This window comes from Drosophila grimshawi, unplaced genomic scaffold (assembly GCF_018153295.1).
Source record: "Drosophila grimshawi isolate 15287-2541.00 unplaced genomic scaffold, ASM1815329v1 contig_1377, whole genome shotgun sequence".
Taxonomy (NCBI): domain Eukaryota; kingdom Metazoa; phylum Arthropoda; class Insecta; order Diptera; family Drosophilidae; genus Drosophila; species Drosophila grimshawi.
In genome coordinates this window covers 8,261,381-8,405,559 of record NW_025062900.1, presented here as the reverse complement: position 1 = coordinate 8,405,559, position 144,179 = coordinate 8,261,381, and the positions used below count along the sequence as shown (strand labels likewise).

Below are 144,179 nucleotides of genomic sequence, written 5' to 3'. Positions count from 1 at the left end.
TTATATCCATAACGAATGCTAAATAAGTGCATAAATTGGAAGTCACGCTTTTGGCTAATGAAAATGTATGCGCCCTGTAGCGTAAATCACAATTATGTTTTTGGATTACTTATTAGTTTGCTTTTGGCCAATGCCCAGAAAAACATTTATTAATCGTAGCTGAAAATGAAGTTGTTTTCTTTTTGGCCTATTGAAGCTAAACTCGATGATTAATGATATATTAAAGAAATCCACATAATGAAGTGATTTCGGTTTTGCTCTTGGGCTTTTATTTCTTTTGTTATACTTCATGCATTGTATTCCGATTGTGCGGGGCGTTGAGTGGGCGTGGTCGCCCCTTCCGTTGGTCAAGTGCTGATGCCAGAGGCAGCATAATAACAGATAAAAACATCTTGATTTGTCAATATAATATTTATTGCTTTTATACGTTGAGATCTGCGAGTAATTAGGCGAAGGCAGTTTATTATTATTGATGTTGTTGTTGTTTGCTCTTGATATTTGTCTGGACTTATTGGGTATGGGCAATTTGTTATGTGGAGATTTGTGAGACATAATCTAAAAATCAGTAGACAAATATTAAATAATAAAGAATTTTGATGTTGATTCCACAATAAATATACACTTATTTTAACTTTGACTTAAATAAGTATATCATTATGCATAACTATTTCTAGACGTAAAATACGGCCACATTCAATGCAATATTTAATTTGCAAATTTAGTGAAACATTCCAAAAACCCAATGCGATATTACCTAACTCTTCATCATCTGTCCCAGATAAGCGCCGGAAGTTTCAGCTTAAAAATTCGATATCTTACTTGAAGGCAAACATAAAAAATAGAAAAAAGTGCCTCAACAAAATCACACTTGAATTTCGTATGCCAAATCGTGATAAGCAGGTTACACAGACATTTCGTATGCACGATTTTCGGTGACCTTTTTACCTGTTCAACTGTCGAGTGCTGCAGTCTAAAACCATGCCACACAGATAAGCGGGCTCAATGTGGAAATGGGTGAAAGTTAGTGTCATTGTTTGCGATACAATTGAAAAGTATAATTAATTAGATAGATGCAGACAGGGCAACTTCAAAGAGGTGACTGTCACAGTGCGCTTCACCCAAAGCGGCTTAGGGACAAACGTGAACGCCTCACAGCTGCTACTAACTGGCCCAATGTTGCCACAAATTTGAACGAGCTAACGCATTGCAGTAAGACACACACTCACATACAAACATACGCACACTGTGTAATTAGCATATTAGACAGAGTGCTGGCTGAAAGTAAAGTCCTTCGACCTGGCGTCCATTTGATGCAATTACCTAAGTCGCCATCGAGCCGAGCAGGCAGACAGCTGAGAGGCTTGAATGTCTGTTGTGGCTCATTCGATTGCTGCAGCTGTTGATATGACAATTCTGGAGAGATGCATAGATATATGTGTGTGTATGTATGTCTGTGTGTGTGCGCGACTGCAGGATATCACCTGTCGTGTGTGTGGGTATGCGGCTTATAATTTATTGCCTTGCCAATTTGTTGGCTAGCATTTCAGTTACGATTGCACAACAGAACTAAATGCAATTATCTCTGGACTTTAAATTAAATTACACATTAATATAAGTGTATATATATGTATGTACATATATAAGAAAGGAGCGAGATTGGTAAAACCAAACTAAACGTTGGTGTTACATTTTGTAGATATGTTGTGCTTGGTCAAAGACAAAGCCGAGATTGAAGCCTCAACTGTGAGCTGAAACCCAAAATCCAACCACACAATCAATGGACCAAGCAGCAACAAAAACAATGCCAATCATGGACATTAAAGGAGTCAGGGTGCACAATTGTAAAGCCAACAGCAGCAATAAAGGGCTATGAAACAACATAGTCAAAAGGATAGCCAACAACAATAAAATGCGACAACAACAACATTGTCTGGTGCCAGAGCAGCAACGGACCAAAGCACCAGATAAATGCAGCATGCGACACTTGCAGCGAATGTCCTTTATAGCTGCGCATAGTTGTGCTTTGGGTTAGTTTTGATTTGGACATTGGCGGGCGGTGAACGGCGGAAGGGAGGAAGGGGGAGGTGGGTGGGGCTAACGTCGTCCAATGTTGCAAAGAATGCGTTTTATTTCTATTGGGGTCATTGGGTTGAACGCGTTTGGTTATTGTTGCCAACCATTGTGATTGTCTGGCCAGTTTATGTTCGCTGCTTGTGGGTTTGGATTGCATTTTACTTGCTTTTCATTATGATTGCCGCTAACAGCACGGTAATTGATGGTGCACAAAGATCGTTTTTAAAATACAGGTGCAGACAATAGCAGTTGTTTTATGAAAGGAAAATCTTGCAAACTTGTTGATAATTAAAGCTTTGATAACAGTTGATTCTTTACTTTGTTTTCAAATTGTTTGCATTTGCTAATTCTTATGCTTGGCATTTTCTAACTAGCTTAAGAAGAATATTTCTTTTATACTTAATTACTTTCTTAATTTTGTAAAGCAAATAACTATGGGGATACAATTAAGTCTCTTTGCAAATTTTAACATAATCGGTTTATTTTTGGTGGTCTGACTTTATTTTGTAAGCTCATTCAAACAAAAGCTATGAGTTATCAATATTTCCGCTTTATTATAATTTTAATGGTTTTATTAAATAAATTATTGCTACCACATTGATGTTTTAAAATAAGTATTTAACATATTTATTATAGTTATGTTTTTAAAATTTGCATAAATAGGTATAATCTACATATAAAATTTTACTGTCAAATATGCTGTCAGAGTTACTATAGTTACTTTCTATTCACTGCTCAACTGCTAATTATGCAAATAACTGCACATTATTTCATAATTTGGCAACAAACGAAAACACGCAAAAATAATTGTTGTGCATTTTGTCAATTTAACTGCAATAAATAAAGTTAAATGAATTTTCGTTTACCACACAACTAAATTAGAGACAAGCTCTATTTCCATTTGGACAGCGCTCAAATCGGCAGTGAAAATAATTCAAAAAACCAAATGTGGTCAATTGCGAGTTATTTTACGGATTCCATACGCACACACAATATGATCTACGCATATATATATTTGTGTGTGTGTAAATTAATATACAGCGCCGCAGCTGTCAATGATGGAATAATATTTTTCAATCATTTTAAAATGTTTGCCACCTCAACGAAACCAAAAGCAAAGCGCCCCCCTCGTAAAATATTGTTTTTAGTTAGTGTGTAGGTCTCACATATTATGCTTTAGTACAATTTCGTTGATTATGAGCTAATTGTATAATTTATATTGTACCCGCTTCTGCTCGTTTTTGATAAGCGGCTGGGGAGCTCAGCCTCGTAACAAGCACTAAATTATAACTCAGTTTCTCTTTGTTGGTGGAGCGTCTCCTCACAATAACACTATTCGCACAGTCTGTCAACTTGAGTGTCACGTCAGCCAGCAGGCGTTTTAATAAAACGACACTGCCTTCCAGCACGTGCGTTAAGAACCTGCCGAAAAGTGCTGCCCGTTCTTCACATTCGAAATCCTTGAAGCGCAGCATGTGCAAAAGATATTCGTGCCATAAATAATACAACAACAAGTGGCAGAAGCTGAGTAAAATATAAGACCACACGATTTTGTTAAGTGCGAATTTAAGATGCTCTGCGACAAAATTTAACAAAATATATATTAAACATATTTTCTGTATATCAAATATATGTTTAAATTAAGTAAATTATAATAGATGTTGTCCTTTAAGAATTAAACTCTTTTTACGAGAGACAAAGTGAAGTAAAGCCTAATATTTTAAGTGAAAACCAATATAACAATTAGAAATATTAAATACATTAAAAACAACCTTATTTGCTTGGCATTTAGTTCTTTGTTTTTATGCTCGTTTTTCTTTATTGTTTTAAGAAATGTATGTTATTAAATAATCTAGTAAAATATGTACTTTATTCGGTGACTTCGATTTATGAAATGCTCAGAGCTTACAAGCCAACTTGGGAAACTGAAGCGTTTGTCAATCAATTCATAAAAGCGAAGCAGACAATAAGAATCTTTGCAGCTGAGATTTAATTCGCTTTTATTAAAACTGATAAAATTGTTGGAGTGGAGCAAGTTCCCAATGGACCCCAAAGCTGAAAACAAAAAAGAGCAGAACAAAAAACAGAAAAATGAGCCAAACGTAAGCCGAACAAATGTATATGAAATCGTGCGTAAAATGCGCACAAAAGGAAATCGTTGCAAATATGCCAGAGAATATTGCACAATATTCGTGTGTGTGCGAGTGTGTGTGTCTTTGCATGAGCATATGAAAATTGATGTATGAGAAAATTGCAAAAGACGCGCAAAGCATTTGTATACCGAGTATTCGAGTATGCTCCTATGTATAAGTATTGGCAGATTGGATGATAGCGGTACAAATTGGGGCCACAGATTGGAGGGTCGCTGGAAAATGGGCTTTGATTTCTGCACAGACAGCAGTATAAATTGAGCTGTAATAAAATTTGCTGCCTTCCGCATTTACAAGTCTTCTTTTTATGACACTCCTCATTTTGTTGCGTAGCCTGCAGGTACTTCAAATATGATTCTAGCTCCATATCTTGTACTAATTGCTACAAAGCATGCCGAATGAAATATTTATTTTTCAATTTGCATTTAAAAATAAAAAAGATTTTAGCTACAAATATTTGCATAATTTAAATTGGTGGAAATATTTGCCCATGGGATGAAAATAAGATTTAGATATATTGTTGTAATTTTAAATTAAAATATAAATCAATATTAAGGTGTGAAACTCTAAAATATATTAGTCAATTATTAAGTCCAAATTATATAGGCAAAGAAATAAATATGTATTATATTTGTTAATTCTCATACGTTTATTCACCCTTACTAGTCTGGATAAGAATCTAAAATAGCCCAACTGAGAAAAACGTGGTAAGACCAAGGTAAGTTGACGTGGTCTGCATAAATATTGAAGTGAGAGAAAAAGCGCTGCACAAATTAATACGAAAACTTTCTTGATTATTTGCGAATTACCTAAAGAACAACAACAAGAAGAACGCACAAGTAAATGGAGAGACAGAGGTAGAAGCTGAATAAAAACAACAAAAACAATTGGCTTCCGTGTTTTAAAAACAAAGTCGCCGCAGACCCATTTTCCCTTGGGCAAATAGCTTGGGCAAACTTTGGATCAAAGAGATGTCAAGTAGGCGCCTAATACGCACGAACTTGCCAAGCTGGAAGACACGGCTGGTTAGTCAAAAATGCTACCACTTTCTTGGCAGGGGCAGCGACTCTTACGCGTGCCATTTAAAATTGTGCAACCGTGCGTATGCGTAATGTTTTTCATATGAACTCGCTGCTGGGCCTTAAAGCGACAGACTGGCGTAGTGAAAAAGCAAATTGAAATTCAGCAGACATAGGACTTGGATAACTAGGCGAGACAGGCGAGTATCCCGACTTCTGCGTCCTGTGACTCTGAACAGAACTCGTTGAGCTTTGCTTCTGTGTGTAGCTCAGTGCACGAAATGATGATGTTTTAATTTTTTCGGTTAACCGAAAGTTTGCAGCAAATTTTCGTTGACATCTCTCAACATCTTTTTGTCAAATTTGTTCAGTGGCAAAAACTAATTTGTATGCCAAGCACCAAAAGTCGTTTGCTCGTGCGACTCTTCACTCTCTCGTTCACTCATCATCATCTTTCCTTCTTTGAATTAAAATGTCGTCTTTGAAGTTGAGTTCAGTTATTTTCCGTTTTATTTATTTTATTTTTTTTATATTTTGTCGCTCTCTTCAGAAACTCTTATGCTTATTTTTCTGTATTAGCTGCGCGAGTGCAAATTCAATTAGTTTGGCTCGCCACGCTTATTACAATGCCTCATATCATTCGCTTGCAAATGCATTTTTAATTACACTTGAAAAATTTTGTGATCACTTGCTATGAAAATACTTTTTTTCGTCAAATATATGTAGACATTTTTCCACTCAGGCTTCAAATTGAGTCACAAATTTTAATTAAAACTGACTAATTGCACCAATCCACAGAGGGCGACGCTGGCAAGAAAATTTATTAAAATGTTGATTTACTCTACTGCAATTTTAATTTATTCTTTTTGCGGATCTTTCGGAATTGCTAACACTGTTGCACTTACCGCCATTGTTCTTAGTTGCTTGCAGTTGCTTTTCAAAAGGAACTAAAACGCGCTCCAAATTCGCTTACCGTTGCAGAATTTACAGAAGCTCTCAAATTCCCTGTAAATGCTCAGCTTGGTGTGAATATTTGCTAAACGCAACTTGTTCACAATTTTCATTGATTATTTGAATTTAATCCGCTTTGAAAAATAGAAAAGGATTTTGTTAAATGTTTGAATTGAAAGTGTCGTTTTTTTATTTCATTAAATCGACATTTTAGATCGAATTACAAATAAGTACATTTATCTGTTGACTATCACGTTTCCTTTACCATTGAATTGAAAGTGACGAGTCTGACTCCATTTGCGTATTTTGACTTTTAATAGTTGCTTATTTATTTCTTAAAGGAAATTTGTATTTAATTAAAAAATCTTTAGTATGGTTACGCATTTCAGTCACCCTATTAGCATCCTTTATGATTCTAATGTGTATTTGTATATGTTTTTTTTTTTTGTAATAGAAAGTATTGCATCCATATCGCAATCAAAACGATGTGAGTTAATCCAAAGCTTGTTGCTGTTTCATTTCGCATAAGGGTTTGCAGACTCGCACATGCACTTCCACACTTACATAGGCAGGCACTCACACTTTCGCATATGTCACGTATATATCCTGTCATATGTTGTTTCTGGCCACGAACAATGGCCAGCAACAAAAGCGCAAGCATCAACTCCTCAAACTGAAGTCAAAACAAAAAAAAGTAAAAATAAAATAAAACGAGAAGGAAAATAAATAAAAGTAGAAGGCAGGCAACAATAACGACTCGCTCAAATTGGGGAGCACAGTACACAGTAAAAAATCCCTTTTGTCAACATAAATGAAATGCGCCCACAATTTCAAGTTTGACGACACACTCGCATTCGCATTCGCATTCGCATTCGTATTCGCATACAGTGTCACCCCCCAAAACAGTCCTCCACTATTTCGTCCAGCGTTCTGAAAGTATTAAAAGAATGAAAAGTGAAACAGCTAGAGAACAACAGCAACCAGGAGTGTAGGAAAATTATGTTGCCCAGGACATTTGCGAGCGCGCGCACACACACACACACATACACACACAACATTACACAAAAGAAATGATATTCGAGTGCAGCAAAGTGCAAAAAATGACATAAGAATGCATTAAAACCGCGCGCGTCAACGTTGAGTGACTGACTGCGACGCCGTCTCCAGTCGACTCCAGTCCTCTACACCACTCGCCCTTACCTGTGCCCACGACATGTTGCCGAGTGGCAAATGCTGTTTGTACAATGCAAGAGACGCGACGGCGTCATTTTGACTTCAACCCAAGCTGGAACGAGAGCCAATCCTTGTCAGTTCCCTTTGGGGATACTTACCCCGCAGGACAATGGCACCACAAAAAAAAAAAGAAAAAGAAATGAGAGGTAGGTGGCGTGTTGCACACAAAGTGACATACAGTCATACTGATTGAATAATGGTCGTAAATCGCATTGCTGACATTGCTGCGTGGCCAGAGCGAATGGGGCTGGGATGTGTAGGTGTTTGTACCCTATTTTTTGCCATCAGGGGATAGCCACGTGCAGGCTCAAGCCTGAAAGTTGACGCGACCCCTACTGCACCGCATTGTTGTTTACCGCCCGGGGCGGTCATCAAGTGTGACAGCAATCGCATTTAAAGTGTTTACATTGTGAGTGTCCTCGCGTATCTCTCTCTTTCATTCTCTCTCTCTCTCTTTCTCTCTCTCTCGCTATCTCTATCTTTCTCTTGCGTTTTTCCCTCTCTTTCTCTCAATCTTTCCATTCGTTGGCTGATTTGACAATTCACTTTGAATTTTAAAGTGTGTGCTGCGAACGCTCTGATTTTTTGGGCGGAAAGCGTTTACCATTGCTTCATTGATTTATAACCAAGCTGTTGGGCGGTTGCAAATGGATTACATCCGTGAAATTGCTGACAGTTTGAAGGGTTTCAAAGCGTGCTTTTGCTGTTGCTTGAAAATAAAAAAAACTACAGCTTGTGCCACATGCTACTAGTTTTTGCTGAATCTTGTAAACTAAACCACATATTGAAATTACCTAACTTAGAGGAAAACGAATAGTTTTATTGCGTAGATACGATTAAATAAATAATAATAAAATAATAAATATCAAACTCCGTTCAACATAATTAAAAATGTCCAATATTTCTAATATTAATGTCAGAATCAAAAATAATTTAAAAAAACACTCAATGCTTTAAGAGCACACGCTAGCTTGAAGCAACCTGAATAAAATAGTTTAGTTTAAAATTCAAAAATGTTCACTTCTACCAATTCAATAATGTATAATGCATTTCAGCCTTGACAGCACTCAATCTCTTATGCATATGCATGTGAAATCTTACAGCTGACTATCTTTTTGTTTGCGTTAATAATACAAATTCGCAACAAATATTTCATTACTAGTTGAGACATAAATTTCGACAAGTTTCCGTAATTATGCGCTAAAAATGTTAAAAATAACTATTTACATTTTAGTATACCCAGATTTTTCACTCATTAAAGTGTATAGTTTATTCCACTTCTCTTATGAATTTCAATTCGGGTACATTATTCGTTCATTTCAACTTCAGTCTGTGCATTTTAATAACTATTTTCGCAAATTTCCATTCCCTATTAAACTTCACATAACTTTTCTTTACTTCCGTGCAATTTATTTCAAACCTAATGCATTGGGTACTCAAGCATTAGCACCCTCGTTTTACAAACACCCTCACTCAAAACAACCCTCATGAATTGAATATTTCTAAATTAAAATGCATTTTATGCTCACACACAGAAACATCCACACAAATCTGACAAATACGTTGCCCTAATTTGTGAATACAAAAGATATGTCTTTATAACCATTGAACAGAGGTCATACCCCACGACAACCAACGTCACCCATGTGCAAATCAATATAAATAAACCATCCCCCTTAGCGTTTGGTCCAAATCGATAGCCACAAATTTTGACATTTGGCCAACAATTTTGCACAAACATCTTAAAGTAGCGCATGGACAAATTTGCAATTTTATTAGAGTGAGCACCCTCGGCAACCACAGTGTGCCTCATATTTGATGCATGTACGGAATTAATGCATTAGATATTTCCACCCTGGCCCACGGGCAATATCTGAGCATGACGAGGTCGAAAATTTCACATAATTTAGCTCAAAGTATTTTGACATCAACATCGACGCGTGCCAACGCAGCGGGGGAGGGTGGCGAGAGTTGGAGGTTAGGAGGCGGGGTTAACTCACCCCCGCAGGCCAAATTTGGCCGCTCACTTTCTTAGCTGACGCATGGCTCAAGAAAGTTAAATCGTAACGACGACAATCAATTGATTTATACAAGACTGCCAAGCGAAGAGGGGGCTGATAGAGAGTGAGTATAGTTGGGGTGGTGGTGAAGCAATCGGTGATATTTATTTGCCAAATATTTGGCTGTCAGTAAGTCGGTCATGGGACATTGTTTCATGGCCCGAGTATTAGCTTAGTCTGCATTGCCGGCAGTCTTACGTCTTCCCCTATACTCACCATCCCCTTGGTAGGGCTTACGGCCTGAACATTTAATTGCCCTGCCAGCAACGCTTAAAACATTTGCTTTATTAAAACATTTCTGTGTTTTTCTTCCATGTTGAGCTTGTTGCTCCGAACATTTATATCAATTTGTTGTTTACACGACGCCGCTATCCGGCCTCTTATTTTATGGTGTATTTTCACGTATTTCATAATCGAATTTTGGTTTACTGCACGGCGCCAGCTTATGGCTAAGAAGGCCAAAGGATTAGAGCCTTTACTTGCCAAATATTTGTGCACATTGGGGCCAAAGTGGAAGCAAACTCATTTTGATAACTACATTTTAAAAGAAATTGTAGTTAATATGAATGTACTACATTTATATTATATTTAGGATAGAAGTTGACGCAAAAATGCATTAAACTTGGTTGAGGAATGTATTTTGTATTTGTACATACTTAAGGTTTGAGATTCAATATTATTAACATACAGGTAATTAAAATGTTTTATTTTTATTTATTTTTTGATTTCCTTCTGGAACACCAGAACAAAGACGCACTCTTTTTTACTGAGTTTTCATAACACAAAACATATAGTTCTTAAATTCGATTCGCTTATAAAAAACTCAAATTCACATGCCTCGTAATTTAAGATACTGTTTTATTACCGCAACTATTAAATTTTAATGGTGCCCCATGGAACAATTATGTTCCTTAAAGCTGCGCCGTTGATCCATTTAGGCGTCACTGTGCATTAATATTCTTGCCTCTTTTTTACCTTTATTGTTTGTTATTAAAAAAATCATCTTATCACTTGCTTATCATTTATCTTTATTATGACCTAAGCCCTTCAACAAATACGGCTTCGTTCTCTTTTCAACACCAAATATCTGAAAAATTGTAGAAAGCTGACTTGAAAGGAACAAAAAAACAAAATAAAAATAAAAAAGAGATGGAAAAAAATACTGATGAAAGGCAACTTCCTGGTGCGTAGCCTTTTCCTTTTTCCTTACCCTCGGCATTGTCATTGAAACTTGGGTGAGCATAAAAAGAAATACCTAAACAAGTTTGTTATTTAGCTTTTGCACCTTTTACGCTTCGTGGCAGGTGTATTTACAATGTGGTATTGTTGTGGCAGAAGGGGCCGAAAAATAAACGCCCCATTTGAAAGAAAAACACTGCAAACACTCCAAAGTGAGCAATGATATGGCTTATTGAAGCAAGTTGAGGGCTGAGGGTGAGGAGTTTATGGTTTGGATGTTCAGAATGCGGCTTGAATAAGGTCCAACTCAATCTTTGCTAATTGATTGCCATTAAGTGGTTTACTTTTTAGCCACAGCCGATAGTCCTCAGTCTGCAACCTTATCCTTATCGACAATCTAAGTAATGCCAAATGCCAATAGTTCAGCTCGGACAAAGGAATACTGTGAGGGCAAACAAGCCAAAAGAAAATCATGAACTCACACATAAAAAACCGATTTTAAGTTGTCTTCAAGTTCTTTGACAAAAATCGGCCCCGGAAAATTTGCCACAAATCGCTCCACCTTCCGTTCGGAGTCCTTTTGTCTAGTCCTCGGGCCCAGGTTCAGCTGGAGGCCTATGCAAACATATTGAACTTCCGCTTGTATGGGCGGTCTTCTGGGCTCAGTCTTCCGACTATGGTGTTTGGTTTTGGTCTTTGGTTTTTGGTCTTCATTGTCTGCGCTATTTACTCAGGGCAGGCGAAATATTTATTATGCCATCAAGGCAAAAGGCTGTCGCTTGACTCAACGGGCATTGCTTCTGCCTGATGACCAACACTGGTACACAAAGCTCCTTTTGCATCCTTTACGCATAAATTTTTGTAAGTCATTCACTGGACAGGATTGCATTAATATGTCATTGAGTTAGAAACTACTACATATACAATAGGATAAGTTGAAATTTTTAATCTTAGCTATAGTATGTCAAATATTTGAATCTTATATATTTATTAACATTAATATAATTAATATTAAATTAATTAATTCAGATTGATAAATGTAAAGAAATCATATCGAATAAGATGCTATTTAAGCATCAAAAATCCAATACAAATTTAATAACATTTATTTAATTATAATTAAAGTGTCTAGTATGCGATATATCAAATGACAAATTTTCCTAGTTTGCTCTGTGTATATTTATCGTGGCTGAGGTTGGTAAATAAATTTGAAGTTGATTTACTGCGGTCTACAGCTCGCATTTTAAACAGCCAACGATAGTTTGGGAACCGGGGATCGCTTTAATATCTACTGTGTGCCAAACATATTTAAGGTTCTCAAATATTTAAAATATTTCCTTTATTTTTTAATACCATTTTGTTTTTTGTGTATCTTTCTTTTTTTTCTTTCTCTTTTGTGACTGCCACTGTTATTACGTAGACCTTTGTGGCTGTCCATTGTGCAGTGGCTGGCCATTAGACGTAATTCAATATTCTATTGAAGCTGGGCAGAAATAACGCGCTCATAAAAACCAAAGGCAGCTGCAGCCGCACAATTGGCCAACTGTCCAGTAGGATGTCAACGTGGACACCGAAACGATATCGGTGAAAGGGACGCCAGTCAACCAATTAGGGCTACTGTAACGTAGACTAACTGAGTCGAAGGCAAGCGAGTATGTATTTTCTCTCTCTCTCATTCTCACTCCAGCAAGCTTCCTCTCTCTCTCATTCTCTTATAATAAATATATATATGTTTGAGTTCGTGCTTTGCTTTCATTTTTCAGCAGCGCGTAACGTAATTTGAACTCATTTTAGAGAAAAAAAGCAGAATCACAATGAAGATGGGGTAAAGAATGCCATTATATATTTTATAAGGTCTGTTTGTCTGTGACATATTAAATTATAGCATATTAACTTTGGGCAAAAATATCTTGGAGGGTTTGCTGCCAGCATGGGTTACTTGGGTTAATCAATCAGTATATATAACTGTGTGCTTAATTTAGGCGATGAAAGGGACTTTGGATTTTGAGTTGAATTGAAATTTGATAATATATTTGGCTATTTCTAGTCGAGGGATCAGTGTTATTTTATAATACGAAGTAAGTGAATTTACAGAGGTTTGAGGCTAATTGCGTATTATTTGATATGTATTAACTGCTTCGAATTTACTAACATTGAGATGATTTTGTAATATATATTATGTAGACGGTGTCAAGTTTTCGATATTGTTGGCATCGACTAGTTAGTTCGTTAAGATGCATTTCACTTGAATGCCACATGCATAATTACTTAGAAAACTATTTTCAAGAGAATTGCATTTTATTTCCTTTTTGAAACTTATTTTGTCTTATCCTTTTCTCAAAATTTATGTCACTTATAAATAGCATTCTCCTATCTAGGGGTAGTAATCATATTTTATTTAATTTCTTCCAAAATTTTGCCAGACTTATATGCCATTTGAAATTGAAATTCGTAAAATCTAATTTGAGATAATGGTTTAATAAATAGAATACCGCAGATATGGCAAACGTTGATTTCATTAACATTTTATTTTTGTTTGTGCGAAATTGCATAAATTAAGCCACTGGCATTGTCCAACCACCAAAACTGTGAACAAAATGACAATAAAACTATAAGGCTTGCCATGTTGCGTGAATAATACAAATGAATTCGATTTGTGAAACAATAAAGCTCAATGACATCGCTTCCGCGGCTGCTTCCGTTGACTGTTGATGTGCAAACAGAAATAATATCACGTGCATTTCTAGCTGTGATCTCGGTGCTGTTTATTTGCCGAGAGAGAACGTGACGAATAATGCAAAATTTGTATAAAGTCATTGATGATAGTATATGCATTGAAACAGTTCATTTTCTACCAAATAATTTGGTATTTGATAGAAAAATACTCAGACGTGAGTTTTTGCTGCCAATTTCAGCCCAGAGACCGCCTATAAACTTTGTCTAATCCTACCCAGTGGCAATGGGCATGCAGACAAAGCCAATTTCAAAGTTCGAATGAGTCGTTTCAATGACTAAAGTGGCAATTGCTAAAGTATATTTATTTTATTGGACACCAAACAGCGTCGAGAGTTTGCCAAATTATTGTCATTAGTTACTGAAGTGAGTTCCCGTTCCCGTTCCCTATTCCCCAAACACAAACATACACACAAGTTGTGATGTGAATGCTAGAATTGAATAGCCCAGGGGCAGGTATATATATATATATATATTTATTTATTTATACATACTTATGAAGATATGTGTGTGTGAGTAGCTGTAAGTTTGTTCTGCTAGTTAATTAGCCAATTTGGTGATACTGCCAGGGGAGCATCGACGGAGTGTGTGTTTGTATCTCTTACTCTACCAAAAAGTTTTGCTAATGTCAAATAAAAACAACTCAAAGGCTGAGCTGATTTTTGCTTTGCTGAGCCTTTGAGTTTGTATATATTTTCGGCTGTAATAGAGTTTTCTTTTTGTTATAGTTAAAGTTTTTTGGGTAATTAGAAATTAATATATACATTTAATGATTGTTAGTTTTAACATTTACATATTTATTGATTATTTATACTAGCTTACGGACCTATGCATATTCAGGCACTGTTGAGTTAAACACTTCTGCTCCATCGATCTCAACTAAAGCACACTTACCTATTATTCACGTTTGTAGCTGTATTAACGAAATTTTCTATTTATTCGGTTCGCTGGCCTAAACAGGCGCCAGGATGTGGGATGTAGGACGCCAGTCATTTTATGGCTGTTTGAACTTGACTCAGTAAAATTATCAAATTGAAAGCTGTGGCAAGCGCGTGAATGCGTAAAAAAAAATGATTTCGCTGCTTCAAGCTTTTGGCCTTTCACCGTTAATCATGCCGTTAATTAATTAGGTAATTGTGTTTATAGCGTAATTTATTTGGTAGGCAGCACAAGAGGGCATTAAAGAGAGTGCTGCAAGTGTTAATACATAATGAAATAAAGGCTTAAATGGGATTTGTTGTAAACGATTTTACAAGTGGCTCCTAAGTGTATTAACTGAAATTATGTCATGATTATAAGTGCTATACATTTTGTGCGTTAAGGGGCGTAAGTGATGAGAGCTCCTGCTGTAATTGCACACAACTCGAATAGTTAAATATACAAGAGTATCTCAAATAACGATCTTATAATTAAAAGTTTGAAAATATGAAAAGAAAGAATAGTCATTAACCTAGCTGTAATAAATATTAAAGATACAATTGTTGTTACTCATTGATTTTCTGAAACTACATCGCTTTTACTTGGCTTTGTATCTGTGAAACACATACATCTTTTCGCTCTAAATTGAGAGATACACAAATAGCAATGTATTTCATACGAAATGTCTGCTCTCATTGTGTTTGATATCTGTCGAATTCAACTATCAATTAACTTCATGGTCAGAATCATGTTTCTATTTGCTGTCCCAGTCCCAAATTTCAATTAGAGCTGAAGCACTTTGTGAGCTATCAATTTGTTACAAAATATTTTTTTTATGCTGTCTTAAAGAACTATGAAATACATACATGCCTAGATACAGGCACTCAGATTGCAGATTTGCGCAGGCTCTGAAAGTGTGCAGCACGACAAGATAACAAATTAGAAAAACTAAGATGAGTCACAAGACTTCCTCAATGTAAGCTAAGTTTTCTATTTAGTAATTCAGAATTTGTTTGGCTTATAAAAAATAAATACATTATATATATTATTTGCACAAATAGCTTGCAAATATTGCAAAAATAGCTTGCAAATATTGCTAAAAGTGACGTTAAAAATATAATATATTTTATATATTTCTTAGCATAATTTAAACTAAACACATCAAGTAATATGTCAACTTGTGTCCATATAACAGAACACGTTATCTCGAGTAACGCACCCGTCCAACTCTGACTTGCAGTTAGCGAAATGCAGAGACAGTTTCAGAAATATTTAGCAAATACTTGCTGCTCATATGCCAAGCAGCAAGTTGGTTCAATTAACAGGCTGTAAGTGTAAAAGAGAGTCGGAGGGCGACAGAGAAAGAGAAAGCGAGTGAGTGAATGTGACAGAGAAAGTGAGACTGATAAAGAAAATTCGCATGGCTGCTCTCAATTAGTCGAATGGCCAAATGATGTTACAACATTTGATCATTTTGGGCAAATCAGTCAAATGATGCATTGATAGATTGATTGCCTTGCGATGTAGCAATTAAAAGACTTGCATTTCTGCACAATTTGCTTTCAATTAAAGTCAAATCGCAGCTGCCGCTGACAGGCCATTGAGAAAAAAGCGTTTCCCTACTTTTTCGGGGTTGGTGAGGGGAAGGGGTCGTATGTTAAGCACATAAGACGTTACAATTACATAAGTAAACAAACACTTTGGCAGCTCTCATTGCAGCCGGAACAATGTGCTACAATTTAGCAGTGCTCTGGGCCACGCCCGTGGGCGTAATAAACACTTGACCCATAAACTCCACAAGTATGCTCCACGTGCTCCCTGAGTGCAATGAAGTCCAAGTCAAGTGCGCACGTGTGAGCGCGTTTGTAGAATATATAAGGGGGCGGGGGAGGATGGATGTTGGGGTTGCCTTGACGTTAGATGCTAATTTGTCCATTTGTTGGGTTGCCACTCTTGCTATGGCTGCTGATGATGAAAATAGCGAATGCCTCTTACTTTGAGCTCATCTCCGCTCAACTTAAGCTGGCGAACGCATAACTTGGTCCACGTGCAATTAAAATACAGAAACGCTGGACAAATCCCCATTTCAAATGCAGGACGACAAGAAGTGTGTAAAATGTTTTCTCATTTATTTTCAATTTCATTAAACTTTGTGCCTGGCCGCTTGCAGGATGTCACCATGCAATGTGCAATTGCAGGCAAGCAAAGTAAAACTTATAATTGGTTTCACTATTTATTTATGCCGCATTTCTTTTTCCCAATACCCTTAACTGGTAAAAAATATGAGTCATCATTTATTTAGTTCATAAGGTTCATATAAAATATTTCAAATATATTTCTAATAATTTTTTACAAATATCAACGCCCTTATTTATTTGTCTTAGTAATTCAATATTAAAGACAAACTCAAATACAACTAATTATATCTTGAAATTTCTATGGGCTTGTTTAAATTTACTTTGTGCAAAGCTCCGAAAATAGGTTTAATTACTTAAATAATTGGCTTGCGTAAACACGACAGAGAAATATATTCAGTATTGACTGACAATTTTCTTACTCAATTAAATTAATTTCATATTTGTATCAATATAAATTATCTTTGTTTATTTTCCTTAAGATCTGAGTTGTATTTTCTTATTCATGGTTGGTTGCTTTAATGTCCGTTAAATAAAATCATACATAGACTTTTAAATCTTGGTTTGATAAGCGCATTCACTCGTCGTTGTATTGCATGGAGCTGAAACTGTGGCTCTCTCAGTGCCTCGTTCCGTGTAACTTGTACATCTTACCTAGTATGTAGGACGAGTAAATGCAATTACAGCATAAATCTCTGTCATTAGACTTTGTTTGTTGGGCAGTCCTCGGTTCAGCCGCCCATTTTACCCGTTGGGTAGGTCAAACTGGGGTCGACTGCAAGTCGGTTGCGGTTGCTGCGTTGTAAATGGCGAATAAGCTGTGAGTTAGCTTCTGTTGTTGTTATTATTTTTATATTTGCTGGGTGGCAAAAAAAGAAAAAAAGAACAACACACAACGCAGAGCATTTATTAAAAACCTGACAATAATTCAAGGAGCCACATACAATAGAACGTTATGAAAGCCCTTTTGGATTTGCTCATTTCCCCGGTTTTAGCATTTCACGCACGTTCCATGAGCTAAAACATGTCACTCGGCGTTTTATTAACTCAATGGGGCGAGTGCCAAATCTCAGCTGTCAATACAACCAGATATTAATCAGAAGTGCCTGGCCTGTATCCATTGTGGCGTGTACCAATCGAAACGCCATCCCTACACCCCCTAAAAGTATGCAAAGTATTGTGTAAGCGCTTCGCTCAGCGCACATGGAAGGCATATTAAAAAAAAAAGTGCCTGTCCAGGACTCCCACAAAAGAGGTAGTTCCATACATCCAGAGTCAGTGGAAAAAATAAATAGAGAAGGAGCAACAAAAAAGAAATGCTTTATTGACAGGTGTCGATTAAGAATTTAGCTTTTTTTTTGCAATGCATATAAAAAATTTATTACACGCACGAAAACACACAAACGTGTCGCATTTGCAGTCATCGAGGAGGGGGCGGGTATGGAGGTGGGTGTGGCAGTTGGAAGAGTTCGCTTATGTCGTGACATGTAAAATAAATCAACCATGGAACGTTCCGCACTCTTTTGCGCATTTGACACAGCTGCGTAAAGAAAACGCAGCGTATTTGAGGTTAACATGTGTGGAGAGTTGAGAATTCGCTGCGGCTGCGAATGGGTATTGGGTGAGGAGCAGGGATTGCCAACATGGCATAGCACCAGTTGGCAGACTCTCTTGAGGCACTGATTGACAGTGAAATTGGAAAGGCTGATGCTTGAGCTCATTTTTAGACTACCAAAAGTTGTTGAAATTGTCGAGGGCATTTAGGTGATAGTATTGTGGCATTTCAATGTCAAGTTAAGGCGGTTTGCTTTGATAGATTATCCTCATAAAAAATGTTTTAAATATCACATATAATTACTGAGATGGCTTTGAAGAAATATTTAATTAAATTCCATTTAATTCGAACTAACAATTGAGTTTTTCTCAACTAATATATAAATATAAATCTATATTAATAAATACTGAAAGACATTTACCATCATCCTTGGCCTTGAAATATATGGAGCACCTGCATTCATTTATATTTCAAGCATTTTTAAGCATCTTTATGGTAAAGTAGATGCAAAAAGAAAACACTTTTCGCTTTCTTTACTTGACATTCACTCGGCTCGTTTGTTGGCACAAAATATAATATTTTGGCACATACTACCGCACCGCAACTGCTACTAACATCAGCAACAACAACAACAAGTTTAATCCAAAATGTAACCACATTTTGTGCTTTGTGCAACTTCATAAAAATGAAAATTTACAGCGTATATCCTTTATGCTCATATGCTCATCTTCTCATCTGCTTACTAAACTCAGTTTCTGTGCGATAAACGTTCAGCTCGTTTCCTTTGCATCAAGTTTTGTGGCTGCTGAGCTGGGCGTAAACTTTGTTGCATTGTGTGTGTTGTTTGCTTATGTTTGTGTGCGTTGTGTGCTTTGCGAAGGGGTTGTCAGTGGCAGCTTTTGATAGGTTTGCCTGAATCTTGATTAGGTGTTGTGCGATTACGTGAAATGTTTACGCATCTTCAGTTGCAGCTGATGACAGTTTACTTATTTGCAGTTCTAATGCTGTTTATAAGATATAATGTCTATTTCTTGGCAGGTGCATTTTAAGTGTATATCATAATCACGAGGTAAACAACTCTCAACTTCAGTAAAATACAAATACTGGGGTCAATTTCTTAGTCGCATACTTGACGTTCGACATTAATTTAGAAGTATGAATTTAAAATATGGCTTAGTCCGTTATTTTTATTTTTTGTGCCACCTAAATTACATATCACAATCAATTATTTATATTGATTCAAGCTCTACAAGTATAAAATTAAATTTATATAATCTTATATTAAGTTGGTTTCCCGTCGCTATGTCTGTATATCCAATACAGAGCTAGCTAATTTATAGACGTTAATTTTGCTAGGTTTGTTGGCTTCTTGCACATTTTCAAACAAATGTAAGTTACAGAATTATGTCAAACTATTGTGACTCAATAACACTACACCGTTAAAGAAAAATACAATATTCTTTAGCCATCCCAGAGACGTACATCGTTTCGTGATCTGTTAGTTCATTTTCAGCTCGTAGCAAATTAATGAAAAAATAAAAGCAGCTATTCAAAAGAAGCAGAATCAGCGCAGGAACCGAATAGGTAACGAAAAAGAGAACAACAAAATTTTTAGTAATACAATTTTGGCTTGGAAGGAAAAGAGGAAATAATTACACAGCACGAAACACAATGAAGGAGGTGAAAATTACTGAACTGGCGAATACAGTAAGGGGTAAGTAACTTGAGTTTGAGAGCTTTGAAGCTGCACGTATGTATAACATGGGAGCTTAAGGATCTTTTGTCGATACGTGTGTGCCGTGTATACAGCTAAACTTGTGCTGTTCAAGACTCAAACGTGAGTTGGTACGGGTAAATGCATTTCACGGAAACTTTAAATACTATCATGTTGTTGTTGCAACTGCATAAGTTGTAAGGTGGCTTCTGTTTTCCTTCTGTTTTTGACTTCAGTAATAAAAACGCAGCCTTCTCCTTTATTCTTGAGTTGTTGCACAAGCGATTAAATAGAGGCAACGACACATGTTGTGTCTCCGATGTTGTCAGCTGAGCTGTCTCCGTTCGGGGTTTCGCCTGCATAAAGTCATTAAGTAGGGGAAAAGAAAATAAATTTGCACTTGGTAAATAAATCTTTTTGATTTCACTGCTGCTTATTTATTTATTTTTGCTTGTCAAGTAAAAACACTGGAAATTTCTTTAATTAAATTTGCATGGAAAACGCGAGTCAAGTCAGATAACATATGCGGCAACGGGAAAAGTGAAAAATGTCATCCGTAAAGTGTGTCAGCGGTGGACATTGTTTTTTTTTTTTCTCAATTTGATAAATATTTATTTTTCGATGTTTACGTAAAGGAAATGTGTTTGAATATGAACAAAAAATGGCAAGTAATATTATAAAATATATGTAATGTACTTTTACATGCAATGTTTCCATATTTATATACTATGTATGGAAATCTGTTTTTTATCAATCTGCATGATGGAATTCATCTCAACAAATAATTGTAGCTTATAAGCTTAAGATACTTAATCATCAACCCTTCGATCATTGAACAGTATATAACTTAAACGAATTTCACATTATTCTTACTACAAATATTTTTAAACATTTTTCGTGACAATATTCTTTTGACGATTCAGATTTAACTATTCAGAGAACTTCAGTTATCCGTAAAGCGATACTCATCGTAACTAAATAAATTATTCTACTGCTGTAAGTCACAATATTGCTACCGCAAAAATTTGAAGGCACCAACATTTAATGTCCAACTTCGTATGCTTCAGGTAGCAATGAGTTTCTGGTGCGTGTCTTGATTGGAAATTGGAGCATAAAAATTGTTTCACACACCCACACACATGTACATATACGCATGTATACAGATGCAGCGAAGCGCATATGTGTATATGAATATAAAATATGTATTATATTTTTATGGTTTTATTGTTGTTTGCACTTTTTTTTTGCATTTTGTGTAAGAGAAATGAGCCAATGCGATTGCAGTCGAGGCTCGTATGGCTCAAGTCGCTTACATTTCTAGCATAATGACATTGACATATTAATGCGTTCGGGCATCAAGTCTAAAAGTATGCCATACTTTTAGACGCCCAACACTTTTGTGTTTAAGTAAAACAGAAAGGAGTAAGCATGCGCTCAATGTTATACACGGCACATCATTAGTATGAAAAAAAGACGCGTCTGCCTGCAGTTGACTCAAGAAGTTGACTCAAGTGTTGACTAACTATCTGACTATCTTTCATGCATTTTTGTTGCCACGCTACAACAAGTGACTGTTTTCCCCTCACATTTACATTTGCCCTTTGAGGTGATGTGGGGCGATTGCATTTTAATGAGTGTCTCAAAGAACTTGTCCACAGTATGAAAAACTTTTCAGGTGGTTAATTATTGAATTTTAAGTCCGGGAGACGTATTTAATTTGTTGGTTTGTTCCAAGTAATAAATGCAGTTAATTTTTATAGTAGTTAACAGTCGAAATAAAGAGAATATAATAAATGCATATTACTATCAAGAAGGCTTTAATAAAAACGAACCACTTTTCTGACACGTTTGTCTACAATTAAATTTTATAGAAACTTATTTGATACACAACCGTCTCATAGAATGCTTAATTTGCTTTAGTAATCAAACCTTTATAATACCAAAATTGTTGCACTCAAACATATAAAACCATTTCATGCAATCCTTGCAACTAAAAACATATTTACATAAAAGCGCATCCCATTTAAAATACCACATCAGTCATAAGAAATGCTTTAAGACAAATCTTTAAATTTTTTATTAGTCCGTTAAACTCTACCGATTATTTTTACCGTGGAGAAATGGAAATTAATAAGGATATAGCAAGAGATTAAAATATTTGGATACATACAAATTTAAATCGAATTTCCGCAGCTTCGTTTCAACATTCCGAATTTTATAATTTACTGCCCTACATTATGCCATAACTCCCAAATCTTACCACAGCTGTAAATTTATGAAAGCGCAAAGAGAAGCAGAGGGAAACACAAATATTTCATTTTCATTTAAAATCCGTAACCGCAAAATTTCTCATATTGAATATTTGAGGCAGCAACTGTAAACTTCATAGCTAAACAAAAGTTAAATTTACTTATCATTTAACATTCGCATTCTCGCATTCGCATCGAGAGTCACTAAGCGAATCTTTACGCTTATTTACTTTCATTTCCAAGTATTTCAATAGCACAAGCAACGCAACAACAACAACAAGGAGCGCAATTTTCCCGTCTAGCTGGGCCCGCACATAATTCATGCTTGAGGCAATTTGAATGTCCAATAATCAGAAAGGCCTCAAGTTCTTGTGCTCGCACTTTGCCCTGACTTTTATTGACTTGACTTGGTCGTTTTTTGATTTGATTATAAATTAAATAAGTGCCATGGCAGCGCCAACAACTGAACCACAGCGTCGCCCGCAACGAAGGTTATCCCCCGTCTCAGCCCCGCACTCTTCTGCCTCATTTGATTACAGTTTTGAGTTGCTAGAGCGCCTGGCTCTTGGCATAATCAATAATTTATTGAACTTGGCCGTGCCAGCATAGCAAACTTTAATTTAATTTCTAGCCCAAAATTTGCCAGTCCGCACATGCGGCGTATGCGTAATGTATATATAATCAATGCATTGAATAGTTTTTCTCTCTCATTCTGTCCCTTGTGCTGCATAAATATACCATTGACATAGTTTCTGCATATTATGCCTGCCAGAATGTGGTAATTCTTTTATTTTGCATGTCTGAGACTTGGCTTTGCGTATTGATTTAAATTTCTAAATGGGCACAATGGGAGATATCTTGACCAAGAGTTGGCTAATCAGCCGAAGAACATATAATTTTATATAAAATTGACTTCTTTCACTACAAAAATATTTGAGTAAATTTATTTAATTTTGTATATTAATTATTATCTTTCATAGTTTGCTTATTTGGCCCATTGTAGTTCTGCAAAGGTGCCATTTATATATTTGGAAGAGCATTGACGCTGTCTAGTCTGGCTTATAACTGTTCAATGCTTCTAGTTTGATATGGGTTTAATTGCAATTCAGATTGAGAGTGAAGGCGGCAGACAGAGAGGGAGAGATCTTCTTTCGCCTTTCTAATATGTTGACCAATTTGAAGTGGCATTTGAAGTGGGCGTAGCACTCAACTGGCGCACAAGTTGAGTGTGGCGTACCTCGGCACGCGCTTATTAGTTGCCCAACTGAGCTTTGAGCATTAGTGTCAAATTGAATGCTGTGGCATTTATGGCCAAGCAGCCGGAACCATAAGCATTGGATTTCGCTGTGTCCTTCCGTCAGTTGCAGTTCTTGGCCCCGGACTGCCGTCGTAAATGGTAAATGATGCATATTTCATGAGACTTACATGCCTTAGTGGCAAAAATTACAATGAACAAAATCAGAAAGCATACGCACAATCACATACACACACGCCCCTACACACACATACACACACTCACACCACAAGTCTTGATAAATTGAATTCGATGGACTTTTGGATGTCGTCTGAGTTCATTGAGTTGCCAGGGTTTTAAAGTCAGGCACGTTTTCTCCTGCAGAGAATTATTGCCAGAATACCGAAAACTTTCCCTTCATACTTCAATCCAGCACCCTTCTGCCAGTTTGTGTTTTTATTTTACATGCATAATACTTTCGGGTGTTTATAAATATTGAAATAGACGTCAATAACATTTTCACACGCTGTGCTTGTTGTTTTTTCGTCGCCCTTTTTCTACCAGCCTACTCGGTAAGTAAAATATTGTGAGGTGTTGAGGGTTGTATGCTCAGGATTTGGTTGACTGCCTGCCTTCGCAGTGCGTGCCGCACCCAAAATCTGTTAATAATGATGCTTGACATATGTAGACTGAAGAAGACGCAACACAAACAGAATCCCTAACCAAAAAGCTGACGCATTTGTGCGTGTGAAATATGTTTTGTCAACTTATTAAATATGCTCAATTCTGGATTTTTTTTTGCGTAGGAATACGTGCTGTGGCATTTGAATGTCATGACGAAAAAAAACCTGTGCCTCGGGATGCGGTGACAAAATTGATGGTTAAATTATAAGGTGTGGTTTCCCACTTTTTGGAACTCTTGTTATTGCAATAAGCTGAATACAAAGTGTGAAACTTTAGTGTTAAATATGTCAAATATATTACGAGATAATAATGGGACTTAAAAGCAAATTTACATTTTGTAATTGGACATTTTTTTCATTCAGATATAGCTAACATAGAGTTCGTTTTTAATATTTCAATTAAATAGAAATCACAAGTCAAAAATATTCAAATATTGATTGTAAAGCGCGAATTAAAACATTTTTTAAAGAATTCAATAAAAATGGACTATTTAAGGTATGACGAGCATTCAATATTCTTGAAAAAATTTCAGTCCGGGTTGGGTAATTAAATACGCCACATTTCCTATACTCATTGTTGTTAATTTAATACATTCGAGACGCACTCATCTGTGAATATTTTATTGTATTTTAACACAGGGAGTTAATAATTTAATTGGCATTCATTTGAATGTAATTTATTTAACATTAATGTATTGTTGCCTAATTAACAATGAATGCACTTTGTACGTAAATAAGCTATAGTTCGCAGCTACTCGCTTTGCAAATCATATTATGTAGCGCTGGGCCCCGAAAGTCACTGGGCCGACAACAAAGGGCGGCGCACTCATTGCCATGGCAAATGCGCTTAATATGAACAAATGGATAACGTTTTTGGGGTCAACGTGTGTTTATTATCAATTTCATCAAAAAATGTAGATGATAAATATGCTGGGGTACGATACGCTTCTATGCTCTGCTGTGCTATAAGCACTTATGTGAAAGTGTAGAACAAAACAAAAATATATTTTATCTGTGCGAGGCGACAGCAGCCGTCTGGCTGTCTATTTACTCCCGCTGCTGCGACTTTGTGTATTTACAGGTAACAGGTAAAAACATAGAAATACTCCCGTGTTTTATTTGCGAACAATCTGCTTTTTATTTTGAACGTCTCGTTGGCGCCACAGAGCAGAAAGGCTCCCACTTTTAATGGAGTAGACAACAACATCAACTACAACTTCGTTGGCGACACAAATTGGCGCCAGTTTCAAAGCTTTTCCTCTCTCCAGCAACCTGTCATCCTTGAATCCCACGCGTGTGTCTAGCATTTTCTCTATGTGACTGTTGTATAAGCTTTTCAATGGCTATCAGTTATGTGTTGAATAATACCACGAACCATAACAATTGCACCTATTATTTTTGCTACCTGGAATAGATAACTATCCTTTTAATTATTTTATCATATTAATATGCCGATATCAACTATAGCGGACTTGGACTTGCTTTAGAAAAATACTTACTTTGGCACATTCACCAAAACTTTTGTACACATTTTCAGTACATTCATGATTAGGTATTTTAAAATTGGTGGCACAAGCCAAGTAAGGTAAGCGTTCTCTCTACGAAATTAATTTATTATACTGTTGGTTTTTATTCGAAAAGCATTTTCAGGTACTGTGATGCATCTGTTTCTTCATCACTTACACCTGCTCTCCATATGTCGGTGGGGCTTTATCGGTGAAAGAGTCATTAGCAAGAACTACATCATGCTTACCAACGCTCTCTCATATGTAAGTCGTACTTATAAAGCTATGTCAGTATTCGCATACGTGTCAACATAATTGATGAGTCTTGCTTGAAGCAAATCTTCAATGCAAAGCCGAATGTGTGCTATTTGTGTCCTGCGGTTCAAACACACACACACAGTGGGAATCGGGTTGATGGGTACTGGTATGTCGGTAAATTGGCTTATTTTGTCGACAGTTTAAGTCTTCTGGGTATTTATTGAAATTTACTTGCTATGGCAAAACACTTAAGTTGGCATTAGGCCCTGAGATGTAGTCGAGCATTTGATAAATGATTTCCAGTCATCTCACGGGTCAAAATAAATGTGTAAATAATAAATTTCCTTGCAGAACAAACTGCCAAATAGTTAGTTATAACGTGAAATAGTCCACTGTTGTTAATTTCTAACCAATATTTGGGCATGACAGTAACACTGGTGAGTTTGGCCGGAATATCCGACAAATTCATGCAATATATCTTCCACCAAAAGCTCAGATATACATAAATGTAGTATGATTAAGGTGAAACTGTGAATTAAGATTGCCTCCAGAATAGACAGTGTTTGAACATAGCAGATAGTGATTAATATAGGTACACATATAGTAAATACTTTATTGATAATGATATTCTTTGCAAGGGTATAAAAATATGATAAATGTATGCATATAAATGGATATGGAATTAGAAAGCCAGAAACAAACAAAATGCAAGCAGCCAAATATTAAAATAACACCCAGAACCTACTGAGAAAGATGGCATGGGATCTGTGACGTGTGGCAAACGTTTGTTCACATCGCAGGAAAGGATCATGGCACGTCTCATGCTATCGGCCGCAAAGGATCTAAGTTGCTGGGCAGCCTCCAAGCCGCACAGCAAGGCGCCACGCGTATAATAGCAGTCAAGGATATCGTTGAAGCTCTGACAGACTTTGTTTGCATTGCGCTTCTCGTACCAGTCCGCTGGACCTTCGCACTCGATCATGTCCGTACGCAGGTCCTTGAAGCAGCTGTGCGCCTCGGTGAGGCATGCGCAACGTTTCTTGTTGGCACCACCGTCGCATACCTCTTCCTTGTAGTATTTGAGACCGTCGGCTAGCTTCGCATAGATATTGTCATCGGCAAGCATGCAGTTGCTTGTGGCGCCACGTATGCGATCCAGCACATCGGCAATTTCAGCACAGGATTCCTTGAGCTGAGGCTGCGCCAACAGCAGTACAATACGCTCCGGACTGACCACATAGAGGCGGGCCAGCTGCAGTACCAAGGCATTATCATTACAAGTACGGAGTGCACTGACTACGCCGGTCTTGCCCTTGAGCTGATAGCCAGGCGGACATGTTACTGCGTCCTTTGGCCTTAGCTCATAGCCAGGTGGACAAGTTTTGAAGCAATCTTTGTTCGGCTTGTTTGTTACTGCTGTGCTTTTGTCTGTTGCTCCAGCTGGTGTTGTTTTACCACCATGACGATTACTGTGCGACTCGAAGCCGTAGTGATGATAGTACCAGGGAAACCATATCGCTTGAGTCGCCTGCAGTTCTAAAAGAAACAGTAGCAAGAGAGAAAAGAGTGGCCAGCTAATTGACATGGCCAAGATGTAAATATGTAACTGAGCACACGATTTTTGTTCTAACTCTTGACTCCAAGTGAACTTTGCTTGAAGTTTTCATATATTTTATTTACATGTGGTGAACAATATGTATGAGGCATAATTGAGGCTTTAATAAATAAACTCAACAGAAATTGTTGTATCACAAAATCGTTCCAAATGTCGAAATAATCAATCGTACCATACAAACTTCTTCGCTATTCAAACTTTCCTAGAAAATAGAAGTCGATGACTTGTTTCTCACTTGTAGGAAATTATCTAAGCCAAAGAATTCATCGACTGACATTGCCAAGACTTCATAAACTGTTGCTTTTGTGGGGGCGAATGGACATATTCTTTGCGAAATTATCACAGAAAGTGCACAAAGGTGATGCAAGAAACTGTTTCACTTTGTGCTCTTCTCGCCAGAAATCTGAAATGAAATCACTTTTTATGCTGTCCATTATGCAATGGACCCACAACTGCTGCTGCTGCTGCTGGTGCTGGTGCTGGTGCCTTTATCCTGGCTCACACCTTCACGCACTTTTTTTGAATTGTCAAGGGTATGGCGAGTGAATTTTATTAGCACTCATAAGTTGTAAAGTGTATGATGCCAAGGACGAGGCGACTGACTGACTGTGGCTGTAGATTTTGTCGCATACTTTTCCTTCCCCCACCCTCCTCACTTCTTGTTAAACAGATTTTTATTGCAGTTTTTTATTTGCATTTCTTATTCTCGGATCCCGATATATATATATTTTTTTTGTTTTCGTTTATTCATTTTTTTTTTTACTTTGTCGCACTTGACGTAAAGTCTCCACTTTTTTTTATTATTTAACATTTCGTTTCATTTTGTCGCTGTAGGAAATGAAATATTTTTGCATATAAAAAACATTTGACTTCATACTGTGACAATGTTTTCCCGCTGTTTATGTGGCAGCTTCCACTTGTCTGTCTCTTCTGCTCTGTTTTTATTTTTTTTTATATATTCTATTTTATTTTGCGCTGCTCATATCCGGCACGTAATAAAATGACAAGGTAAATATGCAAAAAATTTAAAGAGCTCATGAATAAGAAAGTATGCAGATCAACAGAGAGAGAGAGAGAGAGAGAGAAATTCTTACTTGTGTTAAACACATCATGCAGCTGAATATATATGAAGCTTCATTCCTTCATTAATGATTTTCTTATCATTAATCTTTCACTGCAGACAGTTGCCAGTAACTTCCATTCTCATGCCGGAGCCTATAAAAATTATTTGAATTGACCTCACAGCACTAGATGCGAAGGCAGATACAGCTAGAACGCTGGGTGGATGTAGCGAGAGAAATGCAGGCGAAAGACAGAGAAAGCACTTAGAATATTGTCCAATTCAGTTCAGTGGCAAATTATGTCATTACGTTGTCATGTTGAAATTTGCTCAATGAACTGTGTTCAATTTGTTGACTAATTGCGTGTGTCCTTTGTGCGGCGCTCTCGACTGGGCTGAACGCCAGGAAACTGCTGCGGCTGTCATTGCTAATGTTGCTATATTATTGCAAAAACTGACACGAGCCTGATATGAAAATTAATTGGATTTTTATGTGTTGCACGCTTAAGGCCAAGTGCTGTTGATTGACATGAATTAAAGTGTCAAGTAGAGGGAGGGAAAGCTCGAAGCCAGATTTAAAAATTTCCTGAAAATACCATCAATATTATGTGCTTTAAACTCTTGACTGAGTTTTAATAAGATGTTTTTAGAACATTAAACAAATTAATCTCAGAATTTACATTTGATACATATGTGTATAAAAAAAGATATGTGCACATCAAAGTGATTACTTAAGTCTCAGTATGTTACGAAGTTATATTAAAAAATTAACATATTATAAAATATATGTAAAAAAGGCAGCATCATGCTTTGATTGACAATCAGTCAATTATGATAAACAATGCTATATATGGAGTATTGATCTCTGCACCTTTTGCCTGCTATATAAAGAGCTCTTTTAGTTGATGGAATATATATTTTACACATCAATTAATACAATTAATTTGACATATAAAATTTAACGGCAAAATGCACAGTACAAGAATGAATACAAGTATCCCCATAATGAAAAAAAAAACTATTGAAATTGTATTAACAATAATGAAATTTATATTTATACTTTGTTATAAGGGCGAGGAGCAGAGAGCATAATTAAAATGTCAAACATGGCATTAATCATGTTGGTTAATGCACTGTGCGAGCGACGCTGCGTATGCTAAATTTATAATTGCATTTTCATTGTAATCAATAAAGTGCGGAATTCTCCTTTGGCTCCTTTCGCTCGTACGATGCTTGGGAAAGTGCACTTTATAATACAACTGGCGCCCAAAAAATGTCACTTTATTGCGCAAAGAACTTTTACAGACAGCCAGGTGTGGGTGCTTCATGATAATGAAAAACTAATGAAAATGCAAGCAGCAAGGAATAAGGACCAAAGAGGTTTGTTACCTGGTAAGTAGGTGTAGTGCCCGGTGCAAATGGAAATTAAATTGCTCCGGCGCCAGTTGGCCAGATAAAACTTGATACAAGTTTATCGTTTCTTTTCTTGTATCTACCCTGTACCACTAAAAACTATCTAAATGAGGGATTACTCTATGTGACTATAAATCTTTTATGTTCCTTTACAAACACAGATAAACTACATTTTTCGTTTTCGCTCGCAAATAATGAGCAGATATTTACAGTTTATAAGTAAGATAGATGTACCAAAATGAGTAGTGAATAGTTTGAGTTTATTTCATATTTCTCATAAATGTCTTGATGAGCACCTTTCAAATCTCAAAGCGTGGTAACTTTTTGTCGAATACTAAAAAACTTTACTTTTCTGCCCGTTGGGTAAAAGGGGAGAAACTTCAATTGCCACCGTAACTAGTTCAAGTTGCTTACAGTAATTATAAATTTACCTAAGGAATTACGCAAGCTCGTTGAGTGCAGCTGAAGGAGTTTACAGGTGGCGGCACGAAACTTTCGGCAGCGGCACGGGGAGGGCAGAGTGCAGGGTGCAACTAGCCAGTCAAGTTATTGGACAAGTACTTTGGTTGGAGGAACTAGGAATAATATTATTGATAGATTAGAGTGGGTCGATGAGCAGATGGAAAGGGCACTCATCAGACAAAGTTAACGAACATACTGAAGTGTAGTTATGGCTTTTATGTATACTGTTGCTTCTAAGATGATTAAAGACTTATCAAACTTTTAACTGCATTACCTTAGCTGAGCACTCTGTTCCTCATCTCTTGCATATGAACTGTTAATGGAAAAATGACAAATATTAAAAAAAAACCGAGTGCTTTTTAAGAACTAGATTCAAAAAAAACTTGCTACAGTTTATTCCTCAAACTTGATTTGGCAATTTGGTAACCAATTCCATAGGTACTGGAAAAAAAAGCCAGTACTTTTTCTCACTTCTTTCATATTGCTTTTTCTGTCGCTTTTTGTCCATTTTGTCATCCCTTTCACAGATCACACTCTCAGGCCGTCTGGTATAAAAGCTTCTTGCGGCAATCCCAAAAACAGAGCCCCAAATTGCGAATAGGCAACCCAAGCATTACCTTAACTAAGACTCGACTCAAAGTCTGTGGCTATGGATGCTGCTCAGCGGATTTGTAACGGTATTAGCACCTTCCACTTCCGTTTGCCTTTTTTTTTTGCTCTTTTTTCCATGCTCAAGGACAATCCTAACGAATGGATGTATTTTCCGCCTTCAACTTTCGATTTGAGGTAACGTTTCATTCTGTGCTTTAAATTGCAATTACGCTTCCTTTGCAGATTGGTGAGCCAGTTTTAGATAGCACAAGCACATGTTATAGCCACAAATAAGGTTTAATTTTATGCAAGTTAAGTCCAAGATCTGTTCAACATTTTATTTGCTAATTTTTTTCTACTTCAATATTTTTGTTGCATTGCAATTATCAATTTTTGAAAACATATCTAAAAAGTTTCAATATCAATCTACATATTATGTGGGCATTACTTACATTGCGTTAGTTAGGAAGAAAGCTAATGGAATAATTCATTTGTCTTTAATCATTTGACGTACTGTTAATCTGCCCATTCTCTTGTATTTTTACCCACAAAGTGCTGCTCATTTGGCTGCTTAATCTTGGCAATAATTTCCCTGTCTGCACTTAGCTTGGCGCTGAAATTTCACTTCAGTTTGCGTCCGAAGTTGGGATGAAAATTACGCCAGAGTTTGGCGAAAGCGGCGTCGAGTTACGCGCAACTTATCCTAAATTACAATCACTTAGAACAGTTTAAGCAGACATTCTGCACTCATTTTAGACTTCCGTCTAATTTACATGCTATTTAAATTATGTTGCCAGCCCAGAACCTGTCTGCTGCTGTTACAACCCAACCAATATGGAGCAGCTTCATCAAAATGCCTCGACCTCGCCGCTTGTCTGCCAGCGTGCCTGGGCCTGGCTTTGTGCTGAATAGCTGCCACTATTCGGATAGTCGTCTTCTGTTGAAAACTTGCAGCAGCTGCTGCCGCAGCTACTTTGTAAAAACTTTTGTATGGAGAAAATGAGTTTGGGGGATTGGCAGGTGGGGTAACGTCAGATGGTTGCTCCTTCATGGCTTAACAGTGGCTGCAACTGCATAAAATTTCGCCAATATAATTTTAAAGAGCAGGCCACGGCGGCAAGTGGCTTCCTGTCCTTGTCCCGTCCTGTCCTGTCCTGTCCTGTCCTGTAGCTCTATCGGTTAGCTCTATCTGTATGTAAGCTTTTGCAATAAAAATGAATTAAATGCAATGAAGCAGCAACGCAGCCCGCTCGACTTGCCTCTCCAGTTGCTCACATCCATGGAACGAACGCCTCGGGGGCGCTCGCATTGAAATTGTTACAACAAAGTGGAACGTTGAATGTGGCAAAGTGGGCGCCAACCAGCAAGCCAGAACGCCAAACAGCCAGATAGCAACTGGTGTCAGTTATTGTTGGGATAGCTCAGGTAGCCAGCTAAGTATAAAGTACAGACAGTACATAGATTCGTTTACCCGGGCTGGTTTTCTCGCCTGGCGTTCCCACGCCCACTTACTTCTGCCGCCTGCTGCATTTAATGGCAATTTGTAGTCGGTGAGCGTCAGCCTCATGCAAATTTGTGGCTTATAGTTTATCAAGCCAAACTTCCCAGCTCGTAACTCCACCCACCCTGTGCCACCAATAACTTCTAGAGTCTAGAGTCAGGTAGAATGCGTAAGTTTGCATAAACTACGTAGGTGGATGCTTGTTAAGGGCTGTGGGGCAGGGGTGGCATTTCTGCCTTTGTTGCGGCATTTATGGCTTTTAAGTTGCGTACCGCATCAAGCGGCGTATTTGTCTGGGTTAAGTGAAATGAAGTTATTTAAAAAGTGAAGCGTCTAAAATGGAGGCAACAATGTGCAAGCTTTTTGGGTTAAATAACCGGCTGCTTTGCTTTTTATTAAGCTAATGTTTGACTCAAATATTGCATTAATACAAATGTAATACATTTACAAACTTAACCTTTTTTCTTAAATATTACTTTCAGTTTTGCGTAAATTACATTTTCCTTAGAATAAATTGAAAAAATAAATGAAATGTCGTAAACATTAAGTTCATAAATGACAAATTATTTTATTAAATCATAAACAGTCATTGGCAAGTCCTTTCATAAGTGGTAAGTTTTGCTTTCAAGCGTTTCATTCAACACACGCTTAAATAATACATATTTAAAATGTGACAAAGGCAAACTGAGACTGTCAGAAACATTAAACTCTGAATTGTTAATCTATTGCAGTTTATAAATTTTAGTTAAATAGTGAGCGTTATCTGAAAACCAGCTAAATAAAATACAATGTATAAATAATATTATAACTATTTAACGAAATGATTATCTATTTAAAGCAGAGAATTATTCAAAATCTGCGTCGAGTGACAAATAAAAGTTGCAACATTTAAGTAGCTGCCAGAGAATATCAGGATCAACCGGGAGTTGAGAAAATAAAAACAGCGGCTGATTTTACTTCAAAAAAAGTGCGTCCCAAATGGCGTATGAAAGTTTGCAAAGCTGCGCGAGTGTTGCGCAAAAAGTGAAGAAAAACAGGCAAGCAGACGAGGGAATTGCTCTTAATATTCTCCACATTGTAGTTGCTATTGTTGTTGTTGTTGTTGTTGCTGCTGTAATAGTTAAAATAAACAAGGAATGCAAAATTGTACTGAACTATGCAAATTTGTTGTTGTGCTTTTTAGCCCTGTCTGGAAGTGCGGGCAAATCAAAGCTAAGGCCAAAGTGAAAGCGGAAAGTGAACGAATCGGAACAGCGAATAGAGAAAGCAAACATTGAAAAATGCAAAACAAAAAAAAACGAAAAGCACAAAGCAGCCTTCTGCTTGTTGTCCTCTTATAACTCTGTCCTGTGGCGTTAAAGGAAAACGTGAGGCAGCTGCTTCGGTTTCGAGCACTTCACTTTCATGCTGTGCCTTATTCTTTCGGTCGTCGCCATGCTCTTTACCATTATTTCTGCATGCCTTATGCATGGCACATTTGTTCGTGTTGTACTCCTCGTCCAGCGGGATTTCTCAGCCTTTGTTGGCCAACATCTCCAGCTTTGTTGGTATTGTGCTGCTGCTGCTGTTAGCAGCTATTTGTTTGATTGTGGAAATATTTGCATACAAGTATAGTTTTTATTGGCACAACGTTGACACTGATAAGTTTCCCCCGGGATACTCTCGCTCGCTTTCTTTCTCTATGTCTCTCCCTTCTCCCATTCTCGCAGCTCAGCTCCAGTTGTGTCGCCTGCATCAAATTGAATAACAAAAGGGGGAGCACAACAAATATAAAAAAAGAGAGCGAGCACAAAAACATCAGCGCACTTGAATATTAATTAATGCTTTTGGATTTTGCTGGTGGCCACTGTGATCTGTGCTTTGCTTGAATTGCCCCTTGGCTCATGTCATTTGATTTGCATAGTAAACATTTTGTCTGAATTTGACCACTGTGTCGCGCACACAAACTTATTGAATTTGGTGCCCCAAAATATGCTCAACTCGAATAAAATGTTGTGTTGAAATTCAAAAGAATTGTAACTCTGAATTAAAATAAGTATACGTATATGTTGAAATCTGACGATGATAATGACTTACAGTTCTTGAGACAGAATATATTTAACAAATCCATTATTTATCCACTTACTTGACATGTATTTGATCAAAACGGCATCTGTGTCCTTCAATTCAGCGAAACTTTGTAAAAATATTTTTCCAGTTCATTCGTATATATTTCCTTCAATTTTGAAATTATGTTATATGTTTTTGCTTCTAGACAGTTGAGTAGTTCCTTTTTCATAAGCACTTTTCTTGAGTTGATCTTATATTTTATGCTTATTATTATGAAATTTATAATCAAATAGTCTTTTAAAAATGATCAGTTAATTAAAAGACAAAGTCTTTATGAATTCCGCCTTTGTGTTGTTTACTGAATACCAAGCCAATTTATAAATGAATTTTCAGTCTCTGTGATGCGCGACGCGAAATGCAAGCCAAAGGAAGTAAGAACGCTGCAGGCGTAGCCGACTGCTGAATACTCCAATACTAGTCAAATAACTATTGAATACAGGTTGTCAATAATCAATTCCGATGTTTAAATGACGTCATGAACAAAATGCCAATTAAATTCTACAAAGATTTGTAACATTTACTGAATTGATATAATTGATATTTGTTTTGCCCCTTATACCCTTATAACTCCGGCATCAGAGTATAAAAAACAAACATTGAAATTGAATCGCAATCTGCGTCTGCGTTTGGACAGTCTGATAATAGACAAATGACAAAGCGCAATGCTATACGACAAAAAAAAAGCATAGAAATCGAGCAAAAAATGTTGCCTGAAAGAGGTGTCCAATACAAGCTAACTTCTGTTATTGCGCATGCAAAATGGAATTGAACACATGCGAAAACACACACACAAACACACACACGCCTACTCACTTTTTGACGCTGTGTCCATTCATTACTCGCCATTCACTCTCGCATCGCATTTCTCATACGGCCCGTATGCCACAGCAGCGTTGTCGTCAATGTTCATGCGTCCTTTGGATGCTAAGGACGATATGGCCATAGACAATAGTCATCGCCATATTCGGTTAAATTTTGTGGTAGCGACGTGAAACTCATTTGCCAGCTCAGAGCAAGCCACCTGCTGGTTAATCAAATATTTATTTTAATACAGAAAACAGGTGCGAAATTTCAAATGCGTCCACAGGCATCTAATTTATTTATTTATTTTTATTTGCCACCATTCTGGTAGCGCCTGCAGTGCTTTTGTTCATTTCAAAAGTAATACAAAATTGTTTTCTTTCGCTCTGTGCTTTATCCAAAAAATTTCTTATTTGTACTTGTCGCCTTTTCACTTTTCATTTTGTTCAAATTGTTCGCATAAGTATGCTATGATTTTTGCTTCGGTGGAGAGTGAGTTTTTAATAAGCTGCGCGTGTGTGTGTGTGAGAGTGGGTGTCTGTGACATGTACGTGCTTATCAGCTGATAAGTGTGTGAATTTTGTATATATGTTTTTCTATTAAAGCCTGTTTGGCTATTCAGTTCTTGTATTAATTTTTTGCAGAGCACAACCTCTGCGATACATCTGGGAGATAATAAATAATATTGTGCTGTTCTCTGATAAAAATACAAAAATGCTGTTAAATGTATTTTGATATCAAAGAGTATCCTTCAATTAAGTCCTTCACAGTCACCAGGTTATCGATTTGAACGAGCAATTTAAAATGCAGCTAACAAAATTAAATATAAACAGCTTAATATAGATTCGATTCGATTTGTTTATTGCAAAAGTTGAATTTCTGCAGTAACTGTAAATATCTGTGTAAATGTCACACTTAGTTATCTGCCTGTCTTGAGCTGTCCACCTTCGTTGTTTTTGCATGCAGCAACCCAAATTTCTATACTACAACATATCTAACTATCTTACTTACATGGCTGCATTTCCGATATACTCTCTTTGGCATATATATATATATATGGCAGACTTCCCCATTTAAACTAAAAGCTACGACCCAAGTGTGTAGATTTCTTTGCCATGCCTTTGATTTTGATTTATGTTGCAGTAAACAGCAGCAGGAGCAGCAGCAGTAGCAGCAGCAGTCGCACTAGCAGCAGCAGCAGTAGCGGTAGTGGCAGTTGCTTCAGGACAACCTCATTTAATACTTTGTCGCATCATTTCACTACACGGCAAGAGAGAGATAGAAAGGGAGAGAGAGATGGAGAGAGAGAGAGAGAGACGGAGCCAAGTAGACCAGACCCAACTCCATCTCCAACTGGAACAGAGCAAACAGCTAACCCTCTAACGCAACCAGACAACATTCCAACGCATGAATGCTTGATTTTGTTGTTGCTTTTGTTGGCTTTCTTTTTTTTCATGGAGCTGTGATTTTTTTCGCTGCATACTTTCTAAGCCAAAAAAACATGCCGCTCTTTCTTACTCTTTCTCACATTATTGTGGTCGTGTGAATGTGTTTTTTGTATACCCTTGCAAATAGTAACGAACTGAAAATAGCATCTACAACGTTATAATACACTTTATATGTTCTTGTTCAGCATCCGTCCAGTCATTCAATAAACATTACACAAAACATGAGTGTTTACTTTATATCTATTATAGATAATAGTTAATTGAAGACATATGCAATTGAATTACAATCTCCAAGGGTATGTTATTTTTGGAGTGCTGAATATCGCTTTTCCGTCTTGTATGTGCTTTTGCATGTGTGTGTGTGTGTGTGTGTGAATTACCACATCCACATTGTGAGTGTTTACGCCTTATAAAACGCAACATTTGCAGCCATGCAGCAAAAATAGCATTAGAATCGCTGCCAGGCTGGCATTTGGCAACGACACAAACTTGCTATTACCCTAACCCCCCAAAGAAGTCGTTCGGGGAAGCTGTGGCAGCCACAAGCTCCTCACCAAAATTCGCACTTGGTGTATAAAAAAACATGAGAGTTACGCTTTGTTTGACTAAAATTTATGTTGATGTTTCTTTTGCGACTTGCATCTATGTTTTGCTTTTGTATTTTTTGGCAACGACTCGCAGACACTGCGACGCATGACTCATCAGCAGAAACAACTCTGGTCTGCCCGTCAGTCTAATCTGTCTGTTTGTCTCTCTGTCTGCCGTTTGTAAAAAAATGTTTTAATTTCTTGCGTAGATTTTTGCACTATTATCATACAGTCAGGCACAATTCACATAATTCAGAGGCACTCCGCCGTTTGTTCAGGCTATTAAATCCATGTTTAACTTGCTTGCCATCCATATAATTATATATATATATATATATATATTGTATATTAGTGCATTTGGTATAAGTAGTCGGAGTATCTTACTCATTTTTATAGGGCTTGTTAAAATTTATATGCATTGAGTATTTTTTATGTTTGCGATTCATTATGCCATGTTGTATTTTATAGCCAGAGCTTCACTAACAATGTATCAAGTTGGATTTTTACGCTGTAGTTTTAGCATATGCCTATCAAAATTGATAGCGCTCTGGGGTATTTTATGCGTTTTATGCAAAGTAGCCACAAAGTGTCGACTGTATCTTTGTATTTCACAGATAATATTTTTTTATGATTTTATCAATGTGATTGCAAAACAGATGAGAAATAATTTGCAGTCTTTTTTTTTTATATATATAACATTTATATGTTTACTCGAACTTTTTGGAAAATGAGTGAATAAAAATGAAGTTATCATTTTGAAATAATCTGAACTATTCGCTTTGTTTCAAAGAAATGTTTATAATTATATGTTTGTAACTTCATTTGTTGCCAAATATTTACAAATATATTTATAGTTTATTTTAATTATGATATTTTTAACTTTCATAGACATTCATTTAATGGAATATAGCAACATTAAATTCAGAACTTATATTCAAGAATTCCATATTTTATTGCTGTATTTCCTATATTATTATATTTTTTTATCTATTATTTTCCTTCAATTAATTTCATAATTGTTGCGAAGTAGCTTGTAAATTTTCCAGTTTGCTTAGACGCCTGACAACAATTTTAGAAATGTACAAAAATAAATCTTGGCTTGTGAAATATATGTCAGTATATACTCAGTCATCAGGTTTACTTCATTTTCATTTTCATTCTCTAAACTGTGGGCTGTCTAAAATGCCAACTTTGGCTAACCAAATGAAAAAACTTAGATATACTACCAACTATATAGCAACTACAAACAGATCCAAGTGCAAATAAAGTGGTATTTTTACAACATTTCGCAAAGCTCAGTCAAACTGACTTGTGGGTCTACCACACACACACATACACACACACACGAACACATATACCACAGACATTTTCCACACACAACACACGCACACAAGCTCACATTTAAAGTCATAAATTTTTATTTGTATGATGATGACTTAAGTTCTACGTGCGTTACAACGACTCAACTTACACCTGCGCACACACGAACACTCACCTACACATTTGTAAGCTGCCTGCTGGCTTTAGTTAAGTGCATGATTATGCTTTTAGTGGCATGTTGAGGTTTTTGTCAGTCTGACTCTCCCAGCTTTTTACCTACCTCAAGCTTACCCTGGCCATTTTCTTTTGATTGCAATACTTGAAACTGACTTGACTATGTGTTGAACAGCTGTTCCTCTTCCATATTACCCCTGCCCCAGCCCATTCGTGCGTTAATAGAAAATTCTCTTTTTGGGTTTTTGCCTTCGCCAAAGATGCACTGACTTCAATGCTGCTTTGGATTTTCAATACTTTTTCTTTGCTCCTCGAAAATTCAAAAAGGAGGTCGGTTGGAGAAGGCTTTATCAAATTTTCATTATAAACATTTCGTGAATTTTTTAAATTTTATAAGAGGAAGAAAGAATTGTAGGTCAAATTGTAGGAAAAAGACGGCTGAAAACTTTTGCCAAGCTTTGTGCTTGCGTAAATAAATACTTTCGATTAAAACGAAAATATTAATCATGAAAAATAATGGCAAAATTATATTGCATACAAAAAACAATTGATTAATATTATTTCTGTTTTTTTGGTCTTGTTATGACAACGAATTGAATTCATTAAATTCTTACTTTATTATAAGATTTCTGTGTTCCTTAAGTACCTCTGTCCATATATATCTACATAAAATCACATATGCACTGTAACTAAAAGCATTACGGTCACAGGACAACATATTTAATTAAATATTCCTTAAATGAAATCAATTGGGCACGCACTTAATGTAGCTGACAATATGCATAAAGCAAACTTAAAGTTGATTTTAACAGGGATTCTTTCGATTATGTGAGTCTGGATTTTTCTACTACCTGCGACGACGTCTACTCGAAAGAAAACCGACGCGAATTCAGTTGGGGAAGAAGAATATGAGAAACTACTGCGGAAAGCCGCTTGCGAGCTACTTTTCAAGTTAAAGTTATTATCCTGGGGACTGTGTTGAGGAGGCAGCAGCCACTTGCAGACTGGCCCGACTCTTGAATAAATTTGAAATCTGCTGGCTGACAGCGAGGACAACAACGACAATCAGCATTATGAATATGTAGCTACATCAACTTAACTTGATGTGTGCCTCATTGTTCATGTCGTTGTTGTTGTTAGGCGTCGCCCAAGCAAGTTGCTTGAACTTTAAAAGCCGCTTTACTTTTATAAATACTCAACTTTCGCTTGAGCAAAAACTTTTCACCAACAGTGTGCTCTATCCAAAGAAGTGAAAAAGACGAAAATTCGCATAGAAGGACGAAATTTGCCTTACTGCTTTCCCATTTTCTTTTCTTCCGTTAAATGCTTTTAGCCGCTTTGTCAGAAACTTGACTGATACGCTTGAAGGGCTCGATGATACTGTTTTGGTTGTTGTTTTAGTATTTGCTTTTCTTTCTTTTTTTGGTTGTTGTTATTTTGGTAGATATAATGGCAGAAGTAATGCAAATAATTAAGCACTAAACAGCTGATAACAAATCATCAATTAAATAGAACCAATTAAATATAATGCTCGGGGCCCTGAGAAATAATCAAAAAGAAAAGTGCGCTAATCAGGGAAATGCGCTCAGAGGAAGTGCGACAAAAGAAGTGGCCAAAATACGAAGTGGCCCAATTTTTCTCTGTGGTCAACCGCCATTAACGTTTATTACACCCACAAATCGCCAGCAATGGAGCCGCAACACAAAAAGCAAAGAGCAACAAACAGAAAATAAAACAAAAGTGAAAAAAAAAACAATGAGCAAAAAATATAATTAAAAATAAGCATTACGCAACGCCAGACAAAGAAAAGCAAACAAATATAAATAAAAGAAAGACGAAGAAATGTGTAATAAAAAGGTGCAAATTGCATTGGTGTGGGGGAGTCCCCCTACACATCCGGCCTGCAGAAGCATTTTAGGCGCCTAATTGAGCGTTTTAGTTATGCTAATTGTAGGGGTCGCCTCTGCAGGCTCCTCCACTTATCCCACCCGCAACTACTATGCCATCTCAGTGCTATGGCAGCTCATCTTTATTGTTGTCATTTCTTATAAGTATTCCGAGTCCGGTCCACGCTTTGTCCAACCCATGAGAACGTTAATGGGACACCATTGGGGCGTGAGTTCCGAGTTCTTGGAATGTAAATAATTAATTATGTAATTATGTGTAGCAGCAACATAAGAAATGTATACTATGTGATACATTGGATTACAGTGGGTCTACATAAAACGTGCAATGATTTACAACTACAAATTTGAATATTTTGTATGTGGCTAAGAAAATCGGATAATGTTTTTAGTTTCAATATTCAAAGAAATTATTTGATTAAATATTTTTTTCATTTAAAATCTTTTGTTTTAATTTCAATAATTAAAATAAAAATATTAATCAGTTAACAAAATGCCAAGAATAAGATTAAATCCTCACTTTAAACTCTAATTAGAAGTAAGAAAAAAATAGCTATGAAACTTTCATCAAGTTTATTGAGCTTAAGACTTGAGTAAAGCCAACCATCTGAAAACTCCAAAAGAAATAAAATATTTTTAATACTTACTTTTAATTCCAAATCTAATTAAAAATCATTTTATTGTTTTTTTTTTCCTTTCGTTCGCTTGTTTTATTTTTGATTATCTACCGTAAATACTTATCAGTTATACCATTCACGTTTTTCATTTATTTTATATACAATTATATATATTCTTTTACATATATAGGTGTATTTATATACTTATAAATTAATTGCTTATCTTCGTTTTATTTTCTTTTTTCTCGTTTTGTTGGAATTACAAATAGGCATAATACATATACGACTATATGTATATATATAACTTTATATGGTACATATAAGTATCAATTATTTATATGTAAGTATGTATAAATAATATTGACTTTAGATATATAAATATATATAGATATATTTATATGTATATAAATTGTAGAGAAACAAAGTGAAAAGCTTAGCACAACATTTTCTTTAATTCGTCTTCGTTTCGAGCTATCATAAATTGTGTTAACCAAAAATTTAACCGGTTCGCAAGTGGTTATCTTAGGAGTTTAGGCAAGAATGTAATTAGTGTTTGGCTCCGCTTCTAAAAAAAATAATCCATTTGCTTATCGAAACCTAACGAAAGGCTGTCATTCTGCATTCTTAAACAAAAATGTTGATGCATTTCCTTGTTGATTTTGCCCGGTTAGCTCAATTTTAGTTGTTTTGTTATTTTGTGTTAAATGCATTCGAAGTTACTTTGAGCTAGCTGAAACTGGAGTCCGTGTATATGTAGGTGTAAATATTTAAGATGCATTTAGCAGTTGCTTGCTGTTGCCTAGGGCTGAAGCCTACTATGCTACTGCTGCGAGTCCATCTCCTGCTGCTACCGTTGCTGCTACTGTTTAAACCTCCCTGAAGTGTGGCACAAGAGTCGTGTGACAATTGAATCATGTTAATTGCCTGCTACATCTGCTGCATTCTTTGCTGCTGGTGCAAGTGCAGCTCCTGCAGTTGGGCACCCGCAGGCGTTGTCTTTGCTTCTGCTGGACTACTACTGCCTCTGCCCGCATCGGCCGATTCTTTGTAATCGGTGCCAGCTGCGATCCTAATTGCCTGCCCAGCGACCAGCTGAGCAGCGCCAGAAGCGTTGCAGTCGCAGTTGCACCACCCACAGTCACACTTTGACTGCTGGCCGAGCTGACACCACGCCAGGCGGCACCACCATCCTCTAAACCATCGGCGCCGTCATCTTCTTCGCCTGAGGGTACAAAATGAAACAGAAAGTCTAGCGAGAAATAGAGAAATGCAGGCCATATAATTTTTCGTTGCTGTTCTTGTTGTTGTTGTTGCTTTCTATTGTCTACGTGACTGTGTATGTGAATGCTAATTGGCTGCCAAAACTTACCCTGCAGCTGCGTCAGGTAACTGTTCTTCTTGCTATGGAATTGCTCGTCCTCGTGAAGTGTGTACTGGTCATATATCTCGTCGGCTCCCACGCGATTCCCGCTCGCCCCACTGCTGCCGTATTTGCCAAAGGGATCCGCCTCCAATATGGTCTTCTCCGTCGTCTTCCAGTACACATCATGTAGCTGGGCGCTGCAGCGTAGCTATAATTGAGAACACAAAGCATATATCGAGTTCAGTTATTGACAAGTGTTTTTCTTGTTAACTCACTTTCAGTTTGCCATTGTCAAAGTGCTGATCGGTCACCACGAAATGAATGCCCACAATTGAAGTTTCCATATCGTTGCGAATATCACGCAGTATCTTATGATGTCGCACATGTGAGGGATTCACCTAAAAATTACATATTAGACAATTAGACGAGTAACTCAACAATCTTATATTTAAACTCAAATTGCCAAAGATATACTTCGGAAATATATACAAAATCCATTTTATATTGAAAACAGGATCTAAAATATCACTTATTTAGTTTGTTCACACATTTTAGAATCTTAATAAAGATTATTTTTCTTTGATAAGCAAGTTAGCCAATATTTAATTCTTATGAATGGAAAGTCAGATATTGAGCACAGCTAGCTAAATAATTTGCTTACGCACACAAATACACGTCGCACGTCGACTGTTGAGGCAATTTGAGCTTCAATCCTTGATGACGCATAATAGCGGAAGCAACAACAACAGCGACGAGAAAGAACGGAAATGGTAGCAGCAAATCAAAGTACAACCCCAGCCACACACAGGCAAACCCAGATTTGGCTGCTAAAAAGGCGCTCAACGTGCAAATTCGTGGATAAAGATTGAATTGCTTTGCTTTTTGGGTTCGACTTTGTCGATTGATTGCAAAATGCAAATCTTGTATTTTCCTCCTTTCTGTTCTGTAGCCTTTTTGTTTACTTTTGAACAATAAACACAAAAGCAATTAAATAAAATAAAAACACATGTGCATGCACTGAGAAAAACAACAAGTACATTATCCATGGAGGAATATATGTTCGAAAATATGCAGCAGACGATAGAAATATTGAATTGATTTATTGTTACACTCTGCTGTATTTATTCGTCAATCGATTGTGTTATTTGTTTGTGATGAAACTAATCGAATCTGATCTCAACATAATGTGCCACAACTATCTGACAAACAGTCACTTCATTATGCGCAGATATTCAGCAGACTCCGATGCAATACGCACAAAACAAAAAAAAAGTAAAACATTGCATAAATTTGAGCACACCAAATGCTAAATTAGTTGGGCAGAACCAAAAACCAAACAAAAATAGAAATGGGCGTAACTAAAAATGTTGTGCGAAACTGTTGGCAGCTGAAGAGTTTTCCAATGGCGTTTCACACATTTTCATGTCTAGTGCTTCCATAATACTGCGGTAAGCTATGAGAGCTCAAAAGTGGGCGTAATGCAGGGGGCGTGACATAACACACACTGCGCTGATCCGAGTGCTGCATGCGTGGGTGATTGTGTCTGTGGGGGTCTGTGGGTGTGGGTGTGTGTGTGTGTGTGTATATGGCTGGTAATTACAGAGCTCGTTCGCCACAAACACACGCATAAATTACACACAGATGACGCTTAAAAACAAGAAAATTGTGTTTGCATAATTTGCGACTCACCTCTTCATTATTCACCGTCCATGTGAGATTGGCCGCCGGTCGCGAGTGTCGCGATGTGCAATTGCCCCGCAATATGTCGCCGACCCGATATCGTGGCCGAATTCCGTTTATGAATGGCGCATTGTGCGGCGTCTCTGTAAATGCAACGAAAGATATAAATGTGAGTTGACTCGCTCCACTCTGTTATTCCTGTCATTCTCTACTCTGTTCTATCCCACCCTGCCATATACAATTGTCACTGTAGCTTTATGCACCACACACTATTCACTGCCCCGGGACTTTCATGTCTGGCGAATTTGAAGGCCTACCATAACGTTAATGTTTTTATTTTTTTGGTTACATGTCTGTGTGTTTGTATGTTGCTTTTTTTTTGTTGGTTGCCTGTGTGAATATGGACTTCGACATTGTGTGTGATGTCAGTCCAGGTCTGATCCCTGCGGTTTCGCAGTCTATAATTGAAATGCTTTTGTATGGCCTACGCGTACGGTAGATAAATGGTACACAGATATAATTGTCTGACGAGCTTCAGTTGTGCAAAATGGCAGAATGTGTTTCTTATTTAAGAATTGCAGCAATACCTTTGCCAACTTCGAATCGACCTTAAAATGGCTAAATAGTTGATGAGTGTCACACTTATATTACTAAGATAGTATCAGGGCAAGCCCGTGTGTAATTTCAGATATTCTAATGACTTAATCGGCTAAGATACATTTTATAATTAGTACATTAACATGACTTAACCACTTAAACAAAACCACTTTTAATTGTTTAGTATCTGTTATCAGTGTAATTACGTTCAATCCGTTGAGTGTAATTTGAATAGGGCTTTAGACAGTAAACAATTTGGAAATATAAATATGTATGTGAACTAAAAGTGCAATGCAGCTCCACAAAGATATACCCTATGAGTATACATACATCCGGACAAATCAACGGCAGAATCGACTGGGTTTGTTGATTCTGATCAGGAATCTCTCAGTTTCATTCTTATGCCCAACTTTTATGAAGAGCCAATTTAATATTCGATTCAATTCACATTTCCTTGTATCAGATGCGTAAAGTGTCTCATGAATAACATTTGGTTCAGTCAATGCAAAAACAAAAAAAAAACTTTAAAAAATTCTTTCTTATGTTTTTTTTTTTCCTGGCATGGGAGAGTCCTGCGAGGGTATATATAAGTTAGGGCTGAACATAAACTTGTGGCAAGCCAAACATAAATACGAGAGGCAATTGTCAAACTCCATGCAAGGCTGTCATATGCGAACAGGACTAAGTTCAATGGGGCAGGCCAAAAGACCTGGACTTGAGCTGATGTCAAGAGTCAGGGGTCAGAGAGCAAACGCTTGCCAGACAGCAGAGCTGACATTAAATGTGGGCGCTGTGTGTGGGAGTGACTTAAAAATAAACTCCAAGTTCGAATGTGCGGCAGTCGAGCAGACAAAATACAAACAAATTTGCCGGCTCCAGATGAAGATGAAGATATTTAAGCAGACAAACAAAATAAAATAAAAAAAACTCTAGCAAAACGTTTGCGATGGTCAATAAACTTTCAGCTACAAGTGTAAATGTGTGTATTTGTGTGTATGTGTGTGTGTGTGTGTGTGTGTGTGTGGATGATTGGCTTACGAGCTTTGCCAAAGTGAGGCAACTCAAATTGGCTGCTCGCCTGTCCCAGCAAAACTTTGGTCGTGTCAATTTCATGTTTATATGGCCACCGCAGCTTGTGTGCGTTTCAGATATATTTGGTTGTGGCAATCGGAAGCAAACCACAACGCAGCCCAATCACACTGGTGCGCTGGATTATCTTGTTTTCTTATTTTATACCGAAATTGATAAACATTTGTGGTGTGCATCATTAAATGATGTGCATACATCTTGCCAAGGCTCTTATCCTTATAGTTGTCACCCAACCAAGCATATTAGGACATAATTTCAATGGCTAATATATTGACATGTATTTTGCATAGATAAATTATGAGAACAATATATTTTTGGTCTACTTTCAGACGGTTAAAAGACAAAAAAGAACCTGCCAATCCTTTATAACTTCTTATTGCACAAAAATTTTAATTAATATAAAAAATTGTAAATTTGTTAACATTATTGTATTCCATTCAAGAGCCACAATTCGGCTTATACCATTAAATGTATCCTTGTGTCAACATTTTTTATCATTTGTGCTTTTGTGTGTATTTTTACTTACCAATAACTTCCAATTCGGCGGCCGCTATTAATGTATGAAATGAGGGCGCATCCGCCGATACTTCGCAGCTGTATTTACCGGATGTTTGCATTGTTACCGCATCGAGCACCACTTGGCTCTCATTGGAGGACGAGCGCTGCGAAGAGGGAGAGGGAGAGAGAGAGAGAGAAAGAGAGTTGTGAACACACGGGCCAAAGTGGCGAATGAGAATGGGAAGTGCTTGATATAAAAGCGAAATAAATTTGTTTAAAAATATACAATATATATAAGTAAATACCCATATACATATATATATATATAGACTGTGTGTGCGCTTGGTATATGAAAAATTGCATGACATACGTATCTCGTGGATTGCTTACGGCCTCGTGTTGAGCTTCCTCAATTATTGAGCAGGCGGGCAACATAAAATAAACTACTACGAATGTGGCAGCAAAATTGTTGCAACTGGTCAACTTTATGCGGATCTCAACGAATGTTTGTACCATACTTTTTTTTACATCCCGAAAGCTTCTGAGTCTGGCATGTATTTTGTTTTTTATATTTGTGTGGAATAAGGCTGGGCTGGCATATGCGCTTGCAAAATCATCAGCGAGTTAAATAATAAAACTGTCGGTATGTCATTTTTGTCAAATGTTTCTTTTACTTTTTCATATTAATTTTTTCACAGTGAGAAAAGTAAAATGCGGAATGATGAAAGGTGTTGCGAAAAGCTAAATGAATTATTAAATATTTTATTTGTTGCCTGTTGAAAATTTTAATATAAAAAAATGTCCAGACTTTCATATTGGCATATTAAAATCCCAGTGGAGCACTCTATTGACAAGCTTTGACAACTGAATTTCATATTATTAAATACTGAAAAACTCTATGAAACAGTAGAACACTGCTAAACGGATTTCAGTTCCATAAAATTCACACAATTCTTAGCAGTGCTGACAATCCGGTCGTGTTTTAAAATAAATTGTTTTTCTAAATATTGGCAATGTTTTTCTTTGAAAACAAACATTTCCATTTGCGACTCGTATTTATTTTTTTTCGTTTTTCGTATTGCTGCTGCCTCATGAAATGGGAATGGAAATACAAATAAATAAATATTCACATGTACTTCTTCATATGCGTGAATAATTTCAAAAATTGTTTAAAAAAAAGTTTAAAATGCCAATATTTGTTGAAAAATATTGCCTGCACATCGCCAATCTACCTAACCAAACCAAACCATATCAAACCGAAGCGAACCGAAAACTAAATTGCAAAAACAAAATTCAAGAGTTATAAAAAAGGATGCGCCACGAAAATACGTTTTGTTTTCCGGCTGGTAACTGCCGTCAAGCGGAAGTTAAAAACCGTGTTTTGATTTGATTGTGCATTGAAATGTTGTGGGTCTGTCGAACTATGCCCTCAACCCACAGCTTTGCCCTCAATCCTGCCTTTCGGTTAAGTGAAGCATTTCACTGGTTGCGATGCGCTCAAAATGCAAATGTTTCACATTGTTGAGTTCGCGCTTAGTTTAATTTATTTCGATTTTTTATTGGCTGGCAATAAAAAGGGTCTCTAAAAGTGGCAATGAACAAACAAACGGTTAAGAAACTTAAATTCTAGCTGGAAATACGAATTTTAAACAATTTTGTATGCTTCTTTAACATATTCAAAACAATTGCGATTTAAATCTTAATTTGTTTATCTTTATACTTAAATCAAAACAATTATTACAAATCTATCAATGCATTTAAGGTAGGTTCACAGCTTAATTTAATTAATTAATATGTTAGGATTTATTTTGTCTTTATCTCTGATAAAAAATAACAAACATCGCAGCTAAAATATAACTAAGTGTTATTCTAGTAAACGAAATTATGTGCATATTTTACCAGAATTTATAAATTTTGTTTGATTTACGTTATACACGTTGAGTTCCAGTTTAATATCAGGTTATACTAATGAACTTACAATTAGGCCAACTTACCCTTACTTTAACGCCTGGAAAATGAAAGACCTTCATAGGTGGTGTTTCCTTCGGTGTAAACCTGTAGAACTCTCTTCTGCCCTTATACCATTTCACTGAATACAAACTGTCATCCTCGATGTCGTAAAAGCATTTAAGCATCGCCTTCTCCCCTCGTCTAACCGCATGTGGCACTCGCACTCGCACATCCCGCAGAGCACTGATTTCTGCGAGAAAAAAAGTGGGAGAATCATTAACATAAATTGCTATTTATATAAATCTATTTGCGGACAGCATATCAAATGAACCTAAGCTAACAAACACTTCAAAAAGGTTTTATTAAAAGAAGCGCATTATAAAGAATTGTATATTTCTCATATTTATTATTATTTTTTATATGCCCTGAATCCATTAAAATGGGTAAAAATGGTATAATGTTTCTGTGCCACTGTGCAGTAGAAAGGAAGCATTTCCAACCTTATAAGGCATATTATTCTTAATCAGGATCAACAGCCGATCTCAGGGACTATAATATTTAGAGATTTAAAATTTAGAATATAGGTTTGCGTATACAACGCCTAGATTAAGTTTGCATTATATTATCGATAACGGCCTCCGTTTCTCGATTGTTGATATCTTTCTTTGCGCGTTAATATATCATAAGAAATGATAACATTTTTATTTTTGTTGTACAAACTGCTTATAGGGAAATTTGCCACGAATTAAAATATATTTAACAGCTGGGTTTAGGGTATATCGTAGTCGAGCTCAATCGAGCACAGCATTCTTACTTTTTTTTTATTAACAATTTGCATTTTATTATCAATGTTGTTTTTATTTTACGGCTTTGTGAATTATTTATGATTTTCATTTTATATTTTATTTTTGTGCTTTATTATATAAATCCCAACAGCATTTTATGGACTTCCGCAAATCCCAAAACACGTCTGCCGATGGCTTGGGGTATGTGTATGCCCTGCAGCCAAAGTTGTTGTTCATTATGTTTTGTTTAACCATTTTGGGCTTTAGTCATAATTCTTAACTCTTTTAAAAGTTTCATTGTACGTGCATGTGTTTATCATTTATTGAACGTCACGCATTGCATAACTTTTTTTTTTATATAATTCAGTCTACTCAAGTATTTCCATTGCTTTTGGCATTTTTCGCCAGGCAGCATAGACAACATAATATAATTTATATAACATATATATTATATTTATATGCGCTTTGTCTGCTGCTGACATTCGTACACATGTCGCCGCTTGTTTATTGTCAGCGCATTTTCAGGCCATCTATTCAACTGCCTGTCGCTACATTATAAATCAGCATATAACAAGTAGCCACCCTTCTGCCGCCACTCAGCAGTTTACCTCTTTGGTTTATTGCCGGCGCGTCATAAAATATTCATTCAAAAATTATTTTTGATTTGTGTCTGATTAAGTGTAATGAGATTAAAAAATAACACCGTCACTGTTTACGTTCATAAAATCTTGTTATTAAATTCAAAATCGTACAATTGGGATTTCCTTTTTTTAACACAATCAAATATTGTCATTAAAATATGTATGTTATTGTGATTTTTAATATTTACTTTTAATATATTTCCTTCAATCATTTGTGTACATTAATCTGTAGCTACACATTATTCAGTAGATATACATAATTCTGTTGAATTACCCCTTTTATTGATTTGTGCGATAATAAACTATATTTAGTTTCAAACAATGTTTGTATAAGCTTTCAATAACTTAACAATTCACTTTCTAACTTTTGTTTTAAGCACCTATAAAACCACTTTGTTCTCTTTTCTAATTCCTGTCATTTAATACCACTTTACACATCCCCCTTCTATGTCGTCCTTTGCTCCTTAACAGCAAATCGTCAATGCTGTAAAATTACGGCAGCAAATGAATGTCCAAACAGGCAACACCCGCATTATACAAGTTAGGCGAAAGGATTCATGGTGGTTGTCTGTGTGTGTGTGTGTCTGTGTAAGGGTGTTTGGTTGGGTGTAACCCTTACAAATCCCATAAAATAACTGTAATTGCAAAGTTTTTGCTACTAGACACGAACGCACGCCTACAACAACAGCAAAAACAACAACCAAAACAAAAGCAAAGGCAACATAACCAGTAACAGCAACAGCCGGAACAATGCACATGCAACTCGTCCATTTGTCTGCAACTCCCAATTGCAAGAGTTGCGGCTCATGGAAGCCCTCTTTTCGTCCTTGTCTTCGTCCACGTCGTCGTCCTCGTCCTCGTGGTCGTCCTCGTCGTCGTCCTCATCCTCGTATTCGTCGTTGTCGGTGGCACTGGCAACGTGTGCAATAAATATGAATAACGAGCATAACGTGAGTGGCACACAAAGTAAAAAGCAGTCCACGTAGAGAGACAGAGACGGAGACAGAGAGAGAGACAAACTCTGGCAGTGAAATGGCAAGTCTCAGCTCATGTCCTTGTCGAGGCGACACACAGCGGCAAATATTTGACTTGTGCTGCGCATAGGGGGCGTCAGATTCGAAAGGGGCTAAGCACAGAACCTATGACTTCTTTTATTTAATCCTTGCTTATGCAACATGCATGCAATACATTCTATGCAGCCCTTCTCCGAGAGACAAGCAAATGTCCAGCAAAGATTGTGATTTACACTCGCATCACACAACCCGCAAAGTATCCAAGTGCTAAACCAGCTAATAGATTGGCTAGAGAACTTCAACTGAAAGTTCGGATCGAAACCAGAATACATATACTAGCTACTGGGAGGCATAACTTTAGATTACTCGGAACCAAGTTAGGAGATTGTTTTTAAGGACGTGTTGTTAGTTTAAGATAGAAATCTGAGAAAAAGTAGATTTTTTGTACGTTTCTTTAAACTTTAAATAAGATTTGCATAAGTTTTTATTTCTATAATCAAAATAGCCAATAACCTATCTTTTAATTTAATGCTGCAAATCTTTATGGCATAACTGAAACATCTTTCTCTCTTATTTTTGTATGCAATACATTTTAATTCATTTTGCACTCGTTTCTTAAATGCTTATCCCCTGAAACGCAATTTGTCGATCTAAAAAATATTTCACACATATGGCTCACTCTCTCTCTCTCTCTCTCTGTCCCTCTGTTTCCCTTTGTTTTTCTCTCCCTCCCTCCATCGCTGCTAAGCATATTTTAATTAATATTTTCAAACTGAAAGATAACTAACCCTCCTACTAAAATTATGACTTATGTTCTCTATGATATTTGAAGTCAGCTTATATTCGTCATGCTAATTTAAACTTCAAACACTAAATAAACAAGCATCACCGAAAGTAGAACTAACTTGACCTGGACCCAAGACCAGCCACATACTTATTCTCTATTCCTACTCCTCTTTCTCAATATGGGTTAGTTTGGCCCACAGCTGCCACATAATTTCGTTCCACATGAACTCTTTAGAAGCAACATTTGCCTCACTGACCACACAGGTTAGTCCAGGAACTTGTGTAGAAACAGAAAAACTAAAATAAAATAAAATTAAAATATATAAAATGTTTAATAAAAAATTGTACAAAACTTCAAGTTTTCAAAGCGAGGCTCTTTACCAAAAACTTTCGACGTGGTAAGCTTATGAACTTAGCTTAGATTGTTACACAACATCAAGTTTCACTTGGGCAACAGTTGCTGCCAGGATATGGCATTTAAATTTTCTATTAGCAGGTATGCAGGTATGCAGGCAGCCTTCCAACTGAAACGCCATCGAACGCAACAGACTGAGCAGGTGCAATCCCAAAAACTATGGCAAATTTTTGTGGGCTCTGTGTGAACTGTGGTGGTTCTTATCGGCAGCTGCCATTTTACACTTGTAGGGGTTAACTTTAGCGTCTGGTGCTCTACTGGCGCCAAATATATCATAATTTGTCGAGACATTCGAGCCATTAAAAATGTAAAAGCGCATCAAAGTGTAACTCAATGCGGGCTCTTCTGCTGCTGTTGCTGCTGTTGCTGCTGCTGCTGCTGCTGCTGCTGTGAACTGCCCCCCTATAAAATGACAAAGCGTTCCAACACTATTAGTGTCAGGGTGACAGCCGCATACTTTGTGGACCAGTCATTATTCAATCAGATTCGGCAGTCGCCTGGCCGATGAACAGTAATCGCTAGAGTTGAGCACATCCGAGTTAAATACGATGAATATGGAACTCAGAATTAAACTAAGACAACTTATGAAATAGGATATAATTAATAGAATACAATCCATTCAAAAATTAATATCAGCGCAATATTTTTTTTAAAAGGGAATAATTAATAAAAATAAAAAATAGTCGGATTGTATAATATTAAAGTAGCACAAGAAATTAATTAAAAGCATTTTCCCAAATTAAAATTACTATTTATTATTGCATATATGTGTATGGACATTACCAGAAACTCCTTATATGTAATTTATGTACATTTTAAAGCAGCATATTGAAAAGCACATTCCACGCATCTCTCACATCTCTAGGAACCACGCAACCAACGCTGATCCTGCTGCTGCTGCTGCTGACTCACTGACTTTATCAGGGACGCTAACCGGGCCACCCCACCGACCCCGTAGCCAAGCGACTATTTACTCAAGCAGACTTGCCGCCGTCGCGTCGGGGATGCTTCTGACCGACTGTAAGGGTGGGGTTTAGGGTGATGTCGGTTGCGAGGGTGACTGAAAAATTGTTGACAATTTTTGCTTAATGCATTTGGATGTCAGTTTTTTTTTCGGTACCTACGACTGCGAGTCTGACTGTAGCTTGCTTTCATGCGCTTTCTCCACAGTTTGTTTGCACTGCACATACACAAAAATGTACCCACACTCACACTCACATTTCACACGCATAGCGCTTTCCATTCATTTCATGCATTTTTAGCGCTGGCAACTCGAAATTGCGACCAAGTTGATGAGTCTTTCCCCATTTCGGTTGTCTTTGCCGCCTCGCTGGAACCACACAAAGCGGCTGCCGCAGGAATAGAAGTTGACGCTGTTAGCGAACTTGAAGCTCGGCCAGGACATTGATGTCCCGACTCATTGCTTTGTTTGGATTATGAAATTTAAACACAAAACCTCATTCCTCTTGTTGGATGTTGTTTTCCTTGTTTGGTGTTTAATGGCACATTTTGCGGTTTTCCTGAATGACAGCCATACACCCAAACAGTCACATTGCCGACTCTTGTTGTGCTCTCCTTAAATTTAATGTATTTCCTTTTTAATTACAAACAGATATCGTAGATGTACCAGTTGTTAATGCTTGAAATTACTGGGGTGTTATGCAGACAGTTTTAAATTTGGATGATGTTTGTGATTTAATCGTTAGATCTGTCGACTAATATATACATTGGGCAATTCACAATGCATTAACAGTTGTCTCACTCTCATTTGGACTTTGGATAACACCGAAGTAAACACGAGCGTATCTGCGGGATACGCTGAAGGGGCAACTCTGGCCATTTATTTAAAACTAAATAAGACAAGCATCGCTAAGTCGCCAACTAAGCTCATAAAACCCCCAACGAACAAGTGCAAGCAACGTGTAAAGCAGCGTTGGAAATGTTAACCCAAAATGAAAAAGTAAAAAAGCCAAGTAACAGAAAACAAAATGGAGCAAAATAAAATAAAAAGTGAGCCAGGGCCATGAAAAAGTGCAAGGGATCAAACAACTGCAACCAAGAGACACAGAACATGAAAAAATGGAAATAAAAAATAAAAACTAGAAAGAACGTTATCTAACGAAAAATAAATACCCTACTTGACTCGAGGAGTATTAAAGGCATTAGTCAAATACTTCTCAGTAAGTTTGGTCAAAAAATAGTTATAAATAAGGCACATTTGATAAATTTAAAAAAAGTATTGTAGCTTTCCAAATTTTATTAAGAAAAGAGGAATTATATAAGCAAAAAATTAATTGCTCGATTATATGAATATATATATATATATATTTATAAGTAACTCAAGGGCATGGAGCTATTTCCTTTCGTAAGAAAATTAAAATACTTCGCGTAAGGAAGGACAAGACACAAAGTGAACAGCGATTCGAGTTGCAACACGCTGCCGGTTGCCTCAATTTGCAAGGTGCCCTGACTACCTCATTCGACAGCGAAGCGTTTCTAATCTAACACTGAAAATTGCGCAAGAATTTGTTGCAATGAGCTTTTTATTATCCATTTTCAACCCACATCCGCACACATCCGCACAGTCACCTGCCTGCAAGCAAGTGCTCCTTTGTGTATGCAATGCTTTTTAGATTTTACACTCTTTTGCATTCCTTTCGATGGGGAATTTGCAACGGCAGCGTGTTTTCGGCTAGCCAACAGCCATGTTACTCCGCATAGAGCCGCACCTATCTACGTTCAAATTATTTGCGGATTTGCTAAATTTGCGCAGTTCCTTTTTCTACATATATAGTATATATAAAATTACACAAGTTGACACAACCGAGCATACTCAAGGAGTGTATGTTAAATGCTCGTTTGAGTTCACTAGTTTATGGTTGTGGAGGGGTCAAAGTAAGCTTTTGTTGATGTCACCAAGTTTTACTTGGAAGCGTCTAACAGGTATTTCAGTTTAATATTTTAATATCTCTCGATAACAAAAATTGACAGAAAACAGCGCGAGTTTTTAAATATTAATAAAGTGAACTTAATAAGTAGTGTTAGAGATTACACACTTACAGCTGTAGAAGCCCAACATCTGCTCATTTAGTTAGAAAATTTGTTTCCATTTATAATTCTGGTCAAGAAAAAAGTCTATAAATTTATAAACACATTTCGAGAGCTCATCTAATTGAACGAATGTGCACCCTGAAAGTTTCAGCCAAACTGTTGAGTGCCTAGCCAAAGAGTTCGCATGTCCTGTAAGAACAAGTCAGAAATGGCAATACAAGAAGTCCAGCAAAAGACCAAGTTAAATTTATAGGCACTGAACCAGGAATTGCAACTTCCGACTGTGACAACACATATACTATATCTGTCTCAGACACACACACACACACACACACACCCTCCGAAAGACAATTTCTGGCATTCAGCATATCCAAACATGGTAAACTTACAGTTACATTCTCTGGCAACTTCATTTGAGAACGCAGCGGAACTTTAGAGAACTTATCCAGCAACGACGACGACAAGATAAAATATAAATAGCCTGAATTGTTTACTGTGGGGTGGATGGTGTGTGTGTGTGTGTGTGCGTATCATGGGAAAGAGGCGGGAGGGTTGTTGCGGAAGTGCCACTGATAGCCATCACATGCTGAAGATTTACTTATTAATGCCAGCCGGAATTCCATCCTGGCAAAAGGACGAAATACTGGCAGACATACTGGGAGACTCTGAATTACCACCCGCTGCGTTACTTTGTTTTGTTTCGAAGTTTTGTTGGTTTGCTGGGCGGATTTCTGGCTATCCTTGGGAACCCTCTGTCTGTCGTCTTCATCTACATCTATATCTTCCTCGTGTTCTTCTTCTTTTGGGTTCCCCATTGACTTTCGACACCCTTCTGTGTGTTTGCTTGCCGACATAATTTGTGCCCAGGCGGAGCTCGGGGACCAAACCAGACCAGACCAGGCTGTTGCTTTTTGCTTTTAGTGACTGTGACAGTTTTATACGATTTATGTCATGGTAAATTAAAAATTACGCGTGCTGCCTGTCGCTTAATAGTGAGCGAGGGAAGCTTAGTTGGGGTCTAAGATAATATACAAAATTGGGGTAATAGGCACACAAGGGGAGTGCCGAGGGGAGTGCACAAGTGCTGCCAATCTGTGCTGCTGTGCAATAGTTTTTATCGTTATGATATATGGGTCTATGTACTTTAAATTTATGAGCTTAAGTTTAGCAGAATGTCTTCATGCTCAAGGCATATTTAAGATTTTTGCTTAAACGTTAAGCACTTTGAGTTTATGTTAACCGTACGGAATTTGACGTAAATAATCTTTTCGCTGGCAACACAATTTCTCAAGTATATTTAGCGTAGAAATACTAAAACTAGTTATAGATAAAGATATATAAATACGTATATTATCTTAACACAAGAAAAATATGAAATATCGATTTTCTTATATTCTAGTTCTTCATTAATATAAGACTGACATTTATGGTCGAAAACTTTAAATAATCGGAAAATGTTTGACATCCTATCAGCTTCCATAAAATTTGTTCAAATCAATTTTCAATAATGAGCCAAAAATAATTTTCACAAATGTTTTTCCATAATTGCCGACATTTTTGTGCCAATTGCATGCGAAACAAGTTTTGCTCTAATTTGCAATTTGAATTCATTTGGCATAGCAAATAAAAGAAAACCAAATCCCAAAGCCAAGCCACAACTGGTTAAAGTCTCGCTTGTTCGCATACAATGAAACACATTTGAGTGCATGTCGGGCATTAATATATTAAATGTGGCAAATTTTCAGATACCCGCCACACAAAATAAATGCCATCTATTAAGGAATAAAGTAAGGGCCACACCCTTGTCGCCCCCCACAGTTCCTGTCTCATCGCGTGTCAGCGACAAATTTTTTGCCTGCTTTGTTTGCTGTTGGCAGTTTGGTTGGCAATCAAAACGCATTGGCAATCAATTGATTTATATATATATTTTTATATATGTACACATATATCATAATGTCAGGCAGTGCGGCCAGAGCGCAAACATGTCTGCTGCTGAACTATGTGGCCAAAATATTTTGCAGAAAATTTAATTAAAATCTAGTCATAGACAATTCCTGAACTTCTATCAAATCATTTCGGCAAACTATTTTGCCTTTGACAGCTAAGTGACACATTCATTTTTAGGCATACAAAAATAAATACATATTTGTTTGTATATTTAGAATTCAGAGAAAATTTTGCATCGAAACGTATTTGATTTTTAATTGTGGCTTGAGGAAAATTTTAATTGATTAGAAACTTAAAGCATCGTCTTTTGTATTCAAGTACATTTTTTAACATTCGATTTTGCTATACAAAAATCATTCGTATTTTCGTTGCCAGTGCACATAACTAAGTATTAAAAACAATGTTTGAAAGTGGCAATATAACCTCCTTGAGTGTTCTTCTTTTTTTTTTGGCGGACAGTGTCCAACATCTCGTACACGTAAACAAAAATTGTTTTCGATATATTTTTTCACTAAGTTCGTTGTACTTATTTATCACATCAAAGAACTGCATTATTCTGATACAAGACTAAACATCTAATAAAATAATAAAACAGTCAAGGTAAATGAGCTTCTTTTCGAACCGCAGCGGAGAAAAGCCGGAGATTCGTTAAGATTAGCATGCACAAAAAATCACTCAATTTTCTACCACTACCACTGCTCTTGTATATCCATGTGCTCTTGCGAGTAGATGAAACGCTTATCATTTTACTTGGCTTGCTTTATTGTTTTAATAAAATTGCTTTTCTCATATGAAAAGCTCTCCACCCAAAAAGAGACATCAGAGTTATATGGCTGAACGGACATTAATAAGTTGCATGCCTGACGCTCCAAGGCTTTACCTAAAAGGTAGCACAATACAAATCGGAATAATATATCAATCGATGCTCTTAAGGCTTTTTGTTAAAGGTTGCATAATAAAATTGAAATATTCACTTAAACGTTGCTTTTTAGCTTATATACTCTGCATAAGATTGAAGAAGAGCTTAACATATTTTTATTATTTCCAATTTGATAGATTAGCTTGGATTACAAATATAATTAATTTGTAATATGCAGGTCTTTGTAAGTTAAGTTTTTAGAGGGTCGCATTAAATGGAACACACTACACAAAAAATCTGTTAAAAAAGTATTTTGAAACCACATATATAAAGTTTTCAATTAGCCTGAGTGTTAAAGTTTTTATAAGCGTTATGAGCCTGAGGTATTTAGCACCACACTCCCCTTTCGAGTCAATTTAACGCGCTAAAATCGGCTCAGCTTATTTTCAAATATAGCCTCGCATGCTCATAATGCTACACGCCAAACACAACAAAGTCACGGAGCTAAATGAAGCCAGAACAGGAAAAAACAAGGAAAAACTGTACCTAATGCAATTTTCACCTGGCTATGGTCCACATCCCCTCTTACCACCGATAAGTCCTGTAGCACTGGGGCTAGACGTAATTACTAAATACTTTTGGCGCTCACTGTGTCCAGACTGGGTTTTCAAACGATTCCATATCGTAGCTAGGAATTTCTTTTGTCTTTTGGGTGTATGTGTGTGTTTTATATTTCTCTCATTGAGTTCTCTCTCTCTCTCTCTCTCTCCCTCTCTCTCTCTCTCTCTCGCTCCTCTGCTTCCTTTGCCCGTTGATGTTTCGCTAGTGTTACTCATTTTCTTATCGTCTCGGATTTGTGGCCGCAAACGTTTCGGTTGCTTTTGTTGAAATTTGGCTCGACAAGCTTTCATTTTTCCTATTTGTCTGCCCGACATTCGTTCCTTTTTCTCTTCCGCTCATACTCGTGCTCTCTCTCTCTCTCTCTGTCTCTCTCTCTGTCTCTCTCTTTATTGTTCTCTTCACATTCTCTTTTTTGCCACAGGTCTATTTTGGTTGGAATGCCAAAAGTACAAGCGTGTGCCATGTTTATTTTTAATTAATTTTCCTTAAGCAGTCTAAGCCTCAGGGGCAAGGCAGAAACGAAAAGAAAAGCAACAACAAATACAACTGGAATTTGTGTGTGCATTCTCCTGTCTAATTTTTTTTTTTTTGTATATTTTTTTGTGCTTGGTTGCTGTTAATTTTTGCAATTTTCTACTTAATTTCGTCGCTGCTTGTTTTGGCTGCTTTCTACTTTTGAGGTCGACACCATAAATGTTAATGGCGGTAATTGTGTGCGAGAATAAGAGCTAAACTGGGATTGCCATTGTCTGCTTGGTTAGAGATAAGCGAAGGCGTCTACAGACAAAAGCTATTGAAATTATTTGATTGAATTAAATAAAACCCAATTGGCCAAAGGCAGCTGCTTAACTAGCACTTATGTGGAAAATGTGCTGTCAAACAAAATGAAATAGTTTACCTCGTATTTCATTTTTCCTCAGCTCATTTTCTATCTAAGGGATTACTGTATATTACTGTGACATGGGCAAAATATACATAAACCTCAAATAAATCAGGTTTTTTTAAGTTGCACCAACTATTTCTTAACTATGAATTCATTTGAATATTTAGACAAATATTTGCGCAACACAAATGCCAACCCATTTCGTTGCAAACTATGTAAAGTATGTAAACAAATCCCTAAACATTTCAAGAACATTAATAAATTAGTTCAAGTAATATAAACTTTTACGTTAAGTCCTTGGAGGCCCTACACTCCTCGCAATCCAGCTGCCAGGCTTGAATTGAATTGAAAAAATATGTGATTGCAGGCATTATTGTTCGGAAGGAATAGCTAAAAAAAAAAAGTAAAGAAATGATTGTGAAAAGCAAGTAGAAATCGCCAGGAGACGCAACTTTACTAGCTAGCTGAATCAAAGGCATTCCCAATTGCTGAGTGGTCGCCACAATGGGGAATTCTGCATAATTTCATTACGATGACAGACAAGACGAGACACAGACAAGAAACTGAAATAAATTGTACGCAACCTGAGCAAATAAAGAAAATAAAAGAAAAACAAATTTTGCACTTCAAGTGAAAAAGGCAAAAGCGACGGTTTTATGTGTCACTTAGTCAATTAACTTAATTTGATCGAAAAATAAAGTAAAGTTAATTAACCTGGCTGTCAGTCAGTTAGTGAGGCTGTGAGCTTTCACTGCCTAAATCGATTTCCAAAAACTGAATTAATCATTTATACGCTCATTATACTTTAAACGCTGCTAATTTCAACTTAATAAAGCCATGCTCTCCTTTCCCCACGCCCTCTTCCCAAGGATGAGCGTGTAAAATGCCGCCAAGTGTCGACTTGTTGGCAGCACAATGATTTGCAAAGTAGGGTGGCAAAAGGTGGAGGGTTTTTTGCGGCTTGACTCGCGTCTGGCCACTGTCAAGGATGGCGGACTGGCAGACTGGCGGACTGCCAGAGTGGCAGGCTGGCGCTCGTTTTGGACATTTAAACTGGCTTCAATTGTGCTTGAAATTTGTGTCATTAGCGGCACGCAGCTAAGTGAAACGGTCTAAGCCTAAACGGTGCAAAAGTGTGGCTAGCAAAGAGACAGCAAGAAAGCGCACAGTGGCTTGAATAGCAGTGGTCATCAAAAGGTCCCACACTTGACAGCTTTTCAAGCATTATGAAGTAAAAGTAAATCCTTTTATATTCTACTTTAAACAATAATTATAATTTAGCTTACAGAACACATATTTGATAATGGCATGGAAGTTTTAAGAAAGTCTTATTGTGTGTACTTCAAGTTAAATCAAATTTAATTCCAAACCAAAAGTTTCCGAAATTTTATTATTACATAAACATAATTATTTGCAATAAGTTCTTCCAGAATACTAACATCTCAGAACACAACAATTCGAAAGTAGAATAGTGCATAGCAAAAGATAAGCATTGTGCTTAATTTGAAAACTCCAACTAGAGTCAATTAGTGAGCGAAAACTTTAAAAGCATGTTGCTTCTCCTCAACCCAGACTGGCAGACTCCTCCCATCCTATCAGTCAGCATAAAACATGACTGCTAATTGATGACATGCTAGCTGCCGTAACAATCCACTCAATTCATGAAAAAGCTGACAACCCTGCCCACAGCTTCGGCCAATTTTGATTGCAGAATATGCACGCGAAGCACTCAGAAAATTGAGCTTAAATAGAATTAATATGCCTGAGCTGTGTACTCGTGTATTTCCCAGGCAATCGTGTGCGAAAAGTTGCCCGCAGGTAAAAAGAAACGTGCCGCATAATTTTTGACGTATATTCAATTTATACTTTTTCAAACAAGTGATAAAAACACGTGTGCGCATATTAATGCTGGTCCTCTTTCTCTATTTTGATGTAGCGCATATAAATAGAAATGCAGCGAGCATAAAATATTGAAAAAGCCAGCGGGGCAGCCATTCAGTGGACTAATATGAACCGGAAATCGCATAGCGCACACTTCCGACGCGAACCGTCGTCGAGCCATGAAGTCGGAAATGCGTCTTGTCAGTTTTATTGGCAGGCAACGTGCAATAGATTGAGAGAGATGGGTTGAGGGGTAGAGAAGGGTAGAAAGAGAGGACCCACGGAGGCCGATAGAAAGTTAACGCATAAATAATAAATATGGCTTGTAGTAAATGTAAATGCGCACTGAAACTAACATAAATTCCAAAAGGCTCAGCTGTGCGGTGGCAACCCAACATGCCCCCATCACTTCGCCTTTATCATCATGACATTTAACACTTTGGCAAACAGGCTGGTGACGCCATTCCACACAGCCATTCAAATGCACTTGAAATTCTTGAAGCAACAGCTGCGACCTGCTAAACGAGTTGAAATCTGTGTGTGTGCTTAAGTGTGTATGTGTGTGTGCGTGTGTGTGTGTGTGCGAGATGAGGTGCTGATCTGGTATGGGGCGTGGCGTGGCAAACTTGTTGGCAGCAGCCGCGTGAAATGCGCCAAAGCCAAATTAAATAAGATTTGTTTGGCTGCCTGCCATTCAAGATGTGACTCGCCTCGGCCCAGGTCAGGTTCTCCAACTTTTGCTGATGCCAACCCACGCGACTTAACGCCCCGCATTTTAATGAGCCCAGATTGTGTGGGGCGTCGCTTGTGCTTTGTTTGCCAACAAACATGCGTCAAGTTCAACAGTAGCAATAACAACAACAATAGCAACAGCAACATCAGCAACACCAGCAGCAGAGCAAACAGAACGCTCAAAGTTTTTATCATGACGTCTTGCCCTTAATTTCGGTCTGAAGCACTTGCAACATTGTCGCCCATCCTAACCAGCCAAATGGTTGTTGGCCACGTTTGGCACGTTTGTAGAAAAATGTTTGTGTTTAGAATGCGGAAAAGTTGTTTGAAAATTGAGTTTTGTGTGCAATTTTATTCATTGATTGTTGGCGCTGTGGGCAAGACGAGTAAATGACAGGCAGTTAGCAGGCACTTGAAGTGGCCCTAATAAAGGCCCAAGTCAGTCAACAATTACGTAAACATAACGAGAATAACAAACATTTGAGAGAAACCATCATCAATTATTAACAAAAATTGATTACTTTAAATACTTTTTGTTTTTAATTCTTTAAGCATTCGATCTTACTTACATATTAAAATAATAATAATGCCGTCTCAAAATATATGTTGAGTCAATTTTGGAAATTAGCTCGTCTTAACCTATCGATAACAGTACCTGTGCTTCAGTATCAAACAGGCTAACAATATGCAAAGATTATTTGTAATTTCTTTTATATTAGCTCCTATTTCAATGCACACCAACAAATTAAATGTTTTCGAAGAACAGTTAATAAGCTTTCTAGTCGATTTACACACTTTATACAGGCAATTTTCACTTCATCATTTTGCTCTCTCTGCGTCTACATTCCATTTCCACTTAGGCTCTCAACCAACTGCACCTGCCAATCAGAGGTAAGGCCGATGCCAAACCTCAAAAGTCTCTCTGGCTGACCCATTACTGTCATTCCGTATATTCGATATGCAGCACGTGTTTATTGGCAACTTTGGCCACTCATTCGTCATTTGAGGTCACATCCGAGATGTGCAACGAAATTGAAATGTGCGCAATTTTTGTTTGGCACCAAACTTTCAACTTTGCAAAGGCAAAAGTTCCATTCAGCTGACGAGGCAAGGCAATGCAAGAATTGTAATCAATAACTTTGATTACCATTGGAGCGAAATTTTGAAAGTTGCACAAAACGTAACCAAACTAGAAATGCCGACAATTTGATTAATTTCACATACATAGATGATAAACTTTCATTTGCCGCACCCTTATTGCCACTTTTGTTGCATTCGCATTTACAGTTTGTTGCCTTGTTTTGAGAGGTGTCTCATAAATTTTTTAATAGCGACGGGAAAAATGGTTTCATTAAGTTTTCATTGCAGCAAATGTCAACAATTCATGTGTGATAAGGCTGATATGGTTATTTAATATGCAGACAAACACACCCACACCCACACACACACACACACACACACACACAACATTCAACTAGCTGAACAGGTGCAGTCAGCGCTTCGGGTGACAGTTTTTATGAATTGCCATGCATTTTCCAGTGGCAGTTAAGTTGGCCAAACTGCACGTTGGAATTTGTTCTATGGAATTTTAATACAATTTCTACATAGCTAAAGAATAGGAAGGAAATGTAAAAATTACTGTGACGACAACAAGACTGGCAGCAAGCATATTGCATACAAGACTCAATTGAAATATATAAAATGCAATAGCTATTCGATTGCAAAGTGCAGCGAATGCCTCACATAAATTAGAAGTCAGCCATGAAAATGATCAATCTTAAATTTGTTGTATTCCAAATAAAATGATATCATTGGCTCAATTATCCAAAACCATCAGTTCCATTAACTGTCGAAACCTCTACGCTGGTAATTAAAACTCCATAGGTATCTGACAAATTCAACAATTAATTGTGAAAATATATTTAAAATACCTTTTTGGCATCCCCATTCAACCGTTGCCAGTTACAACTCTTCACAAAATGTTCATTGATTATATTTTCGATAAATTCGTGTTAATTGAGAATGCAACTTCTGACACATATTAAGTTTTAATTATTAATATAAAAAATTCAATTAAGAGCTACAAAAAAAAACACTCCATGCCAGCAGTCATTTGCCAAAAATGGTGTGTTTTAATTTTCACAGGAAAACCCAAAAATGCTTTTCGCTCGCGAAACAAATTTCATTTCATTTTAAGTGATTTTATTTATGCCATTCAGTGGTGGAGACTTTAATTACGTCTCTGTGTGTGTGCGTGTGTGTGTGTGAGTGTGTGCTGTCACTGTGACTTTTATGTGTGTAGAAATTTGTTAAATATTTTGCGTAAAATAATTGCTCAAATAAACAAAGGAAAAATAATACAAATTAAATAACATTTTGTGAGAAAACAATGTCAATAACTAATTTATTTATTTATGTAGAAAACTAATCTATAAATATGGTCAACTAATGAATGCAATAAGTTATTTATTTATTATTAGTTATTATTTTACCTATTTGCATTCCATCGCAATATAAAATGGAAATTACACTAATTAAAACTGCTTATCGCTATAAATGTATTTCAGCTGCAGCTCAAGCCCATCCGATTAATAATGTCAAGCACAATTAAGCTGGTTAACCTTACAGGCAATCAGGCTTACCTTGGCCTCCAGCTACAACATGCAGGTGCAATTGTTGTCTCTGTGTCCGTCGGAGTGTGCTTGTCCATTTGCATGTGAGCAGCGTTTTGTTATTATCCGTCGGACGCTTACCATGTTAATTGTTAATAATGATTATTAACTATTTGGTCTTTGGCGAGGGAAGATAACAACAACAACGGAGGATAATAGCCTAAATGCTTATTTATCATTTTAAACACGCTCCCACAAACAGACACACCCAAGGCGTATATAATTAACTATGTATCTTCGCATATTGCGCACAGGGTAACATAAAGTAAATATTATGTATGGGTTATGGAAGAATGGAATTTAGCAACAAACAATTCAGAATGCTGAACTAACAGCTAACGACCGTGCTTAGAAAGGGTCATCTATCGTCAAATGACGTTTTTCGTTATCATCTTACCAGTGATTTCTAATGCAATCCACACCCAATTTCCCACTTGGATTTACGGCACACCTTTGCTTTTAATTAAATCGGAATGTATTCGCTGAGTGTAGAGAAAAAAAATCAATCGCTGTATTTATTATCGAACCAATTACAGAGCATAACAATGCACTTCCCAGTCTACCCCTTTAGCTGACACGCACTCGAGACGAGGCCAACGAGGCCATCATCCCCTCGATCCAGCTGCGTGCTAGGGCACAAGAAAACGAAGCTCCCAATCACCTCTTATCAGGCACCTTTATTTACGGTGCTTGGCATACTAAAAACTAACGGGCGAATCAATGGGAAACGCAAAAATATGAATAAACTTGGGGTTGTGGAGGTTGCAGGGGGACATACCCATCGTTTGTGACGGAGGAGAACTTCAACAACTTGGATAGAAATCATAGCAGGCACAAACGAAGCAAACGACTAATATTGAATTTGCAATTCGAGTCAGTTTTTCAACTTGTGACACGCCCTCTGAGTGGGGTGCATATATATGTATATGCATATATATATAAAGATATATAAGGAGAGATCGTTACAGAAAATTCATGAAAATCTCGCATACAGCTCAAAGCCAAAATGGAAAAGCGAAAACAAATTGAAGCTTTAGAGCTGCAGCCTGACAAACTGCAGCTGTAACAGCCGGAAGTTTTTGGGGCCATTTTTCCATTTGTCAAGTGGTTGATAGTGGGGGATAGGATGGGCATAGGGAATGAGAAGCTTGCAGCTTAACGATTTTGAAGCGAACCAAGGAAGGGGCAGTGGTAAAAAGCGGAGACTGGCTTACTCGCAGAGTGGCCACTTTGAGCATGCCTATGGCCATGAAGGTTAAGCGGCTTAATTGCTGTTAAGGTCAATTTTCTGGAAACTTGTTTTTGTCGTCAGTATGGGCCAAAAACAGATTTTCATTCTGCAAACTTGTGTGGCGCCTCTCGCTCAGCGCCATCACGAACGCAGGTTGCAGCTCCGACATTTGCATAATAACAGGAAACAATTTCTATGCGCATTTATGCTTCTGGCTGCGTGATGTTAACGCATCCAAATGCACACAGGGATCGAGCCTCAAAAAGCATTCACCGGAAAACGATGTGTTAGTTTGACAAAATGCGACATAGCCACAAAAAATGAAAAAAATAAATAAATAAAAAATGCAGGTGATTTGAATCCATTTGTAGTTGGAGAATGTAAATATTTGAAATTTAATTGATAGCAGCTGTAACTATTTTTCTAGAGGAAAACATGTTGTACTGTTGAGCGATCTGTGAGTGACATATTATTAATGAAGACAAAATAAAACAAATTATGGTTATTGTAGAGACTGTGCTAGTTTTGTTTTTGATTAACATCAACAAAACTAAAAATCAACCACTTGAAGTGAGTTGATCGATGACAGTGTATTTTTTGTCTTATATTATTTTCTACGTATGTCACAGTTAAACTCTTTAGAAACACACTCTTAAGGACAAGCCAACTGTGTTAGTTGAAATGGCAGGCCAAAGCAAATGATTGAGTACATGACTGTCAAGCAATATTTTCCAACCCAAAATCATATCCACCACCTCCAACCATCAACTGATATGTAGGCAATAACACACACTGATACTTTGAGAGCCCTCAGACTCATCTAGATTTTGCTATGCACCCTTAACCAAAACTTAACTAAGCTAAACTATAAAAACATGTGTAACTGAAGCACATATCCAAAATGAAATATGAAACGGTGCTCTGTAAATACTGAGAGGCGCCCTAAATACTTAAGAACAGTCTCGATGTGTGCTTTAACTTAACTCAATTAGTTGGCGGTATATTAAAAATTATGCACAGCGCAGCGATATTAAATGCGACACGTTTTTCTCAAATTGCCGCACGCCTGAAAGTATGCCACAAAACATGAACCTCACTCAAGCGGGTGTGTGTGTGTGTGTGTGTACAATTGTCGTTTTATAACGTTTATTAACCTGCCATTATCGTGCAGACCCATTGCACCCACAGAACGGGTCGTTTGTGTCGTTCGCTGTCAGGCAAACCGTCTGGTAGGTGCACAATTTACACGCCGCGATAAGAATCTTCAGCACGCAGCACAACAAAGCGTAATTTGTATTTGCAGTGTCTGCCCCACAAAATCTCCACCACAACCACCCTCAGGGAGCAGCTTACAAAGCAAAATACCTAATTAGTCTGCGGCTGGCTTTTTTGGGCAAGTGTCGAACATCGGTAGTGTGTTTGATTTTATTTTAATAAGTACACGAGTCTCGGGCGCTACCTCAACGCACTTTCAAATTTGCCACGTGGGAATATATATATATATATATATATATATATGAATACAATCCAACCCTCACACTATTGTAATGAAACAAAACGATTTCCATGCTTGACTTTTGTTTCGTTTCGATACGATTGTGTTTTTCTGGCCCATTGCTAATGTCTTAATGCCTTTTTTGTTTGGAGGCCTGGAAATTGACATTTAATTACAATTTGGCCTAGCCTCAAGTTGGAGTGAAATTAGTGGCTATCATATATGTAAATACAATACATTATATATTGCTTGCATGTGGCGATAAGTGCCCAAATTTCTATTACTCGAAAATGTATATTAAATTGCAATCGAAACGTAGATAATTCATTGATTTTTTCCCCATAGTAATACTTAAATATTATATTGAATTAGGCACCGAACCAGGCACTTGCCATTAATGACATATTTTGTGCTCACCTGCGGAAGGTGTAAAAGCTCACATTTTTGATTTTATATACTCAGGTGTGCCGTGGGAATTCCTTAAGCCTAGCATTACGCCTAAATTGACTTTTTGGGTATGTGAATTCATTATCATTTGGCAATGGTGGCCATAATAGAGTTGTAGATAAACAAAAATCATACATTGTACTTTCAGTAATAATAATTTAATGTATGTCTACATTTATGCTATATTATTGAAAATATAAAATACAATATTATTAAAAAACTATATTAAAAAACTTTGCTACATATACAAAACATATTAGTTATGTGTTGCATTCTACTAGTGAGTAAAAGTGAAAATAATTTCATGTATTCCGATCTCAGACATGGATGGCATACCTTGAAGAACCTACACCATATATTATAGATAATATGCTGATACATTAATTAAAAGAGCACAAAATTTACTCTAAAAATGTAAGGGAAACAAGTATATTATTTTCGTTTGTCATTGTATTACAGATACATAAGTGAAACAGCTTTGATGTGAAGTGATGTAATGCGTTAACACGTCTTAAGTATAGTGGCATTTTAAAGGTTGGCAGTGCTTAAAGTAAAAGCATAAATAAGACTAAGCTTGTCACGGCCTAAAACCGAGTTAGCCCTCACCCGTCCGAAAAAGAATTTTGTAGCACTAAATAAATTCGAATACTCTGCCGCATATAGAAAAAAAAAAAAAATACATATAAAAAAAACATATGCCAGGCACGTTGCCCACATTTATCAAGCCGCGTGTGAAGGTATCAGCAGTCATGTGCTAACAAGAACAACAACATTTGGCACACCATCACGCCCACGTACACACACACACACCCACACATACCCGCACACACACACACACACACACACACACACACACACACACATAAACACATAAGCACCAACACTCACACATTGAGATGCGCCTGTCGCTAGTGACAAAGAGTCGAAAATTTCAGTCACGCGAAAGGATTGAAAGTCATTTGATGTATTCACTGTCATTTAAGTTGCCGAGCTGATAAACCGACTGATAGATATATACACACACTCACACAGACACACACATGTGTGTGTATTGATATTGAATTGAATCGATGAGGGCTTGGCCCTGCCAATAACTACAACAACGGGACGATTTCAGTTATCCAACTAACTGTATGCAAATATAAGAGGAAAAAAAATAAACTCAAAGAAGCGGCAAGTTAAGTGCATTTAAGTGACAAACACATCGAAACTAGGAGTCAGTCGCCAGTCTTATTGACATATGTACTGGCAGGCAGTCAGGCAGACAGACAAGTAGACGGGCGGCCAGACCAGGAACTCGATTATATACGTATGTATGTATGTGGGAGCGAGCTGAGATAAAATTTAAATCTGTGCCACATGTTCTAGGTGGGGAACTTGTGATTTATTGAATAAATCAGTGGGGCGTTCTACTTCACGAGTTCTTCAAATATTTATCGGTGTGCGTGTACACGTGTGTGTGTGTGTGTATGTGTGTGTGTGCGTGTGGCTCGTAAATTTATGTGCTGGGGTAAATAAAATGGGCCTCCGCAGACCTGCTGAAAGCCGCAAGACGAGTGGTGGCAATAAAAATAAAACTGCCAAAGTATGTGTAAACCATTCGAGCGAAAATTGTAATAAGAATTTCACACTTGTCAGCTAGACTAAAATTAATGTTCAAAGCCGCTTAAGTGATCAATTTAATATATATATATATATTTTTTTTTTTTTTGCGCTAATTAAATGCCATCAACAAATAATTCAATTGATTTTAAGCGAAATCTATTATTCAATATTATTATCTGTCATTTGAGTTAACGTTTTTAAGCTCAAAAATGTATAATAAATTACAAGTTTTTTCTAGTTCATTTGCCAATATGCATACATTTTAAGAGCATCACATTTATAATGCCATCAAATTTAATTAAAGCTAATGAGCAAAAAGATATTTTAGTGGCACCTGTTTTTATGTGAAACCGTATTCTGTTTTTTATTTAATATTTATATTATGTATTTAATTTTTGAGTGCTTTAATTTAATTGATTTATTACTTTATTAATCATGTAATATAGCGGTTTTTCGTTTTCACTCGTCAAACTATAAATTGAAGTAGTAAACAAATTCGTATTTTACTTTGTTGAGCGGGATGACTTTTGATTAAGTCCTTTTTTTATTTTATTTTTTTATATATTTTTTATAGATACATTTTAAGAACTTACCGACGGATATAGTGAAGAGGAACACTAATTGATAGAAAATTTGTAGAAACCGCATTTTGATCATTTTTGTATTGAATGCTGCAAGCAAATGAAAAAAAAAAAACAATTTTATTATTATTATGGATGAATATATCGTATAACAAAAATTTATAGAATTTTCAAAATATATAAACAAGTTTAGGAAAATATTTAGCTTGAGTTTTTAACTTTATATATATTGTTAAGCTGTTTATTAAATAGAAAAATAAGAATTTGCAACCCTTGAAGACATTAAAGATTAGGTCAATATTTTATTTTTTTAGACTTCTGCTAAGCTATCAGTAAATTATGAAAACTGTAAACATTTTGAAAGGTGCTGCTATTTTCATCTGAAATGCCCACTCTTAAATTTAGTTACGCAGCATAATTTGGTTATTTATGATATTACAAAGCTATTGTAGGTCAAGTCGGACAGGCAGCCAGAATACTCGCTGGCCCCTTAAAGTTCAACTTGGCACAAAGACCAATAACAATAACAACAACAACAACCACAAAAATGTGTTGCTTAATGCGTTAAACTTTTACTGCAACACGTAACTCAAGTTAGGCTGCAGTTAGCCAGGTTGCCAGGATGGTTCTAGCTGCGCCTCTCTCTCCAAGCAGACGGGGCACCTGGCCAGATGTGGCTACGGCGAGTTTGTTGTTCCGCAAAATATTGAAAGCAATTTTGTAATCAAGAAAGGCAAAAGTACCAGCAGGGCAAGAAACAGAAAGCTTTATAAAGTAATAACTATAAAGAAAACTGCAGCGATTTTCCTACTACCCACATTCACACACACATACACACACTCACAGACACACACACACACTCACAGATACATTCACATATACACACACACACACACACACACACACTTTGCGCTAAAAGTTTACCATTTTGAAACACTAAAGGGGGAACTAAACGAACCACAAACTGTTGCCAAAAAAAAAAAAAAAACAGTGAACAAAAAATGTTCACATGAGAAATATTTTACATTTAAAGTTGAAAATCGGATTATAATAATCCCCTTAACCCCATGCTAGACCAAACTAGGGACAGGCTCTATTCGCCCTTCCCCCATCACCACTCTGCTGACATGCTGTAATCTTTTGTGGCTGCCAAAAGAACCCTAAAAACTCATGTACCGTGCACAAATGAAATTTCCTTAATAAAAGTATTTTTACCCATTCGAGTTTTGCAGTGCCTTCTCTTAATTGCTTTAGCTTCATTAACAGCAAATATAAAGAGTGAAAAAAAGAGCAACAACTTTTTAATTTATGCATTGACAAACTCCAACTACCAACAAAACCCCTGGCCCCATTTTACCGTGCCTTTCATTGCAAACTAAGTGCGCGATGGGTTAAAAGAAAAAAAAAAAACAAACAAAAATAACAACAAAAGCAACAGCGTCTTTTGGCTCTGTCCAAAGCGAGATAAGCCGCAAGCTGCAATCCAGACACAAGAATTTCTCACAGCAAGACACTACAGGCAGCGATTCCTGTTTGGAAGAGCGAACAAAAATTGCACACAGGGCAAAAGCGCAGCATCCTTTTAATTGGTTTTTGGTCAAACACTCTGAAGAAGAAAGAAAAAACGAAAAAGAAAGCACTTTTTAAAGCGTTTCTCTGATTTGACTTTCCGCTAACAAAAACTAGAACTGGGTCGGTGCCTTACCAGTACTTTACCTCAGTTGTGACAACATGAAAATTGATTTTATTTGCAGTAACAAGCTTCTTTTCAAACACTTAAAATTTTCTTGGTCTATCTTCACACACAATTCACTAATCGAATTGATTGACTCTTTGGCTATTAGCAAAGACGAGAAAAATGTAAATACATAATTATAATTAAGGCTATATTTATTTCAATAGTATTATGGCCAACACACAATGAAAATTGTTTTCAACTGACTACATTTACTATATATGATCATATATTTGTTTAAGTATAATTCAAGAGCTGATAAGTTTCGAGAAAAAATATATAATATTGACATTACTATCTTAATTTTATTTTGATGATTATAATTTGAATATCTTTACAAATTTAACCATAAAAAAAATGAAAATTGCATATTTTACTATAACGAAATTCACCAAAAATATGTGTAAAATGTTTTAAAGATCTCACAAAATAACGTCTAAAAATAATTTAATACATTTACCACTATTTATATGCAAATCATGTTTATCAATCAAATTTATACTTTTCCTCAAAGATACTCTGTGTTTGCTGCATATAGATTTGTTTTACCCAATGCAAATTGTTTATCAAAATTATTGTCCGAACCGTATAACATTTATTTATATGTATATTTGTTCTTCTCTCACTTCACATTACTGATGGTTGATTTTAAGCACTTCGTAAGCTGCAAAACAAAAATATAAATTGCATTGGCGCAATCTCCCATCAAATTCACAGCTGGACGGTAACTTTAGACCCCCATTATTTCTCGAGCAAAAAAAGAATAACACTCGATTGAACTTTGAGATGGTGGCAGAGCGGCTTAGCAACTTGGAATCTGTTCTGTTCTTTTTATTTATTTTGTTGTTATATCTCTACCTCATATATTGAAAATGGCAAGGAAAAACTTTACAAATGTGCAGCGTAAATGCTGTGCTATAGAAAAAATGGAAAACAGCGGAACGAAGTGGCGAACTTTTTCCATGCTATACAAAGTTTAGCCGATGGATGCACACATCAAAAGTTCTTCGGGCAAATAGAACAACAGGCAGACCTTTGGGTGATTGAAAAATATTTTCATATGTAAATTTGGCAAATGTTGTTGTTGTTGTTGTTGTTGTTTTGCAGCTCAAAATATATTTGTATATACTAATATATATATACATATTTATCGATATGTGTGTTGCCTACTTGCATATCAAGTGCAAGATCAACAACAATAAATTTGCTTGGCATCGCTGAGTGGCAAAATGCACAGAAGTCTAAATAGAAATTTGTTGTTCTTAAAGCCGCTGTTGTTGGTGTTGTTGTTTCCTTTTGGCTGCGGTCGACTGCCAAATTTTGTGGCATGTGGAAATTTATTTCATAATCTCAACAGCAACTGCAACCCAGGCCCGAAAAGAGTAAAAATGAAGAAAAGAAAAAAACATTTTGCATATGAGAACCACGAGTAGCTAAGCATGTAATTTATATCCTTGAACATTGCACTCGCTCTCCTTCTGTTGCACTTGCTATTGCTCCATTTGCTCTTAGTCTGTCTCTCTTAGTCTGTCTATGCAGTTATTGTATTTCATACTTGCAGGGGCAGCCGCAATCGGAGTTGCGGCCTTTGGTTCTTTTGGAGCTGCAATAAATTTGCTTGTGTTGCGAATGCTTCTAGCCTTCCTCAGCTGTTTCTCTACTCCCTCCGCTTTTTAGTTGCACTTCTGCCGTTTTATTTGGCCGCATAAATTGTTTACCAATTTTCACAAGTTTGTCTGTCTAACCATCTCTGCATGTGTGCTGGTGTGGTGGTGTGTGTGTGTGTGTGTGTGTGTGTCTGTGTCTGTGTATGTGTTGGTAGAGAAAGTCCTTGCCTTGGTTCCCAATGCTAAAAGCGGTTTAATAGCAAACTCTGGCAACCTTTTGATTTAGCGCTTCTGGTTTCCCAATGTATCTACTGGGGGCTAAAACTATTGTATTTTCCTTTAAATATTTTGTAATTGGGACATTTGTGAAATGCCAGAAAGTCAACAGAATTTGTGTGGCAATAAGTACGAGTGTGAGAGACAGACGAAATTTAAGAGCTTAGGTCTGCAAATTCAACTTTTGATAAATGTAATGTTCATAAATGTATCCTTGTGTATATTTATGAGCTGGGAAAACTAAAAATATTGTTTCTCATTTTGTATTTACATTCACATTCTTATTTTCATTACTGAATCATTTCTGTGAGTTTTTATATCGGTTTTCATTCAATTGACTACTAAATTCTAACATTGCATTTTATTCTCTTCATATCCTGCTGAAATCAAAGCTTACAAACATTTTTCTTTGCTTTTGAAAAAATAAATAGTGTTTTAAATGCATGTTATTCATATTAAGAGAATACAATAGCTTGAGTGAAAATTGATTCTAAGAAAATTGAATTTAAGATCTATGACCAAAACTCGAACCTTGACTTATGAAAACTTCCAGAAACTACTAGCTAAAGTCAATTTATGAAAACTGTTTGATTTTCCGATTTCCAATTAAAATAATAACAATAATTTAATCTCATATCCTGCTAAACCAGTTTTAATAATTTAACTGACTGACACTATTTAATTATTGAGAGAATGCGAGTGCGGAACACTAAATCTCTGGTTATTTTGCTAAAATAAAATATAATTTGATACTATCAGCTTTTTTTCTGTTTGTCTTTGTATTTTGACAAATTTTTTGGAATTACAGAGCGTTTTTAGACGGACTAAGTTTCCCAATTATTCGCTTGAAAATATTTGATTCGTTGAATTTCTTTTTATTAATTTGTGAAATAATTTCAGAGCTATAAAAAATATTGAAATTGGTAATAAACATTAGTGTCTGCCAGCAAAAAGTTTTGGAGATCCTTTCGTAAGCGAATAAGTAAATTAAACTTAGTCCAAATTCTCAAAGCGTTATGGTGTTTTAAAGGGTTAACATACCGTTTTGCTTAAGCATTTGTTCCTTCAATTTCCCATCAATTTAATATTAAGTGCACTCCCACCTGCAATTTTTAAATGCATCTTATTTTACGGCACTCGGCTGCCATCAACCGACACACACAAATTGCAGCTTTTGCATTTTTGCTTGAGTTCACATGACTTTATCAGCATTAAATAAATTTTATTTAATTAAATGCAAATTAACTACGCAACTTTATCAAGCCAAGCAAAAAAAAAAAAAAAAAACGAGTATAAAGATATGAGGCGAATATTATAACGGAATGGCTTGGGCAATAATTCTGAAAAATTCCCACAGCGACACACCTTAAGCTAATTAACGCAGCTCAAGCCAGGTGAAGGTGAGCTGTGCAGAGATTTTTTCGTTCGGGAATTTTTGAAATATTTTTCGCATAAACCACAGCACAGAAGCAAAGAGTGCGACATGAGAAATGCCTTCAGCTGATGCCGATGCTGTGGCGCAGCTAGAAGAAGCAGAAGCGGAAGAAGAAGAATGCGTTGTCCTTGCAGGTGGCAGTTAAAAATTGTTGAAATTCCTCGACTGGACCTCGCTGGCGTTGCCTCGCAACTCACAGCTCATTAAACGCTTGTCACCAGTTGCCCCGTTTGATTATCGTTGTGGTTGTTGTTGTTGTTGTTGTTGCCTCCGCTGTTGGTGTTGTTTTTTTTTTTTTTGGGTCAGCATTCGGGATAATCCCATACAACTTAATGCGCCCCTTGGCCGTGCTAAATAGCTTTCATTATTTACTTTACTTTCGCATAAAGCGCAAAAAACAAATTTTAATTTTTTTTCTCTTATTTTTTTCTTGCATTTTTATGGCCAATGCAATAAAAGAGAAATCAGAAAAAATAAAGAGAGTGAGTGCGCAAATAAATTTTATTTCACTGCATTTGCATTTCGGCTGGTTGGTTGAATGCGAGAATGCATGAATTCTTTGGCAGTTTAAAAGGCTTAAAGCCATTCAACAGGGGTCCTTGGCCTTATTGCTGGCACCATAATAAATCATGACGCATATCAATCAGTCAATCAAATATGCCCCAGAAACTTGTCTACATATTGATTGTACGCAACAGCAGCAACCAACAATAACAACACCAACAACCACAATTTATATCTGACTCAGCAGTTTTTGTGAAGAAAAAAAAAACGGCAAATAGAAGGAGAAGAAAAAATGTGCTATGCATTTGACATTTTTCGTCAATGATACAAGCAGAAAGAAAAAAAGAAAACGGAGCACATCAAGACATGTGAAAGGATACACACAAGAAGAAAGGCCGTGGCAAAAACTCAGGACATTGTTGCTTAGCAGTCCCCACAGTTCCGATTTCCTTCCAAGTCTGTCCAACGCATAAGAGTCCATAAGAGTAACTTTTATGCAGTTGACAAGTTTGGTTTGATTGACGTGCTACAAGTGGACCTTTTTGTGGCACGCCCACACATGTGGCAATTGCCCAAGAAATTGCCTAAATTGCCTGATAATAATATATTTAGCGATAAGCTCAATCAAGAATGAAGAATGCCAGTAACAATTTATGATTAACTTGGCATAATTTGTGGGTCGTTAAAATAGTCCAGACACCAATAAAAACTGTAATAAAATTTTGAATCATTACTGAAAACCAAAGTTTTATGATAGTTTTATGATAGTTCATTTATGCTTTGACCCAAAACAATGTTAAAAGGTGAATTATTTCAGGTGTTGGCTTATAATCTGTTCCCCATAATCTTTTCCCTCGTATCTGTTTCTCGTTCCGCACAATTTAGTAAAATTTTGCAAAAATATAACTTAATTTTGCTCTTCTCATTATCTCCTAGATTTTTACTTAAGCATATCGTTGGTATTCTAAAAAAAAAACCCTTTAATAATTATTATTTTTTTTATTTTAATATCTTTTAATTTGTACATTTATTTTAAACGTTGATGAATTAATCCTTACAGCTTTCTGAATTTTTTTTTTGAGTGCTAATAGTCTAAATTAAATAAAAAAAACTAAACAATAAAAAAATATCACTTCCATTATGAGTTTTAAAATAATTATTTGTTGCAACTGTGATATAATTATTTAAAACTGATGTGAATGGAAAAATATACATATTTTAATATATATTTTTGAAATAACGCTAAACCTACCTTGATAAAATCCAAAATAAATGCAATATTTAATATGCTCAGGTTTTCTAAGAGATATTTGCTGATGTTTAAGTTAATTCAAATGTTTTCACATATTTTGCATAAATTTCTTATTAATAATCGTGGCAATTTGATGTCGATTTAGTTTTGGATCCTTAAAAAAGGAGCAGAGTCATGCGTGTGTGTGTAATATTTGTTGCTTGTGTGTACTAACGTTGATTATTGCGGTTTTTGTTTCTGGCCTTTTCCTGCCATACACACACATATGTCGGGCTTAATTTTTTTCTGTTGTATTATTGTGTCGTTGCTTGTGACTTTTATACGTTGTTTCTTATCTCATTTCGCGTATCACGGAACTCGTTAAAATCACCTTAAAACACGTGACTGCATGTCATGCACACAAGCACACACACACACATACATAGAGGCGTTATATAGGTGAAGCAACAGCTCAACCCACACACACACACACACACACACACGTGCAACCACACAGATACGGGAAATTTATGGCTGCACGAACAAAATGTGCCGTTAGGTCGATCGCCGGCTCTTTATTTCAAGCTGTTCCTTTTGCCTGCTGCAATGTCAAAAACACAAACTCACTGAACGAAATTCCAAAATATGCACACACACACACACACACACACACAGCCACAGGCACACAATGCACTGCTTTGAAGCTACGTAAGCTTCAATTCGCGTAATTGTTGCTGCAGTTTCGCTTTGTTGGACTACGTCGCTTTTTTGTTGTCTCGTTTTTGTGACTGGTGACTGGTAGAAATGACGGAGCGAATTGCAAAATGGCAAACCTCACGCAAAGGCAACGCAACGAGAACTGAGCCAACGACGACAAGCAACACGGAGTTTGCCGAGTGCTTTGCACAGATTAACTGTTCTTTTTCCCCACAACGAGCAACAAGAACAACAGCAGGAAACGAATGCCGAGCAAGCCGCTTCGGCTGTCGCACGAAACGTCGCACGAAGCTGCAGTCGGTCTTTGAGTTTAAAAACGAACTCTGCTGGGGAAGTTGAGTGTGCTCTCAGCAAGAAAGTGGGCAAGAGAGAGACAGAGAGCGCCTGGCCTTTTAAGTATGTCAACATGCAGAGGGGCCAGCAAAAGCAAGACGTGCAACTGCTTGCAGTCATGTAATTATTGTTGCATTTAATAAACATTATCTGATTAGGAATTTTAAGGTTCCAATAAGATCAGTTTTTGCCAATTTATAGAATCTAAATGTTTTTATTGGCAAGCGATTAATTTTTAAAAATGGAAGTAGTTTTTTAAATATTTTGCTAGTTTGAATTTCTAGATTTTTATTTGGCATTGCATTTTGCCGACTTTTTCTGATTTGCCTAGATTCTCATCCCCTTTCCCGTGAACAAAATTTGCTTTTTGAGTGCTTGGCATATTTTGCTGTTTTTAAACTGCTTGACATACTCCAACTTTACATTTCCCCTATTTTTGATAAGCAGTGAAAAAACTGGGAACGTGTGGTGGGTACATAAGCACAACAAGGGTAGGGGAAACCTAGTGGCAGTCAGTTGCAAAAAAGGAACTGTGGTGTCTATGTACCCACCACACCTCCCCTGTGTTTCAACTGCTTGTTCACCACACTTCTCCAGACAATATTTTGGTCTGCTTGCTACACTGCTTGGAAAAGAAATTATATAAGAAAAAAATATTTGTGTTTCGACAGGGCAAAATTTAATTTAGAAGAAGTATTCGTTGAAGAGCCAATTTTATTGTACCTAAGCGCTTATTATGGAAATAAAAAAATAGCGGTAATAATATCAGTTCAGCAAATAAAAATATATTTTATAATAATCATTAATATATGAATATTAAATTCTACATAAAATTATAAATAATTTCTACACATTTCTAGCAAACTAGAAATATGAATATAATAATAAAATTAAACAACGTATTTTTTTTAAAGTCCTTTATTGGCACATTAAACCAGTCATTACCGGAATTTAGTTCGCAAGAATTGAGAATGAATCGCACTTGGAATTTTGTCATCGGTTTTGAGCATCAAATGGATTTAACTTTGAATTTGGTCCACAATGAAAAAATTAGCCAACAATTAAAAACGGTGAATTTAGTACATAGCTATGCAGAATTCAACCGAGTCCAGTTATCTTATTCTATATACGAGGGGAGGTAGCGTAACCATCATCATCCTAAGCCGAATCGAGATTACAATAAATAGTCCTCATTATAGATAGATAGACAGCATACCTTACCATACTAAGTTCAGTTCAATATTTATCCAGTCTCTGAAACAATAAAACTTATATCTCGCAAATGTTAGGTCTTATTCAATTTGACTTACGTTCAGTAGTGTTAATTTCTTTATTCGTGCAACTTCTCCATACCAAGTTTAGGCAACTTGGTAAATTTTTATATTTCATTCTTGGTATTTTTATATGTACGTTTTTTTTATTTTATAAAACTTAATTTAAAATGTATTTTTTGTCCTTTTTTTTTTAAATGTTAGTCAAATTTTACTTTACGCTTAAAATTAAACTTTTTTTTTTTTTTGATTTTGTATTTCGTTTTTTTTTTTTTTTTTTCCTGATGTTGTTAGTATAAAATTCCGTGTCAAACTGAATTTATTTCCCAAATCTGAGCTGGGAGATTGGAAAGTTTGAAAATAAATGTGAAGCCTACTTAGAATAAATTATATTTATATTAAATGTAAATATATATATGCATTGATAATAATGTGATAAATTAATTATAAATTAAATTCATTGCCAATATTCTAAGTCTATAATTTTATGCTTTAATTCATTGTTTTCTTCATTTAAACCAAGAGCTGAGATTCAAAGCAATTTGATGATCGAACACATTGCACATTTGTGCCACATTTGCAACATCATTTTGTCGAGTCGATGAACTCTTGTTTTATTATAAGCTATTATTCTTGTCATCCTAGTTGGCCTATGGATGCTAATGACTTTATCGTCCCAAGTTGGCTGCATAATTTGTATTATTTTTAGAGCAGGCTCCTCTCGATGCTTGCCAAGTAACCAAAATGTATTCTCTGAGTGTTTGTGTGTCTCTGTGTGTGTATTTTGGAGACAGTCTGTGGGCGTGGCAGCAGGCTAATGAACTGGAAATGGGTTGTTCCACATCAGCATAATTGCCATTTTTATGATTATGACATTTTGCGCTTGAAGTGGTTTTGCCCAATGGCAACTAATTTCCGTTTCATTTACATACATGGGAAAGAACATTGCTTATCCTGTGCTGCTTTCCTTCTGCTGCTGCACTAAAGCATTTGATTTACAATCATGCAGCTGAGGCATTTTACAGACACAAAGTCGCCCTGCAGCCCATTTGGCAGTGCATCAAACTGGCGAGCCTTGAAATGATGCCCAAAATAGGGCTCTTAACTGGGGCTACTTTTGCTGTGATTTATGCCAGACACAGAAGCTCAGATAACATGCATATATTTCAAGATAATCGAGTTGCGTAGTTTCCACTTAATAGTAATTGATTGGCAAAACAATAAGTATACAATAAATTCACAAATTAAATCATCAACGTTAATTAAAATGTGAACACGTCCCATTCATGACTCATTTCTACTGTTTCACGTCAGCTTGCCGAGACTGCTACTTGGAATAAATAAATAACAAATATATGATTAATATGCAAATAAACAACTAAATAATAAAACATATAAACCAAAATTCCTTTATTTATGTCAATTTTTAATGGAACACTTAAAAAAATAATAACAAATTATATGTAATACTCAATAGTATTAGAATTAAAATTGATGTATCAATAATTTCACATATACGTTGGATTTCTTCATCAACTCGCTCCTCTTCACTCCTCTTCGCTCCTCTTCACTCCTCTTCGATGTAGATTTTTTAACAACTCTTCAAATTAGTTAAAAAAAAAAAAAAAGACTTTGTATCCAAAGCAGATGATTATTTATTTTTTCCGATCTTTACAAATGGGGTTACAAATGTATTTTTCTAACAATTTGTTTTCCTTCAGTTAAATTCATTTCTTTACAATATACATTATAAATACGTTGGTAGTGTTCATAAATAGTTCATATAATAAGTTTCGATTGAGTGCAAATGCGAAAATTATGAGTCAAGCCAACTATAAGTCGAAAATTTCGATCTGCAAACTTTTTCTTTTATGTTTTTGCCTTTGTTGTTTGGATCCCGCATTTGCCAACAGTTTTTGTTTTTGTTTTTTTTCAATGTTTCAATCGAACTTAATATTAGGTTGAATAAATAAATGAGTTGGCTTAGTTTTATCTATTATAGAGTAATTATTTTTTTGTTGTTTTTTTTTTAATATATATATTTTTTTTAATTTTTGTTTTTTTCATATTTTGCAACTTGTGAACTGTGTGAAGGGGATAAGCATCACCAGAGCATTACCACTGATTCGAGGGGCGACGCTCGGCTCCGGGCGCAGCGCTGCCGGAGAATCGCGGCGAGGAGCTCTGCGAGGAGCTGCTGCTGGGCATACTACTGCAGGCAGCTTCATTGGCCAGAAGCGTATGAATGGCCGCCAGCAGCTTCTTGCGAGCTCCAAACGCGGTGATGCCCAGCTCCATGAGATTCTCCTCGGTCAGTGTTGAAAACATTTCCAAATCGATTTCGTTTAGCACGAAAATTTCTACAAATAGAAACAATGAAATCGCGCGTTAAATTCAATTTAAAATTAACAACAGCATAAAATAGGTACGACAATGTGCATATCTATAAATATATTTAGTAAAGCTTGAGTAAATAATCATATTCTAAATTAAATTTAAAAACTAAACTTGTTAAATAAGAAAAGAAAAAATTAGCTGTTTGTCTAATGAACAATGAAATAAATGGAAGAAAACTGATCAAAAACCAAAATAAAAATATTTTTAAGAAAGAAAATAGCTTTTAAGCAGCCAAAATCAAATGATTTTAACTTTAGTATTATTCTAATTATAATAATAATTGCATAGCTTAATATATTGATTCCTTTTGGTCATGCAGACGGACAAGACTAGATCGACTCAACTTTTGATGCTGACCAAGAATATATAACATTTAGGGGGTCGTTTTATTCATTTAACTTTGAATTATAGCAGAAAAATACACAGTTTTTTTCAATTATTATTTTTTTTTTTTTGTCAAATATTAGAAATTTTAAAATAATATATTTTATAGTTTTGGCTACTTACTGATGTAATGCTCCATGCCGAGGCTTGTCAACAGGGTGTGTATATCCTTGTGTTGTGAGAGTTGCATGCGCCGACTCACGGGCGTTGCATCGAGCAGACCCGTTGTGGCGCTCAGTCCGTATGTGGATGACCCCAGACCCGGTGGCGGTGGCGGCATTCGCCAATTGTTGGCAGCACCACCGCCGGTGGCACCACCATCGTCTACCGTCTCGAGGGGCGCCGGCGAGGTGCGGCTAAGACCCATACCCATCCAGGCGGGCGTTGGAGTGCGCAGCTCCCCAGCAACCGGATTGCGTTCCATGGCCTTGAAGCCGAGCGCACGTTTCATATCAAAATCAAATGCACGCTGCTGCTGCTGCTGCTGCTGTTGTTGCTGCTGCTGTTGATGATGATGCTGCTGCTGGTGCTGCTGCTGCTGCTGTTGGTGTTCGTAGTGAAGATTGCGATAGCTCTCGGCACTGCCGGGCAACAGATGGGCACCGCCCGTCGTCGCACTGCCCAAGCCGAGCAGGACGCCATCGCTGAGGCGACGGCCGAGACGAGCGGCGCCTGCAATGCTGCCTGCCTCACTGCTGTACGTGGAGTCCGGGGAATAATGCGATCGACTTGCACAGCCCAAGCCGCCGGCACCGCCGCCCGACGAGCTGGATGTGGAGGAGACGACGGTCTGCACTTGGGCAAATGGTGGATACGATTGCTCCAGCGAAGTTGTGCTGCTGCTGAAGCTCTGATAGCCACTCGTATTCTGACTGCAGCTGTTCCGTGGCGATAATTGTACCGCTGCCGGTGCCGTTGCCACTGATCCTGTTCCGGTTCCATTTCCTGTTCCTGCCACCGGCGCCAGCGGCTTGAGCAGATTGGAGCCAGGCACTTGCAGATAGTTGTTGTTGTTGTTGGTACTGCTGCTGTTGTTGTGGTTGATGTTGTTGTTGTTGTTGTTGCTGTTGCAATTGTTGTTGTTTATCGTGTTCACCTGGCGCGGCTGATAGTTGCTATTGTGCAGCTGCATATACTTTTGCGTGGGCGCACATATGCCGGTGGGCGTGGCGAGGCCAACGCCCACACTGTTGCCCAGCAGCACGTTGTGACTCTTGTTGCCATAGGCCGCCAACTGGGCGATTATCGGTGGCAGCAACGATGGCGTCTTCGGGCTATCCGGATATCCGGCGAGCAGAGCCGTCAGCTGTGCGCGATACGCCGCATTCACAGCCTTGTCCTTGGGCATATAATAGTGCTCGGGTATCTCCGGCCGGAGTGCGGGCGTCGACAGTTGCAAGATCTCCTGGCGTGCCTCATAGATTTTGTCTGGCAATAGTAAGAAATTTGATGTGAATTTCATTTCATTTTATTGAAGAGATTTAAGAGCTTAAGCAGCCCGGGAAGTCCCCCTTTCTAATCGACCTAAGACAGTTTGGTAAATAGAATATTGACTCACCTATAAACTTCTCAATGCCCTTGATGACAATGGCCAAGGTGCTTTGTCGCTGCTTTTGGCGCAGTGTTATATAGACGCCGTATTTGGCATTGAGGCCCATTATATCGGAGGCATCGGTCTGGTTGTCCGGAAAGTCAAATATCAATGCAACGGGCATGTTGCCGAGCAGCTGTTGTCGCGCTTTATAGACATCGTCGATGCGACCGCTGATTGTCACCTGCGACTTCTTCAGCGGCTTCACATTGATATCAGTCAGATCGGGAAAAATGATTTTGGTCTGTGTACGGTCCATGATGCTCAATAAATTCACATTGTTCTTGCCCTTGACCACCTCGTGATGCTGCGGCGATATCTCCATTTGTACATTCACAAGAATTTGACTCTAAGTGGCAAAGTTATCGATCAAATTATGTTTGATATCTTGGGGCACGTTGAACACTTACCGCAATGCTCTCGAAAGCAAAGTTAATCAGCAGCTGCGTGGCATCTCGCACCTGAGCCGATTCCTTCTCGGAGCCCTTGACCAGCACCAGGGAGGTGTGCAGCTTGGGTCGCGATGAAAATATGACCTGAAATTACCAACATCAAATTACAGAGTTAAAAAAATAACAAAATTTGTTTTGTAAAATGAAGATGGAAGATTTGGAAGATTTAAGGAATCAAATATAATATATAAAAACTGATGTGAAAAGAGATACAGTGTCTGACACTATTTTACTATATATTAATCCAATCATTTAATAATCATTCTGGTCTTTAAATGGAACTTACCTGCACATTAAACTTGCTCTCAATCATTTTGATGTAGGGCGTCTCGTGATCCGGCTGCGGCTTACCCGGCCCCATCACCGGCATCTCAAAGGAGATGAGCAGCGGCGTGGAGAGCCGCACAAGGGCTCTGGCATGCTCGACGCCCTCGAGGGTGCCGCACAGCGACACCTGATTCGATTTCTCCGTCGCATTCGAGCGATTCGAGTCCGGGAAGTGAATGTGCGTGTTTGTGTCGTCCATGATGCGTTTAATGTTGTTGCCGCCGCGTCCAATGATATACGAGTGATCCGTATAGCTCACATCCATTTTCATAATCACGCGTGTGCCCTGACACAACAAAAGACACATGAATGATAGATAAGAAAAGTAAGAACTTGTTTTCCATACGCACTCTGGAGTCCAAGCTGCTTAGAATGTGATCCTTGGCGCGCTGCACCTGCTCCATCTTGCCCACAATGCGTACGTGGGGATCTGTGGGCGTTGAGGTAAATATATATATATATATATATATATTTGATATATTTATTATGTATGCAGTTCTCACCCTTTTTGCTCTTGGCGCCGATCTTCAGTCTGCAAGGCCAGCTCACATAGGTATCCGTGGTATTCATGATCTAAAATATATTCAGTTATTAAGCATATATCGGCAACTTAGGCGTCTTGATGTAATACACTTGAATTTTGTATCGGTAATTAGAATAAGCTAAACATTAATGGTTTCTTCACTAAAATTTGTAATGTGTTTGCTAAATTTTAAATGCGAATTTTGTTGTTAGGCTTTAACAATTTGTGCAAGTGTAGAAGTGAGTTAAATCTAAGCAAGTACTGCAGCGCCTACTGCAACTCCCAACAGAAAGTTGACATGTATTCATTATATAAAATAATAAGAGATATAATCAAACAGAGGAAACTTAACCCTAAAGAAATTTTTAGATTAAATATGAAATCCAAATACTTAAATCTAAAATATAACATTTCAAATATTTTTGAATTTGATATTGATATGAAATAAGAAATATTATAAAAATAGAATAAAACTAATATAAATACATACATAATAAGTTATATGAAAAAACCATAATATGTTTGAATAAACTTAATAATAATGTATATACATGACAAGTTATATGAAATAAGAATTATTATAAAATGGAATAAATTTAATCTGGCATAATAAAGTCAGTTCATATCAAATTAAATTTTCAAGATCTTTTTTACAATGTATTTACTTATTTATAATTAATATTAGCTGAATTCATTGGCAATCATTTTTTCTATCTCTATAACTATTTAAGACAAGAAAAACTTCAACTTACATCATCAAAGAAATACTCCGCACCATTCATGCCCTCAATGGCGCTATCCGCTGCAGATTATATATGTGTATATATTGAATCATTATTGCATTAAAAGAAATACTGGTTCACTCACCCTTTATTAACTGTTCCAGTTTCTGTCGATCGACCTTGAAGCGCTCCGTGTGCAGATCGTCCGGATTTTGTACGCCCAATTTGAGTGCAATGGCGCGTATGTCACTCCAATCGCTGTCCACTGACGAGATCTCGCTCGGTGCCCCGCTGCCGCCCCCCGGCCCCGTCGGCAGCGAGAGGGTGCTGAGGCCGACCGGAGCGAGGGGTGTCCCCTTGCCATTGGACATGGCGGGGACATCGGCGGTCGTTGGATAAATCAGTTTGTTGAACGGGGCACAGGAGAGCATGTCGCTGTTATCGGTTATCGGTGTTCAGTAATCAGTAATCGGCAATCGATAATCGGTAATCGGTTATGGGGTATCGATTGATCGATAGACGGTTGGTTGGTTGTTCAAATTGTTCAATTTGTTTATCGAATGGTCGTTTAGGTTTAGAAACCAAGTTAAATGTCGTGAGTTAGTTGAGATTGTGTGCGTGTTTGAGTAAGAGTGTGTATCTGTGTGTGTGTGTGTGTGTGTGTATGTGTGTAAGAGTGTGTGTGTTTGTGTGGAAGTGTATGTAAGTGTGTAAGTAAGTACGTATGTATGTCTGTGTGTGTGTGTGAGAGTTAAGCTGTGTGCAAAAAAACAAAAGCAAAATTTAAACCGAGAGAAAAAAGGCGGAAAAAGGTGTGTGCGTGTGAAGAGGAAGAGTGGGTGACGAAATGGGCAAATTGGCACCGTTCTGAAATATCTAGCATATATATTATATATATATACATATATAAAAACTATTAACTGAATATGAGCAATTAGTTGGGAAAATATTGTGCAAACTTTACTTGATCATAATTTGCAAATTAGAAATTTAGTTATTATTTAATTCTCGATACAAGATGATTATATATAAGATTAAATATAATCTTTGGTAGTTTTTTAAAGGAGTATGTGCTGCGTAAGTATATTTTTATTTTGCGAAATTTTGAATTTTTATTTATATAAAATATGTTTAGATACTTTTCTGATACACATCAAAGGCTGATGAAATAGTTTAGCTATGAAGCGGAACAATAATATTATATATTAGTATATATGTATATATAGTTATATATGCATATACTAATTCGATTTATATATATGGACATATATGAGCTACTAATACTAAACTTTTTCTGCATCGCTTCTTTCTTTTAGAGCTTGCAGGTTAGTTGAAATGAAGTGCTTTAAGCAACTTGTAATTAGTTTAATTGTTGAATGCCACAAACATAACCTCTACTTGAATTTACTAAAGTGCCATGAGGTTTTTCCTTCTTTCGTAACGGAAACGCAAAAAGCGCACAGAAAGAAAAGATGGGCATACAGAAATAATGTACAGTTAATTGGACACTTTCACTTTCCACTTTCCAAGCACTTTCTTTGTAGACTTACCAAAGCAGTTCGCGACTCTATTTGAGATTGAATAGGCCCCGAAAGTCCAAGCAAATGGCATGCGAGAGATCCTGGACGAATTGTATGGCCTCGACGAGACAAACGTTCATAACAAAATTACGGATTTGTACGAATCTTTCGACGAAAGGCATTTATTTATTGTGATCTATATGCATATATATAGAGTGTGTTAATATTATTCAGTTATATTCTTCTATATATGTGTATATATTTTGTGAAATTGTCTCCCTCTCTCTCTCTCTCTCTCTCTCTCTATCTCTCTCTCGGTATAAATTGTGAAGAATTTATTTGCTGCCAGCTGAGGAACTTTTACTGCTACCACTTGTTTGTACGACTCGAAGGCAATTGAACGTTCTTTGGCATTTTGAGATCGAGTCGGGGATCGAATCAGTCGCATGTCAGCGAAAGCTGCTGCCCAAAGAACGGTAAATTGTGTCCGGCTAAAGTGAGAAATGTAGCCTGGCCTCGAGCCTGGGGAAATGCTCACAAATAAATGCGGCGGTCAACGAACCACTCTCAGAGAGCGCAAAAAAATATATCATGCAAACAAAACAAACTTGCGGAGAGAGTCGAACACAGCTGCACTTAGCTGTCAGGCGACAGCTGCAGAGAGCGGCTCTCTGTTAGCACATTTAAAGAGTACAATTTCCCATTGTTTTCATTCTTTGATTTACAACCAATTGAATTTGTACTCTCTGTTAAGAGTTTAATCTCTGCTTAATTGATCAAATTTATTATTTGCATATTGCATTTATTTGTTATGTATTATTTACATTATTATTCATATTAGAACTTTTAGCTTTAAGCAACACGCTGTTAAAATGTTAACAACAGCGTTAACAGTGCAATGTAAAACTGCTGTAATGCAGTTAACATTTTGCGTAAATTTTGGCGCCATTGCGAATATGGAAATTATAAAAAAAAGCTTACGCACACCAATTCACGCAATATTCCCGCCAAAACAAAACACTTACCGTAAGTTTATTTGTAGACTTGGTATATTCAATAGTTGCACAATGGACACAATTTCTTTATATTAATATTATTTTGTTTTGTATTATTTAACACAATTATTTATAAAATCATAGATGGGCACAAAACATATTTAATTTATCCAAGTAAGACGCTCGATCAGGTTATTTTATTCACGTAAAAAAAATGAATTGATTTCTGTTAACTTTGGGCACAATTAATGTTCCGTCAATTGGTCAAATCGGAGCTTAGGGAATTTGTTGGCAGTCGTCTTATTTTTTTTCAATTGAACCAAAAAAATAAGCACTGTCGAAGGGGGTGCTAGGGGGGGTACAATAAATAAATGGAGACACGTGCGAAACGTGGAAACACACAGAAAAGAGAAAAACTGAAATTGCGAATTGAAATTGTTGTCCGAATTCGAGACAAGGTCAAGTTTTAATTAGTTTAATTATTTTTTTTTAATACTAAACTTAATGGGGCTTAATTAGAATTTTTGTCGAAATACAACGCGTCGTAGTAAATGCAAATTGCAGCGAGCGGTGCTTTCGTCGTCATTGAAGAGCGTTGACTGCCCGAGGTGCGAGGCTGGATCTTGTCCCGTCTGACCTTCAGGCAGAGCTTTGACTAACCGCAGAGCAGCGAGCTGCAGCGGAGGCGGGGAGCAACTGGTGCTCAACACGTGTATTGAGCAAAACGAAAAAGGCAAATGCAGCAACAACAGAAAGCTTTACTTGTTTTCGTTTCAGGCTCACAAGCAGAGTTCTCTGACGAGCTTTTGAGTGCAAAGCTAAGCTAACTGCGCGAAATAAGGAAATACCATAGATGGCGCTGCTCACTTGCAGTACTTACAGTGGTCGGCATAAATAAGTGTACACATGCAGTACATTAGTTTTCGCCATTTAAAGAAGCAATAAAAAAACAAATATATATTTCAATATTTATAATTTATTATTGTTTATTTATTATATATTTAATTTGCTTATTATTAAACCAATAGCCAATAAATACTAATGCTTGCCATGTTTTTAATTTACTTTTTACATTCATTGCCCATACATTTAAATGTTATGCTTAAAATAAGGGATTTTTTATTGTAGTATTTACTTTTTACAACATTCGATTTGTGTTCTTGGCTATTATTAATTCTTTGCATTACATTGTTGGTTATTCTTTAATTGTTATTCTTGTCGCTTTAATCGCTTCCTTAGATATGAATATGTATTTTATATTCAATGTAAGCATTCGTATTCTGTTTTCCCTTTTCATATATCTACCGACTACATCGAGCTTAGCTTCTAGACAACATTTATGTTTTAATTTGATTTTCTTTTTGTATACCTTTTAAGTGAAAAAACATTAAAAGGAATCGACTTCGATTACTTTCTATATACACTCAGAACTCGCCTCACTGCCATATCGATATAAGTGTGAATAGATCCATATATATATATGTATATCTACATATATATATGTATGTATACAGCTGAGCAGAACTGAGACCCACAACTGACAACCGAATAAACCGATTCACATCGAAAATTGAGGAAATGAATAAATAAATAAGGGAAGACAACTTTCACAACACTTTTTGATTACATAAATCTGAGCGCATGCAATATATATTATATATATATTTATATCTATAGATATATGTGTGTTTATATTTATATTTATATATGTTCTTTTATCATATTCAACATTTACACATACAAATTTATTAACCGTAATTTCACAATTAATTTTTCTTTTCTTTTGTGCTGTTTAGACAACTGCTTAAAATACTTTACTATATACAATTTTCAAAATTTTGATTATTATTTATCATTATTATTATTATTATTAATATTTTTATTTTTTCTTTGAATATTATTTTGGCTGATTAAACTTATTTTTCGTATTTGATTCGATTTCTCATTTAAGTTTTCGATAAATTTCCGAATCTTTTGCAATTATTTATTTATTTTTGAATTTTTTTCTCATTTCCATTAAATTTACAATTATAATGTTTTATTTATAAGGCAAAGGAACTATTTACCGTTGGATTTTTGTTTGCCAAAAATGTTAAATGATTTGTAGTTTTTTGTTTGCAATTGCTTGAAATAATATGGATATTTTAAATAATTTGCTTTCCCTTTTCTTTCCATATCCATTGTGTTTAAAATTGGTTTTTGTGTCTACAAATGAAAACTATCAGTAATTAATTTTGCATGCTTCCAAAACCGTAAAAAGTTCCTTTCTATATAATTTTTTTATTATGTTTGCTTATGTGATTACGTTTATCAATTATGCGTTATTCTTATTCTACTGATTAGCCAAACTCTATTTACAAAATGCTCCTGGAAAGAGAGAACCGTTATAACAAAATATGTGTGTGTGTATGAGTGTGTCTAAGCTCTGTAAAAGTTTTCAAATTTTGTTGCAAACTAATTATTTGCCATAAATTACTGCATTGCTGCATTGCAAAAAGCTATGCTCAAGTGCAATTTTAGTCTCAGCCTCTGAAAGCTTTCAACAGTTCTCTCTTCAAAATATAAACTAGTAAGAGCGAGATCGAAGAAACTTTGGCTGTGATCAGCGCAATCAGCTGTGTATTGTAACAAAGAGAAACAAGCAGTGGCTCTCAAACTGCGTATAGGTTTGCGAGTGACATTACAACTGTGCTTATCAGCGAAACAAACTGAATATGTTTAATTGTTAATTAATTTTGTTTTGCAGTTGTCTATTGTTTACTAATTGCTATGCATTTTATACAAGTATAACTCTTATACAGCTATATATGATATATATTCAATGCGCTTCACCTGTTATTTACTTGGCATACATATGTTTCTAAATATATTATTTATTTTTACTATAATTTATTACATTTAATTTCGCATTTGCCATTGCATTAATATCAAATTACAAGTTTTCTCTTGCGCTTCGTATGCTTCTTGGTATTTATTTCAAGCCTCAAAGTGGCGTTTTAACAGTTAAGCACTTTTCCCTTTTTTCATATTTCATTTCTGCTTGTCTTATGGCATTAATTATTGCGCTCGCAAAAACAAACAGAGAACAAAAGAAAGAGCGAATTGATGGGGGAGGGGGTGGAAGGGGGGGGGGGGCGTGTTAAGAGAAATATTCTCGACGCTTTCCGTTTCACCTTAAGCTACTTTTTGAAATGCATTTCATCATCAATTCAGCATCAGCACGCGATGAGAGCAACGGCTGCTGGTCGCGTTGCCAACTTCTGCCAAGTCATCAATAATCGTTGATCCAGCTGCGTGGACACGCCCACTTGGGCAAGTGTCGTTGACAGCTGTTGACGCGTTAGTGGCACTGCTTCAGCGCAAGCTGCAGTTAAATCATCTCTCAAACTGGCAGCACTCGCAATATTCCCCCCGCCAACGCCATCATCATCATCATCAACATGCTCTTCTTCTTCTTCTGCGTCTCGTTGAACGTTTGCCTGATCCAGATTCGAATTGCCAGCCGAAAGTTGCCAACGCCATTTGACAATTATAAAAGCATTTGTCGCTGCTCAACGCTGCCTTTGACATTGTCACATCATTGCTGCTCTCTCTCTCTCGCTCTCGCTCACGCTCGCTATCGCTATCGCTGTCTGCGTCGCTAGTCGACTGTTGCGTCGCTGTTAGCCTCTCGCTGGCGTATTGACAGTTGATAATTTGATGGGCAGCCCAAAGCCCGCTGGGTGGCTGGGCGAATGCATCAAAATGCCACGCCCACTTCAGGAGCTGCCTGTTGATGTGTCTGTGAAGCTTTGCAATGTGCTGAAAGGGCAGCGCCTCCACCAGCTTTAACAGCCAAAGGCGCCAAAAGATTTCATGCGCTGCACTCGCCGCGCCCGACGCACTGTTGTCCGCTACAAAGGGTAGAGTAAAAGAGACGGAAATGTTAAGAGAGGCTGGCTTATAAAGAGAGACGATTGTAATTGTTGCATTGCATGGAATGCATTAGCAAAGAGCCTTTCAGCCATTGTGGTATAATTAAGAGCAGTGAAAGTTTGAAAGTTTTCCTTTGCACTCAGCACTTTTTTGCATAACGATCCTAAATTACAAAAATAATTAATATTTTTCCTTTTGAGAGGCAACAAGATAATTTCAATATTTGTATATTAAGCGAATTGCTCTTTGATTTTTTATACCACAATTTCTCATTTGCATATTGGAGAAATGGACTCATGTTTTATGTGCAACTCTCTTGCACTCCATTGATTTTTACTCGCTTGCTGCAGTCTGAAAAATATATGATAAGCCTACCAAAAATAAAAAAAAGCGAAACCAAACAAAACCAGTCAACGAAATAAACCCATGTGTGTGTGTGTGTGTGTGCGTGTGTGTGTCTGGTGTTCATGTCAACATTGCATTTGCATAAAGTTCACAAAAATCGACAAGCAGCAAGGAGGAGTCGGTTGCAATCGGAACTCCGACTAGGAGTCGAAAGAATCCACACCCAAAAAGCAGTTCATCTCGCATGGTTGGGTGCAATGCAAATAACGTTGCATACTTTGCAGCACTCGCTGAATATTTGTGCTTCTTTTTTTGTTGCAAGTCGATTTCGTTTTAAATACAATAATTTTAATAAATAAATAAATAAGTCGATGAGAGAGAGAAAAAGAGTGAAAGAGAGACAGAGAGGGAGAGAGAGAGAGAGACTTTGCTTTGCCCGAGCGAAAATGAAAGAAAAGCGCCTCAAAATGCAAACAGCCTTTCCAAATTGCCACTGGGTTTCTGCTGCAAGAAGAACAGTTGCTTATCGTCTGTCTGCCTGGCTGCATGCCGCGACAATCTTTCATGCCTTAAACGAAGTTTATACCAATTTGATTTCGCTCGAGCATTTGATTCGATAAGCGTCTCAGTTATCCAGGAGCAGCAACAGCAGCAGCAACAGCAGCAGCTGCAGCAGCAACGGCAGCGACAGCAGCGGCAGCGGCAGCAACGGCAGCGGCAGCAACAGCAACGGCAGCAACAGCAGCATCATCGGAGGCAACATCGGAGGCAGCATCTACATTAGAGGCAGCTGCAGCTGAATGTTTATGCTGGCAAATGTTATTTGCATAATTTACGTTGTACGTTCGAGCAGCAAACAGTTGAGGCGCCACAGGACTGAGGCGCAGGACACCAAGTGGCTTGGGCAACTATTGAAAGTTGACATAGCAGATGCTCAAAAATGTTGCTCTCCCAATTCCTTACCCTCCGCCCCCGCCCCCATCCACACTCCTTTCCCGCCTATATCCTTAACTGCTGGCAACTGGTAACTAGGATCCGGCTGGCAAACACTTCTTAAAAGGTTTTCGTGCTCAGTTTTAAACTACTGGCAGGCGCCCAAGGAAGAACTCAACGCTGAGTAAATTCTAACAACGAATGCATTTTGATTGTGTCTCGTTTTGGCAGCCAGATTTGTCGATTTATTTGTGGAACTTGCCTGCTTATGACAATAGACTCAAATGATTAAAAGTTATGTTTCCAAACTTTTAATTAATATTTTAACTGCACTGCAACAATTTATTGAACTCTGATAGAAATCTTTTTCAGAAAAGTTGTAAATTAAAGTTAATTTTTTAACTAAAAAGTATTCAATAGTTATCCAGAAATATCAAATAAAGCAACTTATAATTTGTAATAACATTTTTTTCTGTTTACTTTTGGCATTTTGCAACACTTACCCGAGTAGTATGTCAAATATGATTCATTGTGATCCTCGTAGCCGCCACGCTCTCGATCCCCATTATTATTGCCATGCTCATCGAGTGGATAATTGTTGATATCATATGATCTGCCCGATGCCATTATTCTGGGGCGATCCTCCTCGATAATGCTCTCGATTTCCTCTTTGAATATGTCAAATATATTCGCGGTGCACTTCAGCTGTAAAATCGTGGAAAACGTATTGATATTTAAGATATATATTCATACATTATTTTGTTATTTACCCTCATCTGTCCCTTGAGAAAATGCTGGTTGGTGACCATAAAGTGTATGGCACTTGTCACAGATTCCAGAGAGCTATTCTCCTGTTTCTCGATCTGATACGTCTTGATGTGATGCGGCGGCACCTGCGATTAAGCCAAATATTGAATTGCAATACAGAATGGGCAGTGAGTGTGTCAAGTGTGTCGAGCGACTGAAATCGAATGAATCGAATGAGTGCACGCTCCAATACATCAGCTCAAAGGATAGAAATAGAATTGGACTTGGCTTGGCACTATGAATATTTCAAAATACTCAATATGAAAAGGCGTCGCATCTTTTTTAGAAGGACACACGACGATTCAATTCAATGACGATTTGTGCGGCACAGAGCACTTATCACGCACCACACCCGGCACCACAGAGCACCACACAATGCACAATGCACAAGTGGCGACTGTTGAGTGGATACTGTTCTGAACCTGAGCCGTAGTCCGTAGAGCCTGGTTTGGGGCCACTTCTTACGCCATCGTTGCGCCCAAAAAACATACCCATCGCAGGCAAATTTATAACTTATGAATGATGAATAGATTCACGCTTGAGTGATTAAGTGGAACACTGTCCCAGCAGGAGGGGGAGGGGGCGAGGCAGCCAGGCAGGCAGGCTAGCAAGCAGACAGGCAGACAGGCAGCTAGGACGAGGCCACTTTGTTTGCGGTGAGTTTAGTTTGAAGTGCCTGCAGATATCGTTGCCAGCATGACAGGCCTTTGCCTTGCCTCTCCTCCACTCCTCTCGTCATCAGCTCATGCTGTCAGCACACACACACACACAACCACACACACATGAGTCGGGCAGGGCAAAGTTGGTGGGGCAGGTCCTGTTGAAAAGTGCTCGTTAGCTAAAAGATCAAGTGGCGAACCAACGCACACCAACACACACACCAACACACACACACACACAGCCAACCACACTTAAGTGTTGTTTGTGTTAGTTTTTGCTGAATTGCTTTTTTGATAATGATAAAAATATGAACCCTCTCCCCTCTCTCTCTCCTTATCTCTCTATCTCGCTGACTCTTTCTCTAACTTTCCTTAACTTTCCCAGTTGTTCTCCTATTCCTTTCATTTGATGCCTCCAAGGTCGTGTTTCTAATCACAGCTGCAAAACTAATAATTGCCAACCACCTGCGAAAAAATTGTGCATTTCTATTCCATAAATAGTATTGAATCTCTGCTTAATTTTCTTAATTTTACTCTGTTTCCACATCAAAATTGGAGGTGAAATTGTAATATTCTGAATCGGTAATGCAATTCGACAGAATAAGCCAGAAAAAAGAGGACAAGGCCCGAAAGACCAATACGACAATATAAATTAAGACTCAAATCCACAGATTGTTCTCCTAATCATTCCGGGCCTACTCATCGACAGCTGGCTGATGGGATATACTTGGTTTAAAGCCTGTTACAGACAGCAGTATCTTCGCAGCTATAGCAAAAGATTGGCTTAAAGACTTATAAACCATTTGAATAGACAATTTATTATTACCTCTTAAAAAAACTTGTCTGGTTTTTGGCAACTTTCTAAAAGCTGCTGCGCTAAAATTAAACTTAATTCACCTCTGCCATTAATCATTCGCTTAGCGGGTTTTTGTAGAGTTAAAAGAGTCCACAATTAGAAAAAAATATAAACGAGAATTAAAGTTATAAATTAAATTATATAAAATAAAATAGTAGTCATTAAAAAAAAAACTCTGGCGATATATAACTATTAGAAATTAAATTAAAGGTGAAAAGAATTTCTTTTAGCTACTTAAGAAGAACTCTCTCACTGACTTGCTGCACAACAAAAATTTACTTAATTTACTTTTCAAAGTGAACTTTAAACTTTTCTCGCATTTTATTCACATTGGAAATGCCATTTTGCCAGGCCTTGAATCTCAGCAACCTAAGCTGAACTTACAAGTAGTCGTCGGCATAAGAACCCACACCAAATGATATATTACTTTAACCAAACTGAAATTCACAATGTTCCCACAACCCCCCCTCATTCTCCCTCTCTCTCTCTATCTGTCTCCCTCTTTTTCTTTTACTCACCAAATAATTTACAGCAACAATAACGTGGAAGCTGACAAAATTCTATACCTAATGCGGAAGCTCAAAAAAAAACTAGCTGACAACCTAAACGTTTCTTGAAACAAACGCTGCAAAATGCCAGCAGACCCAAAAATGCCCGGTCATGTTACTTGCCTCGACTTCCTTATGCCCCCCGCGACCACCACCGCCCCCCGCGGCCACTCCATGATCCCCCACGCAGTTACACACCTGTATGAAATCATGCAGAACTATGACAGCAGCCAAGAGAGCAGCCCAACCCGTGAAACCCAAACCTCTGCCACGTCCTGCCACGATATGTTGAAACTGCCTGCTGTGGTTGCAGCCATAAAACAGTCGGCAAAAGCAAAAGGCATAAAAAGTGACTGCCTATCAAAATATATGGGGAATCTCAGGCAAAAACAAAAAGAGCATAAAAAAAATAAAATAAAAAATAGGAAAGAATCCTACGAAACGCAGGTGCCAAAAAGTGTGCAACACACACGCCAGATGAAAAATCGCACACTAAACGCTAAAAGATTGGCAAACGATGCAACTATACAAAGTTGTTTTAGAGCTTCACCTGAGAAAGTAATCACAAGTGGATGGCAGACACTTTAATGCAAATACTACAAAGAGTATCGAGTATTTGAAGTTGAAGTAATTTCTCAAAATAGATCAGAATAATCAATGAAAAATAGGATATTACATTCTGTTAAAAACTATATTAAGATTTAAGTTAAATACCATTTATAAAAATTACAAATTTAAATAATTATAAGATTAAATGTAAGACTCAATTACAAGAATATTTGGAAATATTCTACAATAATAAAGACAAGCTACAATTAAATCTGTTAAATAAATATTAAATTTAGATCGAGTTTTGTGCTAATCATTTGTTTTGTAGATAACATATTAAATTTAAGGCCAGGCATCTGAGTAAGTTTAAATATGGATAACAACTGTTCAACTATTTCGGGCAGCTTTTTTTTCCAAGAATAACACATAGTTTTTCCAGTAGCCACTAATAAGAGGTGTCAACGCCTACAGAATACCTAAAAAGAACTAAAAATTGCTCAAACACCGCTTGAATCCGTTGGCCTACAATTGGCCAATTCAGGTGAAAATGAAGTGTTGAAGAGAAAACTTTTATGGGAATTGGTTGGGAGTGTAATTGAAAAATTGCCGGGCCATCAATTGAAATTGGCTCGAAGCGGTCTCTAATTGAATGGCGGGATCGAAATGGATGACGTTGCCGCGGAGTAACCGAAACCAAAACTTACCACAATACCATTAATAGTCCATGTCAAATTAGCAGCCGGCTTCGAGTATTTAATTGAGCAATTGCCGTCGACCAAATCGCCAATGCGATAACGTGCCTGGATCCCGGTAACCACTGTGTGCTCTTCCGGTAATTCTGCGCAAAAGAGATAGAAAACAAACACATTTATAGCAAAAGAGGGACAGAGGTGTGTGTGTTTGTGTGTGTGTGTGTGTTCAGACTGCATAATGGAAATGTAAAATTAGCTGACCAGCACTCGAAAAATGGCAAAGGCTGTGGGCCCATTTGTCTAATTAATTTGCTTTGGCAAAGGGACCGCCTTTCGCCAATTTTTATTTGCTTTTCGCTTTTATTTTATGCTTTTTTATGGTGTTTATTTTTTTTTTGCTTTTTGCTTGTCGTTTTGCTGGACAGCATTTTTATTGCATCTTTTCAGTTTTTACTTACCAACCACCTCCATTTCGCCGGATACCATAGCCGTTTGAAATGTGGGCGCCTCCACGGATATTTCGCATGTAAATTTGCCCGAAATATTCAGCGGCACCGACTGCAGCACGACATGACTTTGATTCGAGAGGTTCCTCTGCAAAAGTGTTGAAAGCAAGAGAGAGAGAGAGAGACACAGAAAGATGGAAGAAAAGAGAGGGAGAGAATTAGTTGGAAAAATTGGCCAGATGCACTGCATAAAAATTGAATATAACGCAAAGTGCAAAGAAAACTTGAGGGTAAAGCATACGTTGATGAAAGGTGCTCCACAAATGATTATGGAGCTTGCATTTTAAATTTGCCAACCCTTGGCTTGCTTTGAGTCAAAGCAGTTTTGCAATTTGGTTATGCGATGATTTGCCATATTAAAAAATATGATGAAGTGCTTGAAAATCTTTTATTTGTGAGTTGACCAACAGCTAACAATAACTGCCAAGAATCCATTTATATATTTATACACATCGAAATATTGCAAATGCAATCAAAGTATGCCTGATAATAGATATTAACAATAAGCCTCTATTATTTTGATATTAGCATTATAAATGTGGAATTTAGTCAAGCTTTAGCATTGCATGAGCTGCTCATTTAATTGTGTGCCACAAATGTGTTGCATTTGTCGAGTACTCGAGACCTGTCCACTCATCAACCACTCGGAATATTCGAAATTGTTTACGCGAAATTAAACCTTTGACAGTGTTGGGTGTGTGGTAGGTGTGTGGTATTTGCTGTGCTGCAATTAAATTCAATAAATTGCATTTAAAGATGGCCTTTAATGGGCAAAAATATGTCACTTGCCAATTGACAGCTCTGAACGGAAACTGAGCTGCACAGAATTAAAGTGGACTGAAGTGGATTGCTTTCGCCGGATATTTAACCCAATTTAGCCCGGACACCTAATTGGCCTGGTTGCATTTACACGAGAAAAATTGAAGTTGAGAACTCCGCTCATCAACTTTATGGGAGTATTTTTTTTTGTATATAATGCAATTTACATATACTGTTTTTTAATGAGCCGCAAGTCAATCGCAAGCAGACTAATTGGGCAACGGAACTCAATGGATACACTCTGGCTGTGTGTCTGTTGTTGTTGCTGTTGCTGTTGATGTTGCTGTTGATGTTGTTGTGTATAATTACAACATTCAGAGATTGTTGTGGAACGAACGAATGAGATTTTGCCAGCGACTGGCTTAATGCAATCAGCCATTATGGGCATAATTTACAGTGCGTTTGTTATTTTATGACACGCAACTGCAGCATGTGCTCTTAATGTGAGACACAAACTCTCAACATCCCATGGGGCATACATACATATATACATATGTAAATATATATGTACTTATACATACATGTACTTAAATATATACTCTTTCTCATCGTGTACTCACCTCGACATTAAGGCCACTTGTCATGGCAAACACTTTCATTGCCGGATTCTCTTTGGGTGTATAGCGATAAAACTCACGCTTGCCTTTATACCATTTCACCGAATATAGCGTATCGTTTTCCATATCGTAATTACAGGTGAACAGGGCGTTACTGCCGCGCTTTACCGCCTGTGGAATCCTCACCGACACGTCCTTGAGCGCAACAATAAAATCTGCAAAGCATAACGAACACAAAACACAAAACATTAGAGGTATGTGCATAAGAATATCATTTTATATATGCGTTCCGCTAAATGAAATTAAGCACAGACGACGAGCTGTTATCATGCGGCGTGGCTTATTCACTGAAATTTCATTAATTCCGCGTCAAGGAGGCTCCAGGGAAGGAGTTAGGCGGTTATTGATATTATTATTATTGTGGTTTCAACGAGGTGATTGACTTAAGTGGGAAACCAGAACTAAAAACCAGTGCGAGCAGTTTGCTTCGGCGTGGCAAAGCTCGACTCTCGGGTGTATTCGAAACTTAAATATAATACAATTAAATATGATTATTAAATATTTTATAAGTACACATTTTAATGTGTAGTTCAGTAGACACATTTTAATGTGTAGTTCAGTAGACAGGCGAGCTCCAATTATGCAAACTTCTTTTTATATAGTCCCCGTTTATCCATAAAAACACATTTCAGAATTTGACAGAATAGATTACAAATAATTGCAAGTCTTTTGCTAGATGCAGTTGAAAATGGTAGAAGAAAAATTTCAATTTTCAAAATGGGTAGCTAATTCTTGTTCGCAAATTGAAGCAAGTCTGATAGGGAGAGAGAGAGAGAGCGAGAGAGAGAGACAGAGAGAAAGAGAGAGAGAGAGAGAGAGAGACATGCAGAGAGTTATAGAGAGTTAGAGAGACAAAGAGGCAGAAACTAGGAAATATAAGTCGTGTAAGCTTGATGAAAATCGAATAGAAATTCGATTCAAATAGAAAATAACAATAGATATCCATCAATATTCACCCGGACACAGAGGGGCACTCGATAAATTCGAAGAGTATAAGTAGCTGCACATCCTGGGAAGGCATTATAAATGGCATAGAAAAGTCAGCGCATTATTTTGCTGCAAAGCAAAATGGCAAAAACTAAAAAGTGGCAAAAATGAAGTGCTAAACAGCAAGAAGGGGGAGGGGGTGGGTGAATGAATGGCAGTACACACACACACACACATAAAAGGACGGACGGAAGGGCAGACAGATAGATAGACAGGCGGAATGAAAAACGGAAAACCAAACTTGAAATTGTATTTTACTGCATGCTAGTATGATGAAGCCTGTATTCAAGCAACCTCGGCGCTACTGTTGGCAACCAGCTAAATGGAGAACCATTAAAAGTGGACATTTGTAAACATAAACTGACAGATAAACACCCAACGCAGACGTGGCAAAACTTTGCGCAGGACGGGTTGGTCAACTCATGGGTCCGGTGGGGGATGGACAATGAGTTGCCCTTGCAGTTTTCATTGGTTTATATTACCTGTAAGCACCGCATGCTCAGCTAGAGAGAAAGCCGTTAAAATACTTAACAAACGTAGATTGTAAAACTTTTTATAACAAAATAAAATGCCAGGCAAAAAAAAAAAGTTGTTGTGTTATACGAGCTGCAACCACAACAATCGCAGCAAAAGCAGCAGCAGCAGCAGCAGCAGCAGCAGGAGCAGCAGGAGGAGCAGCAAATGCAACCTCTGCTGAAGGACAATTTTACTCGCCGGTCCAAGTCCGATAGCAACAACAATGCACTGGGGCACTGGGTGGGGAGGGGTTAACTTGGTGGCTGTGGCAACTGTGGAATACTGCGATACGATATGTGGAACCAAAGCAAAAACAAAGCGCTTGTTATATGGGTCAATATGAAACAATAAGGATTGTGAAAATGTATTTAAAAAAGAACAACAAAAAAAGACTTACAAGTGGGGGGGAAAAAAGAAGAAAAACATCGAAGTTAAATGGTGAAAACAAAAAAAACAAAACAATGGCTGCCAACTTAGTCATTACGTGCGAGCAGGAGCGGGACACCTATGGGTATATAGTGTATGATGCTATTTGGGGCTACATTTTGTTGTCACATGGAACGCACTAAGGAAATGTGAACAGCACGAAATAGGATCCGCTCCGCTCCGTGTGGTCAGGTCAGAAACTTGCAACTTGCTTATCGAAAGCTGTTACAAAGTCCAAACACAATGGACTGTCTGTCTGTCCAGAGTTCAATTCAGTGGGGGGCGTGGCACAGTGGTTGGCTTCAATTTCTATTTGGACTGTTCAGGCTTGTAATTTGCGCATATGCAATGCACATTGTATGGAGTTTGTTATTGTTTGTTCGTTTTCGTTGTTGTTTGTTTTTTTTTGTTTTTGTTTTTGGGTTGTGTCTAGAAGAAGGTCAAAGTTGTTTTTTGTTTGGGTTTTCCAATCATTGGCGCAACTAATTGAAATGCGTTTTGATGCGAATTGTTGAAAATCCACAAAGTAAAACTATTTTTTTTTTTAAAACCTACATAGCAGTGTAGATTTAAAAATGTTTATTAACTTATAATATGAAGTTTTTAAAGCTTTTCATTGTCTGGTTTCCAATATTTCTTTTTTCGCTTATTGATTAGGTTTTAAGGAGAAAAAAGTTGTCAAATTATTGCCTCATTTGCTTCTATTACCCAACCAGAAAATGTGCAAAACTTCTTACATTTTTCAGTGCATCTTTTTTATTATTATTTTTTTGTGTCTACATATAAATTCTGCTATTAGTTTTTCTTTTATTTTTTTTTGGTTTGGTAGACAAATGCAAAATGTTAATTTATTGCTTGTCGTTTTGAAATTTATGCGGTTTTGTTGAGTTTATCATGTTGCTCAGTCGTTGACTTTAATAAGTCAGCTGGTCTTGGAAACTTTACAGACGAATTGCATTTGGCTTTGACATTAAAAGCTGATCAAAAGTTAAGCAGCCAAACAAACTGCGAGACAAACACCTCAAAGTGTTGCTCAAAACTCAGACAAAACAAACACAAACCGATTTTATACGGGGCGGTTGGAGTAAAGGCTAAGGGTCGTGGTGTCGCCTCAAAGTGTTGCCAACACGAGGGTGCCACTAAGTTGGCTTGTACCAAAACACACACACACACACACACACACACACATATACACACACACACAGAGGAATGACACAACAACCGAATTCAGACACACATTGAGTGAGTGCGAGAAACAACTTCAGACCCACTTATAGCTGCAGACCGAGGCTCGAACGCCGACAAAAGCCACAAAAAAATATAACCTGCCCAGAAAAAATGTGCCATCAGCGGGCTTCCCAACCAACTGATGACTGAGAACGAAGTCGACTGTCAACACAGCAGCCAACCATTTGACCAGCCATTCCCTCCATATACCCCTTACTGCTGCTTACGTCTGCCGCCTGCCAGCCTGGCTGCTTGTCTTGCAGCCATTTCAACTTTGGAATTTCAATAAGGACCTGGATGTAACGCAGTGAAAATGCCGCAGGTGGTAGGCATATACATAAGGGCGGGGCAGTGAAGGGAATCCAAAAGAAAAGCAAATAAGCCAAAAAGTAAATACATAAATTCAAAGTGGCGAAAAGGCGCGAAATGTTCAATGCGTGAATTAAATGAAATTCTGTGCTTAACAATTGAAAATTTGAGTTAAATATCGTCATGGTGCAGCTTTTCTCACCAAATTCCCCACCCTTGTCATTGTTATCGAAAATCAACAATTTGCCATCAAGTGTTGTTATTGGCGAATTCAAATTTGTTATTTTATTATCTGAATGTTAATTAGATAATGCTATTAAATAAAAATAAAGTATATACATAAATATATATTATGTGCTCCCAATCAACGATTAAGAATTTATTTTTTTCTAAATATATATATAGGAATTTGTTTTAAAAACAAAAATATAAATATATATATTGTTTGTTCCCAATAAGCGATTAAGTTTCACATCATTCAGAACGACCATTTATAGGTCAAACTAATTTTGATCCATTAAGCAATCGGCAATTCAGTTTTTTTTCTTTCAAAATCGATGTTTTATTTAGTAGCAGTAATCGAAATAGATTAATATTTAAAAATGTCCGAAAGCTGGCCAAGATATCTGGCTCTTCCAACGTAACAAGCTAGTCTTTTTTTTAAGCCTTTAGCCACATTTATTTTTTTTTCATTTCTCTATGTTCGTAACAATTTTTTATCATCAGCTGTCAATAGTTCATGCAGCTGGTCAGTGAAAAAATGGGAAAAGAAAAATAGAAACAGTGAAAATCATTACATAAAAGTGTTTTATGTTTTGCTATTGCAACTTTGACCAGGCGCCGTATGAGCCAAACACACACACACACACACACACACACACATCCTCATACAGTTGTGTGAGTTGTTGTTGCAGTGAAAGGCTCTCTCGTTTTGGAAGTAGTCCAAACTTTCAAATATCAACAACAACAACAAACAGAACAACAACAAACAGAACAACAACAAACAGAACAACAACGATTTGTTACTGTAATTTTGTGTTTTGGCTGACTTTTTTTGTATTTTGCCATAAAACTTCAAAAAAAAAAAAAAAATGGAATAAAAGAAAAATATAGCAAATCGAAATAAACGCATTTTTATATATATCTGTATTTATGAACCCCATAAATATGTCAAATAAATTACAAAACAGTCAAAATATTGTGGCATCTGTGTGTTACTCTCTCTGTGTGTGAAGTCATTTATGACGATAAGGTTTGTTTATTTTTGTTTACGAGTATTCACTGTATTTGTCGTTTGTCTACGGCCCTCTGAATTTTATTTTAGAGTTTCCAACAAATATTCGGTTGAATTGATTGTTATTACAGAGGCATTTTTGGTCATTTTTCATTTCGTTTTACTTTGGTCATGAAGTCCGTAACGTATCGGTAAGAAGATGAGTTAATGTACTAAAAACTTTTATTGCTTAACAGTTTGTCCAACAGAAAGTTACTCTATATACTCATTAATATGCTGTTAACATTTCAACAAAACATTATCGTCTTCCGACTTACATATCTTACATATTTGAATCTGGTCTAAACTGGTATGTAATATTCGGATTGTGGAAGATAGCCCTTCTTCCTTGTTTTTATATAATATTTCAAAAAATATTTCTATTTAATATGTTTATAGTTTTCAACGATTTTTGATCGGAATTTTGAATAATAAAATCTGGAAATCCTTATCTGTTTGTCATATTTTTAAATCGTGTCACGTCCTGTCTTTGAATATTTTATATGCAGAGCTCTGAAAGCTACTGCTAATACATAAAATTAAATCAGAATATGATTCTATTAAATGAATTAACTTTGTATATACATCAATATTGAACAAACTCACTTACATTCAACTTTATGGTATTAATATTAGTATTTTCAACCTCTAAAATATTTATATTATTTTTGGGGAAATCATTTTGGTAATTTGGTTATTTGAAGCGTTGGAAAAACCGCGCAAAGGCCCGCTCAATTTTTGGAGTACCGTCAAAATATGCCGCAAAACTTTTCATTAGCCGCAATGGTGAAAACACACAAAACAGAAAACAAAGTAAAATTTTATGTGCGGGTAGAGCGGATAGCAGGACCGATCAGACAAAAGCCCAGCCCGCAGACAATTTCATTAAAGTATTGAAACATAAACAGACACAGAGGCACACACACACAGACACACACACATACACTAATGAGAATAGTGTGGCTACTGCCATAGGACGTAGTTGGTTAAGGCCTGGCCCTAAAGAGAGGGTCGTGGTCCGGTAGGTAAGTAACCGAAAATGCCGAAAAAGTAAAAACAAATACAAAAGCGTACGCAGTTTACAGTTGGTGCATACCCAAAATGCTTGTCACTGCACCGGAAATGCATTACACACACTTGCAAGCGCACACAGATACACCAAACAAATGTCGTTTTTCTGAATTGTTTGGTTAGCGGAATGGCAGACAGAGATAGAGATAGAGAGAAAGAAGGGGAGAGAAAGAAGGTGTTGGGTTTGCCGCTAGGCGACGCTCGACGCTCGACTATTAAATAAACATGCAAATTATTGCGCAATTTTTGATTACGATTTTTCAACAGCAAAAGCAACGACAGCAACAACAACAGCAACGACAGCAACAACAACAGCAACAACAACAGCAACAACAACAGCAACAACAACACCACCAACAAAAATAACAAAAGCAAGCTGCCTGCATATTTTTGTATGTAATTCCCTTCAACCGCGATCAGCCCCCCTCCAGCCATACACTGCATGCATTTAACACTCAACGCCTATTTTGCATACAAATTTTATTATTATTGTACATACATATTTGTATTGAATCGCTGGCAATGCCGCGACAATTCCCCAACAACAAAAACAACCACAATGAGAATACAACAGCATATTCGTTGTTGTTGTTGTTTTTTATTTTTAATTTTTTTTGGTTTTTTTTTTGTGGTATTTATGTATTTAATTTTTTTTTTTTGGCATTATGCAAAATGAAAATCTGCAATTTCTCGCTTGACACTTGTTTGTTGTCATGTTTTCTACATTCTGACAATGACAAAACACACAATGCCAATTTCGGGTGGTCAATCGGAAATTCTTGAATTTGTTAAAGTTATTCGGATAGTTGACCGGTTTTTCTATACTTAATTCAGTGTATTGGCAAATACATTATTTTCTGTCATAAACCAAACTAGTTTGCACACAAAATGCAATTATATCAAGAGCCTCTCAAGTTCTATTTATAATCAACAATTTCTGCATACAAATTAAAGAAGATATGACTTAACTTTTATATATTTTCTGTATTAAATAATCATCTTTATCATTCATAAAGTGAATCTCCAAATAAGTAAACAGCTTACAGTAAAAAATTTGATCGATTTGAAGCTTCAAAAACCACACGGAACACATGTTATAAGCACAAAATATTGAAGTTTTTGCCAAATTTAATATTAATTTATGCAACAATCCATTTGCAGCAATCGACAACATACAAATCGAGCCATCAAATGCAGCTACCCAACAACTTGAATAGTAAATATTCGCTAGTAAATAAACAAACAAAGAAATAAAAACGAAATTAAAAAATGCAGAAATTGCATATGAAATATGTTTCAATGCATTTTGCATGTGAGTTTTCAGCAACTGTTGTCATTCAGTTGCGCAGAACACTGGACGCAGCATTTATGTATGCATTTTTTAACATTTTTTTTTCAAACTCTACGTGCAACACGAACACCCAATTGTGCACCTGAACACCTTACCCCTGCCCCCTATAGTGACATAAAAAATATGTATAAACTTTATAGTTCGGCGTCTAATAAATGTGGTGAGAGTTGCGCGGCGCCAAGCAAAGACTTTTAAGGATAAGCTTTAAAAATAATTATTAAATGATAGCCAGACTCTGATGATTCGATGTTAAATCGTAAAAATAACTTATACAATAATAACTTTATATAAGCAATGCAAGTTTATAGCTTCTTGCTTTAAATATTATAGCATATCTAAAATTTATTGTTTTTAATATTTTTGAATTAAAAATAAGGATAACAAGTTTGCATGCTCCAGTCGATACACGACTATGGGATACTCTCATTCTAACTGTTCTATATACAAATTATTGAAAATATAGTTTCTAGATTTGTTTTGCCAAATTTCACTTTAAATCACCTGCTAATGCGAGCTAACAAAAGAGTAGTTTGTTCAATATGACAACATATTATTTCAATATATTTTGGTTAACAATTTCTGTGTTTCTTATCGATAAAATAAATTAAGCTTGATCTACCTGTGGTATAAGGTTGAAGTCGTTCTTTTCTATTGATGCTGATCAAGAATATATACTTAATTGAGTCAGATGGTGTTTCCCTCTGCCTGTTACATAATTTTGCACAACTTCATTATACCTTTTTTCAATCTTAGGGTATACAAATATGTGAAAATGATTTGGTGTTTCTCTTTTTATTCCTGTTGTTAATAAAATTTTAATTGATATAATTAACTATTTCTTTCATTTGATTTTACATTTACGCATGTTCTTCATGGCTTGAATAATGTTTGTGAATGTTAAGCTAAAACTTACTTAAGCAAAAATGCGAAATATATTAACAAGACCACAAATGAATAGCCACCACCAGCAGGAACGACCCACTACGCATTTTTCAAACTGTCGTTCATTGCACATCAATTGGAGTGAGTTTTTACCAGAAAAGTTCTTCGATCTTGGGTGGCTATTGGGTTGGAGGCGGCGTTTCGCTGATGATGCTGTTGGCGACGCTTTGGCGGTCGCAGAAACACACAGACACACACACACATTCAGACACAGACACACTCATGAATGTCTTGCATTCTATTACCCATTCCTCATCTCTCGTACACCTCCAAGTCTGCTCCTTTGTATTCCTTACGGTCAATGGAGATGACATGCCAAATGCATGAACAAATATTCGTTGGCTTTCTGCTATTGCTTTGCTTTTGGCTGGATAGATTTTCAAAGTTTTTGGCTGCTATTATTAATAGACGGCACTGAAAATGATAACTATTTTGTTTTGTCAGAGAAATAAATTTCAAATTTCCATCGAATTTTTAGTTATACTTTTTTTCTTTTCATGAATTCGAAATGAGAAAATTAAGCGTTATTGATTGAGAAGTGGGAATAGAATCGACTTGTTTCAGAGTTTATATTTTTCTGCGTACTGTATAAGAATAATATTTTATATATTTAATTATATTTAAAATAAGCTTTAAAAGTGTAAAAAGTTGCGAAAATATTTCGCAAACAAAATTTTGTTATAAAACTAAATATTTCCAAATTTGTATGGTAAATGTAGTCAAATACGAAACAGCAACTGTGGTAGATGCCTTGTCAAAACGAGCGTTTAATGTTAATGCCAATATAATCAACTCGGGCAATCAATAAGCGAATGGTCCCAAGGACTTGTCCCTTTGTTCCCTTGTTCCCCTACAATGCCATTTGAGTGCCATAAACAAAACATAAAATATTGTGCATATACATATCTGTCGAGCGTTGTGAGTGTTGCGAGTCCTCTCTGCCAATGTGCAATTCACATTTAGATTAAAGTGATGGGGCTACCAAAAAGTGCCAGCACGTCAGAACTCTCCCTTACAACAGCTCCAACAACAACAATGACAGCGGCTTCAAGGTATAAAATTGGATGGACCTTTCTTTCTTTCTTCCTCTATCTATCTATCTCTCTTTCTCTCTTGTTTTATTTTGCTTTCTGTATGTGGCCAAAACATTGTTTAGTAATTTATTTTATTTTAGACAGTTTTCCCATATCTACCAAAAGTGATGGCCCATCTCTACTGCTTCATCTTCTTGTATACTGTTGTTGTATTTATTGTTGCTACTTATGCATCGTCATTGCAGCAGCTACTCGAATTCAAAACTTCAGCCTGAAAAATTGCCTTGCTACGTGTCCGATGTAAGGAGCTGGAGCTGGAGAAGGAGCTGGAGCTGGAACATTTAGTATGCAAAGCAAGCAATTTTTTTGAGCTGCAGTTGGTGTTTCGCTGGGAGTTGAAAGTTGAAGATAAATTGATATTTTGAGACTGCAATGGATAGTATTTACTTTATGGCCAATGCGCAAATTGTAAACTGTCCAGTGCCATTTAAGCCGAATATAAAAAAAAAAAACAACTGCCGCAATAACAGAAAACACGTCGAAAGGTAAAAGCGCAGAGAGACTGAACTGGCAGACGCTCTAACAATTTCGCAAATTATTGAGACACAGCCTGTTGATATTTGTTGGTATTTCAGCATTTTGAAAGTGAATTTAAAAAATCTGACAGAATATCCAATAAAACAATCTTATTTTCCAAGCAATAATTTAGGCATTTTAAGTTTACTCAATTTTCGCACTGCATATTGTTATGCATTTATATTTAAAGCAGGGTATTCAAAAAAAAAGACACATCAGTTAAAAAGCTGTATTCGTTCCATTGTCCGATACCTATCAGGATGCCTTAATTAAGAACGCTTTGACTTTTGCAAACAGTTCAGCAAACTGTGTAGGTGTCTCGTTCACTCTTCTACCCAAAAACAATTTCAGTCTGTTTGCTACCTTGCCCGAAACCAGGCAGCAAAAATAAAGAAATGCAAACCGGCAATTTACAGCTTACAGTCAATAGCAAGCAACCGAACACGTTGCACGTTATTGCGAAAATACTGAAAATTGGTTTGTTTGATGGAACAATGTCTGCGCAAATTCGATACAGAGTTCCACACCGCATATACAATACGTATTCAAGTATGTACGTATATATATATATAAAAAAAAATCAGCCGCCACTGATAGTCCAAAAATAAATTACAAATTTATATAGCATGGCCCATTTTGCGTGTTTCCCCTTGGTTAATAACTTTTGGGACTGTAAAATGGCAACAAGCCACGGCGCTGTTGAAATAACTCGCATTGCATTCGCTCTGCTACCCTGATTGGCTTGCCAATTGTTGACTCCATATCTTCTTACACAATCAAAAGGAATATATATATATTTAAGTAAATGAATAATAATATAAAAATTAATAAAAATTAAGGTACAAATGTTTTCCTTTAATGAGAAAACAATATTAATATGAATTTTCCTCAGAAAGTCAAACTAAAAAGGCAAATCAAGACTTGTGTTTAATTTAGTGCAGATACCAGTTAAGTTCTATTAGGGATATCTATGTCGACAGATTATAATAATACCATCATATGTATGTGTATATATATATTTATATGTATGTATATATATTTACACTTACATAAGTCACTGGCTTGCTAATCAGATTTAGGCAAATACGCCTAATGCAGTAATAAAGACCAAAAGCTGGAGAACGCCACGGGGCTCAGACTCAGTCTGTGTCTATGACTAAGCCGGAGCCAGGCAGAGGCAGCACTTGAAGAGCTGCTTATCAAATACAAATTACAAATCCGAGCGAAAAACAACAACAAACAACAGCTTGGGAGGAATTGCGGCAGTGGCCACAGACACAAAACACAAAAGCATGATTGAGAGGGTCCAAATCTGTTATCAAATGAATGTGCTATGATAAATGAAAAAAAAAAAAAAAAATGAAAGAGGCGAGCCAAAAGAGAAGCCTTACTGTTGACTTTAAGATAGATACAAGAGGCACGCACAATAAACGATATATGTGTGTGTGTGTGTGTGTGTGTGTGTGTATTTATGTGGCCATGTATGGCTTGTCTTATATACAAATCTTAAGTCGAGTCACTTCAACATAATCACACGACAAGCCGAAAAACAAAGCTAACCAACTAATAGATGGACACTCAGATTGTTGCCGTTGTTATTTTTGTTGTAACTGTAGTTGCTGTTGTTGTTGCTGCTGTGTGCTATTGATAAGCATCGAATTCATTAATTTATATGTTCCATGAGTATCAGGCAGCTAACAGTGAGCAGCCAAAGGAGTTGCTGCCACGTTTTGTCAGGATAGCTTTGTAATGTGAAACTAAGTGATTTGCTGCGTGCGTGTGTCTGTCTGACTGTCTATGTATGTGCGTGTGTGTGTGTGTCTGAGTGTTGAGTATATATATATATATATATATATATATATCTTCATTACAAATCCTTGATGGGATTTGAAATGAAATGACCGCACCCAAACAGACAGAGAGAAAGAGAGAGAAGGAGAGATATAGAGGTAAGGACAAAGTCTTGTCTTTATGGCCAGCCAGCTAGTTGGCTTTAAGCAGTAAATTCAATCAATTTGGTCAGACAAAGCAGCAACTGACTATAAACGAAGTGTCCATAGCTGAAACTTGTATCTGACAGCGTACAATAAAATCTTAACCCAAATAGTATGTCACAGCAATTAATACAAAGGGTAGACACATCTAGACAATGAGCTCAGTGGAATACAACCCAAGCCCAATGGGTAACTGGTGTCAAAGGTCGTAATGAAAGCGAATTTTCAGCCACAATTGTTCTGTCTATGACAACAAGTCGGATGCGTACTCAAAAAGCCACTGTGAAGTTTTCTGATTCTGGTCTATGGATAAACTGGCTGGATTGCATTTGACAGCTCATTTTTGGTATGCTTTGAGTTCCTTAAAGCCCAAAAACAAAACTGTCAACGTTTTGTTGTAAATCAAAAATGGTTTCTACTACAAAATTATAACTGGCCAATCGATGATCTGAGCCAAAGCAATTCCAAACATTTACACAATTAGAAAATATCAAACGACTGACCCATAAATCAATGTTGAATATATACAGGCTTATACAAAGTAAATGTTATAAATCAAATTGAAGCAAATATGTAATTAGTATACAATCAAGGACAAGCACAAGTTGTGGTTCACAATTTGCATATGAAACAAGTAAAATTGGCAATTGGATACTTGACATGATCTAATGTATATGTAAATACTTTATGAATTTATAGAATTTGTGGCAAAGGGCAAATAATTCGAAGGTTGAAAAGAAAAAGTATCTATTTATGTATATGAGAGCAAATAGCTAGCGGCACGATAGATCTAACTTGGTCGCAGTGCATGAAGCATGCCAATAATAATCTAAGAGCCTAATACTTGTTTTTAACAATTTATATTATATAATTTAATTAAGAGTGCATTGCTTTAATAATTATGATGTCATACTTCAGTATGATTTTTACTTTGCTTTGTAGAAAAATCAATAAGTCTTACAAAAGACATATCAAAATGTTAAAAGATGCAAATCAATAGTGTAGCGCTCACATATGGTATAGCTAATAGCTAATAATATTTCTTGAAAGCATACAAATTTATCTGCTTATCTGGTGTCTCTCTGGTCTCTAAATAGTCACTATGCTAACTATATCTGAACTGGCAACAGGTCATTTGCATTTGCTTTTGCCTCTGCCTTATGACCAAAATCGATTAGGCACTTATTGCATTTGGGTTTGGCTTTGATTTCTTTGAGGTGCTGCTTCGAGTTGCAGATATGCTATTCAGCACCAAGCTTTGGGGCAAATTTGGAGCTTATTGCTGCTCCACATTCCGGTGCGAGCTGCGAAACGCAAACGGCAAATGGCAAAAGTGCAAACTGTAATCACAATCCACATGCAGAAGACTGGTCAGGCAACGCAGCACTGAACCCATTTGCAGTGAGTATTGATCCGCTTCCTTTCGATTCTAATTCAGCTATTGTTACAAAATCATGCATAACTGCATTTTTTAATTGCTATGAATGAGGCACATTGTGCAAATGTGTATTAGTTGCTTCTACTCTTCATACACATCCAAGAGACTGAATTGCTTGTAGGAGACAATAGAATTGCGTTAATAATGCAGAGGATTTCAGCCTTGCCAAGAAAATTGTCATTATTTCAAATTCGATTGCACATGAAAATGTTAAAACAGTCTTCTTCAATGATCAGGGTTCAGTGGTATGAACAATTTCTGCTTAATAGTTCTGTTAATTAATTGCGACAGATTTGAGCTCAATTCTTGCCAACTGCCAACATTACTTTGAATTGCTTAAACTCCTGAATATAGTATGTGGATAATAAAATGAAATTCAGAATATTCCCTGTTCAGAAGCAATTTCCTAGTGAATATATAGAAATTCTCCAAACGACCAGAATTCTTGCATTAGAGTAAGAAACAGTGTTGAGTGAGTGAATGAGGGATCCAACGATAATAATAATAATAAATTAATGTTTGAAAAATATCGTATTATAAATTATGCTTGCTTTTGCATACAATATAATTACTTTAGCTACCGTAAATGGTTTCTAAGTTAGCCAACAACAACAAATAACAAAGAAGTTTTGTCCAAAAATGCGCTAAGATACTAAGTACGAATTCCGACTTCCAAATTTCAATGGAAATTCCGACAGGTGACAAAATTTCTGCCATTTCCAAATTGATATCAATTATTTATTTTTTTTGTTTGCTTGCACAAGCATTTTGAAATTAACATTAAAATAAATTGCAACCCATTCGCCTGTGCATACAAATTGCATTGCATACCTTCAGGTGCCGCCTTTTTTCACCCAGTAAGAAAAACAAATAAAACAATAAGAAAGGTTTCGCAATGCGGATGAAATTGTTGGCGATGCATGAATCTTGGCTGTAGCTATGAAATTCTTTTGCTTATCCATTTGTCCAGACTACAGTCTGCTAATTTTCAAAGACATCAATTCGAAGTGAGCGAAAAGTACGTGTGACAATGTGCGACCCCCAAGCTCCCCCACTCACAACCCCCAAGCAGAAGACCAATCCCAAGCATTTCTATACCCGATACTCATATTCTTTTCACCACCCTCGTTCGGGTAGGAAGTTCACGCTGATTTTGGCACGCACACATTTTGCATACTGATCAGCAATCAGCGCGAGTTGCTTCGACGGGAAACAGCAGGCAGCCATTTTGTGGGGTGCAAATTAAAATTCCACTTTGGCGTTTGGGGAATTCAATTATTTCTTTTCGTTACTTCATGGTCATGCGAGTTGACATTGACGGTCTACTCTTGGTCATGTTCTTGTTGTTGTTGCTGTGGTCAGAAGCGAACCTTTAGCTGGGATTCGATTTGCACTCAGAAAATGATCCCAAAAAATGCCAGCGCATCTTCCGCAGATAATTTGTGATACCCAGCCTTTTGGATAGACCTAAAGAGGTAGTCTGGTGAACTTTTTGTCAGACGCATTGATTATGACATTTTCTAGAAGAAAAAATAAATATATATGGAGAGAAAAATTTTTAGAGAGTATAATATAAATTTAAAAAATGGGTGTGAATATTTGACTAATGATTATATCATAATAACATAAATAAAAAATAAATAAAAACTAAAATTAATTACTTTAAAATTGTTAATATTTGAATGATGGATGCTTTCTAATAAGTTTAATTCGAATACAAACAATTTGAATACCCATTACTCATATTAGAAACTTAAAGACGACCATAGGGTATTTTTGAGTCAAACATTTTTCATTGCTTCTGTCTTTCGCAGATTTATTGCCTCAATTGTCACCCCAATGCAATCAGCGTGTTTATTGATTTGGAAAATTAAATATTTTTCTTTTTGGCGCGTGCCAAAAGTCGCGGCCCATAAATTAACACCGTGATTTGTTGCTGCCTCGCCCACAAAAACATATTTGTATTTTCCAATAAAATTTCCGGCATCTTGTGACATTTTAATTAGCCATTGAGAGTGTTGAAATAAGTGGGGTAAAACACATTTGCATTTGCATACATAAATAGTTGTTATTTCCCACTAAAAGCAAAAACTTGTTGCCAAGACAAGACTCCAGTTGCAAGCGTACGGTTATAAGGATAACGCTGAGACAGAGCAAAGTGTATAAAAAAATTATTTCGCTTGCCTAACGGAAATGTATAAATTGCATTTTGTGAAAAGTCTGAGGCGAGTGGTTGGCTGGGTTGGTTGGCTTGGTTGTGCTTGGTATGCTTTAATGCATTGGGTGGCACAAGAAAAGCTGCGGCAAGTGGTAACTGCAGCTAGAGGATATTGTGCTAAATTGTATACAAGCATACAAACACACACACACACAGCAACACTCATGAAACCACCACAACAAAACTACACACCTGCCACATGCACTAGCTGGGCATAGGCGACAAAGTTGTCTAGAACGGTGTGCACATTAATCCCTAAGATGAAATTAACAAAAGAAAACAAATGAAACAAATTAAGAGAAAATTTAAATCATAATGCAAATACTAAAAATGCACTAATAAATATATGTTTGTTATTTGTACATATTCTGGTTTCTTTATCTCCTTTCTAAGGTATTTTTGCATTACCATTATATAATTGAACAGCAGCGATTCTTGTCTTAGACTTAAAAAATGTAAATGTTTTCCGGAAGTTTGCAATAATCTAAAATGAATTTTCTAATATACAGTAAAACCTTTTTTCGTATTACGCATTTTAACTATTCTCCAAATGACAAATCTAAATGAAATTCAAGTCAATAGTTTTAATGACATTACTTTGCTTTAATGTCGGGTGATAATCAAAAAACTCACACAAACCGTTGCACACTCAGGCCACACACACCAACACAGCGTAGACGAAAAATGAAAGTGTTAAGAGCATTTTCTGCACTCGTTTCGCACATTTTTCAGCGTCATTATTTCACATCTTTGGCGAAAGAAGCACTTTACACTAATGCACCTTAAAATTTAAAGATGTCATAACATAAACATTTATCCTGATGCCAATGGCGCCAACGAGAACGCGGAAAGGTTTAAACATCCTCGGTTGCGGTTAGCCAGGACTACAAAACCACATACATTAGCGAGAGCCTTGCCTGGGTCTCTGTGTTGTGAGATGAATTAAATAAGTGTTTAAAGATTGGATTTTAAAATTGTTCTCAGAATTTTGTATAGCTTAAAAAATAAATAGGATTGTGACTTGAAGTATGATTAGTTTATCAAACGAATTATATAATCTTTTAATGATTGGAATGTAAATTTTTATAAAGTTTCTATAGCTAACAAACTAATTGAGATAGTAGCTTGAAATGAGATTTTATTGGATTTGATATGTATTTACTAAAGTTTCTTATGGAATGAAATGTACAATTTTTGCTTTCTCTAAATTAAAAATCTTAACTTGAAAGTAAGACTTGTTTATAAAATGAATTATACAATATTGTAAAGATTGGTTTTGAAGCTTTGTTGGTAAAGTATTATTCGTTTATAGTAAAGTGTAATATTGAGAGAAAAATTTGAATTACAATTAATTATGCTGTCATATATGTTTCTTGTGTTATATAATTAATTAATTTCTAACATTTAACAAATCGCCTCATCCTTACTTTAATATAGACATGTTATATTTTAGGGACTATGGAGATTTACACAGCGCTACGAAAATCCCCGCCATTTATATTTGCAAAATCTGTGCATAATGTTTGCTGTTAAGAGAAATGCTTTAGCATGTAATTAGCTTCTTATTGCACACCCAGCAGGCCAGCCGAATACCCACTTCACATATCATCATAATAAGCGTTCCACTTTGTGCTAATTGATTTTCCATGCCAATAATAAACATTAGTCTTCCCTTAGCTCTCTTCGCCCTGCTTGGCAAAAAAAAAAAAACACCCCGGAAACATGCACATAAATTTAAAAAAAAACACAACAACCAAAATTAAAACAATGCCAGAGAATGCGACCAGACTAAGTAGCCCTCTAGAGTTGCCTCAGATTGCCACTGGAGTGTGAGCAAATATTTAATTTATTTCAATTTCACTTTTAATTTAGGCACTAATCTAGGCAATTTGTACACTTACACGCCATTAAGCGATACGACGGCCAAGTTATCCATAAAAAAACAAGAGCCAAACGACGCTTTGACACATCGAACTTTGAATACTCTTCAAAAACTTCAAAGCAATAATTGTGGAGCGCCATATTCAATAGAATTTGATTGTGAAATATGGAAACCGATTAAATGTGAAGTCTTTTTTATTTTTAAATGTGTGATACATATATATAACTAAATATACATATTGTATAACTAAATATTATTATTATATTATTATTTGTATATATGAACAGCTGATAAAGTTTACAGATATATCCGTTAATACAGACCGATAAGTCGATTGTGCTATTTGTCCCAGCTGCCTAATATGTTTATAAATAAATCACATTATCTTTTGCTATTGTTTTGTGGCAGACAGCATGTGAAATTCCCAATATCCTCTCTCATTTCTCTTTACATTTACCCTCAAGTGGTAAATGGCAAACGCGTCGCTTTGACACCCCCGAAATCAGAAGCGGAGGCTTTCGCTTGAGCTCAGCAGAGAAAAGAAAAAAAAAGGCAAAAAAAAACAAATAAAATGCTCTGGGTATATTTATTTGTTTTCATTTATTTTCAATAATTTCAAATTTCCATTACATTAGTTTCGCTCCTCGTTTCCTCCGCCTCTTATGTCTCTTATTATGTGCTTTATGCTTGCGCACGGAAGACAAACAAATTCGACGAATTTTTGCCCACGCATATGAAAGGAACAGCGTTTTGCTTTGATTACCCCCAGAGCGGCAACAAATATAAAATAAGCGCCATCACTTTAACCCCCTACAATGTTTTGCCCAAAACTTTTCTCATTTCTACTTCAGCAAACATCAATACAAACAGCGACCGCTGGCAACTTGAAACATATTCCAGGGGTTAGTCTACCATTTTTTTTTTTGGTTGGGATTTTCTTGGGTCTTGTGACATTTGGCACTTGCCCCGATCTGAGAAAACGCGAACAAATTTACACATCTTTTGGGTTGTGTTTTTCACAGATTTTTGTCCCTTTTTTTTCTTTCTTTCTAGCTTTTGTCATACAACTTCCGTTTCCTGTTCATTTGTTCACATTTCGCATGTCGGTGACAAAGTTTTTCGCTTTTTTTTTTTAATAAAACTGTCAACATTTGATGTAGATTAAGAAATTATGGACTTTGGGAAGCAATTTTTTTTCTTTTAGAAATAAACGAGGGCGGAATATTGCTAACCAATCAGTCGAAAACATAGGCACTAAGCAAGAAAATATAAGTTCTTGTAATCCATTTGTTAAAAGCGGAATGTGGAAATAAATTTGTTGAGTGGGGAAAGCAATTAAGCTAACATATTTTAGACCTTTGATTTCACAAAAGTAATATAATACCTAGGCCAAAAATACCTAACGAATTTTTACTTTAAGTACAATGAGAAAAAAGTTTTTAACTGTAATTTTGTTCATCAATTGGTTTTAGATCTTTTTCATACACACTTTTCATTATATCTAAATTTATTTGAGTTTGGCCGTCTCTTATGGCATTTTCATAGCTTAGCTCCCAGTAAAGTTTTTTTTTCTTCCGTGCCCGTTGTAATGCCTTTGTATACGTGTTTGTGTGTGTGTTTGTGTGTGGGTGGATACTGGCTTTTATAAACGCATACATATGCATGAGATCATAAAGTTTTTGTGTGTGAGTGGATGTGTAGGGCATTTGTTATAAATGTAAAAAACGCAAAAGAGAAATATCCACAGCTGAGTTGGCGACGCAAGCAAACATTCACACACACACACACTCACACACACACAAACGTATATTTATAGTTACATAATGGCCAACATGTGTATGCATGAAGTTCGTCGCTTCCACTTGTCTCACTTCCTCTCGCTACCCATTTCTTGCTCCATCCCTGTCTCTCACTCTCGCACACGCACCCCACTCAGTCGTCAACGGTAATGAATGCATCCGGCATGCATTGAAAACTTGACTCATATTTCATAACCAAAATAAAAGCAACAAAAACAACAGCAACAACACAGACAACATCCACGGCGGGTACATTGACCATCTTGTTGCTGTTGCATTTATTTGTTGTTGTTGGAGAAAAAAAAAATATAAATATAAAATTCGGGGAACACGGTGCGAGTTGAAATATGAGATTTTAAGCCAGTTTTACAACAGTTTGTGAGTGGTGCATGTTGCTATATCATTAAATTTCATAAGCTCAAACAGTTATAAGCTCGCAATCCGAAAAAAAAAACAATAAGCAAAGAAAAGTACAATTTTTGTACTACAGTGAGAAAAACATTTTATATTTGAATTCAGCTCACATTTTTTTCAATTGTGCAAATTATATGCAAATTTGCCATATATTTTTTGCATGTTTTTCTTTGCTGCTATTAAAATATAATTTTAAGTGCAGCTCAGTCCCCAACTGACAACGTTAGGCCTCTTAAAGCTGATATTTGCATTTTATGGTCTTGAAAAAAATTAATATTGATTTTATTACAAATTGATAAATGTTTAAAACTACCTACTGACCTACAAATAAGGCCACGAAATGTTAACGACAATACAAATTTTCCCCAGTTGCAGGCACATAAAACATTTCTCAAATTTAACAAAAACATAACTTTTTCTCTCGTTGGGAAAAGCTTTATTGCATTCACATAGTAACAAGAAATTAAAACGGATGACTCATTTTATATTCTGTACTTTGATGTTTGTATATGATAATTTATAATTCTTACAAATTTAATATTTTGATTCTGTGCTTTTTGGGCTCGATTTAATGCAAGTAGTCGCTTTGCAATACTTATTATGTATTGTCTCATATACTTTTGCACATAGTAGCTTCTAGCAAATCAAAATCGATGTGCAACGCATCTTACACATGGTTGCCTCGTATATCTACCAATCTTGCTCTCAGAAGTTACCTACGACTTGATTGGATACGCAGCTAGACAGGCTCTGACAGAGACCGCAAACTTTAGCCCACAATAGTTGATGGCACAATGACAAAAGGGGTTGTCAGTCAGTTGTTGGGCCTGTCACCCATCAGCTGCATTAAGTAGAAATGTCAAAACAGTAAACTGCAAATGTCTGCTAGACAAAACACAATCCCTGCCCCTGTTCTCGCCTCCGCTTAGGAAACCCTCATAGACAAAAGAAAAAAAAGCGGCAGCTGCAAAGTGCAAGTTCGTGTGATATGCAAAGTGGCACTGTTTTTGTGCCAGAAGTAGAGGGTAGACAGTGGGGGGAATAGGAGGGCAAGCAACCAGTTCACTTAGGTGCTTAGCAAACAGAGCACCGCACAACAGTGCGTATGTGTGCTGTTCGGTTTTCTATGGGCCAGCAACATGCAGACACATACCAGATATTCATGCTCAACGAAAAGTTGAGGCCAATTGAAAGCATTGTTTTAGTATTCTGCTCTTGCAGAGGGTATTATTAATTAAGTGACAAAGTGGTCAATGCTTTAAAGAAGATATTTTCCAGTGCATAGAAATAATTTTCAATTGATCAAATATTAATGAAAATCGAAATAAATAGTTATCATTGTTATTATTCAGCTGTGTAAGAACTTGTTGTCTACGTAACACTTTAATATTATATGGTACATGTGCCATACATCAGCAAGGGTATTTACACTTCAGCAGCACAAAGCTGACTTTTCTCCATATTGCTTCGTGTGTTTTACTATGACAGCTCGCAACATGTTGCATGTTAGGTGCTGTCCACAGATTAAAACACAAAGGCCCAAAAATTGAACTGGACCTTTTGTTTTCGGCATAAATTAGAAATCATCGATTGGTCTGTGTCTGAATATTGAATTTCCAAATTGGAATCAATACAAACAATATTGGAGAAAAAAAAACCTTCTGCACTTGTTGGGTAATTGCAGGAAAATCTTATTTAATCCTAGCAAATGCGACTTTATCACGCAAAAAATTATGAAGTTTTTCAAGACAGCAATTGCTTTCAGAGCTTTCATTGTTGTTATTGTTGGTTTTCTGTTTGTTTACACTTCTCCTACTGTCTGCCTTTTTTACAGCGTGTCTTTTGCGATTTTTATAACGCTATACACAAAAATGAAATAAGTAAAGCAGCAACAGCAACAAAAACCATACAGCAAATGGCAGTCAGTGGATGGATATTAAGTATCTTATAGTTCATTTTGCAACATCATCATTTTGGGGGCTCTTCGAGTACTATAAGCAAAGCATTGAGCTGCTGCGTGCCTCTTATTACTATTATTATTATGATTATAATGCCGAGGGTTGACTCCAAAATACACATATTAGCTGAAAATTGTACTGATAATGGGCACAAGTGTGATAGCTACAGTTTTCGAGCAAATTATGATTATAATATAACTACGACTGTATCTGACTTGAAGTCTTTGAGCTTCATCTGGCTAGTCAAAGAGCTCATAAGGAAAGAAAATGTATAGTATAATAGTTCGATTTATAAACAATACAAATTTACAAATATTTGTATACCCTTGAGTTCAAAAGGATGAATAAACTTTATGTCCAATTGCATTTGTTCACATAATTATGTTTAACTACATTGATTCATATAATAATGTTGACTTAACGATTTTAAAGTCATATTTACATTTATTAAGCTCAGAATTGATTCGAGTCTATTATTTCAATATCATTGTTTTGGGCAACCCTCAACAAAAATTTCGCTGCATGCCCGCGGCATCAAATTGGTTGCTATCTTTCTCTCGCACTATCTCAGTGCCGCACTCCCGAATACCCCTCGACATCCGGTCATCGTTTTATGCAGATGAATGAGCGCATTTATGAAAAATTTTTGTTGTCATCGCTCTATTCGTTTATTAATGTTGTTGTTGCTGTTGCCAGTGTTGCTACTGTTGCTGATGAGAAATAATGTTTGCGGAAAAATAAGATTTGTTTATTTTACGAACGATTGATTTTGCCTCCTGCCCCCCATCAGCAATTCCCACTGATTGCGTCCTTCAGTATCTTTTGGATGTCACTTGTCCGCGCTTCATTTTGTGCAGCTTAAAAATTAATTATCGTCGGCTCTGGGGGCTGTCAGTTTTGTGTCATTTGTTTTTTTGGGCTTAACGTCTTTTTGTGAATATTTCGTCAGAAAGTTTTTACCGGACTTTGTGCAAATCTTCTACAAAATTAGCTGCGATTTGGCAAACACTTTTTGTTGCTTAGCGTTTTGAGTTTAGAATTGTCAACAATATTGTGCTCATAGCTTTTACTTACCGGGCACGAACATTAATAGCACAAGTAAGGCCAGCCAGCAAATACAGCTGGTGCCCGCTGCTGATATTGCCGATGTCGGGGCACGCCCCCGTTGCCCGCAGGACGGCATTGTGCTGTTTGTCCTTCTCGTCGTACTGCTCAACATTTGCATGCGAGTCTGCTGCCAATTCCTATGCAGCAATGATGACATCAAGATTTATAAACCTAGTTTTTACTATCTCTTTTATTTCTTTTAGTTTTTGTTTGCTTTTGCTTTCTCTCTCTCTCTCTCTTTCAAGCAATGTGTTGTGTCTGCAAGCCAGCCACTTCCTTTGGGCGGACTGCTTATAAATATATATTGGCCAATAAATGTCAATTGTGTTTGGACCACACTGCTGGCCGACGTCTGCTGGCGAACTTTAAGTCAGCGAAACCAGCTGCAATTATAAGATTATAATTTAAAATGAGCAATAACTTGCGAGTAGAATTAGTTTTATTTATGGGATATGGATACAAGAGAAATCACTTAATGTTTATTGTATTACAAATATAATTTCAATTATGAATAATAACATTTTATAAGACTTGTGGGTAACATTTGTTGATTGCTACAAGTGGCAGCAATCAAAGTTCTCAAAAACTTGTTGGCATTTTGAGCTGTTGGTTTAATCACTAAATTGATACGTTTATTTTGTTCATTTTTGTTAAATTGAGTCTGCACTCAAAGAGCTTATCCAATGCTCAGATTGTGTACACTAGAATTTGAAATGCTTCAGTGATTCTCTTTTTCAATCCACCGCATTCGCCTTTCGCCCCTTCTGCTTTCTGTGGAATTGCAACTAACGCCCATGCAAACACTGAGATTAATGCAATTAACGCAGCACTTTAATTAAAAATCACTCCAAAGCACACACATGTGCAGTAGCTACCCCTGTTCTGCAGTGCATATTGCAACCCCAATTCGATTACATTTCAACACTAATCCGCGTGTGTTGCTGCAAATGAAAAAATAATAGTATTAACAGCCAACGGCCAACAAAGTATACAAAAAGAAACTAAGAAAAACGAAAAAAAATAGATGCATTAAAAGAAATAACAAAATCTGCAAATGGCAGTCGCTGGTAAGGATATTCCCTGTGCTGCATTTAATTGAAATTACGCGTATCAGAGCAGAACCACGCCCCACTCCTTGTTTTTGTTGTTTGCTTCGAGGGCCACTTCCTAATTGTCTTTTCCTTGTGCCAAAATAAGTTCAATCCACACTTTAATTATTTTGCCAGTCTTTACAGATTTAAATAAAATGCACATAGATTGAACCCAAAGGCACTCACATGTGTGTGTGTGTGTGTCTCTGTGTGTGTGTGTGTGTGTGTTATGTCCCAGGCCCCACTTTTCGGCTTGTTTTCGTCGTTTAAAGTCGTTCGTAACGCTTTTGGCAATATCATTTTCATTCATTCTCGTTCTCCATCGCATTTTCCATTTTCCATTCGCTTTGCTACTTTTGCGCTCATTAACAACAAAACGTGAGACACACACACACACACACACACACACATATGTGGACTCCTTTTCTCTCTCTCTCTCCCTCCATGTTAATTCTTTATTTGCTGTTCTTTTTTGCATTGACTTCTTTCATGCATTTAAATGCAGGCTTCGTTTTGTTTTTGGCCCGGCCAGTAAAACTGTCCAAAAAAAAGCTGCCAAGTTTTGCATTAAGAAGGCTCCCAAACGCCAGAAAGAGTCGCCAGCTGCCTGCCTCGCTCTTAATTTAAGGTAATGAGCACATACAAAGTGCAATTAAAAGCTTGTTGCCAAAAAATGCAATTTTCGTATATTTCGTTTACCCTATTTTCTAAAGTATTATGATTTTCCTATGGCGCTTGCCCTGATTGAATGAGCATATAAAAATGGGTAGACTTGTAAAGTTGTCTGATTATATATATATCAGAATAATTGGGTTGAAATTGTGATTTTTTAAAAAATGTTTCTTACGACTTTCCTCAATAGAGAGTGTTTGGTAACTTCCACCACATTCCAATTTTAATTATACGAAGTATAATTAAATTTTCGTAGTTTGCTTTACGCTAGTGGAGTGGCCACTGACCACTCATGCGCCTTATGTCCAAAGTCGATGCCGCATGCAGTTAACAAGTCTCAAACTTGTACCAAAATATTGCAACAATTACTTAAATAATGGTGGACAGTCAGCTCAGGATATATTGAGTAAGCTCATAAAAAAACTTAAGAATGCTATTTGCATTTTGTACGAGTAAACAGAAGTTGAATTGTTAAAGTAGTATTTATGATAGTATTTATGAATTCGCACAGTTAGCTGTGCAGTTTGAAAAATAAATTATATATTTGGAATAGTTAAACACCAGAGAAACATACTATGCCATTAACATTCGCTTATGCGTGTATCGTATGGGTTTGTGATGAACTTCTTTCGCTTTTCGATACTCGTATTTGTGCAGTAGATCACACACACACACAATTGACAAACTGGCATCAAAGAATACAAATCTATATTCTTTTTATATATAAATAACAAAATAAGAGTTATTCTCTCATTGCTGCACAACACTCAAAACGACGACATCAAAATCACAGTTCTGCACCAGCGCAAAAGATACTTTGGGTTTTCATAGTTCCTTCTCTGTCCATCTCCTTTTTTTTGCGTATCATGTAGCTGCAGTTCGTTGACTTTGCAGTCTCACATTTGAGTTGATGCTGCTGCTGTTTTTGTTATTGTTGTTTTAGGTTTGGTTTTTATATCTATGAGTTTATATTTATTTCTTTGCCTGGTTTCCACGGCTCACTTATTTCATTTCCCAGTGCCCTGCGGTCTCTCAATTGTGTGCATATTTTATTTAAGCGATTTCTATCAGAGACTGTACGGACAGCAGGACGAGTATGACATGCATTTTCTTTACATGGATACATATATATATATATATTTATTTTTTTGCTCTTTGTGCTGATTTGCTTGCTTTACTTTATGGGTCAAGCTGTTGGCTGTGGGCTGTGGGCTGAGGCAATCTCTCAACTGAAATGTTTTTGATGTTGTTCTAAGCCCCCATTAGGATGCCTCAGAGGACAAACGCCAACAACCATTACATGTGTGCATATTGCATAACTTGAAGCATTGATCGGAATTAAGTGGAGTCAAGGGATTTTTGTCAATATTATTTACAAATCAAGCTTCAAAATAATTCAAATACGTATTCATTGCGTTATGTTTGAAATCAATTGTTATGCAATTAATTGAAAATACAGCTCATACAAAGGTGTATTTATACTGCGTAACTCAAATTTACAATATTTATTGATTTTTGTGAATTTGATTTTAGATGTTTTATGGAACATGGAACAATTTATGTAATCAAATTATTCAAAAAATCTACCGCTTTTTAGATATAAAAGTAATTACTCTTTTAAGTTGAAGTTAGCTAACCTTTTTTTCTTTTACTACTTTCGCAACTAAAAGCTTTCCATATCAATCAATTGTTTCCTGTGAGTTACCTATCAGGAGCAATTTAGAATACAATGTTGAAATTTCCGGTGTTCTTAGTTGTCATTGGAATTGTACTTGAAGTTTTCGTTGTTGGAGCTGCTAACCTTTCTTAGACCGCAGAAACTCATTACGTGCTGCTCTCACTGTGGGTCTACGTTTTTGCTATTTTGCAATTAAAACTTTCATTAAAGTAATTAAAATTGCAACAAAATCAACAAAAATACAATCAAAATCTACCAGCTTGGGCAAAAGGATGCGCAACGGAAGGGCACGAGAGGGAGAGGTATAGGAGGTGGCCCTCGTGGTTAGAGGTTCAGGGTACTTGACAAATACACAAAAATGCAGTTAAAAATGTACGACAAGGGCGGATGAATGGACCGACAGGGGAAAACAAAGACAAAAGTGTGACAAATATAAACAGGAGTGTAAATAAAATGGCAAAATGTAAATGCAGCGAAGCGGGCGAATGGAAGACGAAACGAGAAGGTTGAGGGGCGGGTATAGTAAAATGTGGTAATTGTAAATAAGTGGAAAATGAGTGCGCAGTGGCGGGGAACTTGTGGATGGTGTGACGGAGCTAAACAAAAATGTTGAAGTAACATTTTAAATTCAAATTAAACGACTGGGAAAGCCACAAAGGATTGACATGAAGCTAGTGCCACGGCAGTAACAGCCAGGAGCTAAGGCAACAAATATAACAACAACTGTGTCAGCAGAAGCTAACCACAGCTGGCAGATAGTGTTGCAGAAACTGTTGCACTTGTTGTTGCAGTAGCTGCAGTTGCAGTTGACAGCTGAAATGTATTTTAGCATTTTCGCAATTGTTTGCATATGAGTTTGACATTTGCATGGCACACACATATTTGCACGTGACAGAGAGAGAGAGAGAAAGATATAGAGACAGAGAGAGAGAGAGAGAAATAGAGAGAAAGAGAGAGAGAATAGAGTACAATAGAGAGAGCGCAATGTGCGTTAATTGCGTAACTTTCAATTAATTTGTAAATAATTTGTAAACATTCAAACAAAAGCCACATGTTCTATAAACAAAATGCCTTTCAGCGTTTCGAGTTTTTGGAAATATTTCGCCTGTCATTGTTATTGCAATATTTGTTTTTTAACTAAATGCTTTAGGGGTCAGATATATGCAAATTAGTTTAAATGTATGCTGGCCTTCGCAACGTTATAATTAGTAACTGACAATATCAACAATTTCAATGTGTTATGTGTTCAATGTATTCAAAATATATATATAGTTATTAAAAATGGTCATTAGTTTCTTATTGGCATTGTGACATGGGGCAATAATATGTGTAACAAACATAAACATTATTAAAAAATTCAAAGTAGATGGGATATTAATTTTTGAAAAATTATAGAACCATTCCTTTTATTCAAAAATAAATTTACTTAGTCTGTCGTTTGTAAATATTGAACAGCTTGTAAAGGACTATAAGTTAATTATCAACTGTTCCCATTGATATATAATATACTCATAGTAGCTGCTTCTTCTTCCATCTTTTCTTTTATTTTTTTTACTCTTTTGTATAAGATTTCAATAAGCTATATGACAACCTTTGAATGTCGCTGTTGTTTACGCTCAAGTACTTTGCATTCATATTTACATGAAAGCAAGCAAACTCGAAACTCAAACAGTAAAAGATGCCGCTGTACCACATGTGTCGCATATCAACAATTGGGAAAGGGGGGGCGTTGTGGCAGGGAGTGGCTGTGCGGAAATAAAAGATTTTTACAAAACATTGCACAGTCAATGCTTCGCCTAGCAGCACAGCAAACAACTTAGACACGCCTACTCACTCATTCACCCACTTCCCGCCTATTTTCTCCGGCCCCACATTTTTAAAGGCAAGTTGACACGCCAAGCAAATAAAAAAAAATAAATAAAAAAAAAAACAGCAACAACACATTTCTTAAAGCGAGCCCAAGCCAAAAGCTGTAAAAAATGATAAACGCTTCAACTGATGACACATTCAGTTTCACACACGAACGACTTTCAATTTACATTTGATGTTTTATGTTTGCCAGCATTTACAAAGGGCAAAAGAAAATACAAAAATGAATAAGAAAAAAATATCACTCATACGCACCCACGCACATGAGGCTACGGGGAAAGCTAGCAAGCGTCTGCCAAACGGACAAAAAACCCAAAAATCAAAAGGAACTGAGCCACACTAACCAAGCAGCAGCAGTATGATTACTGCCGGGGAGGGTAGGTTAAGAGGGGAGCAGCAGACGACGCCGGTGCCAAGTAGACGGCAACAACAACAACAGGGAGGAACAAAACAAGCAGAAAAAGACGCTGACGAGGAGGCTGTGCAAATAAACGAATAATATTTTGCAGCCTCAAAGAGAAAAACGGAAAAAAAGTATTGATACATTCTAGCTCAACAAAAAGCAGCAATCGTTGAAGCTTCTTACTAGAACGCAAAATATTTAACAAAAATATCTAAAACATTCCTGGCCCGCCAGCCAAATCACGAATCTCTCAAACCCAACTCAGTAATTCGCATGAGTTAATGCAAGACGGATTTCGTATGTCTGAGTAAACGATTACGGCTAAATATAATATTTAATGATGGGATAGGTGAAGTGTAAAGGTTTCCAAGTAAATTAAAAGTATTTTGAAGGCTATGCAAATGCTTAATATGCGGAGATAGGCAATCAAATCAAGAAAGTCTTATAAAACATATTTTTAAAATTATCCGTTGAATTTTGTTTATAGATCTCTCTGATAAACTTCAATTTCCTGTCGGAGGCAGATCCCTATCTTAATATCAATTTATAATTGCAATTAAAATCACAAATTCTTCGATTAATTTTTATTGATTAGCCTTGGATAGATATGTATGGCAATAACTAGTTCCAGGGTATCAACTAATCGGACTCGAGCTTTGTAACTTTCTGAAAAGGTCTCCGATCTCATTAATATATATATATTTTTGCACAGCAACACTAACCAAGACCAGATGTCATAGAAATGTGACATCAAACAATGACTAAACAGTCCTCGTTTTTGATATCTGTGATTAAATCGAAAGATTTAGCCTATCCCTAAATATTTTGGACCACATCGACTTTAATCTAGAATGATAAGAAACATCATGTTCAATTTGATAAAGTATCAGCATTGACAAATGCAGGTTAACAGTTTCATTATGCTATTGTAGTGGCCAAAATAATATTTCGAACTCAAGAATTTAAATGTTTTGTATCTGTAGAAAATCAAACATTCATTTTCAAAATTGGTAAAAAAAACTTAAATGTGTTTTGATATATAGTCTTTTAGTTTGCGTAATCCTTTGGCTTACTAAATTTCTTGTATCCAGTATATTGACGATTTGCGTGTCTTATTTTCAATGGGCACTTGTCAACGTTTCACTTCTCTGCAATAATTTCCTTGGCATGCCGCAAGTCTTGACATGCCATCGGGGTACCTATGAGAGCACTCGAAAAAGAACAGCACACAACAAACCTCACCCACAACACACACACACACTCACACACACACAGAAACCCACACAGTATGCGGTTGGAAAACAAAAGCCAAAAACTCGAAAGCAGTTGCCAAAAATTGGCCATAACGAGCACTTGAAGACAAATGTGACATGCCAAAAGTTCACAGGAATTTTCTTGCCTTGCAAGGATACCTTTTCAATATAATATATATATATATATACATATATACAGATTTAAAGTGCTATACACCCACACAGAAAAGTGCACTTAAAGCCGAGGCCGAGCTGTGGGACTCAATGAGGGCCCCGTCACATAAGTTACGATTTTTACCTAATTTATACAGTGCGGGGACAGGACGCAAGCCGGACTGGACCGTGGCGAATCGAGTCCGCCACTTGAGGCCATATAATTGCGCTTATCTCTTGGCGCACACTCAAGTGCCAGCGGCTCAATATGTTTCTGGAGTGAAATGAAGGGGGCCGCTGCTGCTTCTGCAGCTGCTTCTCTACAGGCACTTGAAAAAAGGACACAGCAAAAGGGAGAGCAGCACAAAAAAAACCTGTTATAGAACTTTTGGTCGTCTATTTGATTTAAAAGGAAATATGTGCCTTCTTCAGTTATTGTTGCTGTTGCTGCTATTATTTACTTTCTTGTGTGTATGTTTATATATATTTTTTGTTGCTTTGTTTTTTTTCTGTGGTTTGTTCACTGTGGTGACATTTTTATATTGTGTGTGTTTTCTCTGGGCGCGCTGCAAACTTTTTGGCATGCTACCAATGAGATTATCTTAAGTGGACTACCATTTTTTAGGGGACGATGCAGCCCTGCCCCCATGGGGTCGTGAAGCGACCCTCGCGAGTCGAGTTTGATTCGATTTTTCTTTTGACTGCTATTGCTAAATTAGTTTTACAATAGTTTTCAAATGCGCACACAAAGTTGATATTCGCAGTAAGGAAAACTTGCATAGCTAGATAATGCAAAGAAATAAACGCTTCGAGTAAGCTTTTGATTATTATTTATAAGCATAAGTTTTCAATAGTTCGCGAAATCGTATCTAATAACAATAATAATAATAATAATATTTTTACCCTAAGCAAATACTATAAAGTCAATCAATATTTTATTCGAAATTTTAAAATATACCTTTGGAGATGTGGAGTAAAGGATTATTTGAAACCACTTTCCTAAACACTTTCTTCGACGGCTTAGAAAATTATTTAAGATATGACTTCGAATATATATTTATATGTACAAAATATTATTAATTCTGAGCTATGAGGAATAAATCATTAGTTACATAATTTCAGAAAATATTGGAATTATTGAAAGTGCACTAGAATTAATAAAAATTGTAAATTTGAAAAATGAATTGACTTCAAATGAAGTAACTAAGAAGCTCGTAGCACTCAACAACTTAAAACATTTGGTTACCTATTTCAATGCTCAACATATTTTATAAATCAACTTTCTCGTATTTTTCTATATTCTGTAAATTATATTTCCAGGAATAACATCAGCATCAACATCTTCAGCTAAGATATCTCTTCCCTATGCCACGTAAAAGAAAAAAAAAAGATTTTTCCTTTTAACTTATCTCTGCCTCAACATATTGCTCGTCAGATTTAAAGTAAGAAAAATTAAGTCTACAATTTATACTTTATTTTATCTTAAGTCTGCACTTTCTATCTGCTTGTACCTATGCCCGGAGTGTTGGCTCTTTATAAAGCTTCAAGTGTGAACACACATTATAATAAACGCCTCAATTGTTGTTCAGTCATCTGTGTAATTTATGTTTAGCTAATGTTCAGGCATCGATGAGCTTGTCAGCTTTTGTGAATCACAGCACACAGACATAGACACACACACACACACACACACACACACACACATACACACATATGCACAGGCGCTGTAAGGTAGGTAGTCAGTCCTGTTGTGTACTGTTATGTGCCATACTTGCACACACACACACATACTGAGACATTAACCCCCATCGAGTTGAAATGACGTTAAGGTTGCTTCGTTGAGTCTAATAGACTTTCATGGCTGCTGTCTGTGGGTTGACTTCGACTTTGCCCCAGTTTTTCCAGTTTTCGAGTCAAGTCGAGTCGAGTCCTGAAACTCTGAGCTGCAGGCGCACGGTAAGCGAAATCCTTTGCCATCCACTTTGCTCTGGCGTTTTATGGAGCGCTTTCTGTTCGACTCTTTTATTTTTCGTAGACATGTTTCAATGATTTCTTATTTTTGCCATGAAGGGGGAAACTGTTGCGCTATTTTGTCGTTTACAAAAATTCCAGTTTATTTTCTGGTATGCTTTTTTTTTGCGTTTATATTTGAGCTCGACCTGGTGTTAAATCATTGATGTGTGAAATTTGTGCAAAAAAGAACGAATTGCTATGGACATGTGCAGCTTTTGATCGATATTTCTTTGCTCAGTTACTGAAAAGTTTTTTTTAAAGCACAAATCAAGTTGGCATCGAATTGAAATTCTGCATGGAGCTCTCTGATGTTCGACGCTACAATAGCTCCAATATCATTATTTCATTTTCGTTTTTCGCCTCAATTGTAACACCGAAAGAAAACTTGTGAAACGAAAAAAAAATCTTCGTTCGTATTCCAAACGCGAGTAGAAATAATATATTCTGTTTTTGGAACTGGTAAGTCTTAAATCATTTTGAGAATTATTATATATGCAATTGTAGTTTCTTTTTTTTTCTAGCTAAGTATCAATTTAAGAAAAAATGTGCTGCGGTCCTTGCGGAAGTGTTTCATATGCCCTTGCCTATGGTCCTGTCGGACCCGCTTTGCCTGCGATGAACTACAATAACTGCTGTTGCGGTCCTTGCCCACCCTGTGGTCCCTGGACTTGTCCACCAAATAGATGCTGCTGCTGCGGAGAATGCGGCTGCTTTGGTCCCTTCTATTAGTCGCATAAATATACATACTAGACATAAACAATCATAATCATAATCAATGCTAAGTTCAGTTGCGTAGGAATACGACGAACATTTTTTTTCCGGTCGTTTTGTAAGTGGTTTGGTAAATAAAATTGTTGAAAATGTATTTCTTGAATTCTATTAGCATAAAAAATACTCTTTGGAAGGGAAATCAAAGCTGTTGAAATTGGATAACTCATGAGGAATTTTTCCTAACTGTTCATTTTATATTTGTAAAGATCTCATAATTCAAACAGTTAAGCGATTATTTCGAGTTGGCTGCCGGACTACGTAGGACTTTCTCAAATGCTGTTTTCCAATTTTCTTTCGCCTGGTTGGGTGAATGTGATCCCTCTTCGCGATTTTCAGTTTTGGTTAGATCCAGGCAAGGATTCATTTCGACTGAGATACCTTGCGGTCGGTTACAATTGCCACGGGTGCAGCTTGTATCCTTGGCGAAACACTTATCATGGGGTCCACACGGCGTAGGTATGAAATCACGTCCCGTGAAGCGCAGTGTGGAAAGCTGTGGATTATTGCATGCCAGACTATAGGAGGCACAAGCCCAGCCGCCGCACATCTCGCTTATGGATGATAGGTATTGACTGTGATTATAGGTATTAATTTGTTATGTTTGGGGTTTGTATTGTACTTACTCGTGAAACTGTAAAATTTTGCTGTGGTACGTTGGCTGACAGACAGCGACTAAACTTGTATATTTCTATTTAAGCATTTATTATTCTATTGCTAGTCAAAATTTCTATGCCAACTGTTCGAATTCATTATTGTCAGGCTTCTGCAAAGCAGGATGGATAATAAAACACATATAGCAGATAGTTTTTGGCTTACCAGTCAGTTGTTTGTTCTATGTTTTAATGTTTACACTACCAACCACAACCGCCGCAACAACTGCCACCGCCACAGCAGGCGGAACAACTATCGCAAGGGCCGCACGGCGTCGGTGCAAAACAGCGGCCAGTATAGCGCATATTGGACAAACGATGATTGTTGCAGGCAATGCCATAGGAGGCACAGGCCCAACCGCCACACATTGTTATTGGAGGATAGAGGAACTTCGGGCACCAAAAAAAAAAAACAGACTCAAAATTTGTAGGTAAATCAACTGAAGCCGGAGAAAAATATGGGAACGAGTGGTTATTGTTGGTTTGATATTGTTGCCAGGAACGAATTGGGATTTAGAATGAAACCCATTTCATAGACAGACGTCGTTTTCGGTCCTGTAACTCGTGACAGCTGTTGACATGCCCAGCACCGCCGACTTGTACAATTGAAATCTCTGCACTAGACCCACCCGGCCAGAGTAACCAGCCAACCTGACAGCCAGGCCAGACCATTTCGTAAATCTTCCCAAGCCGTGTTGAAATCCACGAAAATCTCGTATAGCGAACAAAAAAAAAGAAAATATGCTTAAAAAAATGGCAGGCTAAAGTGAAATTAATCCAACACCCGGGCACAGTGGTATCAGCTCGCTAAAAATGTGTTTATGTTTTATGAATATTTTTAATAATATTAAATGCACTTGTAATTTGTGTGCATTTTTGTATTTTTATATTTGGTTGGTTTTTATATATGTCTTCCGCTGGCTCCATGTCATTTGTTTTTTTAATTTGTATACTACAATATCAGTTTTTTTTTTTGTAGTAAACTAATCTTCTCGATACGTTATATTAATCTTAAATAAATTAATATATTCATCACAGAGCTTGTCATAAGTCGACAAATGTCAACCACTGTAGAGTTCAAACGCAGTTGGTATGCAAAAATTGTGCACTACACTCACACGGAAAATGTGGGAGAGAACGAGTGGTAGACAATCCAGTTTTTTTTCGCACTTGCCGTAGTGCACTTTCAGGTCTTGTTCAGCCATGCCCAGACAATCAATTACATTAGCCCCCACTGACCCAACCAACCGCATCGGCATGCCCCCAAACTCAGACTAGAACCTATTCCTTACCCTTGTGGCTTAGCTACAGTGCAGCTGATATATAGAGGAGGAGTAGGAGGAACAGGAAGTGCTGCAGGTGGAGTAGTAGTTATATTGAAATAGCCAAATAGGCGACCCCACAGAGAAAATACACGTTGAAATTAAATTAAATGTTGAGTGCGGTTTTGAGGTGATAAATATTGAGCAATGTATTTGGAAGACGGAGAGAAATGTCAAGTGTCTTGTCACAACATATACGAATATATACGAATCAAACAAAAATATTAGAAAATTGCCCTAAGAAAGTGTTTTTGCCAATCGAAGCCAAAAGGGGCGCTAAATGACGTAAAGGTAGCTGCTTATTGCCTGCCATATTTAGCATATTTTTTGTGTGGATCATTGGCAATAGGACGCACGCAACAGGTGAGGCGCAAGCAAAGCAAATTGTAAAATGGGCTGCGGCGGACCATGTGGCCCCTGTGTCAAGAACTGCTGCGGCAACGGGGGATCCGGCTGCAGTCGCTGTGGACCGAGCTGCTGTGGACAGAGCTGTTGTGCCCAGGGGCCCTGTGGCTTTGTCTCCTATCGCTTGGCCAGCGGACCCTGCGGTCCGCTACTGCCCTGCATGGAGTGCTGCGGCTGCTGTGACTGCGGCTGCTGTCCGCCATTTTATTTTGTGCGAAACAGATGCGCCTGCTGCTGGGAATGGGGCTGTTTTGGACCCTTCTATTAACCCAGGAGCACGAACAAAGTTTTCATATTTTTGAGCTCAATAAATTTGTTGTATGTGTACATCATTTAATTTCATCTTCCTCAGTACCTTAATTTTTGTTGGACAACACTCTCAACTTTGGCACAACAATTCTGCCAATTTAATGTTCGAGCTCGATTGAAAAAAAATCTCCAATTATATGCATGTATATATGTATATATATATATATATATATGCACAAACATTGGCTTAAAAACAATGGAAAAAGCGCTGAATGCTAAATTGCTTGTTTTCGGGTTAACCCCAAAAATAAATAGCAACAAAAAGAATACTTGGAAAAAAACGTGCAAAACAAGGAATGCACTTTCAGACAATGTGAGTACTTTTTTTATTTTTCTTTTTTTTTTAATAGAGCACAACAATGTATTGTAGTCTGAAATAGGTCACGGGCTTCAATTGGCATTGATTTTTTTATCGGTTTATAACGATTTTTTTTTGCGAAACCTGCTAGTTGATTGAAAACTGAATAACTGCGTATGGAATAGATGAAAGTGTCCTTAAATGTAATATATCTGCAAGTGATAAATATAAACATTTAAAAAAAAAGCAAGTTATAGTAATCCCATTTAATAAATATTTTTTAATAATAATGGAAATAGAAAGTTTTAATTTTTTATGTGATTGTGGGAGCGAGAACATTTGGAAGACATTTGGAATACATTTGAATGTCGTTATATTTTAACAGCTCTCAATTAATTCAATAAATGACTGAAATAAGTATTTTTATTTCGGATGGGAAAATAAACCATTTTTATTTACTTAACGATCAAACACAGCCGTGATTGTTTATTGAACTGTTAATCTCTTTTTCTTGCCACTCAAAAAAACCACTAAGCTCTAATTATAAAAAAAAATCAGTAATTAAATTATTATTTTATTTAATTATGTATTGAAGAAGAGTTAAAAAGCTATAAAGACTTATATTTTTCTTGTCCTAAGCTTAACATTGATTAAATTGCCCCAATTAATATGCAACTTATACATATAATTATTCTATTATGTTGAGCTCGTTGCAACACCAATCGTATAGCTTATTCGTGCTCCAGCGTCGCTAATATAATAATTAATATTTTCAATTGTCAAACAATGCCATAAAATAAGAGAGTTATTATATTAATTCAAAAATGTTATTGCCATTGCTGTTTTTACTGTACCCACAGGAAAATATTTATATATATTTTACGCTACAGAAATAACATATTTTATAACTGTTGAAATATAGTTTATTGTTCAGATGTCTGCAATGAATGTTTTTGCTATGAGCAACTGGGGCAAGTAGCTGCCACTGAAATTACGCAAATGCAGTTTGTGTGACTCTCAAGCTCGGCGACAATTGTTTTTATTGGTTGTATGCGAGTCCAGCAACCTGCACAATGGTCTGCGAGCGTTTCTCAATATGAACGACGAACAAAAGAATTTTCCAATGATCCATTGATATATAATTCTTATAAATAGTTTCATTGGTTTTTAATATTTACTTATTTAAAATCTGGAATAATTTGTACAATATTATTGTTAAAATATTCTGTTGGTTTGTATAAGCTCGTATCTTAATTCTTTGTTTCAATTGGTAAACAATTATTTGAATGGATTCTGGTAATTGTGTTCCTATTTAACCAGTTGTCATACAAATGTGTATCATAAAGATTTGACATTGCAATATTTGCCAAATGTTGGTGCTGTGCTTCAAATGGAAATTAATTTGCTGCAAATCACCAAGACCACAAGTTGTCTTCTATTAAGTTCAACAAATTAATGCAGACTACATTATTCATGGTCTATTGTTCAAAACTACAAACGATTTGCAGTCTGAATTCAATTGAAGTTGTCATCAGAAATCATGTGGTTTTGTTGCAATAGAATTTGTGTGCATAATATTAGATTGTTAATTAAAATAATAATAAAGCTGAGTACATATTATTTTGGATATTGTATGTCTTGGCATCTGTAGAATCACTTGAATATGCGTACCTTCAAAATCATGTGCATTTCCGAACTATTCTCTAAGTAAAGACTTAACTTGGGTGTTAAACATAATTTTGGTTGCTGCTTACCTTTGGGGAATAACAAATATCAAATGTTATGTTTTCTCGTTGCTGTTGCTTTTGATTATTTGTAGTCAGTGGTCGTAAATTAACAAATTTAGCACGTTACAGTGTTACACAACGCTTGCTGGTTGCAGTCTTGTGTAAAAATGCACACACACTAACACACACATATACCCAAAACGGACACGAACTGAGAGAACACGGCTGGGATTTGAACTTTGAGACCGACACTGAGGCTGGAGACTGGAAAGGGACCCAAACCCAAATCCAAATTCAAACCGAGACCGGACTTTGCCGTCCTACGTGTTGTTTTTCCTGACGTTGTTGTTCTTGTTGTTGTTTACGTGTTTGTTGTTTTTGTTGTTGCACATTTTGGACATATTTTTCATAATTTTACGCGCAACAACGGAAAACAGAGAGACAGAGAAAAAGAGAGAGAATGAGAACTGCTTGTGTGTGTGTGTGTGTGTTTTGTGGGTCAAAAACCATAAAATGTTTTAAAAACCGAAAAAAGTTTACGTTGTTTGCACTGTTTGTTTGGCAAAGTACTCAAATCTCTAGTGAAATATTAATTTTCACAATTCTGACACTTTGCCATGGGCGTCGTTTTATCAATTCGATTTATATTTGTTGTTTTTGTGTTGATTTCATTTTGTTTGTGTGACAGCAAATGCAACTTTATGTCTCGTATTGTTAATTAATTGTTTCCGTTCACTAATTTACTTATTTATGCACCAGGCGCGCACCGTTTAACATTCTGCGTTGTCGTTGTTGTCGCTGTTGTCGATGTTTTCGTGTTGCCGTGTTGTTGTCCTTGCGTGGCAGCGTCGTTAGCAGCAGCTTTAGCAGCAGCGGCGGCGGCGGCAGCAGCACTAACAGCAGCAGCAGCAACAGCAGCACAGTGAACCAAACGTTTTGACATTATCAACGTAACTGAAGCAGCAGCAGCAGGAAGCTGTCGTCCTCTGCCTGCCATTCGCTATGGCAGTCGCCGGCAGCGGGCATGCTGTCGCCAACGCCGTTGCCTGCCGCTCTTCGGGTGCCTGCAACTGTGACTCGGAACTTAACGAAAGCGGCCGAATTGCTTTACAGTTGGGCATGTCTGTGCTTCGTGTGGGATAATTTGATGCGAGCAGCGAACAGCTGACTGCGAGAGAGTGTCGCCAGCGTATGATGTAATTGGCAAAAGCTTTTCAATTCGAATTTGTGCCCATTAAGGGAAATTTGGGTTTTAACAGTCGCTGTTAACCCAACACCATGTAAATGATCTGAAGCCAAAATTGGGATGATAAATAGTTCTGCAGTAAAGTAGTGTGTATTAGTTAAACAAATTTATTATTTTAATAAGGACTCAATTTAATACAAAATAAGACTCTCTCAATTAAAATAAAACATTAAATTTAAAGGTTACAGGTTAGGTAACACATACAATTTTTATTTATTACTTTTTATAATTCATTATACAGCCACTCAAAACATAAGTTTTATTTGTTTTTACCCATTAAAATTGCATCACTTTCTGCGAAATTGATGAATATAGAATAATTTGTTTAACCTCGTGTTCATTTCACTCCCAACCTTTATTTCTGTAATGCAGCTCAAAATAATTATATGCATTAAGGAAGCTGTGAAAACGTTAATGATGACAACTTATCCATCTACCGATGGCTGTATGGATGTATTTACAAGAGTGGTAAGGGCGGATGCGCTGCACAAGGCAATAAACAAAAAAATTGCCGAATGTACGTGTGCAGTAAGAGCAACTAAAGGACGTGAATGGTAAAGCAGGACAATAGTTGGCAAAATGTAAATATTAATATCGTCATAAGGCACAACATGTAAGCAGCAAATTTGCATTTGAGCACTTGAAATGCAGGTCGAAGTGTTGCCGAATACCGAACAGTGTTGTTAAACCAATGCCAGCATAAAAGCAACAACAGAAAGAATAACAAGAACAACGAGAACAACAACAGTAAAACAAGCAGCAGAACAACAAGGACAACAGGCAAAATGTCAGCTCATTTCCGGCTGCTTAATTTGAAATCGTAGCGCAAAAATTACAAATGAGCTGACAATGCGAACAGCAACCAAGAATCCAAACAACCGAAAAATAACAGGGCTAGCAATGTCGAAGGAAGCGTACCGCTAGCAGAGGGGAAGGGGAGAGGGGGTGGTGAGTTTGGGGTGATTGGGGGAGTGGCTTGTAGGGTTGGTTTGTTGTTGGGCTGGGAAACAATAAGCACAAAATAGCAGCCGTCTAATACGCAAAAATAAACGAGAACTGGCCACAGCATGACAGCCCAACAGCAACAGCAGCCAGCTGGGCCAAATCCAATGTGACTACCCATAACCCACCTTGCCCCTCGCACCCACCCTTTTATAGCCAGATCCCTCTTTGTGTTGTTTTACAATTTAACGCACATCCTGACAAGCAAAACGCAGTCGCTGCTGCTGCTGCTGCTGCTTCTGTTGTTGTTGTTGCCAACGCCCAACAGTTTAATTTTTGTCTTTTGTATACGTGTGTGTGTGTGTATGGGTGTGGATGTGGGGGGTGTGTGTCTCTGCACTCTAATCTAATGATGACAAGCGTCGTCTGGCAAATGTGTGGGCGTTGTTTTTAACCATTGCATTCGGTCATGTGTTAGCTAGAATGCGTATACGCCGAGTTGCACATGTCTACGAATTGTTGTGCGACTACAGCAACTTCCTTCTTTTTAGAAAACCCTGCAGCCATTTGGAATAAGTGGTAAGGTTCCTTTGTTCAAAACGAACCCGCTTCTCCAAACATTAAAAACTTGCGTTCTCAACAAAAAAATTATCGGCCTTTAAGTACAATGTTTGACAATTTTATAGTTTGATATATGACATCTCCAATTCGAGCACTCTGGACGAGACCAGACTCTTTGGATATGTTCTCCAGTTGTCTCAGAAGGCTGACAGTCAGCCAAACATGCAGCCAGACACACAATGAGTAACTGCATGAACTGTGAGTGGGCTTGTGACACTAATCCTAATCCAAAAAAGCAGTGGGTAAAGTGTATTCATCTTGAAGATTGTTTGTTATCAAGAATATACCTGAGTTTCTGCTAAGGAAATATTTAAAAATATATAGGACTTTGAAAGATATATATATATATTTCGAATCATGTCGGTATTTGTCTTCCATAAGAATTTTCTATAATTATCAATAACGAGTGTAATAATATTAAAAATTCAATTTGATATTTTTGCAAAATCTCCACTGAATACATTTTTACATATATATAACACAATCATTAAAATTTTATAAAATTTTAATTATTCAGCTTAATATATTGACTAACGAGCAAAATAATATAAAAGATTGTGTTCATGACGATTTAAAACCTTAATTTATTTAAATTTTCGTTTATCGATTGAATGGGACTCTTTTACTACCATATTCAAAACTAAGTGCAGTTCTCGCAAATTATTCAAAACAATCTCGAACTTTAGCTCTGGTTTAAAATGCTCAACTTCAACTTGTTTTGCGCACAACTTCTGAGCGTAACTTTCGCCGAGATGGGATGGGAAGGAAGGAGGAGGCGGGGGAGGGTGGTGCGAAAGGGGAACGCTCATTTGATTTTCACACCTGAGAAGCAGTTGGGAGCTAACTTCATTTGCGCTACTCAACTAATTGGCTAATTTATGCAAGTCAAATAAATGTCATGTCACCATATAATTAGTTGTCCAAAATGTCGGCCCAGATGTGTGCGTTGAACATTTTGCGTCATTTACACAAATAATAATATATGCATGATTTGCATATTCGCTGTCACTAATTAAATTACAAAAATTAACTAGAAAACTAAAGTAAATATTAAGAAGCCATGAAATGAGAAAGAAGTTTCCTTTGCTATTTTTTCTGCTATTTTTCCTTATCATTTTCCATTTTGAGGTCAGCTGAACTGTCAGCTTGTCACTTGCTCGCTGGCAGCATAATTTTGTTATTGTTTTGCATTGCATTACAGGGCCAAGAGAAAGCAGCTACAAAAGGCAACCGTCAACAGTGAAAAGCTACCGATGCTGCCCCAGCCTTAGTCTCAGACTCAGTCTCAGTCTCAGCTTGAGATGCTGCCTCAGTTTCAGATGCTTCTTAATCTATTGGATTAGCGCAAATGCAATTAGGTACAGGCAAACGTTGCCTTGCCTGACAGCTTTTGGCCACGGCTAAGATTCTGCTACTACTTCCCTCCTTCGCCATTCGCCCTCCCACAACTCAACTCAATTATACTGTGTGGACTTTGCGCATTATCAAATTGGGCTGCAACTGTTACTAAGTGGGGCAGTGGCCATCTAGTGCATTGCTTTTGGAATGAGGGTTGAGAGCTGCATGTCAACTGCAATTTTTCATTTAATCGAAAGTATTCCATATGCATTTCAATGCAATTACTTTTGGCCCGTTTGCAAACTAATATGTACGTCCAAATTGGCTTAAAGATACCCTGTATTTTGGACAAACAAATTCAATCGCTTTAAGTTCTACAATATTTCGTGTGTTAGTCCAGAATATATGTTTACATACAAATGATTAATCGATGGTTAATCGAAACCTTATTTTTTGAATTTGAATTTGGAAGTGCATCTGAGTTTTGTTGGCAATCAGAAAAATATATTATAAACTAAATTACAAAGTTATTTAATCTCTGTTCACTTTTATTATTGCCCATTCAATTACTTAGTATGCATTTTTACACTCAATCACATAGAACTTGAAGAGTAGCTAAGTAACCTCCATTGTTTCCACTTATTTGATGAGCGTAGGGTATCAGAAAATAGATAGTTGGGAACTCATCAAATATTAGTGAGACGGCTAACAAAATAGCTCTCACTAAATCTACGTCAAAATGCAGCCGAAAAAAATAAACAAGCGGCCACCGCTGCTCGGTATAAAAACATTTACCAGACCCATATCCGAAAGAGCCCCTGAACCCACCCTCAAAAACCGTATCGCCCCCACCACCCAACGCAACTGTCTCTAAAACCAAACGCAATTCAGCGACCGTCAGTTTTGGCGCATAAAAAATGGTTGCAAATTTCACCAAGTGCAAACAACGTTGTAAAACAAATATTTACAACACTTTGAACTATGTTTTGTGTGTGTGTGTGTGTATGGATTCAGCCACGCCCCTACGCCTACGTCTATACGAGCTCATTCGACCAGATGCCGGCAATAAAACCGCATCGAAAAATCTATCAGCAAATGATTGAAAAAGTGTATAACGGGTCGCGCTTATAAACAACAAATAAAAATACACAATATCAATGAAGTAAAAATGACAGTGGCAGGATATTGCTAAAAATACAAACATTGCCAAAGAACTTGCAATGAATACAAACAAAATGAATCGAAACAGTTGCAAGTAACGTGTGTCACTAATAGTTGTTGTATTTGCCACAAATAGAAATACGCCATATGTAAATTTGTATGGAAATATTTTGAAACCTAATAGGAGACAGCTAAAGCGATTACATCAAACTAATATTGGATATGAAATAAATCAAGTATACGTAACTGTTTGATGAAGTCATCTTTTATAAATGAAATATTTCTAATAATGAACAAAATAATTTGATTGATATTTATAGAAATATTTAATAATTTACTTAAAGTTAACTTTAATCGAATATTGATTTACTTAAGAATGAAAATGAAATGGCTTGGAAATGTTAAATGCTACACATACTTTTAACTGTCTGTCTTTATGGTCGTTTATCAACGGCAATTGTTGATCAACAAATCCCATACCAATTTCTACCAGCTTAATCCTCTGTTGGCCATTACCCGTCAGTAATAAGTCACAAATATATTTCGCTGCTACATCATTTTTTGCTCAACGTTGCGAAAATACTTTGAATATGTACTATAAAAAGGGCAGTTAAGATACAAACAAACCAACTTACTTGCGCTTTCCAAAGCAGCACAAAGCTATGCATAAATTGAGAAAGAGTGAGAGAGAAATATGTAAGAGAGGCTAGGATAAAGACAGAGAGAGAGAGGGAGGGAGAGTGGATGTCGGAGCAAGTGGAGGCAAAGAAAAGGGAATGAAAGGCTTACTATTCGCCAGGACATTTAAGCAGATTTGCCTCTTGTCTCTTGCTCCTCTTCGCTCAGCTAGCATACGCCTCCACTACTACAGCTCCAGTCCTTCGCACTCTCTCCCTCTCTCTGACTCTTTTTCATATTTTATCATTTTTTTTTTTTTTGCATTTTGGCTTCCTTTTTGGAGTACACCAAACGCGCACCCCCTATTTGGCTTATAATTTCTCACGTTTTCTTGCAAATGCAGCACAAAAATTCTTGTAGTAACTTTTAATTTCATGCCATTTAATTCGCTGAAAGCGGAAAGGAAAGGAAAGGAAAGGATAGAAAAGAAAAGGAAGCAAATAAGAAGAATACCAAGATGAAGCCATACAGTAGAATAAGAGCTGCCTCAGTCCTTTTCTGTCAGTGTATGTGTGTGTGTGTGTGTGTGTACCTTAAGCAAAAAAAGAATTTGCCACAAGACACGCTTTAAATCAAAAGTCATTTCCTTTGTAACATTTTGTTATAAATATACATATATATATATGTATTTACATATTTCTATATAAATAAAGCTGCACAGCATTGAAATATAAAAAACCGTACGAGATCTGTGTTTTAGAGCGTGTTTTTGACATTTCAATTGTTTGGTTTAGATAGCTTTTCAGCTATTAATGCATGATTTATTTTTGTTAAAATCACTTAGAGATTGGACACGTTCTATAAGGATCTGATAAATAATGGCTACCCTTGCTACAGGGCATTTCCTTGTCGATCTTTATAACATTTGGCTTTGAGCAAAAAGCAAATATAGATAATGTCCGAAATATCCTCTTAACATTAATTTTATTAGCTGCATTTTCGAATTTTCTTTTCCTGATTTTCTCCATAAAACCATCGCTCTCCCCACCCAATACTCATTGACTCTGAATAGTTTAACTATTCTTTGTTTTTTATCTGCTCATTAATGGAGCAAAAACATTTCGTCATCTCGATTCTTATGCGTTTTATTACTAATTGCATTCGTTAAAAGCTAGACCATGATTGTCACGTTTGCTTTTGTATGTATATATATCATTTGGGTTTTCTTCTGCGCAGGTGGTCACAAAATAAATTGTTTAGATTTTTTGGCTAATTTCGAGTAAGAAACTTAAAGTTCACAACGTGCGGCATTTGAAATTTAAAGTGGAATGCTATAAATTGATTACGGTTATGAGTCGATGGTTCTTTAATCAAGGCAACTACTTTGAGAGTCCTGCATAACTGAAGCATTCAGTCCCAGGACCCCAACCTAAGCAAAGCCATAATGTGCCCAACTAATAAAGTTGCGCACAGAGCAGCTTAGGCCACGCCCATGCTGCACATTGTTATGTGTGTGGGTGTGTGCAACATTTCTATATAGTATAGTTTGTTATATGAGAGGCACATTAAGTCTACCTGCTGGCACGGATGGCTCGCCGGCGGTTTCCGCGTTCCCGACAAAGTTTTTAACCATTACTTAACTGTTATGTGCACCTAAAGGCAACACACACATTCGCATAAATTCACTTGGGCCCGAAAGTGAAACTTAAAACTGGCAACTTCTTCACTCAGTAAGCGACGTTGAAGTCGACGTTGACGTCGACGACGACGACGACGAC

The 144,179-nt window shown here is 36.8% G+C and overlaps 9 protein-coding genes and 1 long non-coding RNA gene across 12 annotated transcripts; 2 read left to right on the top strand and 8 right to left on the bottom strand.

Moving 5' to 3' along the window:
• Nucleotides 1-26,291: 26,291 nt before the first annotated feature.
• LOC6561493 lies at nucleotides 26,292-27,247 on the bottom strand. The gene has a single exon (XM_032736392.2). The coding sequence runs from the start codon at nucleotides 27,232-27,234 to the stop codon at nucleotides 26,332-26,334; it is 903 nt and encodes a 300-aa protein (XP_032592283.1). The 5' UTR covers nucleotides 27,235-27,247; the 3' UTR covers nucleotides 26,292-26,331.
• A 14,423-nt stretch (nucleotides 27,248-41,670) lies between these two features.
• On the bottom strand, nucleotides 41,671-70,158 carry LOC6561494. Of its 2 annotated transcripts, none has more exons than XM_032736299.1 (7): nucleotides 70,086-70,158; nucleotides 48,473-48,678; nucleotides 46,507-46,642; nucleotides 44,304-44,437; nucleotides 42,890-43,012; nucleotides 42,621-42,822; nucleotides 41,671-42,500 (listed from the first exon to the last, which is right to left on the bottom strand). In XM_032736299.1, the coding sequence occupies exons 1-7, from the start codon at nucleotides 70,147-70,149 to the stop codon at nucleotides 42,163-42,165; spliced, it is 1,203 nt and encodes a 400-aa protein (XP_032592190.1). In that variant the 5' UTR covers nucleotides 70,150-70,158; the 3' UTR covers nucleotides 41,671-42,162. The 2 variants fall into 2 exon arrangements, with proteins under 2 accessions (XP_032592190.1, XP_001988774.2); XM_001988738.2 differs by having other exon boundaries at nucleotides 41,671-42,473.
• An 8,674-nt stretch (nucleotides 70,159-78,832) lies between these two features.
• LOC116805286 lies at nucleotides 78,833-79,334 on the bottom strand. Its single transcript, XR_004365101.2, has 3 exons — nucleotides 79,222-79,334; nucleotides 79,128-79,165; nucleotides 78,833-79,069 (listed from the first exon to the last, which is right to left on the bottom strand). It is a non-coding gene; the product is annotated as an uncharacterized LOC116805286 (long non-coding RNA).
• A 1,516-nt stretch (nucleotides 79,335-80,850) lies between these two features.
• Nucleotides 80,851-86,242, bottom strand: LOC6561495 (protein bicaudal C). Its single transcript, XM_032736211.2, has 9 exons — nucleotides 85,724-86,242; nucleotides 85,609-85,658; nucleotides 84,837-84,906; nucleotides 84,684-84,763; nucleotides 84,293-84,619; nucleotides 83,965-84,090; nucleotides 83,522-83,903; nucleotides 82,087-83,391; nucleotides 80,851-81,542 (listed from the first exon to the last, which is right to left on the bottom strand). Exons 1-9 carry the CDS (start codon nucleotides 86,007-86,009, stop codon nucleotides 81,298-81,300), a joined length of 2,871 nt encoding a protein of 956 aa, XP_032592102.2. The 5' UTR covers nucleotides 86,010-86,242; the 3' UTR covers nucleotides 80,851-81,297.
• Nucleotides 86,243-86,300: 58 nt separating this feature from the next.
• Nucleotides 86,301-88,675, bottom strand: LOC116805266. Its single transcript, XM_032736217.2, has 3 exons — nucleotides 88,124-88,675; nucleotides 87,129-87,294; nucleotides 86,301-86,334 (listed from the first exon to the last, which is right to left on the bottom strand). The coding sequence occupies exon 2, from the start codon at nucleotides 87,278-87,280 to the stop codon at nucleotides 87,146-87,148; it is 135 nt and encodes a 44-aa protein (XP_032592108.1). The 5' UTR covers nucleotides 87,281-87,294; nucleotides 88,124-88,675; the 3' UTR covers nucleotides 86,301-86,334; nucleotides 87,129-87,145.
• A 2,327-nt stretch (nucleotides 88,676-91,002) lies between these two features.
• Nucleotides 91,003-137,431, bottom strand: LOC6561644. 2 transcript variants are annotated; one of them, XM_032736212.1, is made up of 8 exons: nucleotides 136,503-137,431; nucleotides 121,829-122,244; nucleotides 99,283-99,494; nucleotides 97,856-97,991; nucleotides 97,410-97,543; nucleotides 94,057-94,179; nucleotides 93,790-93,991; nucleotides 91,003-91,986 (listed from the first exon to the last, which is right to left on the bottom strand). In XM_032736212.1, the coding sequence occupies exons 2-8, from the start codon at nucleotides 122,016-122,018 to the stop codon at nucleotides 91,529-91,531; spliced, it is 1,455 nt and encodes a 484-aa protein (XP_032592103.1). In that variant the 5' UTR covers nucleotides 122,019-122,244; nucleotides 136,503-137,431; the 3' UTR covers nucleotides 91,003-91,528. The 2 variants fall into 2 exon arrangements, with proteins under 2 accessions (XP_032592103.1, XP_043070559.1); XM_043214624.1 differs by having other exon boundaries at nucleotides 91,214-91,986; nucleotides 121,829-121,998; nucleotides 137,243-137,366.
• LOC6561645 (male-specific sperm protein Mst84Dc) lies at nucleotides 131,383-131,858 on the top strand. The gene is made up of 2 exons (XM_001988741.2): nucleotides 131,383-131,452; nucleotides 131,515-131,858. The coding sequence occupies exon 2, from the start codon at nucleotides 131,537-131,539 to the stop codon at nucleotides 131,720-131,722; it is 186 nt and encodes a 61-aa protein (XP_001988777.1). The 5' UTR covers nucleotides 131,383-131,452; nucleotides 131,515-131,536; the 3' UTR covers nucleotides 131,723-131,858.
• LOC116804928 lies at nucleotides 131,919-132,448 on the bottom strand. Its single transcript, XM_032736213.1, has 2 exons — nucleotides 132,388-132,448; nucleotides 131,919-132,336 (listed from the first exon to the last, which is right to left on the bottom strand). Exon 2 carries the CDS (start codon nucleotides 132,309-132,311, stop codon nucleotides 131,997-131,999), a length of 315 nt encoding a protein of 104 aa, XP_032592104.1. The 5' UTR covers nucleotides 132,312-132,336; nucleotides 132,388-132,448; the 3' UTR covers nucleotides 131,919-131,996.
• On the bottom strand, nucleotides 131,919-132,907 carry LOC6561646 (male-specific sperm protein Mst84Db-like). The gene is made up of 3 exons (XM_043214625.1): nucleotides 132,581-132,907; nucleotides 132,388-132,527; nucleotides 131,919-132,315 (listed from the first exon to the last, which is right to left on the bottom strand). The coding sequence occupies exon 1, from the start codon at nucleotides 132,781-132,783 to the stop codon at nucleotides 132,616-132,618; it is 168 nt and encodes a 55-aa protein (XP_043070560.1). The 5' UTR covers nucleotides 132,784-132,907; the 3' UTR covers nucleotides 131,919-132,315; nucleotides 132,388-132,527; nucleotides 132,581-132,615.
• Nucleotides 133,958-134,458, top strand: LOC6561647 (keratin-associated protein 17-1). The gene has a single exon (XM_001988743.3). The coding sequence runs from the start codon at nucleotides 134,128-134,130 to the stop codon at nucleotides 134,407-134,409; it is 282 nt and encodes a 93-aa protein (XP_001988779.1). The 5' UTR covers nucleotides 133,958-134,127; the 3' UTR covers nucleotides 134,410-134,458.
• Nucleotides 137,432-144,179: the final 6,748 nt, after the last annotated feature.

What these genes read in the sequence shown, in the direction of transcription:
- LOC6561493 (XM_032736392.2), bottom strand. Translation starts at nt 27,234, where the DNA reads ATGTCAATTAGCTGGCCACTCTTTTCTCTCTTGCTACTGTTTCTTTTA.
- LOC6561494 (XM_032736299.1), bottom strand. Translation starts at nt 70,149, where the DNA reads ATGATCAAAATGCGGTTTCTACAAATTTTCTATCAATTAGTGTTCCTC. An exon ending in TTCCAGGCGTTAAAGTAAGG is followed by an intron (nt 46,643 to 48,472) that starts GTAAGTTGGCCT and finishes CCCTCTTCGCAG; the next exon opens with CGCTCGTCCTCCAATGAGAG. An exon ending in TTGACAATGGCAAACTGAAA is followed by an intron (nt 42,823 to 42,889) that starts GTGAGTTAACAA and finishes TCTCAATTATAG; the next exon opens with CTACGCTGCAGCGCCCAGCT.
- LOC6561495 (XM_032736211.2), bottom strand. Translation starts at nt 86,009, where the DNA reads ATGCTCTCCTGTGCCCCGTTCAACAAACTGATTTATCCAACGACCGCC. An exon ending in ACTGGAACAGTTAATAAAGG is followed by an intron (nt 85,659 to 85,723) that starts GTGAGTGAACCA and finishes TATAATCTGCAG; the next exon opens with CGGATAGCGCCATTGAGGGC. An exon ending in CGGCATGGAGCATTACATCA is followed by an intron (nt 81,543 to 82,086) that starts GTAAGTAGCCAA and finishes TTCTATTTGTAG; the next exon opens with AAATTTTCGTGCTAAACGAA.
- LOC116805266 (XM_032736217.2), bottom strand. Translation starts at nt 87,280, where the DNA reads ATGCCTTTCGTCGAAAGATTCGTACAAATCCGTAATTTTGTTATGAAC.
- LOC6561644 (XM_032736212.1), bottom strand. Translation starts at nt 122,018, where the DNA reads ATGTCATCATTGCTGCATAGGAATTGGCAGCAGACTCGCATGCAAATG. An exon ending in GGACTATTAATGGTATTGTG is followed by an intron (nt 94,180 to 97,409) that starts GTAAGTTTTGGT and finishes GCTTAATCGCAG; the next exon opens with GTGCCGCCGCATCACATCAA. An exon ending in ATATTTGACATACTACTCGG is followed by an intron (nt 91,987 to 93,789) that starts GTAAGTGTTGCA and finishes TACCCTTTGTAG; the next exon opens with CGGACAACAGTGCGTCGGGC.
- LOC6561645 (XM_001988741.2), top strand. Translation starts at nt 131,537, where the DNA reads ATGTGCTGCGGTCCTTGCGGAAGTGTTTCATATGCCCTTGCCTATGGT.
- LOC116804928 (XM_032736213.1), bottom strand. Translation starts at nt 132,311, where the DNA reads ATGTGCGGCGGCTGGGCTTGTGCCTCCTATAGTCTGGCATGCAATAAT.
- LOC6561646 (XM_043214625.1), bottom strand. Translation starts at nt 132,783, where the DNA reads ATGTGTGGCGGTTGGGCCTGTGCCTCCTATGGCATTGCCTGCAACAAT.
- LOC6561647 (XM_001988743.3), top strand. Translation starts at nt 134,128, where the DNA reads ATGGGCTGCGGCGGACCATGTGGCCCCTGTGTCAAGAACTGCTGCGGC.